General features: G+C 33.9%; 18 protein-coding genes and 2 long non-coding RNA genes across 47 annotated transcripts; 7 read left to right on the top strand and 13 right to left on the bottom strand.

Moving 5' to 3' along the window:
• The first annotated feature begins 2,279 nt into the window (after nt 1–2,279).
• Nucleotides 2,280–6,420, top strand: LOC7489364 (transcription factor PERIANTHIA). The gene is given in 8 exon segments (XM_052456078.1): nt 2,280–2,323; nt 2,501–2,604; nt 2,744–2,820; nt 2,940–3,137; nt 3,755–3,832; nt 3,926–3,985; nt 4,714–4,775; nt 5,567–6,420. Coding segments are annotated over 8 exon segments (627 nt in total). The 5' UTR covers nt 2,280–2,294; the 3' UTR covers nt 5,586–6,420.
• Nucleotides 4,934–6,147, bottom strand: LOC127905807 (uncharacterized). The gene is made up of 2 exons (XM_052456079.1): nt 5,769–6,147; nt 4,934–5,682 (listed from the first exon to the last, which is right to left on the bottom strand). The coding sequence occupies exons 1-2, from the start codon at nt 6,145–6,147 to the stop codon at nt 5,624–5,626; spliced, it is 438 nt and encodes a 145-aa protein (XP_052312039.1). The 3' UTR covers nt 4,934–5,623.
• Nucleotides 6,421–7,633: 1,213 nt separating the features above from the next.
• Nucleotides 7,634–10,156, bottom strand: LOC7489362 (protein PLANT CADMIUM RESISTANCE 9). Its single transcript, XM_002314843.4, has 4 exons — nt 9,987–10,156; nt 9,783–9,854; nt 8,822–9,031; nt 7,634–8,330 (listed from the first exon to the last, which is right to left on the bottom strand). Exons 1-4 carry the CDS (start codon nt 10,099–10,101, stop codon nt 8,254–8,256), a joined length of 474 nt encoding a protein of 157 aa, XP_002314879.2. The 5' UTR covers nt 10,102–10,156; the 3' UTR covers nt 7,634–8,253.
• A 3,149-nt stretch (nt 10,157–13,305) lies between these two features.
• LOC7466907 (protein PLANT CADMIUM RESISTANCE 11) lies at nt 13,306–15,087 on the top strand. Of its 2 annotated transcripts, XM_002315914.4 has the most exons (4): nt 13,306–13,551; nt 14,254–14,325; nt 14,426–14,638; nt 14,735–15,087. In XM_002315914.4, exons 1-4 carry the CDS (start codon nt 13,311–13,313, stop codon nt 14,809–14,811), a joined length of 603 nt encoding a protein of 200 aa, XP_002315950.2. In that variant the 5' UTR covers nt 13,306–13,310; the 3' UTR covers nt 14,812–15,087. The 2 variants fall into 2 exon arrangements, with proteins under 2 accessions (XP_002315950.2, XP_024465422.1); XM_024609654.2 differs by having other exon boundaries at nt 14,426–15,087.
• Nucleotides 15,088–18,676: 3,589 nt separating this feature from the next.
• On the top strand, nt 18,677–20,020 carry LOC7489361 (probable carboxylesterase 6). The gene has a single exon (XM_002315913.4). The coding sequence runs from the start codon at nt 18,772–18,774 to the stop codon at nt 19,825–19,827; it is 1,056 nt and encodes a 351-aa protein (XP_002315949.4). The 5' UTR covers nt 18,677–18,771; the 3' UTR covers nt 19,828–20,020.
• A 4,674-nt stretch (nt 20,021–24,694) lies between these two features.
• Nucleotides 24,695–31,235, bottom strand: LOC7489360 (serine/threonine-protein phosphatase 2A 65 kDa regulatory subunit A beta isoform). Of its 3 annotated transcripts, none has more exons than XM_002314841.4 (13): nt 31,071–31,235; nt 30,391–30,795; nt 29,568–29,814; nt 29,148–29,260; nt 28,156–28,235; nt 27,859–28,000; nt 27,659–27,739; nt 27,063–27,167; nt 26,473–26,655; nt 25,892–25,984; nt 25,429–25,568; nt 25,272–25,338; nt 24,695–25,127 (listed from the first exon to the last, which is right to left on the bottom strand). In XM_002314841.4, exons 2-13 carry the CDS (start codon nt 30,781–30,783, stop codon nt 25,008–25,010), a joined length of 1,764 nt encoding a protein of 587 aa, XP_002314877.2. In that variant the 5' UTR covers nt 30,784–30,795; nt 31,071–31,235; the 3' UTR covers nt 24,695–25,007. The 3 variants fall into 3 exon arrangements, with proteins under 3 accessions (XP_002314877.2, XP_006378496.2, XP_024466720.1); XM_006378434.3 differs by having other exon boundaries at nt 30,391–30,807; nt 31,071–31,234; XM_024610952.2 differs by having other exon boundaries at nt 30,391–30,820; nt 31,071–31,216.
• A 954-nt stretch (nt 31,236–32,189) lies between these two features.
• LOC7466906 (aluminum-activated malate transporter 9) lies at nt 32,190–36,200 on the bottom strand. 5 transcript variants are annotated; one of them, XM_024610211.2, is made up of 7 exons: nt 36,064–36,200; nt 34,912–35,297; nt 34,206–34,346; nt 33,818–34,087; nt 33,595–33,731; nt 33,366–33,512; nt 32,190–33,158 (listed from the first exon to the last, which is right to left on the bottom strand). In XM_024610211.2, the coding sequence occupies exons 2-7, from the start codon at nt 35,252–35,254 to the stop codon at nt 32,559–32,561; spliced, it is 1,638 nt and encodes a 545-aa protein (XP_024465979.2). In that variant the 5' UTR covers nt 35,255–35,297; nt 36,064–36,200; the 3' UTR covers nt 32,190–32,558. The 5 variants fall into 5 exon arrangements, with proteins under 5 accessions (XP_024465979.2, XP_024465978.2, XP_024465982.2 ...); XM_024610210.2 differs by lacking the exon at nt 36,064–36,200 and adding an exon at nt 35,897–36,039; XM_024610214.2 differs by lacking the exon at nt 36,064–36,200 and adding an exon at nt 35,780–36,004 and having other exon boundaries at nt 33,818–33,931.
• A 4,350-nt stretch (nt 36,201–40,550) lies between these two features.
• On the top strand, nt 40,551–41,600 carry LOC7489359 (30S ribosomal protein 3-1, chloroplastic). The gene is made up of 2 exons (XM_002315912.4): nt 40,551–40,973; nt 41,063–41,600. Exons 1-2 carry the CDS (start codon nt 40,692–40,694, stop codon nt 41,348–41,350), a joined length of 570 nt encoding a protein of 189 aa, XP_002315948.3. The 5' UTR covers nt 40,551–40,691; the 3' UTR covers nt 41,351–41,600.
• Nucleotides 41,601–42,924: 1,324 nt separating this feature from the next.
• LOC7466905 (uncharacterized) lies at nt 42,925–44,857 on the bottom strand. The gene is made up of 5 exons (XM_002314839.4): nt 44,418–44,857; nt 44,224–44,317; nt 44,085–44,122; nt 43,851–43,986; nt 42,925–43,522 (listed from the first exon to the last, which is right to left on the bottom strand). The coding sequence occupies exons 1-5, from the start codon at nt 44,772–44,774 to the stop codon at nt 43,113–43,115; spliced, it is 1,035 nt and encodes a 344-aa protein (XP_002314875.2). The 5' UTR covers nt 44,775–44,857; the 3' UTR covers nt 42,925–43,112.
• Nucleotides 44,858–46,900: 2,043 nt separating this feature from the next.
• On the top strand, nt 46,901–48,358 carry LOC7489358 (uncharacterized). The gene is made up of 2 exons (XR_008060378.1): nt 46,901–48,095; nt 48,184–48,358. It is a non-coding gene; the product is annotated as an uncharacterized LOC7489358 (long non-coding RNA).
• LOC7489357 (uncharacterized) lies at nt 48,257–51,176 on the bottom strand. Its single transcript, XM_002314838.4, has 5 exons — nt 50,753–51,176; nt 50,547–50,650; nt 50,290–50,461; nt 49,270–49,392; nt 48,257–49,190 (listed from the first exon to the last, which is right to left on the bottom strand). Exons 1-5 carry the CDS (start codon nt 50,936–50,938, stop codon nt 48,450–48,452), a joined length of 1,326 nt encoding a protein of 441 aa, XP_002314874.3. The 5' UTR covers nt 50,939–51,176; the 3' UTR covers nt 48,257–48,449.
• A 4,659-nt stretch (nt 51,177–55,835) lies between these two features.
• LOC7489356 (uncharacterized) lies at nt 55,836–65,284 on the bottom strand. 17 transcript variants are annotated; one of them, XR_002984001.2, is made up of 17 exons: nt 64,747–65,284; nt 63,008–64,170; nt 62,704–62,885; nt 61,960–62,162; nt 61,746–61,814; nt 61,536–61,608; nt 60,780–60,936; nt 60,385–60,676; nt 60,171–60,285; nt 59,839–60,002; nt 59,619–59,693; nt 59,339–59,519; nt 59,107–59,196; nt 58,622–58,682; nt 58,336–58,387; nt 58,187–58,220; nt 55,836–56,158 (listed from the first exon to the last, which is right to left on the bottom strand). XR_002984001.2 is itself a non-coding variant. In XM_024609660.2 (15 exons), exons 1-14 carry the CDS (start codon nt 65,071–65,073, stop codon nt 58,639–58,641), a joined length of 3,135 nt encoding a protein of 1,044 aa, XP_024465428.2. In that variant the 5' UTR covers nt 65,074–65,284; the 3' UTR covers nt 57,009–58,422; nt 58,622–58,638. The 17 variants fall into 17 exon arrangements, 5 of the variants coding, with proteins under 5 accessions (XP_024465428.2, XP_024465427.2, XP_024465426.2 ...); XR_008060264.1 differs by having other exon boundaries at nt 58,336–58,682; XR_002984005.2 differs by lacking the exon at nt 55,836–56,158 and having other exon boundaries at nt 57,009–58,220; nt 58,336–58,422; nt 58,622–58,687.
• Nucleotides 65,285–67,796: 2,512 nt separating this feature from the next.
• LOC127905865 (uncharacterized) lies at nt 67,797–68,445 on the bottom strand. The gene is given in 4 exon segments (XM_052456482.1): nt 67,797–68,055; nt 68,057–68,121; nt 68,199–68,280; nt 68,371–68,445. Coding segments are annotated over 4 exon segments (342 nt in total). The 3' UTR covers nt 67,797–67,935.
• Nucleotides 68,446–68,974: 529 nt separating this feature from the next.
• Nucleotides 68,975–72,663, bottom strand: LOC7489353 (uncharacterized). 2 transcript variants are annotated; one of them, XM_052456015.1, is made up of 3 exons: nt 72,285–72,663; nt 72,080–72,161; nt 68,975–69,262 (listed from the first exon to the last, which is right to left on the bottom strand). In XM_052456015.1, exons 1-3 carry the CDS (start codon nt 72,399–72,401, stop codon nt 69,108–69,110), a joined length of 354 nt encoding a protein of 117 aa, XP_052311975.1. In that variant the 5' UTR covers nt 72,402–72,663; the 3' UTR covers nt 68,975–69,107. The 2 variants fall into 2 exon arrangements, with proteins under 2 accessions (XP_052311975.1, XP_052311974.1); XM_052456014.1 differs by having other exon boundaries at nt 68,975–69,268; nt 72,285–72,650.
• A 1,375-nt stretch (nt 72,664–74,038) lies between these two features.
• On the bottom strand, nt 74,039–78,872 carry LOC7466904 (uncharacterized). Of its 4 annotated transcripts, none has more exons than XM_024610298.2 (7): nt 78,423–78,571; nt 77,142–77,243; nt 76,810–76,892; nt 76,591–76,713; nt 75,661–76,494; nt 75,286–75,502; nt 74,039–75,185 (listed from the first exon to the last, which is right to left on the bottom strand). In XM_024610298.2, exons 3-7 carry the CDS (start codon nt 76,822–76,824, stop codon nt 74,644–74,646), a joined length of 1,731 nt encoding a protein of 576 aa, XP_024466066.1. In that variant the 5' UTR covers nt 76,825–76,892; nt 77,142–77,243; nt 78,423–78,571; the 3' UTR covers nt 74,039–74,643. The 4 variants fall into 4 exon arrangements, with proteins under 4 accessions (XP_024466066.1, XP_024466065.1, XP_002314869.3 ...); XM_024610297.2 differs by having other exon boundaries at nt 77,181–77,243; XM_002314833.4 differs by lacking the exon at nt 77,142–77,243 and having other exon boundaries at nt 78,423–78,872.
• An 8,434-nt stretch (nt 78,873–87,306) lies between these two features.
• LOC7489351 (dihydrolipoyllysine-residue acetyltransferase component 4 of pyruvate dehydrogenase complex, chloroplastic) lies at nt 87,307–91,995 on the top strand. The gene is made up of 6 exons (XM_024611213.2): nt 87,307–88,526; nt 88,659–88,850; nt 88,969–89,056; nt 89,174–89,244; nt 89,324–89,407; nt 91,573–91,995. Exons 1-6 carry the CDS (start codon nt 87,639–87,641, stop codon nt 91,675–91,677), a joined length of 1,428 nt encoding a protein of 475 aa, XP_024466981.1. The 5' UTR covers nt 87,307–87,638; the 3' UTR covers nt 91,678–91,995.
• A 6,663-nt stretch (nt 91,996–98,658) lies between these two features.
• Nucleotides 98,659–101,778, bottom strand: LOC7466903 (protein NRT1/ PTR FAMILY 3.1). The gene is made up of 4 exons (XM_002314830.4): nt 101,611–101,778; nt 101,318–101,535; nt 100,378–100,940; nt 98,659–99,719 (listed from the first exon to the last, which is right to left on the bottom strand). The coding sequence occupies exons 1-4, from the start codon at nt 101,684–101,686 to the stop codon at nt 98,828–98,830; spliced, it is 1,749 nt and encodes a 582-aa protein (XP_002314866.2). The 5' UTR covers nt 101,687–101,778; the 3' UTR covers nt 98,659–98,827.
• LOC112328992 (uncharacterized) lies at nt 99,799–100,371 on the bottom strand. Its single transcript, XR_002984404.2, has 2 exons — nt 100,144–100,371; nt 99,799–100,043 (listed from the first exon to the last, which is right to left on the bottom strand). It is a non-coding gene; the product is annotated as an uncharacterized LOC112328992 (long non-coding RNA).
• Nucleotides 101,779–116,037: 14,259 nt separating the features above from the next.
• Nucleotides 116,038–120,205, top strand: LOC7489348 (ubiquitin receptor RAD23d). Its single transcript, XM_052456668.1, has 12 exons — nt 116,038–116,241; nt 116,656–116,817; nt 117,210–117,263; nt 117,497–117,558; nt 117,672–117,767; nt 117,934–118,111; nt 118,791–118,940; nt 119,026–119,094; nt 119,191–119,238; nt 119,313–119,422; nt 119,502–119,580; nt 119,793–120,205. Exons 1-12 carry the CDS (start codon nt 116,176–116,178, stop codon nt 119,907–119,909), a joined length of 1,191 nt encoding a protein of 396 aa, XP_052312628.1. The 5' UTR covers nt 116,038–116,175; the 3' UTR covers nt 119,910–120,205.
• Nucleotides 120,206–125,825: 5,620 nt separating this feature from the next.
• Nucleotides 125,826–126,870, bottom strand: LOC7466902 (uncharacterized). The gene has a single exon (XM_002314828.3). It carries the CDS (start codon nt 126,737–126,739, stop codon nt 126,170–126,172), a length of 570 nt encoding a protein of 189 aa, XP_002314864.1. The 5' UTR covers nt 126,740–126,870; the 3' UTR covers nt 125,826–126,169.
• Nucleotides 126,871–138,591: the final 11,721 nt, after the last annotated feature.

Raw genomic sequence — 138,591 nt, 5'->3', positions numbered from 1 at the left:
ACAGCTGAATGGCTGAAAAGCGGTTGAGTGGATTCCCCTTGTGGTCAGAATTAAATGATTCTTTAGGTTGAGGAGGAACCGGATTGGTTGTCTACTAAGAGCCGTATAATTCTAAACCCCATCTTCTAGTGATGTGGTTATATTTTGGAGTTAAAAACTTGGTGCATAGATTCCAACTGCAAGCTCTTCCATAGTCATTCGGTAGAGTAGATAGCCATTTTTTAGTAGCATTGCTTAAGGGATACAAAAAGTGAATGTCGTTTGCATAATCATTTTCTGGTCTCAGTTTGCTGGCAGATTGCTCAAAATCTCTATTTCCTCGCTGCTCTTGTACAGAATGAGATCTTAGAAATCCCATATTTAATGATGGATTTTTGCTTGTCTAAGAGGGATGTATCGTTTTACAAGACATGGTACGGATGTTCCTTCCAATCTTCATGGATTCATAAGTGGTATCATTAACGGAACCCTCTAGGTCTCAGCTCAGCCATTGTGCTTTACAGTTGTTTATTTTGTTTTCGGAACACATTTTCTTCTTTTGCATATTTAAATGTTTACCTTTATTTTCTTAAGAAAATAAAATAAAATCTGGGACCCCGAGCCTTCAATCTGGGATTCGTCCTTGCTCGTTGTGTTCGGTCCAATCTTGTCTACTCCTATTGTTTAGCGAAGGCACCACCATAATCTTAACACAGGCCCATGTAAGGCTAAGATAACATATTTAAGCCCAACGGGTGCAAATGGCAAATTGGCCCGGGAAATGGAGAAATGGGTCGTAGATGAGAGACATTCACCGGAGATTTAAGAGGCCACGCCCTCCCGGCTAGGAAGAAGTATCGGAGATTTAGGAGATATTGGTTCGCGTCGTGGAACTGTAATTCTTGTTTCGTGATCACTCTAAGCTGTGAAAATAACTTCAATTTTGATTCAAATAAATGTAATGCATCCTCTAAATCCTCGCTTGGAGATGAAGTGCTATTCTAGTTCATAATAAAATTAGAATTGAAAAAAGTAAAAGTAAAATCTTATTTTCAAATGTAATATTTTTATATTTAGAAAATTGAAAAAACAGTTTCCATGTTCTTCAGTGTTTATTTATAAGTTTTTTCACTGTTTTTAAGAAAAGACGTGATTATTATTATTATTATTATATATATATATATATATATATATATATATATATATATTTTATATACAAATATTTTTTTAACGATATAAGTTATTAAAAATGATTTTTATATATATTTATAGTTAGTTAATGTAATGAATTTGATTTTTGTTATAAATATAATATAAAAATCTTCTTTTAATTTTTAATTAATAGTATAGCTTTTTCATGATAATTTTTTATTTATATAAAATAAAAATAAAGTTAAATCATTATAAATTCTTTGAACGTGGATATATAAATAATTCATCTTTTTGGTTGAATGGATGTATTTTTAGCCTTAGTTCGTAAAAACTTAATCCAATGATATCTACAACCATAAAACCAAAAAAAAAAATGTTTTCCATGTAAAAAACCAATACAATTATTTGTTTATTTAATTAAAGAACAGCATCAGGGCACAAACATAGCCTATGGAAATTTAATGTGGTGCTGTGTGATTTAGTTATGTTTTGCTATAACTATAAATTTAAAAATTTAAAAATACTTGCTTAATTATCCAACGCTATAATTTTACATAGATTATACTAAAAACTATTTTATTGATTAATTAATATAAATTATAATTTTCCATAAATCACATTAAAAAATTTTTTCCTTATAAAAAACTCCCACTATGCTATACACACACTTACCTTGTTATTTTAGTTTTTTTACAATTTTAGGAGGAGTTTAAAAATATAGTAGGAGTTGTTTTTTAAATATATATTTTTAAAATATATTAATATCATATTTTTTATTTTAAAAAAATTATTTTTGATACAATACATTAAAATAATTAAAAAATATTAAAAAATTATTTTTTTTAGAAATATCGAATAGCCCCATAATATCCGTTTGAAATTGTATTTTTAACTATGTTTAGTGCATTTTAAAAATATATTTACTTTAAAAAAATATCAAATTAATATGTTTTAGTGCTTTTCAATAATTTTAATATATTAATAAAAAATAAAAAATATTTTAATATATTTTTATTAAAAAAAAAATACTAACTACAATACGCACCTTGCTGGCCACTCCTTTATAGATAGCGAGACGAACATCTCGTGGAGTCGTAGTAGTAAAAGCTAGCAAGTAGCAACACACATGCAAAGCTTTCAAAGCAGCAATTCCTCACCCTGAAATGTACTGCCACTCTTCCTTCCTTCTTCGGTACTTACTTTCTTCTTCTCTCCTTCATTTCAGTTCTTGGTTTCTGTTGCCTACTGGGTTTTTAAGGAATGATTTGTGCAGTAAAAGATGATCATACCTATGTTTATTTATTCGTTTGTTGTTTTGTTTCTCTTTCCGTTTGTTTTTATGTTGAGTGAAAAAAAAAAAAAAAAACAGATAAGATATTAGTAGCAGGAATCAGACGCGTCTCGCGGATCTTGGAAAACTTCATCAACCAGTTCCTGTTTCTCCTCACGACGATGCTGTTGATTTAAGCTCAAGTATCGATCACCTTTTCTTTCTTTCTCTTGAAGCCTTGCTGTATAATAAAAGAATATATGCTTTTTTGTCTATAGGGAACTCAGCTTCTCTAACCATTAGTGATTTTTTTTATTTGTTTTAAAAAATAAAACTTTGTAGGCTCCATGTTCTGTCTAAAATCAGGCAATGTCACCGTTGTGTCCCATAACTTACCTTATGCAACTGCCTTGAACACGGTACAGTACACTTCCATCATCCTCACCCACTTCTTTCTTTTGCTGAACACATGACTTGTTGGTATTTATTGATTAATGCTGCTAATGTATTTTGCTTTTGTTTCTATAATTTGTTAAAGAGCATTGGGTCAGCAGAGATAGCAACAACTGGAGCAGGGTGTCTGGACACAGGGCAATACGTGTACCAGAAAGGGACTGGGTTTGATTCCTCGTTGGGAAACGGGCAGAGTTTTGAGAATTGGGGAGACTCAGGGATGGCAGATAATAGCCTACAGACGGACACCTCAACAGATGTTAATACTGATGATAAAAACCAGGTGTTTTTGTCGCTTTCTCTGTTAATTTGCTATTTTGCTCTGTTTTCTTGTTGTTTTATTTATGCTGTGTACTTTATTTGGTTTCTTAAAATGGGAATCTTTTTGTGAGAGGTGGTCTGCTTGGCAATTGAGGAATCGACCACTGTGTACTTGCATTGTATTTTGTGTTAAGCTTTTGCTTGGTTTTGTAGAATAATTTGCTTGAGTTAGGTCTTGGTGACGGTGACTTTAATTTACAGTTAGATTTAATTTACACTCTGTTTAACTAACTCATGGTGCTTGAATTTTCTAATCCTATCGAATTTTTTTTCTCCCTTTTGACAAAGGTAGGAACCCGTCCCTACCTCAACCTCTCACTCTCCACACAAACAGGAAGCAGGCATTGGGGAGTGTTTAACCTGAGCTCTCCTGAATATGAGATCTCAAGTTTTAAAACTGTGCACCATTGATCCACCTGTTGTGGTTAATTCAGTTGAAATTTAAAATTGTTTACTTGTATGCTCAGTTAATAATTTGGACTTTTCTAGTCGCATTAGTTGGTAAAACTAGGAATTGCACCCTGCCTGACTTTTCGATATATATAAGCTTCTGATTGTGGTCTTGTTATGATTATGTAGCTTCGTGGAGTTCCGCATGGTGCAGTCATGGTTGTGAATTCTATGGATCAATCCAAGGGAAGAACTAGTGACCAAAAGGTTTATTGACATGATGTTGCTTTGGTGATTATGTTGCAGTATAGTTTAATTTTCGATGGTTAGGTTTCAAGTGTTTACTCCTTGCAGACGCAGACCCTTCGAAGGCTGGCTCAGAATCGTGAAGCTGCAAGGAGGGGTCGACTTAGGAAGAAAGTAATGTCTTTGCTAGTTATGTTATATTGTTTCCTCACGCTGATGATTGGGATTCTTAAAATCTTTTTTTTTTTTTTTTTTTGGAATCTTGTTTTTCCAAGTCTTACATTCTCTTTATCCTTCAGTTTTGCCCTTGAATTCCCCTACTGTAGGAAATAATGATTGAAACTCGTGAATCTACACCAGACGCCCAACAACACTTGTGTAGGAGAAATTCATTAGAAAGATTGTGCTGTTTCATCCATACCCTTCTAGCTTGAAGGGTACCATGTAAAACTCACAGAAAAATAATAGAAGCACACCAGTTCATATTCTGTACGAGGTGTCTCTTAATCTATATCTAGCTGTGAACGTGGTAAAAAAATTCTATGCTTCTTTTGCCAAGAACAACAGTTCACCCTGAGAATCAGAAACATCTAATTTTGGACCTGAATTAATTGGCATTGTCATCGAGCTGACTTGCTATAGCAATTTTGAAGTCTTAAGTTAATGGATAGAACATAATTGTATCATTTATAGGTTTAGGTTTTGGATAGGCATATGTCCAACAGCTTGAGAACAGTCGACTCAGGCTTACACAACTAGAGCAAGAGCTTCAACGAGCACGCCAGCAGGTGCAGGAAGTTTTTTCTTTATCCTCTAGTGCAATGTGCTTGGAAGTGTCTTGTTTCTATTTAAGTGCATAAGCTAAATTTCTTTCATTCCGTGTTTTGCAAATTTTACTGCAGGGATTTTTTTATTGCATCTGGATTTTGTGGGGATCATGGCCGCCATTCAATGGATGGAAATGGTAAGGGATTTTGGATATACCAAAATAGATTCAGGTCCTAATGTTGAGCACAGCTGATTGTCTCTTCCTCAAATGGTTTTAAATATATTGTGAAATGGTTTACAAATTAGTTAGTTATATGTATGTTAGATTTTGGTGAATGCACGAACCATCTGTACTGAGTTGTTTATTCTTGAATACTCTATTGATATTTGAAATAGCTGTATTTCATGCCGCTAGACATTGGTTACATGAATCTTGCAATTTGGAGGGAGTTTGTTTTTACCTTTTACTAATGAAGAAGTTACTTTATGGACTCAGTGACTTCATTGCTGCAGTAAATGCTTAGATGTGATGCTACCTTAAAAGATGACTTGAGTACCCCATGCATGTCATATTGTTTCTTGTTTGATCTCTTTGATTGTTGCTGGGTATTTCGGCCCCCTCCCCTGTGTCAAAGGTTCTGCATCATATAGAAGTGTATGGTATTGAGAAGAACATACAATACTATAGGTCGAGTGGTTGCTGAGTAGATTTATCTTACATGTGTAATTAGGCATGCTCTATAGCCGTGGATGGATGTAATCGTCACCTCACGTTGCGACAATAGTGTTATAAGATAGCTAGTAATCTAATGATGCTCTGCTGTATAATTGGCACCCAGAAATCCCATTTCTTGGTTATGATCCCAGAGCTGGGGTGATGTTTAGAATTCATGTGGCATCATTGTTAAAATATTTCTATCGATTTGCATACATGTTAAAGCACATCTCTTATTGTTGGTACTGTTACAGCTGTTGATTCTTTTGCAGGCGTTATATTGCAACCTAAAACCCCCTATCAATAACATGATCTGGGAAGAATCAAATTTAGCTATCTGCAATACTCCACTGGCTTGTGTATCGTCTCCTCACGTTATTCACTCCACCTGCAATCCAAATAAAATCATTTGTTGAGAAAATTAAATACTTTGAAACAGGTTCACCTGTTTAGAGAATCATGTGAAGCGCATACCACGCCTGTATCTTCTAGATTTCACAATTTGAGGGATGAATACCCCAGTTCCATTGCCATTAGATCTCCATAAGTTCTCAGGCCAAGTTGGTACCAAATCAGTTTTCTGCCTCTCCCACCAGTTGAAGTAGCTTCCTGGCTGTAATGTTGTAGGAAAACTGTTGGTTAAGCTGTTCGAGTCCTGTTTCCTTTGAATATCAACCAACCTGGAATGGTTTGTAACATCAACTTCTTCGTCGTCATCGGCGGTCAAAAGCAAAATCTGCTTCTTAAGCTCCGCATAGTAAACATCGCTGTACTCGACACCTTCGAATTCAAGATTAGGGTCTGTTCCCATTTGCCTTTCAGATCGAGTATGACTGCTACAATGAAACTCCATGGAAAGGTTTGAGTTGAAGATTAGGGATGGGATGTTGTGATGGAAAACCTGGGTGGGGTTTATATAAAGGAATCGGTAAGTAAGTTCTTAGATTGAGGTCAGGTCCACGTTTGAATGAAATGTTTCCAAATGGACTCAAATAGTCCAGGGACATGGAATATCTCCGTTTTCTGTACGTTAATGGATGTCTTGTTCTGTTGGTTCTTGATTACGGCTCCGTTAACATTTTTCTTTTCTTTCCTTTTTGATGAAGATTCTCCATTAAATAACTAATATATGCATTTGCAAACCCTTTAACCCGTGTGAATGATTATGACTTCAGGGTTACAATAGGGAATCCAATGAATGTGAATGCCGCTGGAACCTGGGATTGATCTTATATTGGATTCACACGGCCTTTTTTTTCTCCCGCTGTCAAAGGGATATGTGTGAACTCAATTGGAAGAATCAAAAGGCTTGTTGTTGACCATCGCAACTAGTAGTAATAATAATTTATTAGTCAAATGTCAGACAGTGATTCCTGGACGGGTGTTCTTTTTTTAATTTAAAAATCTAATTGTTTTTGTATTTTAAAAGTTTTTTCTTAAAAATAATTTTATTTTACATTTTTACTTTGAATTATTTTTATTATTTTTAAAATTAGTTTAATGTACTGATATAAAAATAAAATTTAAAAAATAAAAAATATTATTTAAATATATTTCTAAATAAAAAAATAAACAGTAACAAACGGCCTGTAAGATACAAGCCAGCAATTGACGGCAGCCTGTTGATTTTCAATTGTCCAACATGTATATTGTTTTCATTGTGTCAGAAAGTAATAATACCAGTCTCCCGCATGAAAAATGCTTGAAACAAATGGATTTTTTTATAGTAAAATTAGCTCATTAAATATAAAAATTTATAAAATAATTTTTTTAAAAAAATAGGTGGAATAGTGTAGTTTAATCATGTTACGATTCTGAAACGCGATATAGTTAAAATATGTTAGTTTTAGCTCAACTGGTCAACCAATTAGATCCAATTGCATTAACCGATTGATAATTTCACACAAAAACTATAATTTTATAAAGTTTTTTTTTAAATATATTTATAAGTTGAAATTATCTTGTAAATTGAAAATAAACTCCAATTAAAATTTTAAAAAATTATTATTTATATAATGTTCTAAAAGATTGTCTAATAAATATATTTATGGAATAATAAGATCTGCCGCAAACTGGAAAATTTGGAAGGTTGAATTTAAAAATTTTTTGAAAAAAATAAAAAAAATGACGTTAAATAACGATTCAGTACTGTTCATGTAAACAAATAGTTACCGCAATTCAATTTTTTTAGTTTGTATTAATTTTATATTCCCGAAGTGTTTTTAATTAAAACTCTTAATTTTCTGTTTAGATTTTAAATTCGAGGGTCACAGGCAAACACATTCCACAAAACAAAAGAAAAATTAGCGTGTAGAAAGAAATACCATCACGCATACAAATGGAATTGGAAAGTCTTGATGAAAATAGAAATAAAAATTGAAAAATCACAATCCACGCAGACGGCCTTCCTTTAGCCCAACATTAATTAGTATTACAATATTTATTTTTAATCAACAAATTACACTTGGAGTGTCTCAAGTGAAAGAAACTAGGAAAGAGGTAAACAAACGGTCCAAACACAAAGATACATTACAGATACGGGAGGCATCGCCACGGTGCGCCAAAAGGAATATAATTATAGTACAGACCCATAATTCTTCTTATTCCCATAAATCAGTAACTATTGTTGGGCTATTACTATCTTCTTTAACATGCAAATAAAGGCCCGGGGGGGTAACAATTTGGCTAATTGATAGAATAATCCCTCAAGTATTGGTCAATCTCAATTTAACCCTTACCTTTTGATTTTATAATTAGATCCTTCGAACTATCATGTCAAAACAATTCACCCCTTCTGTTTCGTCTGTTGCTTTGATCTGATGGTTCGAGAGATCAAAATTAAAAAAGCTAAGAGATTAGAGGCTAAGTTGAACTTGACCAATAATTTGAGGATTATTTTACCAATTAGCCTAATATATTTCCTCCGAATAAAATGTAGCATGGGTCGCAGCCTGCAATATTAGCGATCCATGCCTGGCGCAACAAAGGGGGGTTTAAGTCCCTCTCGGTTCCACTTCTCAACATTAGCCTGCCAACCTTCAAAGTTCAAGATAACCACCATCAGGAATTATTACAGATCATTTTAACGATAACAAAGAATCATGCAAAATAGCTCTATCCGTTGTTGCATTTTACACCGTCCCCATATTTTTAGTTTCTTAATTTTCAGGCAGTCACGCTAGACTCCTCCCGGCTTAAAATCTTAGATCACGATGCGCTCCATTTCTTTTGATATGCCCATGTTAATTTTTGAAGCACGTACCAGGAAAGTTTTAAGAAACAAGTTTGTAATTCTATGCATTTTAAATTCATTTGTATTAATTTGGATTATATGCCATCTATTTTTTGTTGTTGTTGTTGAAAATCAGGCTTAAAGCTCGGAGAAAAACTATATTAAACGAGGAAAAATAAATCCAATAAAATCATAATACAAATTTAACTGTGAAATGTGATTGATTGGTTTGACCATCTACAACATATAATTAATTATAGATAGGCCTTGTAGAAAGAGGAAAAGGGATAGTTACCTAGAGAGGGATCAGCTCCATGATTTTTGAGCTCTCTATACTCTTGACACAGAGAACATAAACAACAGCAACAATGGACCAACCAATCCGCGCACGGAGCTTCTGGTAATGAAAGGAAACCTCGCAGCTTAGATCGGTAAATACCACCATATAGCCACGCACAGCCAATATGGCTCATGGCACAGTAGATGAGGCCTTGAAGTCGACATGCTGCTCATTCAAACGGAAGGAATGTAAGAATAGCTGTTGTTTTCAACAAGATACATACGACCAGCTGGTACTGTGGAATTGTTAGATTTTGATGCTGGTGATGCTTTACTTTACTTTAAAAAACAACATCCCTTTTGTTTTTAGGAACATGCATGGATCGTCCCTGCATCAATTTTCATATACCACAACTTTTAAGTTCTGGCTAAAAATACGCAATTCGCGTTGTGATTAAGGGATTTATCAAAAATTATTTCTTACAGATTGACAGGGATTCAACCCTAATAAGCAAGGAGGGATGACATGGCGGCTTCACCCACCTATCGCCTACTATCACCTCTTCTTGAAAAATAAATCTTAAACTCAAAAAAGTCTTAACCACCCTACTCTAGTAGTTGTGGATGTAGATTGGATGAGCCATAAATAAGGTTATGATATACAGTACTGTCACAGGCCGATAATCCAAAAGTGTTTTTATTGAAAAGTATATTAAAATAATATATATTTTTTATTTTTTACAAATATTTTAATATTAATACATCTGATCTAAAATTACAAAAAAATTTAATTTAAAGCAAAAAAAATAAATTTTAAAAATATTTTTGAAACCTAAAAAAAAAAAACTTTTAATGTCAAAGCACTGACCCTTAAAGTACCCACAGTACAATAAATCTTCCAATGAAAAATAAAATAAAAAATACCAACAATTAATGCATATAGATTGAGAAAAATTGAATGAGATAGTAGAGCTCACATGTGTTTCCCCTGTCAAGGATCTCGGCTATCCGTCCAAATGTGATGCATGGACAGAAACAGGTGAGCAAACCTTCAGAAAGAAGGCAACAGACGTGTGATTAAAATCAGCAAGAGAAATAACAAGCAGACATTGTAAATGGAATGTATTAATTTCAAGCGACAAATTAAGTGTTTGTAATGTGGCAGCAGGATATATACTTACAGTTAGAAGGGTCATCAAAACAATTGCATATCCCAGTGGACCATTGCCCTTCAGGAAATTGTGAAGGTGGTGGAACAGCTTCAGGGCATTCAGTCCCTTCCCTCCTTGAAGCCATATTGCCCTTGCTTGGTAGAAATAATACTGCTGATGTAGGAGATTTGAAGATGGTGGAAGGGTATGGAGGTGTAGCTTCCCATTTATAGGCATGTAGCCTGGCTCTGATCAATCGCTGACATTTTTGGAAGTCGATTTTGCGTGGAAATTCCTGTGCATAATTAATTAACTTCAAATAGTGGACTAATTATTATTTTTTGTTTTATTCAATCTTTTTGATAAATGTGACCTCACAAATGGTTGAACTGGCCATTTCTTAACTTTGTCATTCTCAAATGTATGGTTTCCTGGTTATTTCTTTCCTGACCAAGGGCAACAGATCTGGGACTCGGCCTCCGAGTTTTTCAAAAGAAAAATTTATGTATTAATATAAAAAACATTCCTTTAATATATTTAAAAATTAAAAACATTTTAAAAAACAATAACTATCATAATACCAAATACAATCTAAATGCAGTGATTTATAATAGAGGAAAATTACCTGTAAGTATAACCTATTAAAAAAACAGTATACGAAACCTGCTAGGAAGATTCACAAATTCAAAATCCTGACATTATCTTAATCAAGGTTAGTAAGAGACGCAATTAGCCGAAAGAAGGACAATTAATGTTTTCATTATAAATTAAACTCATGAGATCAAGACATACGAGCACATACGTTTTCTACCTGACTTTCTTACGGTCAATGACAAAGATTGTGATTATTTAACCTTAAAATTTTCCCCTTCAATCTAAAAAAGAAAAGAAGTCCCCAACCTATACAGACAATCTTGAAAGGGTCCCCAGCATACCTTTTTTTCTCAAATCAGACCCTACGTATCAATAGATTCTCAATCATATTAATTTGATTGATTTCTATCTCTCTCATTTCACTAAAATCCATCCAATCACATGATATAAGAAAACACAAGGACTTTATATGCCTTTACATAGTCTTGCTTATCATGTAATTTAAAATCAAGACCTTACAATATTCAATAGTTTTGAATGAAGACGAGTAATTAACTATCTCTATTTCATACTACTATTTAATAGTTTTGCTGACTAGAATTTATGTAAGGATCTCATTGGAAATTCATTGATACATTGACAATCAAATTAAGATTCTGGACTTTTACGAGGTTTCGCAGGAAATATCTAATTATTATATTATTTTTTCTTTTCAATTTTTTTTATTAAAATAGGCTCATTGATGTATCTAAGGCCGTGTTTGATTGCAGGAAAGTGAATTCCTGGAATTCACTTTCCTGCTTTTCCCATGTTTGGCAGCAATATAAGAAAATGGTCAAAGGAAACTAAATTCCAGTCAGATTAAAAAAATTAACTTTACGAAAGGAAAGTGTTTTCCTTTTGTTAAAGAAAGGAAAACACTTTCCGTTCATTTTCTCATACACAGCTTTCAGCTCTCAACTGGAACTTTTTCTTCAAAATCACAGAGGAAACTGAGAGAGACAAAACCGGCGGGGGGGAGGGGGGAGGTAACTGTGACAGAGAGAGGCAAAACGGTGGGGGGAGGGTGGGAGAGATAACTGTGACAGAGAGAGGCAAAACGGTGGGGGGGGGGGGAGGGGGGGGCGATTTCTGTTAACATGGAAGAGAAGTGTAGTAGCCGGAGATGGGGCTGGAAATCAATACATCCGGGGGGAGGAAGAAGAAACAAAAATCAGGCCAGAGGGGGGAAAGGTTCCAGCGGCGGTTCTGGCTGGAGAAAAAGGAGCGGCCGAGAGGGAGAGAGGCAGAGGGGAAGTCCTTGTGGGGGGAGCTGTTTGGGTTCCTTCTGTGTTTTGGCCAAAGAGTAAGCATAGACCGTGGGGGGAGTGTTGGCTTTTTGAGTGAGGGAGAGGAAGACTTGCCCGGCTGAAGGGAGAAGAAACTGAAAATCAGGACCCCCTTCAGCCAGGGGTTTCTCTGGTTTTGGTCCCCAAGGCCAAAAGTGGGGGAAGGTGGTGGCTTGTCTTCCAGGGGAAGGAAGAGGGACAGGAGACCGTGGGTCTCTGCCCACTGCTGTGGGGAAGAAGAAAATGGTTGCCTTCCATTAGGAGGGGAATGGGAACAGTGAAATTGTTGGGAGATTTCTGTTAGTGAATCGGGAACAGTGAAATTGTTGAATGCTAATGGGGAGTTATACAAACCAGTTATAACGAAATTATAGGGAAAATGTGGAATGAATAACAGGGGGAATGGGAGGGGAATGCAACAGTGCAATTGGGGAATTATACAAACCGAACCGGTTATAACAGGGGAAATGAGGAATGAATATAACAGGAAAAATAGAGAATTATTGTCCGCTTCTTTCAGCATAATTTTTTGTAGAAAACTAATTTGGCTTTCTTCATATGAAAAAAAAAAACTTATTTTAAGCTTTTAAAATTGAAAAAAATATATTAATAGGCTTTTTATAGAAATATTTCATAAGCTTATGTATGAATATAGGATATAATAAAAAAAATCATCATTATACTTTTTAGATTTCATTTTTTTTTATTGTAAGTGATTAAATATTTTATATATATTAGATAAACTTGAAAAAAAAATTAATTCATTATTAAATTATTTTCCAGTTCATTTTCCATAACATAACCAAACACTGGAAAGTGTTTTCCAGTTTATTTTTCATAACACTACCAAACATTAGAAAATACTTTCCCGGAATTCACTTTCCCAAAGGAATTCATTTTCCTGCAAACAAACGGGGCCTAAAGTTAAACCCGCACTCCATATCATCAAATCTCTTGTTCAACCTAAATTTATCCAACATGTGGACCTCTCACGATCTTCAACGTGGATTTGGCCTCCTCATTTAAATATATTTTTCAGACATTCATAAAAATCACATACATGAACATGTATAAAAATTAAATCCCAATCCTAATATTATATTTCTATAAAAAATTCTCAATACTAGGACAAATTCTTGTGATGGTTTTAAAATTAAACTAACATTTTATATTAAGAAATTAAAAAGCTAATTTTTATCCACTAATTGAAGAACATTAAGAGAAAAATGGATGCACATGAATTCTTACAGGCTACTCAAAATAGTACACGTTAATTTGATAAGTTCACGTATCATCAAATCATTTTCTAAGGAAAAAAAAAAAAAAACGGTTGCTGACAGTTAATTTTTGAAGAGACACGTTCCTTTGCAATCTTCCTATTTAAAATCAACTGTGTGGCATACCCTTCCCCTTCCTCACCCTTTGCAACGAAATGTATCCTTCAATTTCCAGTGAGTTCCAAAAGGAGCCATCACATGCAACATCATCGGCACCACCGCAGCCACATTTTTTCAATTTTGAAGACGCCGTGGCTACTGGAATCCCAGTCCCTTTAGCGAATCAAAATAATCCTGATCCAAGTCCTCCTCTCCCGCTCAACAATGCCAGCCATTCTCTTTCTTCAGGGCCTTGGTCCACTAGTCTCTGTGGTTGTTTTAGCGATCTTAATAGCTGTGAGTACTTTTCATGTACACATACATATGCAGTCATTATGGATGGACCGTACGTGTTACAGTTTAATTTTAGATGTCACCAAAAGTTTATTTTCAAAGCACTTGTGTGGTGCCATTGCATGGTAATTAAGTTAATAACGTGTAAAAGTAATTAAGAGTGTTTTGTAGTTGATGGTGCTTGTAGAAACAATTAGATTCTACTAAACCATTGCAATTCTAAGATTTTAAGTTTGTTTTCAGTGGATTTTTCAAAATCGCATGAACGCTGGTGCCAAAAATCAGATTCTGAAGATTAAATGGCCATGTAAATCGAACCTGATGTTATATGTTTATACATAGGAATCCTCTTCATAATGACATAAATGGTGCTATATATCATGTGCTTTTTTTTTTCTCTTGCAGAAATTAAGTAGTGTCGAGAAATAAGTAAATTTTGAGTATTTAGCTCTTCAAATATAACGTGAACATGTATATATAAAACAGATGCGGTTAAATTAAGATTTCCAAAAATGCTAGTTGAACATGTATATCTTTTTTTTTTTTTTTGGTGATTGAGATCTTACTTCAATTTGCCAAATCTTTTTCTACTAGCATGTAGTGTGATTTCTTCTGCTTTCCTTTCTCTCATTATTGTAGCCATATAATATTCTGGATCTTGCAAGGAAAAAGTATGAGTATTAACAACGGACTATTGTCCTGCAGGTTGCTTAACATGCTGGTGTCCATGTGTTGCATTTGGACGAATTGCAGAAATTGTTGACAGAGGATCAACTTGTAAGTTCTGAAAATTTAAAAGATTTTAATTAATGTTGATAACATTGGTTTTTTTTGTAAGAATTGGCTGTTTCTTAACTAATTAAGGTGAAATATGCAGCATGTGGAATGAGTGGAACCCTTTATACATTAATACTATGTTTGACTGGGTGCTCTTGTTTGTACTCGTGCTTTTATCGATCTAAGTTGAGAGGGCAGTTTTTCTTGGAGGAAAGCCCATGCACAGATTGTTGTGTCCATTGTTTTTGCGAGGAATGTGCTTTGTGTCAAGAGTATAGAGAGCTCAAGAACCGCGGCTTCGACTTGTCTATTGGTGACCCCCTCCCTCCTCTTTTTTGGAGAAATAGTGTTGTTCTGTTTTTCTCTTGTATTTTTATCTGCCTAACTTCTTCTGTTTCTGATGGAAAAGGGTGGCATGGGAACATGGAAAGGCAGAAAAGATTAGCTGCCACTGCTCCTCCAACTGAAGAAAGGATGATGAGATAGATGACTTGAAGGAAGGGAAACCAATGCTCCAATTTTATTTATTTTTTGCTCCCTAAATGGACAAACTTTCTTACGATTTTATTCTGCACATTGAGCACTTGCCTTTGTTACGTGGAAGATCCGTAAATATGTATAAGAAAGTGCAGCACCACCCTGTTTAGTGTCCATAAAGAAAAAGGCTATGCGAAGAGGATTACGATATTTGGGCTGTGTTGCCAAACAAAAAAGGTTCATGTACTGCAGGCTCCCGCTTATAAAAATATTCCGATTGAGAAACGCATGCAGGTAACTTTATGTGTTGGCGTTTTGTCATCAGAGCAAATTGAACCAAGACATCAGCCAATCTTAATCATCCTCTGTTTCGTAAGGGGAGCAAGCTGCATATTGTTAATCCTTTTGGGCTACCATAACTGATTGCTCTATATATAAATATGTTGAGATGCTGTTAGGATCATACATACATCCTGATCGATGAAGAGAAAATCACAGCAAGATAAAGAAGAAGGTTTCAACTATGCTTACGTCCAGGATTTTATATATATATTGCACCAGAAGTAAAAGGTCACATATGCCTGAGTTAATAAAAGCCAATTCTCAACCAGGCAAACACCTCATCAAAACCCATTAATTGTTCTTTGACGCGAGCAAAGAAGCAAGATTTATAATGATGAAGGTTAATGTCATAGCGGTCATACACCCTCTCTGTTCTACTCTTTTTTTCTCTAGAAGAAGAAGACATCGATTTATCTCAGAAAGCCAAAAATGGCACCCAAAAACATAAAGAAGGTATGGATCGTCATGATCGCCAATATACTACCGAGTTAGGAAACGATTTAATCACGATCTCATCCGGATGTTTTATGATCTTGCTTCGTAAATAAAACTGTACTATTTGAATCACGCGTTTCTAATAACCTTGCTTATATTATAGGTGTGTCTATTTGGAAATATAACATCTCCGAACCACTAGACCCAGGAGGAGCCTTTACCGTGTCGATTTGATTTGATTTGATTTGATTAGAATTATTTCTCGAACAAGAAATAGTACAATTCGAATTTCCTCCAGGCACACCTAGTGAAAAAATTATTCCCATTCATATGCCATGTGCAATAGCATCTATCTGATCATGGCTTCATTTTTATCCTTCTCTCCAACCCGCTGCGGAATACCAAGGAGGTGGACTGCTCAGCAAGGCTCGGACACATGCCATGTGCAAAAGGATATATGGCTTCCAAATTGCAGGGCTCGCAAGATTTGCTTGCCTAGCAGTATCCATACACTTCTTATCTTTCCCTTTGCATTCTTTACATGACAACAGCTGGATATTCTTTCCCAAGAAAAGAGACTCAATTCAAGAACCCTTTCGCTTATACACGAATATTCACTTTATTACTCTCGTGAACTCTCTTGATGAGTTTAATTTGTTATGGTGCATCACATTATATATCATTTGCTTGCATGCACGCTGCTGTAAAATAGAATTTCAGTAACTATAAGTTAACTACATTATAGGTATTTTTATCAATTATCTTTAAAGATATATTTATATCAATTTTATTAACAATTAATAGACGTTTATCTAGAGATATTTGTTATAAAGGCCATTAAAATTTAATGACATTTAAAAATAAATGCTTTCATATCCAATATTGATAAAAATATACTACAATTAAAAAATACCGTTAAAAACATACAGTAATGACAGTTATAAAATTCCATTATTCTTCTACACACATATCACAACATTTATTTGAGTAATTTTTAAAAACAAATTAAATCCATCAAAAATTAATTTTGTTGTGATGACATAAGACATAAATAAAAGGGAGTGCCAATACTCTAGGAACAGGAACATTATATATTTTGATGCAAAAGCAAGCTTGTTAAATTAAATTTTGTGGAAATTAACCGCGATCGTAACTTTCCCTTTAGGCGTCTTGCACTATTAATTTCAAGTGTTTCGTAGAAATCTTATGGCAATTGATCTTGAAATATCTTTTCAGGAATAATTAAGATAGCAAAATGTTCTGATATTATTTAAGAAATTTTTGAACATGAAAACTAAAAAAAATTAAATGATAACCATACATTTAAACTTGAATCCAATAAATTATAACATTAAATTACATCTAATCAGTCCATTAAACTGGAATGTTAATGTAAACATCTTGTTTAAAATAAAATTTAATATAAGATATTTATATAAATACAATCTAATATTTTAAGGTAAGTAACTAAAAAAAATAGATTTTTTTTATATATAGATAAATATAAAAGAGAACTCTTAGAGGTATAGCTCAATTAGTAAAGTTTTAGACCTGTCACCCTAAAGGTCATCAATTCGAGTACCATAAATTTTAGGACCGTTTGAAACTTACATGATTGTTAATTTCAGGACATGAAGATTAGTCGGTGACCAAATATATATATATATATATATATATATATATAAGAGTTGTTGTGCACCAATTAAGTTGCGTGGAGCCATTGTCCAGTGACTAATGAGTGACGAGTAGTGCTTCTTTTTTTTATTATTATTTCTATAATGTCGGTATTATCCCTTAAATCTACGATACCTATGCGTGCTAAGTTATAGTCCAACAAGATGCCCGAACCCGAGCTGTGTGCATTGAATGTGAATGTTTAAAAAGACTTGACAAGCAAAGGCCTTTGACCAAACAACTATGGTTATGGGTCTTGAAAGAGATGTTATGAAGAATGAAGTGCATGTTCCATGGCAGTCGTCCTAAGAACAGGGAATTGAAGGGCTGCTGCTGCTAAAAAGTTACTTTTGTCGACATGCCCTATCGATCCAAGGCCACACATGACACGTACTCTTCCTTTCAGTGGGAGAAAAAATAAATCCAGAATGCTCCACTTTAACTTGTGTGAGAAATTTGTCCCAACAGTTGTTTCGAAAAGATGTTATTGGGAGGCAGCCAAAAGTTATGTTGATGGGTTTTATGACTCCACTACATCCAATATGCTTTTGTTTCTCTAAATGTCAACAATGTCATGCCACGCACTAGGGAATATTTCTTAGTGCTAAGTGCTCTCCTTCCTTGTGCAAATGTTTTGCATATACCGCGTGTGGCCTTCGATTTTTTAGTACATCCAGCACTCTAGCTGAATTTTTCTTCTTCTTTCAGGCCCACCAAAACCCCTGGTTTAAAATCACATTTTGTTTGATAAATGTATTCCCATGGCAAGGATGAAAAAAAATATCATTGCTGGCCACACTAAGTATATAGTTTAATTGGAACCCAATTACTCTTCCTCAAAATAAAATAAAAAACACTCCTGAATCTAAACCTTTTTGTATGAAAAAAAAAAAAGTTACATCAATGATGGCCTTGGCTAGCATAATTGACGCAAATATCGTTCAGCGAGAGTCAAATATTATCATGGCCTGCCACATGTAAAATATAGAACTACAAAAGAAAAATAAAAAGACATATTGTACAGGTATAATCATGATATTACAATTCTTAATTAAATTGCTGGTCAAATATTGTAACCCTATATAAAACGGCAGGTTTTTGATGCTTTCCTACACACCTAAATCCGAACGACTTGTTTAGAATTTCCCCCCCCCCCCCCCCCCCCCCCCCCCTTTTTGGTAGGCTGGAACAGCCCACTAACGTGCAAGGGCACGACAACAAAACATTATGATTAACGTAACCTTACTTTTTTTTAATTTAAACTTGAGACTTGAGAGTGAGGAGCTCTAGCCAGGAGCACAGCCCCCGACCCCAACCCATACTTGAATCTCGTGAAGACATGTGTCCATTTTTAATTGCCCACTTGCCTAGAAACAACAGGATAGGTCAGCCCTTATCTTTTTACCCTCCTATATATACACACAGCGCTAGGAAGTGTAAGGGACAGCGCAGTACTTGTGTGTGTGTGACCTAAAAACCCTCGAAGATTTTTGCTCTTCATTTTCACTCCTCCATCTCATGAGAACTAGAAGAATGGCTGCTGCTAAAGTTGGTTCAAGTTTAAGTCATAAGATTGGCAGAGACTGTCATCAGCATGGGGTTGTAGCCGAGGAAATTGATGGCCTAATCAAAGCGTACAAAGATGGGCGAGTGGAGAGACCGCAGATTGTTCCATGTGTCACAAGTACTTTAGCTCCCGGGCTCGGTGTGACTTCACGGGACACGGTCATTGACAACTTCACAAACATTTGGGCACGTTTTTATGTCCCAATTAAGTTCCAAGGTAAGCTGCCTTTACTTGTATATTTCCATGGAGGTGGGTTTTGTGTAGGCTCAGCTGCTTGGAGTTGCTACCATGACTTCCTAGCAAGGCTAGCTGCTAAGGCCAATTGCATAATCATGTCAGTTAATTACCGTTTAGCCCCTGAAAATCCTCTCCCAGCAGCCTATGATGATGGAATTAAGGCTCTAAAGTGGTTAAAACAACAAGCTCTTTCTGTTTGTACTGATAATTGGTGGACTAGTCAATGGAATTTCTCCGACGTCTTTCTAGCTGGAGATAGTGCTGGTGCCAACATAGCCTTCAACGTCATCACAAGACTCGATTCCTTTAATGCAGGACAAGCTGCTGCAGCCATAAAGCCACTAACTCTGAAAGGCATTATCTTGATTCAACCATTTTTCGGAGGAGAGGCACGTACTCATTCAGAAAAACACTCTGTACAATCACCTCGCTCGGCGCTTAACTTGGCAGCCTCTGATACATATTGGCGATTAGCTTTGCCTTGCGGCGCTAGCCGGGACCATCCATGGTGCAACCCTCTAGCAAAAGGGTCAGTGAAATTGGAGGATTTTGGGAGATTTCCAATTATGGTATGCATATCAGAGATGGATATTTTGAAAGACAGGAGCTTGGAGTTTGTTGCTTCTTTGGGTAGAGCAGGTAAGAGAGTGGAGCATGTGGTTCATAAAGGTGTAGGGCATGCATTCCAGATTCTAAGCAAGTCTCAGCTCTCACAAACTCGAACATTGGAAATTATGGCACGGATCAAGGGCTTCATTAGTGGAATATGATCCCCTCCCTCAGCCACAATACACAGAATTAATCTATTGAGGAAAAAAAGAGAGATTAATTCTGAATTGTAGTAATATTATATTAATTAATCTTCCCAGCGTTGACATTAGGGTCTACGTATATATAACTGTAGCCCATTATGCGTGTGTTGTAGTGCATGTCAATATAACGTATGATTGTTATACTTGTGCATATTGATTAATTTTACTATCACGATGCAAAGGTCAATGCTTTCAGTGCCACAAAAAGAATTAGGCTATAGCCACTGTCGTGCATGTCAGTCGGTCAAGAAAGAGGATCGAAAACGAAAGAAGAAATGTTAGATAGTCACATTGCATTTAGACAAAATTGAACAGATCATGAAATGAAAAGCAAAACCAATTTAATCTTTAGGACGAACCTTTTCAACATCACAAGTTTTTGTTTTTGGAGTCTAATAATGATGCTGAGAAAACCCGCTATTTCTTCTGTGAGAATTTGAGTCCTAAAGAACAGGTCGTGCTTTCATTATTAGCTTGTTTGGAATTAATTTAATTATTTTTTATTGTAATTGAATTCAACTACAATGTTTAAATTAAATTGAATTTATAAATAAATTGAATTCAAAAAAATATAATTTATTTTATTTTATTTTTATTGCCAAATATTTTGAAAAACTTATTTTTAAGATTAAATTTCTTCGAGGTTGAGTTAGGATTTATTTTTGTATAATTTCTAGAAATTTAGAATCCAATTCTCAATACTCAAAATGATTTTAAACTTGAAATTTCATTAAAAACTTTGAATTAACTTATTCCATACAAGTTATATAATATTGTGCTGAGAGATAACAGGCATTGCGGCTAAAATGGTTATTTTAATCTGGTTTATTGTGTGTGGAGAAGGTGGTATGGATGAAGGTTTTAAGAGGATTTATAGCCAATTAAAGGTTGGAGGGATCAAGCGTCTAGTCAAGGCTGTTGTGTGGGTAGTACTGTCTTGATGTAAAGTTTGGTTTTGCTGTAAGATCATGTAAAATATAAACCAGATGTTAATACCAAAATCTCCATGTTCTCTTCATTTTATAGTAGCTGTAAAAGGGTCTTTTCATGCACAGTGGTTCTTCAGGGTTGATCTTCAAACCTTCTTGCTCAATATATGCGACATATATATTTACATTTTTAGATGTATAATAATGTTACTACTTTCTAAACCTAAAATGGTTATTTTTATTGATCAACAGAAATGATGCCCTGCATTTGCCCACTTTCTTTGTGTTGTTTCTTGTTATTTTAATTCTGTAAACTTGAAAAGTCGTTTCTTACAGTTTATTGGGTTCTTCGGTACTTTTACCAGAATGCTAGGATAATTGGGCTCTTTGTAGATTTCTCGAGAACTTGAAGCTTTTGTTCGGTCTTGAAAATTGCGAAGAAGATTTACACGAAAGATTCTTTTCACTTGAGACTGCCATCTAGATATTAACAAATATTACTGTTTAAGTCTCGATCCGACTTCTGCCTGTCATTTTGCCACCACTTCTTTTCGCCATTAAATTCTGAGTTTTAATAAACAGAGCTCAAGTGGTGTTCAGGTTCCAAATATATTACTTTCTTTGCAATGCGTTCTGCAATAGCAGAGTGTGAACTGGCTGTAGAAGCACCAAGAAGAACCGTCTAAAGAGATGGGTCATCTCTGCAATCTGCTTTCTCTATCAAGTTTTCTGCTTCTTCTAGCAAACCAACATGGCCTAAAAGATACATCCTGCAATTGTGATGCTTCATTCCTGATTTAATGCCATGTGCCTCAGTCATTGCGGCTCAATCCCTTCTTCAATGGTCTCATCAAATAATTGAAAAGGGCTCCTCCTGCAGCAGCACTCGCAATGTTGAATCGATATTTTCTCTAATAAACCACTTCACCCTCACATTCAACAACAAAAAATTCAATGCCTAAATCAATTAACCTTGCAATAAAAAGGCTCCTCCCACAACAGCATTCGCGACGTTGAGCTCGTGGCCGTGGGTTTTGATGTTGAAGTCGAGAGGGAGGCGAAAACAATGGTTTTTAGATCTGGAGTGGTGAGGCTGGGAGAGGAAGCAACGATTTAGGAGAGAGGTTTCTAAATTTGTGAGAGAGAATAAAGCAGAAGAGGTTAAAGAGAATGGCTGCTTATAAGGGTTGATGACGGGGCAAATGTGATGACGTGGCATCTATTTTAATAGAGCCAAATTATAGCCTATAGGATGCGACCACCTTTGAGTGCTTTTAAATTTCCCGCGAGCCCATTGAACGCCTAGTTATTTTATGTGGGCTTGGCTTTTTGTGAAAAAAAGTTGGGTAATGGGTAGTCAATACGATACGGGCCTAACTCAATTATCTACTCGGCCGTTTAAATGCCATTTGGTTTGAATATTATGGGCCTTAATCGGGCTACCTCGACATGTAAGGCAGGTGAGAGAGTATCCTGATTAATGATGGATAAACACATTTACTGAAGAAAGTTTTTATTTTATTTTATTTTTCAAATTTTCAAAATCCGTCAATGGAATGTTCCATCTGTGGTTGTGTATATATTTCCTTATGGTTGGGGTTACTGGAAAAACAAAAACTCTGATATTTAAATCAATTTGATTATTTTGTTAAGTAGGTTAGAAAAATATTTACACATATATATCTTATGAATTCGAAAGAAATCTAACAATCTGAACCCTTTCTGTTAGAGTGGTCAGGTTTTAGCTATATATAATTCACCTATCTAGAGAAACTCGACATTTTATCTTCTAAGACAGTTTTATAACAAGTCAGGAATTATTATTTTTTTATTCTCAGATATTGGTAAAGGTTGTTCCAAAATACTAGTGCAGTATTTCTTGCGCATGCATGTTATATAACAGCCCTGCCAGTAGTCAAATAGAACATGTCCAAGTACTGATTCTAGTTCACGATCAAAGCTTTCACATATTTGGTGATTTAGTTTTAAGTGGTTTCTAATTAAAACAGCCTCGCAAACTGATCGGCCAAAAAAACCTGGACAACAACCTGTCCGTCTAGGCCTTGTCCCAGCAACAAACCGCAGACAGCTATGTTGTCTGTTGTTTGTTTCTGGTTGTCACATGGATCGGGCCTCAATCTTACCCCTAACTATCTTGATTGGGTCCAAATCCTATGTGAATTTCACGGGAGCTCAACACCAGCACGCACCCATTTACGCCTTGTTAGTATCAAGGCGCTACGATCTCTATGCTTACAAATGCACGAATTATCAGTGTGACGCGTAATTTTCTCACCAATAATTATCATAGATGTACCTCTCACCAATATTATAGTTTTGAGTTCAACTGGTTAGATTTTAAATTTGTTTCTCAAAATTTACTAGTTCGAGTCTCACAAACCTCAGAGCCACTAGAAACTTACATAGTTGTTAATTTCATGACACGAGAGATTAATTGAAGTATACGTAAACTGACCTGAACACCCACCTTAATCTAAAAAAAAAAAGGTTAAATCTATACTCAACAACTCATGTTACATGTCACCACTCATGTTAGAACCGTCATCTAAAAAAAAAAGGTTAAATCTATACTCAACAACTCATGTTACATGTCACCACTCATGTTAGAACCGTCCCGGTGAGATCTTTTTAGTGGTGAGGCGGTGTCCACATAGAAGCGATGATGAGTCTCTAACAAACTTTTATTTCTTCTCCTTCTGAGTGTAATATTGATAGCTTATTTTTTTAAAGTTAACTATTGCCAAAAAATATTTCATCTTATTTACTATCGATATCTTTTCAAATCATATTATTAAATTAATTAAGTTTATTAAACCTAGTTAGATCAATTATCCAGATCTTATATTTTTCTATTTTTAAAAAAAGATATTGGCATCACCTGAATATTTTTTTGTATTAATTTTTTTTTAACTTTATAGCACACCACAGACCACCTATCTAGTTTTCACTAAAACTGATTCAAGTTGATCTAGGACACTCTTCATTCAATCCTTGGAATCCAATGGGAGCATCTTCTAGTCATAATAAAAGTCAGAGGCTTCCAACTCTGAGGGGTAGCTCAACTGGTCAGGTCTCGGGTTTGTTTATCAATGGTCACGAGTTCGAGTCCTCTCAGAGCCACTAGAAGCTTACATGATCGTTAACTTCAGAACCCGTGAGATTAGTCGAGGTGCGCACAAGCTAGCCCGGACACCCACGTTAATAATAATAATAAAAAAAAAAGCCAGAGACTTCCACTCCAAAAATCAAATGTTCCCCTAAACCTTTGGTATTGTTTGAAATTATAGTAAATGTTGTTTTTTAAAATATTTTTTTTAGAAAATACATCAAAATAATATATTTTTTTAATTTTTAAAAATTTATTTTTGATATCAGCACATCAAAATGACAAAAAAAAAATTCAAGCAAAAAAATTTATTTATTTTTAAAACATAACTAAACCATAAAAACAAACACAGCCATAGATAATTTTTTTTATAATTCATTCATGTTGTTTTTTAAATATTGACTAGTGATATATAATTTTTTTATAATTCATTTATGTTGTTATTTAAATATTGACTGCAAAAAAAAAAAAAAGCTTAGGAGGGCATACCCCTTGGTTCTGTCCAAGTAATAACTACTATATTTGATATTATAACAAATATTTTTCACGTTAAAAAAGCAAGAGCAAACACCAACTAAATGGTTTAGAAAGTGATTGACATTAGATTTCAATTTTCTTTTAGTTAAAATTTAAATTTATTTTTACTTCAAATTAATATACTAATATAAAAAATTTAAACATTACCACATTCCTAAACACGTTACTTAAACCATGTCAGGCCATACGTTCAGTTCACTGTTTTGGGCTCCACTCCTTAAAACGGAAGTAGTTTCATGAAAAATATCTTTCTTAAGGAAAAAGGATACAAAGAAAGGGGGAAGGGGATACAAAGAAGGCAAAAACAATATTTCTCGGGGGGTTATTAGAGGGGAAAAAAATATTAGGGCGGTTCAGGAGCCAAAAGAAAAATAGCTTTTTACATGCCAGTCACAACTCACAAGAGATACAATTGCCTGCCACTCGAAACGTTAGCAAAGACGAAACCGATTCGATGAGCAGAAATTATGGCAACTCCAACAAGGGTCTTCACTTCAGTACAACATGGGGTTCACCACGAGATTCCAATCTTACAAAGAGTCTGACTAGCTAGACATCATGACACTATCAATGGTCTGAAGAGCTTGGTTTGCGAAAAAACGGACATCGACATCTGGGTCCTCACTGAGCTCAACCAAACAGGGACGGATTGTCTTCTCTGCAACCTGGGGGAACATAATTTACAGCCCAATGAGGTTTAAAAAGTGAAAGGACACCCATGGACAACATAACCAGTACTTGCATAAAACGATGAACAGATAAAAAAGGAAAAAAAGAAGTAAAATATTGGCTGAAAAGAAAAGACTTACAGACTGATCAACTATTGGAATGAGGGATTGCAGCACCTTCGCCACATTGAACTTCATGTTTGACACCCTGCATAGTGTAATCAAGTCCCGCATTCAGAAACTGCCACTTAAGACACAATTTTACAAACCACATTGACAAGTTCCACATATCCATTACCTGTCTTTCGATGCATTGACGACCACTGGCAGCAGTTTAGAACATGTAATTTCTGAACCCATGACAGGAGCAAGCAATGAGACAGCTCGTATAATTGTCATCCGGTACAAATAATGGGGATTGGTGCTCATCTCCAAAACCTGCACAAGCGAAATGAGACAAATGTCACCATCCAGTTCTGGATGATAAGAACATAAATTTTATGTGAAAGAATTTGAACACAAAAATCATGCCAGAAACTGCTAAAAAAAATGACTGCACAGTTAGCTTGTTAGATTGAAGCAGAAAGAAACCATCGAATAATCAGGAAAGATGCTAAACCATCACCACAGGATTTATATTGATCATAAAGTACGGTGTAACATTCAATAAGTCCAACCCCACCATAGGGGAATAAATAGCAATGAAATGTCAGAATCATAAGACAAAGTGGTGAAATTCAAACAAACACTGTAACACAGACCTGTGGAATTATGTGCTCCATTGCCCACTCAGGACCAAATTCCTCAGCAAGGCGCTTTAAATTGTTTGCAGCAGCATCGCGAATCGAATAAACCTGCAGAAATATCCAGACAAGATGGTTCCAAATAAACCATTTAACCTTCATGAGAATGTGATTGGCAGAAACGAGCTTAATTACAATAGTAAAGGATTATATAGAAATTCAAAGATTGTTTTTCCTTTTCTTTGAAAAAAAAAAAACCCTCCAGAAAGCAATACTAGAGGAAAATACAACAAAACCAAAAGTAAACAAAGGCTAACAAACTACTTGAACAAGATTCATGTAAAGACTTCAACACAAATTCCGAAGAGCTGAAATCCTCATAAAGACCTGAACATTCTAGTTCTATGATGCACAACTTTTATCCATCTCTTTGAAAACAAATCACTGAAAATCTTATTTACATGAGAAATTTTAATCATTGAACAGAGATGCATCAAACAAGCGTACAGAGAAAAACTGAGATTAAAAGTTGTCTAGTACAATACATAAGCAAAAGTGAGAACTTTAACTGTTGTCACACATGATGTGGAAATACAAACCTTATCCTGTAACCACTGCATGCAAAGAGCGCCAAGTTTATCATCAAAGAACCCAACACCCAATTGACTTGCCAATAAAGGAATGTACTCTATAATTGCAAGCCGAACCCTCCAATGCCTATCCTCTGCAAGCTCAACAATTGCTGGCAATAGTGATTGGGATAGTAGATCAATCCCAATAACCTGCAGTGAAGATTATTTCCACATTATCATAGGCAATGAGGAAAAAATTGCATTTTGGTTACATGTTTACTTTGAGCTAAAAGCATGCTGAGCAACATTTCTAAGAGCCCGCAGAACCAAAAGAAAGGTCAAAACTATATCATGTGTTCTGGCAGTGATTACAGCATTAGCCTACTTGTTTATATTGGTATATCCAAGTAATGGAAATCAGACAAAATCTAAGGAATAATTATTGCAAAACATGTTTCAAGGAATATTTGGATTTTTTTGACAACAGAGAGCTTCAGAGCACTCATTTAGGCAAAAAATGCAATCTATCAAGCAAAACCAGATGACAGAGATGATTGAGCTGGCCCATGTGACACAAAAGACTGAAACCCCTTGAGCTGTCTTAAGTTGTTGCAAACCTGATTGACTTGATCAAGCTTGCTGATGATGTTCAGTCGCACATCAGGAAATTCATCCTTCAAGAGGGATAGAAAAATTGGAAGAAGCTGTTCGATTGTGGCATCCTGCATTGACAAACAAAATAAAGTTTAGAAATCCATTCCCAGGAATTTAGACAATTTACATTCATGCACTAGGAATTGAAACAGGAAGAACAATGATATGGATAAAATAACCAAGGATATTTGACAATACCATGCAAACAATACCACTTCTTAAACAAAATGAAAACCAGACAGCTAATCAGCTATATAAATTTACAGAAATGAGAACTATGAAACGAGGACTGTTAAATGGCCATCTATATAGCATCTACAATACAGCATGAAAATATCCGAGTAAACCTAGCAAAATTGGCCCAAAAGATACATCTCTATCTATTTCAAAACTTTTCATATATCATCCAGAACTTGAAGAAAAATATGTGGTTGAAAAGCTTCATATGACTCAAAGTCAGATCAGGACAAGATCATTTAAATAAATAACACGTCTTACTGTACAAGAACCACGTGAACAATGACAAGGTCATGGACAGCCCACTACATTACATTCTCACCTTCCCCAAGACAGGAGCCATTCCCATTATAACTGAAGCCAAAGCAGAGCGGACATGCTGGGAAGAATCTGATGACAGTTCCTGAAAAATAAGTGAGAAAACTACAATTAAAAGAAATATCAGGCAAAAAATCAGTTCATGCTTTAACAAGAAACAACATACTCAGGTGCAGAATTCTAAAGTTTGAAATGGATATGCACCTTCACACAGGGGAGAATATGCTGAATAGCATGTTCTGGACTTAAAATGCGGCAGAATTTAGTTACTTTTCCAGCAGCTGCTATACGTACTTCAGCCTCGTTATCACGAAGTAACCGCACATATGCAGGGACCAAGTCCGTCCTTAGAAACAATTACCATAAACAATTTTTTTTTATTAAGATACCACAGAATCCATCACTAGATCACCATCAAACATGGAATTGGAACTTAACAAAAGAAAATGGGCACAAAAGTACATCTGCATTTAATCCAGCAATTTCAAGTTAGATAGACACCTGGTAGGCTCAGGCCCCACAGCTTCACAAAGTTCATACAGTTGATTTGCAACCATGTAGCGTACACGCCAAGACTTGTCCTACGCAAAGACAATAACAGTTGATCCCAATATGAAACAAATTGAAAGATAAAAGCTAGAAGCTCGCAGAATCAGCAAACAGATATCATATTACAAATGCCACAAGGCAACGTATAAACTTTTTCTTCCAATATGGTATCATATTGGTACAAAGTTTTATCCAATAAAACTTTAATAACATTGGATGTAATCCAGTATAAAATTCCATCCCTCATCCTAGCAAATTCATACATATCTTCCAAGTTGTCAATGACTGCCAGCTTTTGGGCCAAATGGTTTGAATCAGTGTTATCCAAAATGTGGTGCATTCTGAATTGTGGCACAACTTCTGGGACATGGTACACATTAATTTATGGCACAGAGGGAGGGAGGAGCTTTATTGGTGCATATTGGATGGTGGTACACTTTAAACCGCTTATATGGGTTTTTCCTAAGGGTTGAACCTGACACAAGGCAAGGTATCAGGTATACCCATATTTATATTTCTAGTATAATGCCTAAGGCAATAGAACAAGTGTGGTGGTAGTTTAAAAGGAGAGGAAAAAGAAATGGATAGGAAGCTTCCATTACTTAGGGAGGTCAAGTCATCAAATTGGGCTGGAAGAAAAATGTACCATGAATCGGGACATGTGATCCGGATAACGGTGCAGGGGGTAGCATTATCCTGGTAACTCTGGTTCAAATCACCTTATCCACAATTTAATAAAACCAAGAGAAGAAAATATCTATCTTTAACATTGATTACTGAAATGGATGTTCAGTAACTTGTTACTCTAGTTAGGAATTGAAAGGTCTAGACCTTACACACCAAACAACAATGAAAAACCAAAATAATTCCAGCAAACTAAACAGAACACAAGAAAGCATAAACTACATTGCCCCTTTTGTTGGATCTATAAACTTCATTAATACCTGAGAGAAATTAACAATAACAGGAAGAATGTGTGCAACACAATCCTGAGGCTCCAATAATTTCCCAAGAGCAGCACAACCCTCGACAGCCAATAAACGAACAGAATCTTGATCTGAAGGATAAAAATAATATAATTAGTACATATATGAAGAAATCCAAACACATCTTATTAAAAATGCAAATTGATGTCACTACAAACTATGGTATTGCATATATCAGAATATTATATTATAAACACAGAATTCGTGATACCAAGTTCATTTCTCATGCATTGTTGACTATTCCACCATTCCAAGTCAAAACTTTATACGAGTTCCATGTGCAGTCAACCACGTGATAGTAGTTATCTTAACCTTATTCCATGTTCAACATGCCCAGTTCAAAGCACACTTCATTCAACATATTGAAAGTTCAATTACCATCTTGGGTAAGATCCTCAAAAATTGACAGGATGTCAGCCTTCAAATGCACAGATTCAACAGTGGCAGCAAATTTCCCCAAATTAGAGGCCGCAGACCTCCTAACCATGGGCATGTCATCTTGACACAACTGACTGTATATTGACCGCAACTCTGTCTTCAACATCTCCGGGGCGCTAGGGTAGGCAATATGAAATAGCCCACATGCAGAAACTCGAGAGGTAAACCATTCCCCAGCTGCCAGTCTCTGGAGATAAAATTTAACAATAAGGTAATGAGGGTAGGCAAGAGCAGGAGAATAAAGTAAATCAGTAGTTAACACAAATAGGACACATCCAAAATCACAGTATATTACACTCCTCGGGGGTTCAAAACATGAGTGAAATCTCTCTTTCCCAAACATGCATACAAACACAAATACAAGTGCCATAGCAGGCCACAGAGTAAATGCACATTTAGGATATAAGTTGAATAAATTGGAACTATGGAAGAATCAAATGGTCGTTCCATACTGCAATTCATTCAAACTAATTAGTTTCCAATTTTGTCTCTTTTTTTCGTTTTTCTGTAATCTTCGTATCTTTGGAAGAGCAACAAAAAAAAAAAGCAAAAAAAAAGGTAACTCTCACTAAGATGAGAAATAGCAATATGTGATGAATAGGACAGGCATGAGTAACCGAAGTAAATATAACAATCTAGCAAAGACGAACAGGGTTTTTAAGAAAAAAAAATGAAAAATCATTATGCTGGGCAGGTAGATGCAATTAATTAAATCATATGGAATTAGCATTATTACAAACTCAGCAAAAGGAAGTTGTCTGACCTTGACAAGAGGAATGAACCAATCAACCAGGTCAGTCTCCCTCATCTGAGATCCAATCCTACACAGCGACTCCACAGCTTTATCTCTCACACAGGTTTCCTCAACAGTGCAGAGAGTCTCCAGAGGTGGGAGCAAAACATGAGCATACTCAACTCCCCCAACATAAGGAATAAACACCCCCAATTCCTCCGCCAATGCAAGGAGTACCTCATCATCATCATCATTATTTTCACTCAAAAATGGAATTAACTCCTTCCGGGTTCGTTCCTCCCCGAGAGCACGTGCAATAGTCGATAGTCTACGTATCGAGTTTAACCGTAGCTGAATGTCATCATTCTTTAACTCATCTATCAAAACGGCTATAGGATATAGTGGTTCTTCCATCGTTGACATTATATCCAAGATCTGTAACAAACCCTAGAATTCAAATCTATCGATTGATGAATATAATATATAATAATAAACAAATCAGATTGATAGATTTGCTAGGAAAAAGGAACAGGCTAATTTTTGCAGTTATAATAAGAAAATGAAACCGTCGAGAATCTTGAATTGAAAAAAAAAAATAAAGAATTTAATTTGATATGGTTTATGCGCAGTTTTTTTCTCTGACAACCAAACAGAGAAAGTAAAGGGTTCAAAAACAAATAAAAACCGAGGGAAGTTGGGAGTGTTCTTACCGATCTGAAATGCGTTCCCGCCGGTTGCCTCTGAATAGTTACAGAAGCTGAGAGAATTTATTAATCTCTTTTTTATGTGATGATTTTTGTACTATAGTTTCGAGTATTTATATGCCTTTCTTTTTTGGGATTATTGTTGTTGTTAATACCAAACTACCTTAAAGTGAAGCCCGGATTTTGTATGTAAATACTTGGATCCTTGTGAAACGGGCTTGGGCCAAGCAAATTGCCCGTGTTCTTCTCTTAAGCCCGAGGCTAACAAGCTACGCCACGAACACTATAATGCTTCATTACATTTCTCTGTGTTGATTGTGAGATTTTTAAAATTATCTTGTGATCAATGACTGCAATTGCAATGATTTATTACATTCATTGCAAGTATCGTATAAAAAAAATCATATAATGAGCCATTCCATGATCAAGAGTACTTGGTGTTCAAAAAAAAAAAAAGACCAGGATTACTGTAATTTTTATAAAGATTGGACCAAAAATACTTAAACAAGGACCAAATTGTAAATGGATAAAATACGAGGACTTTTCTTGTTGAAAGTTATAGAGACCACAGTGGTTTTTTGTTTTTTGTTTTTTTTACTCGAGATAGGTTCAAACTCGAGAAATTTTAAAGGAAAAAGGATACTAATATCAATTGAATTATAGTTCATTGACTATAATAAAAATAAAAATAAAAATAAAAATAAAAATAAAAATGAAAATCTGCTATTTCCTTGTTCCCTGCTGATTCATCACCAGAGTAATGGTTGGGCTAACGACTATTTACAAGCTCGACAAATTGTTTGGGCCTAAGGTTGGCAATGGCTCCCACCTGCCCCTTGGGCTCCCTCCACTGGTCATATGATTTAAAATTAAAAGCAATTTAATTATTTATTATTTTATTTTTCTTACCTGATCTATATTTTTTATTCAAAACCAATAGTGAAATTTAGAAAATGACCGATCATATTCTTTTCCTGGAAGGCGAGAATATCCAAATCTCTAATTCTATTGTTATACTGACCATAAAAAATCATTGGTTCCAAAAACGCATTACTTTTCCACATTTATTAATTTTATTTTCAGCTGAAAATAATTGAATCTCGTGATAATTTATACAACGATGTCTGAATAAGAACTAAAATTAGGATTAAGAATACAATTAAGAAAACAATAATTTATGTATTTCGCCGAACATATCTTGAGCTACACAATGAGATAGTGCCCTCTTGTAACCTTAACTAACCAAGCAAAACTAGTTAGTTTAAGGTTTCAACTCTGCTTCACTAAAAGGAGCGATGAGGTAGACGACTGCTATGCCAAGCGTGCGTGTGACGCGACAGAGAACGTGATTTTATTGGAATTACAATTAAAAATAATAATAATTCTCCTTATCTCTCCCAGGAGAAAACATATGCATTATTCTTTTCCTAGATACAGCTCCTAATCTTGTAACCCGCAGCACCTAGACAGGATGATCCAGAACCCAGCCTTCTTTTAAACAATCTCAGAGTTCATAATTGGCTCTACAAAGTTGGCTTTCTCACTTAGTTCTTCAAATGATTCAACTACATTTTGAAGCCTAGCAGAAAACTCAATCAGAAGTGAAGCAAACATTGCTAAAGATAAGGCACTTGCGCTTTCATATGTTCTGCGCTCACTTTCTTCAATGCCTGTATCAGCATTGAAAGAAAGACGGGAAGGCCAGGATGCTTGTTTTGCAAACAAATTATCCTGGGAGTCTTTCGGAGGTAGGGAAGGTGTAGAAAGAGTGAGTGACCTTAAGTCCAATACTGCTTCACTTGCGGATTTAAATCCCAATTTAATATTCCCGTTCTCTTTAAGACTTTCAAGTTCTTGAAATACCTGAGGATCTCTTGGAATTTCCCAGCTTTCAGAATTTACTAAAAGGTATGATCTTTGGTCTATCTTCTTTTGTAGTTGCTCTGCTGCTTCATGCACCTCTTTTAGTATGTCTCCCGGGCCTAGTTTTTCCATTTTGTCTACTTTGCTTCCAAGCTCACGCAAAACATTTGCACCTTCTGCTCCTACTCTCTGGAGCTCGCTACGAAAGACTTGCCGCCTTTCAGCAGGAGCCTACATGCACAAATTACTTTCTGGTAATTTAATTCTAGCCATGCATGCCACAAACTCGGTTTTTCTGCGCCAAATTGAATCAGTCTTAAAAGTGACTGCACCACAAGGATGCCGGATAAGAGGCCTCTTAGTTATTGACTAGTAACTTTAATACTTGTATATTTTGATTCTAGAATTAAGATTAAAAGGAATTCAATGAATAATCACCTGTATTTCTGACAGAATGCATCCATGTAGTGCCATGACCATAAATGCAGAATGCCTCAGTGCACCACTCAATTTGACATAGTTTTTCCAAGGATAATTGAACATTCTGAAACGACCGTGAGGTGGTTCCCAGATAGCGAAGCCAAACTGCAGAAATGACAATCAGAAGTTAGTACGTGTGTTGTCCAGTGAACTTGCTATTAGCATAGGTTCTCTGCTATCAGAATACCAGACTATCTTCTCTTCTTGTAGATTCCAGCACTGATCTGTAGCCATTGTAAAGTGGATCATCATAAGCCTGGAATGTAAGAATCTTTGAGGGAACCCTTTCGTATTCAACACATTTCAGGTACCCATTAACACAACCTAAAGAACAAAATTGATAATTATGCACTCATAAATGAACAATACGCCTCTTTACGCAATATAATAAACAGGAAGTTAAAGCCAACCTTCCAGGGAGATGGCCAGGTCCATGAAATTTTTTGCCACCAAACTGTGCAATGCATCACCGGCCCAAATGGGGTATATGAACAGATTTACAACAAAACAAACACCAGCACCAACTGCAATAAGTACTAATCTAGTTAAGACTGCCGTGGTATATTCCCGAGTCCGATTCCCAGCTACCATAAGAATACAGTATGTTAATATGAATACTCGAAAACCATATTCATATGGCGCCATTGTCGGGTACAACTTCAAATAGGATGAGAAGAATCCTAATTACCACAGGGAAAGGTTGGTAAATTTAGAACATATAGCACAAAATTCTCTGAAAAAAGAAAATAAATAAGTCGATCGATCAGACACTAGCAAATCAAAAGAACATATACAGACCTGCAATAAAAATACTAGCAACAATTAGGACCTCCTCTCCTTGATCACCAGCCAACATAGAGAGCTCAGCACAGAAGAAGGCAAGAATTCCAGCACATATTGTACCCAATACACGATTAAATCCTTTTATAAATGTTGCTCCTGTACATAATGGTGATATTGCAGAGCACTCTAATCAGTAATTATGACAAATGCATTGCTATTGAAACAAAAAGAAAAATTAACTTTCTAAATTTCAATAAGATATACTACTGTTCTTTTTTGTTTATGAAACTAGATTGATTATCTTTCAAAGTGGTTTTTCCCCACAAACAGATCAATTACACTGATTATTACTGTTAGAAAAAACTTAAGAGAGAAGGCCAACTCTTTTTGTATTATATTTCTCGCATAAGAGAGGAAGTCCCACGTACTTGGACTTAGATTGCAATACTGTCAACACTTATATTTATTCTAGTGTAGGGATAATTCAAGAGATCTAAAAGATAACTACATCATCAATACATTGTATATGTGCACCTAGAATAAATAAATGAATTATTTAGATGTAAACTTCAAAATTGATTCCAGCAATTACCTAAATTTTAACATTAGTTTAAATTTTCATAATGATACAGTTTTAAAGTCAGGATCAAAGGCTTTAGGAACGATATCCAAAAGGAGAAACAAAATCAGAACAAATTTCTTAGGATCTTGAAAGTCATACCTATGCTGTATTCAAACATCACAATGACAGTTAAGATTGCCCAGATTGAATACTGAGAAATGTCCTCGTTGGATCCTTTCCAGAATATGAGCAAGGATACAATTGACAATGCTAATCCCATCTTGATAGCAAATATGACTTTCTTCGGATCAGAGCGACCCATTTCCCAAGCTCTCACAGCAAATTCTTGGAAATCATTCAATGATTTGCTGATTTTTTCACTTAACAAATTCAAATACTTGCATTTTCCTGCTTGTTCAACATCTCCACTCAAGCTGCCCAAAAGAGGCTGCCATTCTTTACTACTTTCCACGTAGTTATGCCTATATGGCGCCATTTTCATCACCTTGTTGATTTTTCTCGATCTTCCTTCAACTGAAAATTCACTGTGCAGCAGTACCATCATTTAATTAAGAACAGAAAAAATAACAAAAAAAATATTAATAATTGATGAAAGAATAGTATAGACGTTGAGTAAACATAAATAGCTATACTAACGAAAACTGTAATCAACATGTCGAGTTACATAAGTGGGGATCCTGCATCGGTTAGAAAAAAAAATGAAGTAAATACAAAAAATGGCTTTATAACCCATGCAGTAGTTTAAAATTTTGGATCAAAGGTGGTGTAGATCAATGCATAGAAACCATCAAGTGCAGGCCGATGTATAAGCCTGGAGAACTGACTCACAAGAAGAAGAAGAAGAAGATGAAGAAGATTATGCTATAGCATAACACATCCTATTCTTTGACATGAAAAGAATAGCATGGCACACGCAGACTACTTCTTTGACATGAAAGAAGAAGAGGATTATAGTATAGTTCTTACTCAGAATATTGTCATTTAGCTTACTGATTAGAACACTTACCGAATGTGCGGGAAGTGGTGTTTCAAAAAGGATTTCAGTACTTAAGAACTAATTGAATTTGCAGTTTGTTCTTACAACATTAGCAGTCATGGAAGCATTTAGAAAAATCCCACTGACCTATTTTGATTCTTTTCTGAAACCAAATTAACAAAATCTTAGAAGTTTGTAGCCACAGGAACAAAGTGGGGCTCGTTTCATAGATCAGATTGGACAAATATATATGCATATCAATCCTGGTCAAATTAATGGAGAAAGACATGTTAACCTATCATATGATAACTCACCGCTTTCGAGAAAATATAAAACTTAATCTGCTCCACGTAATATTGTATTTTTCCAGTAAAATGTTTACTGTTATCTTCCAGGGTTCAACTACGTAGACGCTGAGTTCAAGTGCTTGAAAATTTAATAAAATATCAAATTTAATATTTTTGAGTTTGGAGATGTACCAAACCCGAGAATAAATAGATCTAGCAAATTGTCAGACTCATCACTCTTGGATTTAAAATCATTTCAGGTTCAAATACATATAAAGTTGATAGTCTTTTTAGATTTCTTTTTGGATCACAAGAATTTGTTTATTTATTCTTATATCTTTTAACATAAAAAGTTAAAAGTCAAGAATAATTTTCTACCTACATTCCTAGATACATAAAAGTCTCTTAATGGTCTACTATATTTCCATCAACATTAATATCTTATAAGGAAAATTTATCCCTAATTAATATTGTATAAAGGATATTTGTCCTTTATTAATGCTATAAGGAGAAGATGACATTTCAACCCCTTTATTTAAGCAATATGAAAACGTCCAGATGTTGTATGTAACCATCGAGATAAAATCTCATTTTTTTTTATTCTCTAAGTATTCATACGTTTATTTTCAGAGCATTTATCATACGTTCGAGCCTTGTGAATGAAGTGCACCATTACTAAAAAAGCTTTACCCCTTAGTGGGCCGATCCGGTTCAATCGGATTAGTTGAAGTCCAGTAAACTTCTAGATACCGGGGTTTAAAAGAAAAAAAAAAGCATTTATCATACACAACTAAAAACAAATACTTTTGTTTTCGTAATTTAAAACTCATTATCTCATTTATTGCAATCTCTTATTAAAAATTACTGACTTTATTATTAAAAAATCTCTAAATCCAATTAAAAGAGATTATTTTGTAAATATCAGATTTTAATTATATCACTAATCATTAATTTCATGAATTCTCAAAAAAAATATTAATATGAATATATAACCACCTTTTATCCAAACACTCAAAAAAAAAAAAATCCTCATTTCTTAACATATTAAATTTCATAACATCATCATTGTCCATGTTTTTATATGTTCTTGTATGCACGCTACTTTTGCTACTTAGTTTTGGATACAAACAGCAAGAAAAAAACAGAAAATTAATTGGTAGGGCAGGACCATGGGTACGAATCCATTAATGTTTGTTCTTCCTTTAATTGTGAAAGTTCTTTATTTGCAACAAGATATTATCATCGATAATGAAAAAAGAAAAAAAAAATTCTCCAGAAAACAACCTGCCCCGTAACTTCACTTCTTCTTTCTTTCTGTTTTTTAATTACGAAAAAGCAAGTACAATGCTTTTTTGACTTGAAGCGGGGAAGGAAACAACGAGGAACTACATTGCTGCAGTCTTTAAAGGGGCGTTCTTTCCTGCTAAGAACTTTATATCATTCATTCATAAATTCTAAAGGGTATATAAAACTATAAAATGGAGTAATTAAAAAACCATAATTCAGCACAGAGGCAAATTAAAGTCAACGCAATGAGAGTGGCCTGGAAATGAATTGCCTCCCTTGATTATTGTTTTGCTATATAGATAATAGTAAATTAAGTTGCAGCTTTGGAATATTGAAATATTAATACATTTTGGAGCATAAAAAAATAGTATAATTAAGTTGAAACTTTACAATATTGATTTGCAGCTTAACCGAGCTTTTTGAATTTTGCCGCCGATCGATTTTTAGCTTCGCCGCCCAATTAAGGACAAGGGACTGAACCTCTCTTATTCCAACATTATTCACGGGGCCACAGAGACTCAGAGAGGATAGGATGCATTAATTTCAATCTATGGTACTCCTGCTGAATTTCATAGAAAAATAAAGCTACATGCCACTTTTCCACGAAGCTTCCTGCTAGGTGAAGCCATCGAAGAGCTAGTCTAGCCACCCTACCATGTAGCTCACTCTAGTCTTGAGGAAATTTCTTGTGAGTTGGTTTCTTATGCCTTGTTTTTACTTGTTTTGTCCTGTTCCTAATGGGGTAAAAAGGATCCACTTAATTAACAATTTTCCAGATCTCTTTTTTAATGGGTAGACTGGATTAGTTTATAAATTTCTAGCTCTCTTGGAGCCTTGATGGTTCATATCTATGCAAATACACACAGACATATATACATGCATACATTCATGTGTATGTATACATGCATGTGTGTTTGTATAAATTTTAACGGATGAAGTCCTAAAAATTTAACTAGGTTGGGAATAGGACTCCCGGGTTAGATAATTAATTAATCAACATGTCTTAATAATCTTATTTGTTCTCTTTAACTAAAATGATTGATAGCTTAGTATTGGGTAAGTAAATATAGTTTGTGGCTAGTATCTATAAAACATATCTTTTTTAAAAAAGAAAATATAATAATATTTTAGAGAAAAATGCTTTGAATATATATATGCAGTAAAGAGTGAAAATTGTAAATGTTTTACCTAGATGGTTCAAAAATATTTATATCCCCTGAACCTTATTGTTTTTAGAGAAGGGAGGGACTGAAAAGTTCTATGCTCCCAGTGACATTAATTGGAAACAAATATCTCTTATATATCATTAATAAGATAATAAATATGATATGTCCTTTAAAAAACACTATATACACCAATAAGTATATAAATGGTGGTTTATTATGTCTTTAATATTTTTATTATTGAGATTTGCCCACGATCAAGCATATAACCTTAAAATTTGATAATATTCAAATTTTTTAAGTCTAGCATGTTCGTCAAACTTATGTTACTTTGGACTTAACTATATGTCAAGCCCAAGTTTTTTGGGTATGATATATTTGCCAAGCTCATACTACTTTCAACTTAGTTGAATATCATGTTTAAGTTTTTTAAATATGACATGTTTATCATATTTTTTAATTTAGTTGGTTATCAATTACAAATTCTTTAAATTTAACATTTTCGTCATATCCATTTTATTTTAAATAATTTTTACTTATAAAAATATTAATAAAAAAGTTAACTCATCACTAACCATGCAAAAACATCAAGTGCGAGTCTCATTCCTAAATATGACTTTTCGAGAAGCCGATCGGCAACTCATTTCTCATGAAAGAAAACTTTTAAATCGTTGAAAGAATTATTGAGAAACTTGAATCAGGTATTTATTTTACAATCAGCATCTCTAATCTTACAAAAAAAAAAAATCTCTACTCAAGCTATGTGACCCCATTTTCCAGTGTTGCTTATTTACATAATCACCCCCCTTTTCTTCCACTTGAGATTTAACTTAACAATGTATGAGAATTTCCTTGGGAAAAAGGAAAATAAATAAAGGGTTGAAATCATAATTAATAGCTGGAAACGAGCAGCAACTTAAAATTAATGAATCAAAAAAAGATTAATATAACGAATATAACGGGGACACAAAATGAAAGTGATTAAATTTTTAGGAGACTTTTTTTTTTCATTTTTTAGGACAAACTTCAAATTTATTATACAATTATTAGCGTTTTATACTCAAAACTGTATTTTTTTTTTATCAATTATATTATAAAAAAATATTTTTTTTTATTGAGCTATTTTATTAAATACAGATACTGATATTATTAAATATCGCGTGCTTATCACCTGATTTTCATTAAAGGTGTAAATTAAAGGGAAATTTATCTTTTATTCTTCAAGACAAATCACATGTTTACGTAACATTAAAATATAAAATCTCAATTTTTTCACACAATAACTCTAATAACGGTTCACTCATATATATATATTTTACACCAATGTAAAAGAGAGAACTTCCTTTATAGCCATGTAAGTTTGTAGCCCCGAAGAATGCTTGTATTTAAAGCAAAGTGCAAAGAAGCTTCCCGTCTGTATCCCGGATTAAATAAAAAATTCAAAATTAGTCCCCAATGTATCTAGCGACTGATAAATCAGTTCATAACTTTTAAATTTTTGCTAGTTTCTCCCTAACCAGTCCACCACTCTTCGATTTAAAACATTGAAGAGTCCCTCATGCAAGAGGGACGTGTTTTTTTAAGGCAAACTGCAAGCCAACGATTAAGCCCAACAACCAGACCCGGAAATGAAAGCTTACATTTCAAGCCCAAGCCCGGGATTATAGCCCATGAAAAATCCAATTTTTGTTTGAGATTTTTTCACAACTTTGTAGCTGCTTTAAAGTTTAAACAATTCAAAATAAAACAATACAGCTACCAACTACTCATGCTCTGTTCAGTAAAATATAAAAACCATGATGTTACTAAATTCATCCCTGTACGTTCATCATCTTCTTCAAATACTTAGATTTTTTAATATTTATGTGTGTGTGTGTGTGTGTATATACAAGTCTTCCTTTCATTCACCGACAAGCCTAAAGTTGGAATTCTGAAAAGAAGCCAGCCTGATCTCATATCTGGGCCTTGATGTGACATAGGTCAACTTATATAGAAACTGTGTTATTAATCGAAGCCAAGCCCATTCTTTTGCACACTAAAATTTATTCCATCACAGTATTATAAACTAAAACCCCAAACGCCTTATCCTAACCCAGGTGGTTCTCATCTCTGAAGAGAAAGACCACCATGGTTTTGGTCAGGACATAACCAAGCTTTGTCCTTCTCTCTATCTCCAGAAAGTCTCTCTCTCTAAAACTCAAGAAGATGTTATCCGTGGCATTTCAGTGTGGTTTCAGTAATGTGTTCACAAATTCTTCATTGCCTTGTCAGACCCCTAGTTGCAAAACATTCAAAGCCACATTTTCCACCAATCCCAAACCAAATCTGATACATTCTTCAACATTTCTTGACCGGAAAAGGAAACGCGTTTCAAGAAACCAAAGATACACAACTTTCGCCGCCCCAGAAGCTCTCACAGTTGAAACACCCATTGACACTCCACCTTCCACTGAAACAGAAGAATCCATCCCCGCCCAAGGAACCGAGGTCCAAATTCTTCTCTTTCTTTAACTATTAATGCGTGTCTATATGTTTTTTGTGCTGTTTTTTCAAAGGGGTTTTCTTGATTTTTGCAGAAAGCTGAGGTGTTAGTAAAACAAGTGGAGAAACCAAGGTTGGTGTTGAAGTTTATATGGATGGAGAAGAATATTGGACTGGCTCTTGATCAGGTGATACCTGGACATGGCACTGTCCCGTTGAGTCCTTATTTCTTCTGGCCAAGGAAGGATGCATGGGAAGAGCTTAAAGCCACTCTAGAGAGTAAGCCATGGATATCCCAGAAGAAGATGATCATACTTCTCAATCAGGCCACTGATATCATTAATTTGTGGCAGCAAAGTGGTGGCAATCTTACCACACAATGAAATTGATGGCTAGTTTTTTTGGGGCGTGGAATTGGGGTTTGTTTTGCAGTTTGTTACTGTGCTTAGGCTGTAGCTTGCTTGCATCCTTTTGTATCTTTCTGGTGTAATTGAAAGTAGAATTATGCCCATGGTCATGTAATCATATTGTTTTAACTTTGCGAAGGTTTAATGATACTTGAATTCTCAATCTGTAATCCCACATTTGAGAATTTTGGAACTTGGTTATGGTATTTTCCCAGTTCAAGTTGAAGTTGAGATAGTGTTGGATTGGAACTAAATGATCATGCAATGATGTTAGAAACAAATGGCCAATGTTAATAGGTGTACGTTTTCTGCCTCAGTTCACGTGGGCTGCAATACTAGAACTCAGAAGATTCAGTGATGCCCGCTGCTAGTTGTCTTGGAGAGATTTTCTGATAGTGTTACCAGGAAACTTTCTTCTCTGTGTACGCACAAAGTTTGCATCGGTGGAAGATTGTTGACTCTAATTCAGCTGGTGACTTGTACTTGCCACATGGCAAAACATAATTGTTTGCCATAATTGATGTTTCATCTTAAGAGATAAATGAATTTGCCGGCGATTTGTTTTGCTCTTGGTGAACGCTACATCAATGTCTTCTACTGTCAAAATGAATAACAGGAGAAATTATAAAATCTAGCCACCCCAAGCTAGGGAACTAAGGCTATGTTTGTTAGGAGATATGAACAGAGAGAATAATGGATTGGGCAAAGTGGGGGGGGGGGGGGGGTTAGATAAGGGATGGATGAGTAACCATCCTTCTTGTTGTTTAGTTAACAAGAAGGGAGAAAGATGTGAGTTGATCCGTCCAAATTAAGAAGTTTGAAAATTACAAAGGAGGGGAAAGATGGGAGACAATCAGCCCAACTCAGAAAGACTGAAAAGTACAAGTGAAGAAGGACAGGAAGGACCCTGTCAAACAAAGAGAACACCAAATCCTTCACTTCTCATATACTCTCCCTCATCCATCCTTCCCCGAATCCCTCATAAAAACACACGAAAGAATGGTACCTAATTTGAAGGGAAGTAATGCTTGAGGAGAGAGTCTGCTGAAAAATCGTATTCGAGAACTGCTCTGAATTTGCGACACTGAATTCCTGCCTCAGAATGAACAGTTACTTCAGTGCACGATTGTGTCAGCGGGCCTCGTTTTCATCTGCTCTGCAACATCTGGTATTTAGCAGAATAGTGCATGTCCACTCTAATTCCAAAGATATCTATTCTCAGCATCACTATTACCAAATTCCTTTGTGCAATGCAAAAACACTAAGGGAATCCATGACATGAAATAAAAAAACTGGGCTAATTTCTGTGAAATTGTGCTCTACACCAAAAATGTCATTTTCTGCAATAAAACATCCTAAAAGATGATAAGGAAAAAAGCCATTTCGCCAAAGTTCATGAGAAACTTGAAAGCATAATACTGATTATTGGGCAAAAAAGAAAGGAAAAGGAAAGGGGTGCTCGTACATAGCTTCTGCTCAAACAATATAACAAAGGATCTTTCAAATACCGTTTCTGGATTGATCATCTCAAAAATAGAAGCAGCAAGATATAAGCAACGCATCTCCAACTCATTATTGAGCTTAACTGTCATCAACCACAAGGATTCACTTGTACATTTTCTTTATAATACTACAAATACAGATACGAAGATTCCTTTCATGTACATATTTAAACTGGTTTGAAACCTCCAAAGTTGACCCCAACTCAAATCTAGTAGAAAACTACATGTAGCTATAGCTACTCGTCAAGATTTAAACAGAGAAGATAGGCCACCAAGCCAACCACCGGAACAAATCTAATATAATTGACCACGCCAACTTTGCTTTTCTGAACATTTTGCAAATTTTCACCGATCAGCCAGGGCTGGAAAATTATGTAGAGAAATATATCCCAAATGAAAGCATAAGCAAGCCTCTCTGATTCTAAATAACTAACCAAGAACTCACATCTGTCTGTTATGCTCCCAAAATTACCATCAATTCGGCCAAAAAGAGCCCATAATACTGATATCAGGCATGCAGCTCCACCAATCAGTCCGACTACTGGTGCGCCAGTTGTCATGATAGTGCCTAGTTGAGAGCGCTTGCTTGGTGTATAGTCGGAATCAGCCTCATTCAGCCGGATTGCCATGTAAGGTATCAAGAATGCTGATAATACACATGAACAAAATGATGCTTTAGTTAAAACAAAACGTAACTAGACTCTACCAATATTTCCTTGATACAGCAAAAACATGAGGAAAAGGAAAAGGTTATAAGCGATGGTAAGGGGGGCTTGTCCTCTGTGAATTTGAGGAAAATTGCCCATTTTATGACCAATGCAAACAAAAGAAAATCACCGGTAGCTATTAAAAGCCAGCTAGCCAGATCAAGTAATCATCCGAAAAGATCTTCCAATCTTGCACCACGGCTTTAAAGGGAATGGTCAAAGCTAATCTATCTACTCATCAATCACAAGAGTGTAAAGGAAGCATACTGTTGGTGAGGAACATCTGGAAGCCCCATAAAACATCCAGTGACCATCTGTATCTATCCCTCTTGCAATCAGTGAACAGCAAAGGAGCAAACATGAAAGTCCACCCAATAACAAAGTTGAATAATCCTTCAGACATCTGGTAAAGGAAATAAAAATCACCAGCACCAACGTTAGACTGTAAGAATGGTAAACCAAGTGCCGACCAAATCAACATCACCTTATGATCATTCTTACCGGGTGAAGAACTGGGGCATCAATAAGACGTATGCCGACTACTCTGCCAGAAAGTGCATTGCCATCAAGATTAAAATATACTCGACAATTAGTAACTCATTTTATCTAACAATCAGAAGCGAATTCCGAAAAGACAAACCAGAATTGATGAAAGGCAAGATGAAGAAGAAATTTAGAGAAAGTCCAATGAGAGAATTAACAGTCTCTGAACTGATAGCCCACACTGGATCTCCCTGTGTCGATCAAAAACATATATACAAATTCACAAATTGCATTTTATTTACGACACGATACACTATTTTAAACAGAGAATAAGAGGAGTAGTTTACTTACAGGGGCATAAGGGAGTAGAAAGAGCCACAAAATGTAAACTCCTTCAACAACCCACAGAATAATCTGAACCACTTTCCGTGCATTATCATCGCCCTCTTCGGCAGAGGAGATGGTTTTGGTGTTCGGCACGGTGGGTGGTTTGCGGCGGGTCGCGTGACATAGGAAATTGGAATTTTGGGACAGGAAAAGTGGTGTTGTTGGAGAGCATTGGGTTTTGGAATTAAAAGCTCTGATATGTTGCAATTTATGATGGGGAGAGATTGAAGGTGGTCCTTTTGAATTGAACTGTGTTTTGGTAGCTGCTGTGACCAAAGAGCAGTAGTAGTTGCTGCAGAGGAGAGCTTGAGTTGCTGCCATTGTTTGCGATAACTTTTAGCCAACTCCGAGTCAGCTACTGCTAACTGCTAGGCTAATGGGTAATGGGGCCACTGGCTGGCTCAGTTTTGAACACGAGGAAGAGGGTGAATTATTCTCTAGTCCCTGTGTTATGAGCGTTTTACAACTTAATCCTTCATAATTGAAAACCTATAACATGGTCATGCTAGTCGTTCTCTTAATGCAGCTTTTCGGTTTTTCTCTTCGCATCTAATATATGTTGGTTTTTCTCAAAAGATTTAAAATCGCTACAAGGTATAATTGAGACATATAAACACATAAATAGATGTTTAGAGAGGATTGTTATCTGCCTTCACCCGTGTAATTATTCAATTATCCTCGTCATATTACCTTGATATATGTTAAAATTTTAAAATTGATTATTATACAACCCTCACACTCGTTGAATTTTTTTAAAAAAAGAATATTAAAAAAAGGGTCGATTGAATTTTTTATATATATTATCAGGGATTTTTCACCACCACTCACACTCATTGAGGACAAAATTCAAGGTGGAAAATCATCATTTTTTCTCTTATTGAATATTTATTTTGGATTGAATGAGAAGTTTGAATTTATATTTTATTTAATAGTTACTTGAAAACTCCTTCTAAAAAACTAATTAACTGGATTTTTTATTTTTATTTTTCAAGAAGACATTTCTGGTACTTGGAATTTATTTTTAAAAAAGCACAGTCTTAATACAATTTTTTTTGTTATGATTTTAATATTACTTCTTGAATTTAGTTTTCATTGATATATTCTTGCTTCATGACTTGTTTTAAATGTTGCATTCTCAAATTATATTTTAAAGAGTTTGAAGTTAAAATAAAAATAAATCTCTCTGTCTTTAAAACAGGAATAAAATTCTATAAATTCAGCAGGGATGTTTAAAGAAACCCGAGTTGTCTATAATGTTAAAACCCAATTTAACCTATGAAATTAGTTAATATGGATATTATAAATAATAATTGGTTAAAAAACCAAATTAATGAATATATATATATATATATATATCATATTTTATCTTATGTTTCAATATCTTTTTTTTTTATGTATAAGGCTAACTATATGTTTGAAATACCGTAAAACACATTGAATTATCAATTGTGATTAAAGACAAACAATTATATGTTTTTAAAACAATATTTATTTTAAAATTATCGATGAATAAGAGAATTTATATTCTCAACTCGTGAATATTTATAATATCTATAAAAAAATTTAACTCAATTTAATATATCCAACCCGTTCAAGTCTATTTTTTTTTAATAAATTGGGTCTATAATTTGTAAAATGTTAAAAATTTAATTGGGTATAATTATAGGTATTAACCCGACCCCCACCCATGAGCACCGCTAGGGGAGTATATTGTTCTCAATAGCAACATAAGTAATGGAATGCATGAGGAAAGGTCAGATTTGTCTTTTTGTTACTAAAAATTAATATAAAAAAAACCGCTAATACAAATAATTAAAATACGTTATCTACAGTTTGAAAGATAAAAAATGACAAACCATGTTAGATAATGTATGGCAAAGACATTTGATTGACTATAGTTTCTGCCTTTAAAAATATTTTTTAAATTAATATTTTTAGTTATTTTTCAATAATTTTAATATATTAATATTAAAAATATAAAAATTATTTTAATATATTTTTAATTAAAAATAACTTTTAAAAACACTCCCCACAACATTACCCTACACACACTCAACCCAGCCAGGGACTAAGCAGTAATTTACCTCCAGCTCCAGGGAAACAATTAATATGACAGCGTATCGGTATAAAAACTTAAAAGAACAGATACGGCGCCGTACGAAACAACTCAGAATATATTTAGAAGGTTCGGTTGTTGTTGTTTTTTAAAGTAATTTTTATTTAAAAATATATTAAAATAATATTTTTATTTTATTTTTTAAAATTTATTTTTAATATTAGCCCATCAAAATAATTTAAAAATATTAAAAATATATTAATTTGAAGTAAAAACTATTAAAAAAAATTTAATTTTTTTTAAAAATACTCTTGAAATGTAAAATAAATAGACATAATAAGTCCAATTTTTCTTCGTATCGAGCAAGTTTCAATTTTTTTTCTCTTATTTTTTTTTCCCGGGTCGAAGATAGATGGCTCCCAAATCCGATATCACCGAAGGTAAATAACCTCCGAATCTCAAGAAAACACTCCAATAACTTTAAGCCTTCATGACGAATTAGAACTCAAATCGTGCTCGATCGCTTCTTAATAACGGTTTTAGGTTCTGTTTATTATTTAAAGCTTTAAAATATCATCTCTTTGTCTGCAGCTATCGTGCTCAACTTCGTGAATGAGGTACGTAACCCTTTCCCATTTTTACTACAGAAGAAATAAATTTCATCTATAAATTTGAATTTTCGGTAGGGTAGCAAAATAGGCCATTGAATTCTCAAAATGTGGCTGACTTGTTGCAAAAGTTCAACCTAAAAAAGGCAGCAATACAGAAAACACTGGGTAATCTTTCGGATAATGGGAAGATGTCGTTTAAGGAGTATGGTAAGCAGAAGATACATCTTGCTCGGAAAGATCATTTTAACATTCCCAACAGCCAAGAGCTTAATCAGATGAAGGAAGAAAATGCTAAACTGCAGCAACAGCTGGATGAGCAGAAGAGAGCTATTAGTGAGGTTGAGGGCGGTCTGTTCTATACGCGGCCGTTATGTGTTCCAAAGAAGTAGGCTCTTTTTTTTTCCTTTCATTAAATGAAATGAATATTGCCTGGTTGAATCTGATGAATTTCCGCGTTAGAACAACTACTTAAGATGTCTCAATTGTTTTAATATGGTATGAGAAATACTGATTGATGTACACAAAGCTTGACACGGATTTCAGCTTTGTGAATTTCAGGAGAAGTACTGCTAACAAAAATATGATGGGAGCTGGGTTGATGTACACTATTGCAGAAATTAGAACCTTGGAGTCGAATCTGACACTGCAACAGATACACGATAAAGAAGCCAAGCTGAGGAAGAGGGTAAATTACGCGTGGGCTTTTGAAGTGCTTCTTTAGTGGGAGTCTTTTGAAGTTGTTTCTGTGAAGAAGAATGGATAGAGCTCAGGACTTCTGATTTCCGTATCAGGTTAAGGAAATGGAAGACAAATTGGTAAAATTACGCGAAGGAGTTACCTTGGTCAGGCCAGAAGAGCGGCAGGCAATTGAGGAAATGTATTCAGAGAAATTAAGTCAGTGGAGAAAAAAGGATGTTCAAGGATGTGTGGGGTGTCATAACCGAGAACTCACCCCAGGATCTAAAAGAATTTAAGGTCATCCTTATATGTTTCCTGTTTTGCCAGCACCTGCAATCTGTCTTTGCAGGAGTTGGGTTTAATAAATATATTCACGTTTTTGCAGGAGGAACTTGGACTTGAATATGATGAAGAGATGTTAGTGTGAGCTTGCAGTCATTTAGTGACCTGCTGCAACGTTGCAAGAAGCGAGCCAGGGGCCAGTAACTTTATAGATTCCTCTGTTTTTTTACAAAATTCAGTAAAGATACAAGGCAATCACAACCAAAACAACAAAATAAGTTCACAAAATTTAGGAAAAAGAATAAACAGATATAACCTATAATTAGCAGAGCTCGCCAAAACATAACAGACTCAATATGCTCATGCTTCTCAGAATCCTCGCACTCGTCTGGTCCTGACAGAAATCGGTCCCTTCTCTATGTTTAGGCGCTGTGAACTTTGAATACCAGGTCCTTCTGTAGCACGTGCTGTGGAATATCCATGTCTTGAATCCACCTTCAGATCACCTTGAATGATTTTAGAAATTTTCTTATTAGAATCTTCTGTTGTAGGGATCTCTCCTTCAAGCTCGCTGTTGAAATGCAATTCGTGACTTTCATTGTCGCTCTCATCGAAAACTACATCCTTCTCTAACTGCTTGGTTGGGTCCTCTGCATCCAAGGACGCTGCAGTCACCTTCATAGTCTCTTCTGATTCCAGACTTGAAGTAGACACCAACCTCTTGAGTTCTGTTACACGAGCCTTCTCTTTCACAACATTTTTTTGGTGGATCTCCTGAGTTTTAAATCGAGATTCAATTTGTATGGGCTCGCCTTTCTGAGACCTGTTTCTTCCTCCATTGTGACTGTTCTGATTATCAGGTTCATGAGGACCAGATCGAGAGAGTTCCACAGCTGCTCTTGCAGCTTCGGCTGCATTGGCAGCTGACTCAAAAGCTGCCTGGGCTGCATCCGCTACATCCCTGTACTTTTTTCTTGCATGCACTGAATCAGATAGCCCATCTTTTTCTATCTCTTCAGGCGACATTTGCAAATCGTCAATCAGCTTAGTGCCACCAGAACTAGTTATCTCTGTTTGGGCTTGTTTTTGCTTGTTGACCTTCAAATTTCCCTGCATTGTTCATATGTTTAGTCTTGACTTTATACATAGCACTATAGTTGACTTCATGTTCTTATTGAAACCTGCATACCTCAGTGGTACTGGAAGAACTCTCCCCGAGTTGCAGAATTATGCTGTTTTCTGAAGCAATTTCCTCGAGCACCTTCATTCTTCCCTCCAAGTCTGGCTGCCGGGTTGACAGCTTTTGTATCATCTACAGAAACCAAGACGACACATTATAACTTGCATATATAGTAAAATATAGATAAATGAGAGCTTCCATCAAAATAATTCTGAATATTTCTCTCGATTTAGACAAAATATGCATGTTACTAGATTATTAGACATTTTATACTCCCAGGCAAACAAAATAATTGAAAGAGCAGTTTTAGAAGCTTATCTACACAGCATGAGAAAACAGCACCTCTTCTTGCTGCCTTTGCCCCTCACTACAATGTTCATCAAACCCAATAGCAGCAAGTTCTGCCAATAAATTAAATTTTCCATTCCTTTTTTTTTTTGGTTTTAAGAAATGGGTGTGCTAATAGACTAATCACACAACCTTTGAAGGGATCCCCGTTGTATCTATGTAGTGGTTGAAGCTTAGAGTATCTTTAAAGGGGCTAATCGGATGTAGAAATGTCACCTTTCTCAGAAGTCATGACGGGACTCTAATATGAGACTTACGTTGAATGAGTCTTCTCCTTCTCACTTGAACCGACCCCTTGGCAACACAGTCCATTCCTCGTAACCATCATTTATCAGACCTCAAAACAACTAAAAAAACTTAATTCTCCGAACTTATGCTTTACTCCATCATCAAGCACCACATCAAACAATTGTATCACCAAAATCTCACGAGAAACAATACCTTTGTTCTTCTTTACAGCACCATCATTGCATGACAATGATTGCCTAAAAGGGTGTCTTGACAGAAAGTATAGGTTTTTGGGGAAAAGATCGATTACAAAATTAATATGCTGTGCTGATTTTTATGGAAAAGATCGAGCAAATGCCTTGTTTTACAAAATTAATGCGTTGTGCTGAAATTAACCAAGTGGGTAAATTCTCTCCCTGCTTAGTTTGGCAAATTCTTCGAATCAAAGCATACCTTTGGGTTCACTCTACAATTGTTACGCAATTCAATAGCACTAGCAACAAATTCCTTGCCATAACGGGAGGTGAAAGCAGTACGAATTTCTTGAAGCTCGGGGAAATCCCCACACCTCGAAGAAGCATAAAGCAAGCTTGATATGGCCTCCTTCAATTCATCAGGACACACTCTGTAATAAAAAAATAATCCCATCAACAGAATGAAAAACTGAAAATTGCTGATGAAAGGATAGGGATGTGGAAACAGAAAGCAACCTTTCTTGTTCAATGAGCTGGAGTCTTTCTACCATTAAATTGCAGTATCCTTCCATCATCACATATACATCCAACATATTCTGATCCTTGATCAAATACTCAACCTGTTAAAAATAAAAATAAAAGAGACTAGTAAACAAAAGTTCATAAAGAAAATAAAGAAAGAGGTAAATGGAGGCATGGTGTACATTCGTCAGAAATCTTACTCGATGAAGAGCACGATCATGGTGTCCTTTTTCAAGAAGCTGAACCACATCAGAGCGGGCTTGGTTGCACCTGACCTGGCGTTGGCTCTTGAATATAGCAACGCGAGAGATGGCAAGACTGGCCACTGCTTTCAACTTATAGGCTTTAAAGGTCCTTCCCAGAATAGCATCAAGCTTTTTCCCCATGTATGCCCGCTCTTTACTGTTTGATTACTAAGCTTTTGAATGAGCTCTTAAGAGCCAAGAAACACACACTCTCAAAGGAGTTGATGATAGTACGTACTTCGCAGGGGCACGGGGACAGGCACAAGCGAACAAGCAAGCAGATGCTTGTTTGCTCCTTTATGTGATGACGAGAGAGAGAGAGAGAGAATTGCTTTTTGAAGACCTTGGAGTTAAAAATAAATACGCGTTTTTGAGTTTTCTTACAGACCAAGTTTAGAGATGGCAGAAGAAAATGGAAATTGAAGGTTTAGATTTACGCGGTTGGTTTGTCCATTTCGAGGAAATGAGAAAGGTTTTGGTTTCCTTGTGGAACATTGTTTTACGAGACAACTTCTTCGGTTGTGTTAACTGTACGTGTGGAATCATTTGTGGGGCCAGTTTGGCTACAGGTAAGGTGTAACAGTCTCACGTCTCACCATCGTTTTCACTAATTTTTATTTTTAAATATTATAAATTAATTTTTTTAATTTTTTTAGTGTATCAACTATCAATATTAAAAATGAATTTTAAACAATAAAAATATATTATTATAATATATTTTCAAATAAAAAATACTTTAAAAAAATCTTTATTACAGTTTCAAACATACTTTAAATAAAAATGATTATTATTTTTTTAGGTCCTACCTACTATGAAAAATTATTAATTAAATCATTTAATTTACATAATTCAAAATGAAAAGGTATCAATTAAATTATTTTATAAAAAATTTGGAGAGTAAAATGTCTTGATGCACTTCACACAATCACTTACTTGTAACACTCATAATTTTATAAACTAGATTAACAAAGTTACGCTTGAAAATAAGTTTGCAAGGAAAACTCAAGGTATCTCATATAATGTATGAAGTATTATTTTCCTGTTTTAATCATTTTTTAATTAATTTTATATTTAAATTATTTATTTTCTACTTAGCTTAAATTTTTTAATTTAATAAGTATTTTATTATTTAAAAAATCTGATACTATATATAAATTTAGGTAAATTTTAATTAGAAGTCATTTTTATAAAGGGTTTTAGAAATAATATAAATATAAATGTCTAATTTATTTTATGAAAATCAAAATTATTATTCAAATATACTATATAATTTTCTTTAGATTTCTTTATTTTTTAGCATAAATCACGCTACTGAAATGTATGTGGTGTGATCTTCAGTCGTGCTTATATTTGACGAGGAGAAACATAAAGCCACTGAAGTAGCAAGTTACACTAATCTCGTAATATAATTAAGTTTCTTAAACTCGAATACATGCTTGATCTAAATTACATTTTGATAGTCCAGATATTGCTAACAACTTCAAACGCACGGTTTTGTTTTAAAATAAATTAAGTTTGAAACTCACGGTATCGAATTTCAAGACATTTTCAAAAAAAAAAAAAAATCACGACGATATGAAGAACAAATTGAATCAGATACCATAAGATTTTCTTATCGAAGCATTCTTCTCATTCCAGACTATATGATGTGGATACATTTCTTTCTAGATAGTCACCTTAACCTCAATTTGTTAAATGAGAAACTAGTCGTGTTTTTGAGAGATAAAACTAGATTATTCACCTATATTATATATTATCATTATGTAGATTAAGTTAAATTTTTCTTGAACAAAAAAATAAAGATTTAAATGTTGCTAATAATTTTTTTCTAATGAAAAAAAAAAATTATGTGAGTTAACTCGATATGTTATAGTTGATTTACGGATCTAAAAGCAACCCGAATAACCAATATAAACAGAATCTGACTCAAAAAAATTTCAAGATAACCTGTTTTTAATATTAAGATAACAACACAATATATTGACTTGTATCAACCCGGATTAACATGTCAAGTCTGTGACTCAGGTTATAAAACTATATTAATCCTATAAAAAACAAATCAAAATAAATTATTAAACTTTATACTAAATCAATCTAATGTTAAAGGACGAAATTAAAAAAAAAAACTTAAAAAATATATAAATTAACTTGTCAAACTTGCCAACTAGGTCATAAAATCAGGATAACTCAATAAAAAATAAATCAAAACAAATTATAAAATCTAAAAACCCAAGATTTTCTTTTTAATGTTAATAAATTTTCTTAGATGCAATTCATTTTACCCACGGCCAACTTTATTTCATCCTCATTAAAGAAGATGAGGCTTCAAGAATCAAACTCCTTAACACTTCAACACAAGAACTTGTATATTATTTTATTAGTCTCTAGATTTATACTACGTTTCTCAACCGTCTAGTGCCAATTCCACTAAGATCAGGACGTTATTCAACCTGTTTGAGAGCCACAATTGATTGTTTATCTTGCTTTGTTTTTTATATACCCCTCTTTCTCACAAAGATGTTGAAGATTGATCTTCAATCGAGATAGAACCTGCTTTCTCGCTCCAAGTAAATGAGTGCTCGCCTTGTAATGGGCTATAGTACTCTCTTTTTTACCTGAGAAGTACGGGAATTTGTTTTAATCAAGTACACATTATGTGTAATACCACGTCAAGATTGTGTCCACGTTCCAGCCACGTGAATAAAAGTCATTGTTTTCCTCGACATGCATTTGAGGGAATGAATTCCCCCCTAAAAATATGTCAACACAGATCAAAAACCAAAATATTGACAAGCGAAAACCCGAGGGCATACTCCACGTGGCATAAATTGCAAATGCAAGGGCATATTCCACATGGCATAAATAGCAATTGCAAGGGCATGATCGAGGTCATGAATTAAGAAGACTTCGAGTGTGTTTGGTATTGTAGTAATTATTGTGGTTGTGGTTTGAAAAAAATTATTTTATAAAAAGTACTTTTAGTTAAGTTTAGTTTGAAAAAATAGGTGTTTGGTTAAAACTGTGGTTAAAATTAAGGTTGAAGAAAAAATAGTTTTAATGTGTTTGGTTAAAAAAATGCTTTTTAAATTGAGGTTATAAAATAATTTAATATATATATATATATATATATATATATATATATATATATATTAATGGTTTTTAATTTAAATATTGTAGATTTAACTATTGATATTACAACGTGAAATAAATTATACTTTATATAAAAAAAATTTATTGCTCCATTAAACTATCTACAATTTTATTACATACAAAATTCATCCAACAAGAACTACAGTTTCGATGATTTTTAGAGCGTGCAATAAAATTAGATAAAATATTATCATGAATAAAATTGAGATGACAGTACGAATAAATTTAATTCAACTTAAACTAATTTTTTTATTTAAAAATAAAAATTACTATCACATTCACGTGAGTAATGCGAGTGAAATCAATTAAATGCACTGGTTTTTCAAAAAAAAAAAACTGTTAACTGGTTTTTCAAAAAAAAAAAAAACTGTTTAAGTGAACAGTGCGAGTGAATTAAAATTCACTCGCACTGTTGGAGGGATGCTGCATGGTGCAGCCGTGAGAAGCAGGTTTTTCGATTTTCATGCGTTTCAAACGCATAACGTGGTGGGACCCATGAATAGAAATTTATGTTTTATTTTAATTAAATGTTGTTGCGTCTGCGTTTTAAACAAAACACAGACGCAACAACATAGACAAACACGCTCTTCAGCAGCAAACCACTGCTGCAAGAAACTATGGAAATAAGTTTCCTCCAACTACTGCAGACCTAATAGTTTGTGGAGTACTTTTCTTGCAGAGGTAAGAAAACTATCAAAATCAAACAATCTTTATCTAATGCACCCTTGCATTATTATCATCAGAAAAGCAATGAAGCACTTTTCTTGTACATTGTCTCTTGATTCTACTCATTCATACCACGGGATGGAATCGCATATAAATTTAACTTCGTAAAAGAGGAGGCGAGTGACATCAGAAAACATAATCAATGACCTAGGATCCATTTTGTATAGTTATGGCTGATATGATTTTTGAAAAATGTTTGATAATAGGTATTATGTAACCCGAAACATTAGCTAAACAAATTGAAAGAAATCATTTCATGTTATCATACTCAGGAACAAACAAGGAGCTAACAATATTCACTTTGCAGGAAACAAACGCCTAGATTTTTTTTTCTTCTGTGAACACAAGGAAAAACAAACCGTTCTAGAAATTGCATTCATTTCATAGCCTCTGTCATTTTGGCGATAGATGGCAAAGCTTAAAAGAAACCGTTTTAGGAATTTTGATGTGAAACATAAAACGATGCGCTTAATGTACTGAAAAACGTGATATACGTGATGTCAGTGTAATTATATGTTACAATTTGTTTTTAACAAAAGTAAGAAATTAAATTACATTAAAATAAAATAATGTCAGTGTAATTAATTCTTTTCTTATTAATCTATTTTCCTTAAAAAAGCTTTTTTTTTTAAATCAAAAAAATAAAAATAAAAATAAATGAAGAAGGATAAAAAAGATAATCTTTACAATCAAAACCATTGAGCATTATTTTGGAATTTATTTTGTACCAGAAAATTTATTTGAAAAAAAAACCTAAATAAAAAACCATATATAACCCCGAACTAACTTAAAAAATAAAAATCATCCCAAATAAAAAAAACAATCCCAAAATCTAATTTTTTTCAAAATACTTAAAACGGATAAAAAAAAGCCCCACACCGAAACTCGTCATCCAATCATACCAACTAACACCAGGATAAAAAAAATTTATTGACGAAACGTGGGCAATCAACAATTTCCTCTCCCCTGTTTGCCATCGAATATTGCTTTTATCTATCAAACTCAACAACTAAAACATTAACAAAATAAACTTCTGAATAAAAAACTAAAATGCTAAAACTAAAAGGGCCAAAACAGAAGTCAACATAGAATACATGGATAGCACTTTTTCAAGCAAGTTTTAGAAAAGACCTATTTTTGTTTTTGATTTTCAATTTGACCATTTTTCTTTTAATTATATATTTATGCCTCTATTCAAGCCCAGTAATCTAATCAAAATCTTTAATACTAAAAAATGTGCAAATAGATGACAGTCAACTCAAAAAACACCATAATAAGCACATGCAATGATACCTTAAAAAAAAAAGTCTGTTAAACGAAAAAAAAAACTATTGTAATCCCCAGTAAACACTAAAAGCGTGTATAGTGCAACGATATACAGAAAAACCATCAAGCCTTTCAGTTTATTTTGTAATTTGTAATGATAATTCACAGTGCCATACTCAAGAAGCTGGTTGCAAACGTCGTCAAAACATCATCTTTAAGCTATAAATGCGAGAACGAGCATCAGAATATCAGAAAGCTTGAAAAACATGCTGACAAATCTAAAAGAACGTAGAAGTTAACATTTTTTTATCACTAGTCTCATAAAATGACTTTTCAATTAGATTCTGATCTTGAGGTTGAGTTTGAATGTGGAATTATTCCTTGAATCACCCACTACAAGATGTTAAAAGTTCAAAACAGAACACAAATGTCAATTATAGGTAATGCTTACACGGGCTATTTAATCTTTTTTCAAATAATTGTTCCACGGGGGTCAGCATCAAAATGGACTTGAAGCACAATACACATCAGTCCAGCAATTCAGCACGTCATTATTGAAACCAATTTGAAGGCAGAATGAGGAGACCAAGTTTTCTTTAACATGTTTGCAGGGCAATCATACAGCACAAGCACGTGACTAGGCAATTCATAGAAACAAACGGAAATGGAAACCCAGTAATGCCTAAAGTTAACTGACATCAAATAAGAATCGCATGTCCTGCATTTTTTTCTATTGAAATAGTGACGCTAAATATGGAGAATATTTACTTTAATAAACTAGGTCTTCAGACATTGTCCCTCAACTTCGCCCTGAGCCCTGAATGGCAAACAATCCGTACACAAATTCAATACAATGAACTCCCTACTTCCATGTTGTGCAAATTTTAGCTCCCCAGCACGTTTACCATCAATATCAGATCCTGATGTTTAGTAGAAGACTCCAACCTGCCTTAAATTAAATTATATTTTGTGTATTGCCATTTCAATTGGCAGATCACCATGAGACAAGGCATCAAGTATCTGGGACTAATTTCAATTTTGCCAAAAAGAACATATCATCTCTATATAATTGAAAAAGAAAAGGAAAAGAACCCATCCGATTAAAACACATGAAAAAATAGCAACATCATCATTTATGTTGACATCAATATTCAAATCTACATTTTAATCTCACTATCATTACTTTCTCTTTCCCTCTCCATCCCCTGTTTATCTATTCTACACCCAAACCTAGACCTAGAACAATCCTTGTAGCCATACTCAATTGGGAAACTGAATACAGATCTCATGTTGTTAAGGTCATAGATCATGACGGTAGATGAAAGCCTTGGAACTTGACATTATCATTGGACCACATATTGCCAAGCCTCTCCCTTTGTGCACAAAATAAAAAATCAATAAACTTGAAGGCCTGTAGCTTGTACAATACTTCTCCAAACAACCTACTTTCCTGACAACGTGTCCAAACACAAAACGCTCTCTTGCTAAATGTAAATGTCGACACGTGATGTCAGAGTAGGCTATGAAAGACAAACAGCTCAACTTCTTCCAATCCATAGTTACCAGTCATGGTTGAGGCTCACAGAAAAATATTTGGGTCTAATGCCACATGAGCTTGACAGATGTCTAAAACATCATCTCAAATGACAATGATAGATGGGGACTAAAAAGGGCACAAAATGAAAGTTGATGACTGCATGTATCGGTTTTTTTTTTTGCAAGGATTATATTGCCATTTAGAGATAAAAAAACCAATTGGGTCAAACTTCACCTAATAGTGACTATGGGTTTCGGTGATCACATCCATCACAAGAGGGTTTCAATTTTCAAACAAATGAAATTAACACAGATAACTTGTTAAAACGTAGAGGAAAGTTATCCAGCTACTCAGAAACATGTTACTTGGTCTATATTAAACTATAATTTTATCATTGTTAGGTCAGACTTGTAAAAAAAGTGTCAACAAGTTCAACTAGATTTCCTATTTCAAGTGCAGTTTTGACTGAAGCTTATGCTTCACAATAGTATTTCGTCACATCCTATGTTCTATATTCAAGTAACTAATAAGACTTTGATAAGAGAAATACCGACTACCACATAAGAGGCAATGCATGAATCTTATGAAGCATCTGTGACAGACACTATACCAACATTAGAGATCAAAATTCAAGAAACCTAAATATCAAATATTTAGAATTTTTAAAAATGTACTAATCTTGGGTAACCAATTTGTTTTCAGATACTTACCAGAGCTGCAAATGGATGAGATAAGAGAAGAGCCCTAAAAAGCACAGGAAGCAATGTTGATACATTAGTATTTCAAATTGAATACAACATGTTCCCCCAATAGTCCATTTAAGGAGAAAAGTATCAAATCTAAAAAATGAATTACTTACTAAAAATTACTTTCACTTCAAGTTTGCAGCGGCACATCTCCAGAACAAGTGCCTCCAGAATGACAGGCCATGGATCAGATGCATTCACTAAGTTAGAACATATATTAATATTAACCACATAAAAAATATGAACAAGGACTCCCTATGAAGTCTAACATGTCTCAAACACAAATACATATTGTGAAACAAAAAAGGATGCCAGATGTAGCAGCACTGCCATCTAAAAAGCATATTTAGCACTTTCAAGGGGTTATCAAATAAGCTCCTAATAAACAAGCTAAGGTACCTTCTCCTGGGAGCCTTTTAAGCATTTAAGCACTGGAAGGATGCCTCAATGCAGGGGAAGACTATCCTGAATGAAAAATTCAATTAGACTCTCAAGGACCAGAAAAATCACATAAAATGGTAAGAGAACATATAGACTGCAAGTATAAAGAAAAAATAATTGAAGCAGTTAGAATGACAGATGTTTTGATATTCAGCACTAAATACAAACTACACAAGTAGAAACTAAAAGTTAGCACAACAGAAAACGAGATTCTTCCTGCCATCTTTAGCAAAGGGTCTCAGAACAAATACAATTACTAACTCGTGGGATAAAAAATATTTCTTCCCTTGTCATGTAACCCACAAATCCAATTGCAGTGACCATGTTCAGAGTAAAAAAAAAAAAAATCCTAGAGAAATAAGAGCAAATATGATAAATTTTCACAATGACCACGATTAAAAATGATTACAAGAGGAAAAAACGCCTTTGGCAAGGTGTCTTACAATAGAACCAGTACACCACTGAAATGAACCCGCCTGTAAAGAGTACTGCTGACCACATATCACCAGTTTTGACTTCAACCATGCCAAAAACTGCTCAAAGCTCAGAGGCCAGAACACATAAGATAAAGATAATGTGCAATGATTAGATATCTGAATGAGTTAGGTCATAATGTACAAAATCTAGCGCAACAGCATTTCTGGAGTCAGAAAATCAGCAACATGGTTCACTTGCCCGTGATGAATGGGTGAGCTAGTGCTTGATTAACTGTCATCCTCTTCTCAGGATCCAACACAAAAAGTTTTTCTAGAAGATCTTTAAAGTTTGCTAACATCTTTGGATCCTCACCAGGAGAACCCGAAATAATAGATCCAATATCTTTTGCCTTTATGTTCACAATAATCTTTTTCATAATCTGCAGAAGAAAAATATATATCAATCAATTTGAAATTGAACTACCATGAGGTAGAAAAGTTAAGAACAGGTCTGTAAATGGGACGTGCATACAACATACCTTTTTAGTGACAGGATCTTCCTCTGTAGCATGAAAATTCGAATCACGGTCAAAATGTTGGTCAACAAATGCACCCTGCACACATAAGTCAAATCAATATCAGATAAACAATGAACCCCAAATTCATTAACAGATATGCAGACCACCCTGGAGAACAGCTTACACCAAAAGGTTGCCTTTTTGTGAACCACCAACAATGATTATCAGGTGTGAATTTTACCTTCTTAAGCATCTTCTTTGGGAAAGGGCCCTTCAATTCCATGTGGAGTCGTAGCATGTCATTGTTTGTAGAACCAGGAAATAGAACTTTTCCAGTATAAAGCTCATACAAGCAGCAACCAACAGACCACACATCCATTGGATGATCATACGTCAAACCAAGAACTGCAAAGTAAGTCAAAATAAGCAAATACTTTTTCCTATATGGAAATGAAATTTTAGTGTAATAAATGTTAGGCCAATATCTACTTATTTTTTCTGGAGAACATGTCAATATCAATTTATCCAACAACAAGACAGTATCCAAAATAGTAGTTTAACAATGGAGCTTACTTATTTCAGGAGCACGATAAAACCGGCTTACAAGGTATGGTGTAATTTCATTTTTACCAGAAAACATCGCATTACCAAAATCACAAAGCTTCAGCACATTTTTTGCCTCATTTACCTGTGGGAAACGAGAGAAAAGAACAGGTCAGTTAAATAGCAGGTAATCAATGGATAATTAACTAAAGCAAAATAACACAATTGTGGCACTGAAACTTACCAGCATATTATCAGGCTTTATATCACTGTGAAGAACACCACAGTTTCTTAGATGCTTCAGAGCAATAAAAAGCTGCTTTGCATATGCTCTAACAGCAGTTAGTTTAAGGCCAATATCTCGACCAAACTTTTTTAAGACCTCACGCAGGTTCATGTGAAGAGATTCAAAAACTAAACAAAGATGATTTCTATACTTGAAACTTGAAAGAAAACGAACGCAATGACGCTTGTTCTCTGGATCTTGACCTGCTAATTTCTTCAATATTGAAACCTCTGTATCCCCAGCCTTGCGCCTAGAACATAGATGTAGAATCAGTGGCCAGTAAGATAGGTTGCCAAGACAAATATGGATAAGAAAAGGGAGAGCACAATGTTATTTAAAAAATAAATACTAACATTGTTTCATTGTTACGTATAATTTTTATAGCCACTTCTTCAGGTTCATCAATGCCAGCCTTCAGATCCTTCGCACGAACTACTGTAGAAAAGACACCTTTTCCATGAGCAGCAACAATTTCATATCGACCATCAAGTACTTCTCCAAATCGGTAGCCTACATACCAAAAATGATATTAGCATAAATAACTGAAATAACTATTTGAAGAACAATAGCAGCATATTGATCAACCAAATCCATAAATTTTCAAGAACTATAAATGTTTGAGACAAATTGAAGGCATGCCTTGTACTTTCTACTATTGCCTCTGAAATGATGTAAAGTGAAGTCACATCTTCCAGAACAGGAAAAACACAAGCTCTGGATATAAAGGAAAAGAAAATAGAAGAGGAACACTTGAAATATGATGTTAAAGAGACTTCTTTACTGTTCTTTTTTTAGCAACAATGAGAAGTAATAAGAACTGAACTCTTTCTTGTCTCTCACCAAGATAAAAACCAAATATTTTCGATCTCTTACTTTAGAAAAAAAAAAACCACATGATATTTGTAGCTTTATCGAAACCACTAAACAAATAGCTAACATTTTATTGGGATAGAAAAACAATCTGATAAAATAGATTTAAAAAAAGGCCTTTAGCATGAAAAGTCAAGTTCAAAAACATCCGTATCTTTTTAAAAAACAGATTTCTGTATTGGGTTCTCTATTTGAAAAAAGAAGAGATGATCACATATTAGAATACTTAGAATACTTACTATAATACCCTACAGGATCATCCCAATTGTCATGGAGACCACTCCTCACAATTGGCAAACCTTCTCCTTTACCCTGCAGCACATTCAAATCACAAATCCTTGGCATAATTGAGCATGACTATTTTAAGAAACTGCATTATACAACTAACAAAGCAAGTATAAACAGCACAAAAGACAGATAAACAAATTGCAGGAAACAGTGGATCTTACTGATTTACGAACTCCAACAGGCGTCTCTCCAAAAATATCATCACAATATTTTTCATCTGATCTCTCACTCTGTACAAAATAGTAACCAAAAAGAATTGATCAACTCCAATATGATTCAGTAGTAAACGTGCATACACTTCCCACCTATATGAATATTAAGCTTGATTCCCCAAGTAGCTTAAAAAACATGACATTAGAGAAAAAATGGACACACCTTCGGAGAACCTTCTCCAAGCCCTGCAGCACCTGAAGTCCTCTCAGAAGTAACTTGTATTCCATTTTGTGAAGGTGATTTCCCAACAGAAAATAATGTCTCAGCAACATAAACGTCAGCACCATCTGTCCTACCATCGAGAGTTTCTGGAGCAACATTGTCGGTTGCTGCTGAGTTACCAGGACCTTCTAAAGGCTCCTTATCTGGTCCACACAAACAATTTTATTGTTAGAGGAAATTGGCATGAGAAATAAATGATAAATCACAGAAAACAGATAGAAATCAGTTAGTTTAACTATCCATAGGTACTTAACCATGCTCAATATCAATTATGAATCAGCAGAATTTTCATTTAGGATTTTCAACTTAAACACACACATCATCCACCCACCATAGTTGCTTGTGAGATGGCACCAGAATTATTGCATGGATGTAACTCAAATTAACAAGTTAAGCATTTTCTAACAACAAAAACCAGAGTTTTCTAGCCCTAAGATGAGAAATAACACCACATGTAAAAACACATACTCATTGTTTAAGTTGCAAAAATTGCAGGCACTAGTGGAACTCTGAATCGTGTTTCTTGAACTTCAATAAGAAAATTACCAGATCTAAGTGAAACTCATCAAGCAAGCATGTACACCTTGAAAATCATGTTTATATATGATATAACAAACCAAACAGTTTAATGCTGATCTTGAGCTCAAGAGTAAATATAAAACATTACAAGGACAGGGAAAGTACCTTTGTCTGCATCTTCTGATCGAGACTCATTCTGCTGCTGTAAATGCTGATTTCTATATTTTTCAAGAATGGCTTCCCTTCGCTTTCTACTCTCCTCCTTTATTCTATTGAGATCTTCCTCTTCCTGTTCAGCTAATTTTAATGCCATCCTTTTTTCAAAATCATCCTGTTCATCTTCATCTCTGAAGCCAAATATAAAAAACATAATGTTAGGTCCAAAGGTGCCCTACAGATACATATTTTCTTAAGTAAAAAAAATGTTTTCAATTGAAGTAAGCATTTTTATTTTATGTATAAAGAATACCTCTTTAGATTGTCTCTTCCCTGTCCAAAAGAATTGCTGTTGATATTATAGAGTTTTTCTGAATCACTCTTATCCCTAGATTTCTCCCTATCCCTGTCATTTCGCCTCTCCCTTTCCTGTTCGTTCCCACGATCATGGTCCCTAACTCTATCCCTTTCCCTGTACCTATCCCTATCCTTCTCCCTTTCTCTCTCCCTGTCTCTATCTCTGTCACTAGCCCCATGCATATTTTTGTGTTTGCTCAAATCTGTTTCCTGCTGTCTTTTTCTATCTATCTCCTCCACCATGTCCCTACTCCTCCCCTGTTCTTTCTCCCTCCTCCTTTCCCAGTCTACCTCCCCATATTGATCCTTCTCCCTTCTATGGTCGCTTTTCCTACTCCTCTCATGTTCCATCTCCCTTCTTCTCTGGAAGCTTTCCCTGCTCCTCTCATGTTCCATCCCCCTTCTCCTAACCCGATCCACCTCCCTCTCCCTGCATCTCTCTTGTTCCTTCTCTCTTCGTTGTTCCCTCTCCTTGCTCCTCTCTCTATCCTGTGAATTCTTGTTGTGATACCGATCCTCTCCATCAAAAGACTTGTTGTAACTAACACTGCTTTCCCTATCCACATTTCTCACTGAATCTCTACTGCCATGTCGCAGAACCCTGCTGTTTCGAGACATTCTTTCACCATCAGAGTCATAATCAACCCTGTCATGGTGTCTTTTTCTTGTCAAAAGATCCTTGTATTCAATAAGGCTACGAGAACGCGATCTCTCCCTAACTAGATCTCGTGACATTGATCTACTCCTAGAATGAATCTCATAATGGTACCTTTCACGCGAAGGTGATTGTGCCCTCTTATGCCTATTCTCACTGCTTTCAGAAGATGATGACTTTCTCCAATCCCTTAATTTGCTATCATCACCCTCAGTTGTAATATCCAGGTTACTTTTTTGCTTGTTACTTCCCTTTGAAGGGGACCTAGATTCCACATGCCTCTTCTTATCATCTTTATGGTATTCACGACCTAAATTACCATTGGCAAGATCCTCTGAGTCAATTTTAGAAACTAGCTCATCTCGAAGCTCAGCCCTAGAATCTCTTCGAAGGCAGACCTCATTGTCAAACTGATCAACAACTGGATGATTATTCACAAAACCAATGTCACTCTTGTCAAATCCCTGCCATAAAATATATGAATAAAATTAAGTAACACAAACTTGCAACATGACAAGCAGTGTGAATAATTATTAAAGGAAGAAAACACATGTGGCGAGTATGCAGTAAAAAAACATAAATGATGAGAATAACAACTTCTTACGAATGAATATAAAGCCACCAGTTCTCCATTGAAACGCCTAGAGGAAACTTCTTTCTTTTTGCAATGCACACATGTTCGTGTTTGTAGTGCAAGCAGGTTCTTACATATGTGTATGGAACATTCTCTATAAAACTCTCACCAACCAAAAATTCATCACATATTCCAAAAATCAAAACAAGCATCCGTTTGGCCGCTGAGAAAAGCATAAAAAAAACATTTTCATTCAGAAACTCAAATTTTCAAAAACAGAGGAAAGTCCCAGAAGGCAAGCAATTATCAAATTTTTGTAGCTATAAAACGTAGTATAAAAAAAGAATTGAAATTTAAGATTCCACATTTTGTTATATTTCTCAGCGACCAAACAAGAAGCAAAACAAGGCAAAAGAGTAACAGTTTGCATAAAAAATAGAGATAAAAGAGGGCAAACAGAACACACCAGATTTTGAGAATCTGGTACTTCTTCATGCAATTCATTGGCCTCGACATCGACGCCACCAGAACCTTCCTCCTCAAGGATCTCCCCTTCCTCCACGTCATCATTATCAGCTCCATTACTATTCGCAACAGGAACCGGAGGAGGAAGAGTAGCAGGAACGATGTCTTCACCGCCTTGTTTTGTATCCTCTCCGTGCTTCTTGCTACGGCAGTGGCGATGTCGGTGGTGATGGTGACGATGTTTGTGGCGTTTCGAGGACTTCTCCGCCTCGTCATCGGAGGAAGATCGTCGGTGCTTGCGATGAGAGGCATCGGAATCGCTGGCCATTGTTTGGTGTTGGAAATGCTGCAGCGACCTAGGTTAGGGTTAGGGTTTTGTTGAATTAGGGATTAAATTATTTGTTCGGAGAGGGAGGTCGAGAGAATGAAAAGAGGGTGAATTTTGAAACACGGTAATTTGGTAGCGTAAGTTAATTGAAGAGGAGGGGAGGTGGTGGTGGTGTTGCGCTGGCGGGGTATCTATCCTTTCCAAATTTGGAGGGCGGGGCGAGTGCCTAATAGCGTGTGCGCGGTGGACATCGTCAGCAGATTAAGCCCATTAGCCCATTTATTATGCTGTTGTCTCGCTTTTTTCGTCCCTTTCGATCATGGGATATGCAAGAAGTTCATTGGAGATTCCACATAAAGCAGTTCTACCAGTTGTAATTATTTCATTCTGGCATTTTTTTTAATGGTTAAAAATCATTTTTATACTTGACCAACAAGTAAGTCCTTTTTTTCCGTAAAACAAAATTTATATTAATTAAATCATTTTTAAAGCGGAAATGTGATACAACAGAGGCAGTGTACAAATTTTCCTTCATTTTCTAGGGGCACGGACTAGATGCATCAAATGCCCAGGGGGTAAAAATTCATAGACCTATGGAATGCAAAGAAGTTTTCTCTGGGTCCGGAAAATGTAATCCCATGCTATTTGAATGGAAGCAGTTATATTTTGCGTTATAATATATTTTATAAAATGTTTTTAAAATTATTTTTTGTATGAAAAAAATTAAATTATTATTTTTTTAGTTATTTTTTCATGTTTTTAATGTATTAACATTAAAAATTAAAATAAATATATAAAATACACGCTAGCCCTATTGCTTCAAATAAAAAACAATTAGATCATCAATCAACATTACATCGTAGATTGGATTATCTTTTCTAGTCTTAAAAAAATTAAGACGTTAAAAGTAAAATACAATGCATGCCAGACAGAATATTTTTAAAATATTAAAATAGTAATATAATAAACAATATATTTTAAAAAAAATATCCAAACACGACACTTTAGATTAACCTAACTTTACCAAGGTTAACATATAAAACTTGCATTCCAGGATACGAGATCATAAGAGCCCCTTGAAACATAAATCAAAATAAATTAGAAAGCTATGTTCTAATCAACCAAATATTAGAGGCCGAAAATGAAAACAACATTTAAAAAAAAAGACCAAAAAAGAAGAGATATCTAGGCAATTAATCTAACTTAATTCTAAAACATTTTTTTAAAAAAAAAATTTAATAAAAACTGATAAATAAAAAAACTCGAGAAAACTAAGGTTATTTTCAAAATTAATGAAGCATCCTATAAAACAAATAAAAAATTTAGCAAAGCTCAATATCCAATTAAATTAAATGATAAATGATGAAACTGGAAAAAAAAAAAAGCTTAAAAAAGAAGAAGAAAAGCAATAAACATGAACGAATATCTTAAATCCAGGTTAATCTCTCAAAATTACAACTCGTGAATCTCAAACATGTACTCAATCAAGAAACTTAATTCTCAATCAATTTAATGTTGAATGATGGAATCGGAAAAAAAAAAACATCAAGTTAAAAAAAAATCAAAGTAAAAAAATAGTAGTCAAGAGAATGGGGATAAAATCCTATACAAAAAAAAAATAGAGGATGAAATCATAAAAAAAATTGTTTTTATAAAAACATTTCAAATAGAACAAATAACAATGAAAAGAATGAAAGTCAAACCTGTCATATAAAAAAATTAATAATGATGAAATTGAAAACATATTTCAATTTTATAAATTAATTTTAAAAAATACCAATTAAAAGTACAAAGATCAAATATAAAGGAAAACATAAATTAAATGGCTGTTATGAAAATTTGAAAGGTCACGCGCAAAAATTAAAAAGAAGAGAAAGAAAAACAAAAAAGTTAATTACCGCCAAACAAGAGAGAATTAACCCACATGGGTCCCCTAAGGATGGAGATGACATTGTGATGCTTTGAAAAAAATAAAGAAATTTAGTTTTTGGTCTCCGCACGCATTATCTAAATATAATGGGGTGGCTTACTCATTGTTGTTTGCAACGCATACACCAATCATTTTTTTTATTAAAATACTAAATTACACGCTTTCATTACATGAAAAAAAACTAGGATTAAATTAAAAAAAAATATTTGTTGTTTAAAGTCAATCAAGTCATTTTATTATACTTATAAAAAGTTTTTTTAAAAAAAACAGCTATTGATTGAGTTTCGCTTTGAAGTATAAGACCAAAACTAATAAGTTTTTATGAGAGGGGAAAAAATGTACCCACATCATTTCAATTCACAGCAATAGTGTTAAGCTAAAATACCTTTCCCACATCCTTTGCTTTTGTTAATTAAATTTCTATCATTTACATTAATTAAATTTCTATCCTTTACAAACTACAAATGAAGTGTTTTGCAGAACTCATATTTGTGGACTTTTTTTCCTACCACCTGTGTTGTTCCTTAGTACATAAATATTGAATTGCATTTGTACATCTCTACACCAATCATTCACATTTTGCTTCAATTTTCCACATGCCTGCTTGAATTTTTAGTTTCCTTTCTATTTCAGCAGCGTCTGCCAAATTTCATGAGGTATGGTCTGGTCACGCGTACTATAATGGCACGAGGAATTTTGTACAACAACATCATAAGAAACGGGAGTAAGAATAACTGGTGTAACTCAATTGATTAGCTTTAGGTTTGTTCTCTGGAGATAATTGATTCGAGTCTTATAAATTTTAAAACCACTAAAGATTTATATGATCGTTAATTTTAGGATCTGTGAAATTAGTCGAGAGAAATGCAAACTGGTCCGGATACTCATATTAATAAAAAAAAAAGAAGAAGAAGAAGAAGTGGGAGTGCATGTTAGCCCGCCACGACTGGCGTTGGGTCTTCCTGTTCTTTGCTGCTGCCGAAGTCCTGAGTGACCAGTATTTCAACTCTGCGGTTCATCTTTTTCCTTAGTTTTATCGCCACATCAGATCGATGGTCTAAATCTTCCACATACGCTTATCCTGCATTGCTGCTTCTCAATCATGTGTGTCTCTACCTCTTCAATATAAAGGGAAAGAAGAAAGGTTAATTTTCTATTAAATGAATGCTAATATCTTCATTCAAGACAGTTTCACCTTTCATGTTGAGAATGATTCTCCTAGCTTTTTTTCAACAAGCATTGCAATCAAGGTTAATTCTCAGCACCATGCAGCAAGTCTGCAGTCATGGATCAAAAGTAAGAGCCTACTTACTTTGCAATCTTATAGTTTTCTAGGAGAATGAGCTTGACGTGGGGGGAAAGGAAACGGAAACAAAAACAGAGCCCGCTTGAAGACAATGTTTGTAATTTGCCCTAGCAGGTACGAAGCTGAGAAAAGACATGGTACGAAATCAACGATGGGTTGATACGATGGCCAAGAACATCTGGAGAATTAACGATTTTGAGAATTTGAATAATCATAGACCAACTGTTTTTTCGGCTTTTGGGATGTCCGCTGGAAATCCTTTGCGTTCATTTTGGAAACTTCACTTTTGTGCTTTGTTTATTTTCCACACAGGTACAAGGGGAAGCATATCTTTCCCTCTTGTCCCATGCTTTGTTTTACTCCATGACCCATTATACGAAGCATCTCTTTCTTGTTTGCAAAGGTTTGTGTTACGCAAAATTGAAGCCACCTTACATGTTAGCCTGCCCTGAATTCAGTGCCCTGAAAATAGAAAAAGCTAATGATGGAAGATTTTACGTTCATGTAGTTGTTTAACTCCTTCCTAGAATAGTACTTTTTTTCCCTCCTTCAAATTGGAAATCAAGCTCTGCACAGGACTGCACTTATCAACAAAAACTCATAATTTCCATGTCTGTCCAAACATATCTGCCTTTTTTTATCTGTTTCCCTTACAAATTCAAGCATGCTCGATAAGAAGTATCTGAGATTCTATTTTACTTCATCAACGTAATATAACAATTATATACGTGGTTATTTCACGCAGCCACGATCTTTTGATAATAGAACTGTGTTCATTGTCGAAACATTTACATGTCATCAAGGGCAGTAAGAACGAAAAATTCGCTTGATCACTGCCATTTTGCCTAGAGGATTTCTGTATACAGCAGCAACTTGCCTTGTAGAAACTCTCACAACAGGATACCTACAAGTGAGAGTTACCTTCTTTTCCAATACATTGATCGATACAGATTCTGTCTCTGCCAAAAAAAAATTGTAAAAAAAGAGGGGCAACAGTTAAGATGCTTGCTGTGTTCATAGAGAAAAAGAAAATATTATCCAGTATCACACTATGGAACACGGAGTCCAACGGGAATGGCTTTCTTATAATATTTCTTTACGTGGATGATTTAATTTACTTGGGAAATGACCAGATGACAAAGGATTTCAAAAAGCAGATGACGAGTCGGTTTTAGATGACTGATCTTGGGCTTATGAGATATTTCCTAGGCATGCAGGTGAGGCAAGAACCTGGGAGAATATTTATTTCTCGGGAAAAATGTGCAGCTGATTTGTTAAAGAAATTTAACATGTCACAAAGCAAGCCTGTGAGTACTCCTTTTACAGTGAATGAGAAGCTCTCAAAGAATGGTGGTGAAAAGAAGATTGATGAAACTGTAAGCAGAAAGCTTTTTGGCTCACTCGTTTTCTTATACACACAAGACCTGATATTGATAATGTTGTTAGCATAGTGTCAAGGTTTATGAGTAAACCAGGCAAGGTATTTTGCAGCAGTCAAGAGAATCCTGAGATATGTGTAGGGAACAAGAAGCTATGGTGTCGTATATGAAGTAGAAAAGGTGTGCAGCCCGATTGGTTACACTAACAGTGACTGGGAAGGTTCTGTTGATGACAGAAAAGGTACAGCTGGGTATGTATTTTGTTTGGGATCAAAGGTTATCTCTTGGTCATCAAAGAAACAACAAGTTATGGGTTTATCATCAGCAGAGACATGACATATTTCATTAACAAGTGCGGCAGTTGAAGCATTTTGGCCTAGAAGAATTCTGGAGGATTTGCGTCAGAGGCAGTTTTTTTCAACAACCATGTTTTGTGAGAACATGTCAACCATTGCCTTGACTAAAAATCTAGTGTTCCATAATCGCACAGAGTACAATATTGAACTTCGTCATTGCTATATCAGAGAGCTTATGAGAAAAACAGCAATTGAACTTCATTTTTGTAGAAAGAACATCTGGCAGATGTCCTCCCCAAACCAGTTGCTACAGAGAAGTTCTTTTATTTCCGAGACAAACTGGGAGTTGTAGATTTTTTGAATAAAAGGGGAGTGTTAGAAATAATTAAGAAAAATCTAGATTCGTTATTCATTAGAATTTCATGAATGTATGTAGTTCATGTATTTAGTAAGGGTTCTTGTATATGTTACATGAATATATATTTAATGAGTCTCTAAAGAGTTACTTAGAACCTCTATGTAAGGGGTGTTTTATTCTCTTGTGATAAGAAACTTGTAGACACTTTCAGATTTATTAGAAAGACTTCTGGCCTTATGCTGCTGTTCATAAATTATCACTGGTACAGAGCTAGATCAGTCTAACAGGAAGGGATTAAAACATGTGTGTAGAAAGAAGAAATCCCAAAAGAAAATGGAAAGTAAACCCTAGAGTGAGAGGATGGAGGAGTGACATCAAAAAATTAGAGGTGCGAGATAATAGATTCCCAGACAAAAGAACTAGGACCTTGCATCAAGAGAAAGATAGAAAAAGTCCAAGAGGGGCTACCTGCAAGTTGACAAATTCTTGCACAAGAAATGATGTGGTACAAGAGAGACCACACATAAAGAGAGAAGAGAGCTCTTCCTAATGAAGGAGGTGGAAAATGGACAAGGAGTCATGATAAAAGGAAGGTAGCATCTTGATGAAGAGTAAGCACATAAGCCACTTGAAGAGCCAAATCTTGAAAGAAAGATGTTTGGCTAGAGAACTGTGGGGGCAGCCATAAGAGGAGAAAAATGACTAAGAATGGCCATGTTTAGACAAATACAGTTGCTGAAGAAGGAGATTGAAGAGATGGCAATGAGATGTCATTAGCTAGCCATAATGAAAAGAGATGGCTCAAGATGGCGTTGTAAGAAGAAGGAAATGGTGGCAGCAATGTAGTTGTCTAACAAGCTATAATGAGACAGTGGCTACAACAAAGCAATGAGTGCTTTCCAAGGAAAATGGTAAAGAGTAGGAAAGTTTGCAAGCATCTGCAATACATCTCTAAATTTCAAGAATTGTGAGATTTCCAAAAAATTAAGGGGAGTGTTGGAATTAATTTTAAAATCTACATCAAAAGCATCCTTAGTTATTCTAGGTGCATGTACACCTTGTATCATTGCAAAACGACATACAAGTATGCAGGCTAGATCCTTAGTTGAATAATATTCCACTAATCAGAGTCATCTAAAACATGGAATGTGGAAAGGAAATAATTGGAAGTGTGAATAATTTACAGACAGAGTCTGAAGGTCCAGCCCACAAAGTAACAACTGCTGGATTAGGTATTTTAGAAAGAAGGATGTGTATTTCTCAACAATGACAAGGAAGTGAACTTGTGTCATTTCAAAGGTTGATGTTTAAATAATGTTTTTTTTTTGTACCAGCTTTTCACATAACAGAACATACGATGAAACTCATGCATTGCCACAGCGAGAGGCCTAATTATTTGATACAAGGAAGCATTTACACGAAATTGCTAAAAGGAAGTCAGTAAGCCCCAAGAAAAGAAGGGAAGAAGAAGGATGAGGTTACTGTGGCAGCAAGCAACCAGGACCGCCTTTAAAGGAAATGAAAGGGCATTTTTGCGGTTCAAAGAGTATTATTAATTTTAGGACCACATCAGTGACCGAACGTTAGCTCAGTCATCGCTATAACTCCAAGAGAATTCCTTGGAGGTGCTTCCAAAGACATCCAAAATCATAATTAGCAGCCTGGAGGAATCCTAAGAACTTGTTACATTTCTTTGAAAGCTTAACACCTAAATGGCCAAGTTTCAAGAAATCTTACCATTCATTCTTGACATTATGTCAGCTACTCTCCTTTGACATTCTGCACATCGAATATCTGCTGAAAGAACAACTACCTGAACCTGCTTGCAATCAGCACCCACAATAAACCATGAGAACTTACATAATTCTTTGACTGTAGGTGAAAAAAATAAAACATGTAAGCTCAACGTAAGCAAATGGAGAGAGAGGGAGAGAGTGCTAACAAGAGGCACGGTTAAGGATTCAGCAGAGGCCAGGCTAGTTCCAGAATATAGCATGTTCTTTGACTTCTTGATTCCAATTCTTTGTATCTCCTTTTTAGGCCGTGAAGCAAGAGCCATATCTTTGTTCTGTGACTAAAATCAGCAAAGATACTCATATAGGAAAGTGAGGTAACAAGTTCAATCCCATCTTGAAATGGGCAAGGGAAAGAAAGATGGAGAACGAAAATGATCTGAAAAAGATCTAAGAACAGCTTCTGCTGTGCTGATAGAGCAAGCCCAACTTTTAAGATGCTTCAATTGTTGGAGAACAAAGAATCAAGATAGAACAGGTTACAGAGCCTAGTAAAAGTGAAAAGGGGTCTTTAGTGCTTGGTTGACAAAGATGTTTCATTCACTGAGGCAGGCCCACACAAAACACTGTTTTTGAATTTTTTCTCCTCTTGAATTATTCTTTGTAGCTTGCTTATGAGACCGAACACTTGCATTAGTACTCTAATCTTTTTTTAAGGTCAATTTAGATGTCGTGTCAATAAAGAGTTTGGCCAGGCTGCAGCGAGCCAATAGAGCTGAGTTTTTAGACAAAGAGCGACCTTGTAGAAGGTTTGATGGGTCTCATTCTCGGCTTTGTCACAGCTCCGCGCTAATCAAGCCACTAAAGCTTGTGTTCTTTACCATAACAATGTCAAACGTTAACAGCTAAACAAACGAAAAATTTCGCCTACTTGATTTGATTGTTCGGCAACTTTCATGCTGAACAACTGGATTAACCAAAAAAATCAAACAAGTGGCTAGTGGTTTTCTACAGACAAGCAAATTGCCTGAGGATAGGGTAGATTATTTTTATAGTATTTTTTATTTGAAAATATATTAAAATAATTTTTTTATTTTTTAAAATTTATTTTTAATACAATAACATCAAAATAATCTAAAAAAATAATTAATTTAAAACAAAAACAAATAAATTTTTTAAAAACTCTAGTTGAAAGGTACAAAATTAATTTGAATACGTATCTTTTTGCTAGAGTTTACTGGCACGGAGTGCTTAACCGCTAACCACTCTTTGATAGATGATGCGGTTTGTTCATCCAGAATATCGATAATGAAATTAATAAAGTTATTAAACCTAAAAAGGATAATAATTATTATTAAGCCAAAGATTAGTTTGCGGTCTACCGTCAAAATTTAATATTTATTTTTAAAAAAATTAAATTATTTTGATGTGTTGATATCAAAAATAATTTTTATAAAAATTTTTTTTAATATATTTCCAAACAAACAACATTTTAAAAAGTAATTTTTATTACACTCTTAAACACCCTTTAAAACAATATTTAATATTACAGTGCAAGATGTTTTTTTTCTTAAAAATAAATTAAAATAATTTTTTCAAAACACTTTTATATATATATATATATATCAACCAATCAAAATCATCTCTAAAATAAAAGGAATCTTAGAATTGAGCTGTTTATATCAACCAATGGACCACTTTTGGATGTTTTCTAGCACGGGAACCCACAGCCATAACAGAAATATAAATATATAGGTTCCACATGGTTATCAAAGAATCACAAAATGCATCATACTTGCCACAGAGGCATTTGTCAGTTACACTACAAAGCTGGTTTTCGCTGCTGAAGCGAAAAATACAGGAAAGCAGAACAAAAGGAAGTCCCAAAAGGCGGCACAGCTAATATCCGTTCAACTTAAACCACGCATAAAATGAAACTTGTCAATCTAAAACAGCTTGAGCATGGAGAAAAGTAAGAAGGTAAAATTTTATTGCCAGAGACGATATACAGATACAAATCACAAGCAGAAATCATGCTGCAATAGTCTTTCAAGGGTACAAGTATATGCAGGGGTTAGAACTCTATAAGGTCATTCAAAATTGCTGCCTGATGTTTGTGGACCCCAGCGGCTACTGTTAGATACAAATACATAGCTCCGGTGAAGGAGCTTGGGATTGGATGCCATCACTTCTCAGAAAATAGTTTTCAAAACCGATGGAAATGGCCTGTAATCTATTGTGTTGCATCGAGTACATGCACCATGAGAATATGTACCTCTGAAAAGAGGAAGAACAAAAACTACATCTACTTGAGAGATGGACGAATAACCCTTCCACGTCCCAACAAAAAGAAGCCTGTCCCAGGCAGATTTATAAGCAGGCTTGTTAGAGGCTGAACAACAGAAAAAGAAAGAACCCCCAATGTACAGCAGCTCTCTTCGTCCACTTTCGAGGTCGTCAACATCAAAAATCTATCATAGGCAAGGATTCTATCGGCTACACATGTATACCTCTGCAAAAGATCAAAAAGTAACATCTGCTTGAGATATCCTAATAACAAGGAACCAATCATCTAGACATAACCAAGCTTGATAGAGGCTGCACAACAGCAGAGGTAAAGAGAGAATCCCCCATGTACTTGCAGTTCTCATGATCAACTTTCAGGGCAGTTGGAATCAAATATCTTTCACCTGAATTGGATCCGATGACTTCTGATAACCTTCGACCCCCATTATTGTAGAGGTGCATCTTATGGCCAGAACTCCCACTACCACGTCTTCTCTTCTTGATTGACCTCCACCTCAACTGGGCTAGCAAATTATCCTTTGAAAGATCTGGAACTACCTTCAATTCTTTTCCCATATCACATCCAGAGTCTAAAGAATAATCAATACATCCAGGGTTCGCTTTTCCTGATTGCCTGGAATCAGGAATAGCAGCCTGGGCCAATTTACTCTCATCAGATCTGAACTTTAATTGCTTTCTTTCCAAGCAGGATGATAAATGGGACAGAATGTCTGGTCGTCCCTCGATATGTATCCACTCATTTCCCACCCACTCTTGGGAAAGTCTTAGGTCAGAGCAACAGAAAACTGATTCCTTCTTTTCTCCTAAAAAATGTTAGGTTACAAAATTGAAGTTAACAAAAAAAAATGACATGGGAATGAATAATGTTACAATTTAATTTCCAAGGAAAGAGAGTTTCCAAACCTGGGAAAAAGACATGGATTCTATCTTCAGATTCTTTTTGGACAACGACGCCTTCCCACCAAGCATCATTCCACCAAGCATCTACAGCAGTCCCCACATCAGCAACTGATGCAGCTCGCTCTTTATTGAACTGGGGGGTGGGGCGGACAACAGTCCTTCCACCAATCCGGATAGCTAATTGGTCAGGAGCAGCAACCCTAGAGGCCAAAACCCATTCCTACAACATAAAACAACACTGTATGTTGGAGTGAACTTGTAAAAATATGGACTTAAAGGGACATAACTACATGTGAATGACTTCTTTATATCCCCTCCTGTTTTCCACAATGAAAAGCAAAAAAGTTTGCAAACATAAGGAGGTTTAACAATACACACCTCTAGTTTATTGGCTTCGTCAGCTGCATCACTGATATCTTGATATCTCACCTTCACCTTATCTTTGTGCTTCTTAATTATCGAAGCTCGGAACCAACAACCTCTAATACCACTATCCTGAGAAAGCACTTCAACTTCAGAGTCAACATGCAGATTTTGAGGATTTTGCATAACCTCTGTTGTGGACAAAAAGGCAGTATGATCTTCTCCCCTTTGACTGCATATCTCATTTCCAGTTTTGCTGTCAATCCAACTGTTATGCAGGTTTTGCATGTTAAAACACCTAGCAGTAGTTGATTCTTTTCTGACAATGCAAAAATCGCCATTGTCTTTTAATCTGCGAAGCCTCTTCTTAGGTCTCATCCTACTAGCATTAGTGTCATGTCCTTCACCTCTCAAGCCATTGCCTGGATATTGGGAATTCGCCAGACAATTTGAAGGAAGGACACTCAAATACCCAAGAATTTCCTGTCTCCAGTAACCTTCAACTTGAGTAATGTCAAAGTGATTAACATCTTCATTGTCAAACAGCTTGTCACAAACAAAAGCATTGAACCTAGTACATACAGCCTCATTTAAGAATTTCTTGAAATGCTGAGGACTCAAAACAGTGGCCACTCCATCTATGCATTCGATATTGAGATCTTGAAGACACAGAGAAAAGAAAATCTCTCTGTCATTAAAATTGTGAGGCAAAACAATACCAACCTCATCAATTTTGTGAAACCATCGTACCATAACCATTTTGTTCCCTTTCAAGTCCTCGTAGAGGTCTTCCAAGTATGCAATGAGTCGTTTATCCTCCTCGGCTAAGACATAAACAAAGTCATGAATCTGAAATGTTTTCAAGTAAAGCACATAAAGAAGTCAGATACAATGGGGGGGTGGAACTATGGTCCACAAAGGAAAAAAAAACACAAACACACTCACAGAAATTTTGACACCATTCCGGTAAAAAGACTCGTAATGCTTTCTTTTCTTCCTGCAAACCCACGGAGAACCTAACCACAAAAATTCTGAAGAATAATGCCCCAGCTTTTGCGACTGAATATCCTAAAAAAATGAAAACAAGTAAGGATCAAAAAGGCAATTCCTGCATCCTAAATATCCCAATTTGAAACATCACTGAGTCAATAACACCACTCTTACCTTAAATATTTCCATATCGAACTGAGAAGCATCACTGTTATCCAAGGAGCCTGCTTGAAAGATTGGTGCTTGTAGAAGGGAACCTGAAATTCCATAGCAAACTCAAAATTCAATAGATGGCCATCACTGAGGAAAGAGACAAAGGAAAGACAGAATAAGGAGCTGATGCAAAGAGGATCGTACATAACCAAACGGGGATCATTTAATGGTTTATCATCAGATAAAACCCATGGTACAAATGCAATTACACAAACAAGAGGCCTTGGCATTTTTACAGGAGGGTATAATTTCAATATGACAGCACAAAAGGGTACCGTGATCAGGAAATTTACTTATAAAGTAGGATAAATCTGGCCATGAAAGATCATAACCTAGATAGTGAAGGCATAAGCATCCGATGCTCTAACCAGCTCTTTAAAATTGAATAAGTATTCCTGCATCCCAGATCATCATCAGTTCGTAGTAACATGGCACAGAAATAGGTGATTATGACAAGGGTAGAGTTAATAGTTAGGGCAGTAAGCACATAATAGGGAGAAGACATGAAAAAAGGTTAAGGAGAGCAGCCTGCTCTTAATAACGAGAGGGGTATAGAGCTAAAAGAAACTGATTATGAAACAATGGGCTGCTGGCCTGTAGAACGGATATTTAGAGCACCTATAGAAAAAATTGCTCTAATAAAGAGAGCAAGGATTTGAATATTTTATTTCCCTTCAGATCCAAAAATAAAGATAAATTATGAATTTGTTATTTGTTATTTGGACTTGGAAAGAAAAATTTACATTTCTAGATATGCTTGAACAAAAAGAAGTGTTTTCCATTATCACAAGAACACAATTCTTTCCTCCTTGAGAAATAAAATCCAGGAAAAAAGAAGAAATGTCAAGAGATGCCAAAAAGAATTCACCCATCCTCTAGATGGGCACAGCACGCGAGGAATCCAAGGAAAGAAAATGGATAAGCGCATCTTCGAGAAGAAAAAGCACATGGACATGACATCATTGACAACAGCCCTAATTAAGGCATCTACAGGCATGTACTCGCCACGACAGATTGGAAACAGATACTTAAAGATGCAAGCTTTTCAATTTGATATAATCGGTCATCTTTAGGCAAATTCTAAGAAAAAAGATTTTCCATATATTTCAATATAAATGATAAGTTAAAGAAAAACATCCAAGTATATTTCCTATTCAGATCAGGAGAGGTAACAGATAGAATTCTACCGCGAAATAAGAAATCGCAAAACTTGGCGAGGGTGGAGACATCTTCAAAAATAAAATTCAAAGGCCTGAAAAAGCCCGTGCAGCAAGGGAAGCAGCAATAAACTGAAAAAGCAGGCTAGTATTTTAACGAATTAAGAACAACACAACACAGCTCCGCGAAGATTTACATCCCCCGATGCAAATATCGGAAGAGTTTGAATTTTGGACTGAATTACAAAATCCACGATCGTATTTCCAACTATGCCAAGAAAAAAAAACTGGGATCCAACATAATACCGCAAAGAACACAAACCCTTGAAAAGAAATCCCAAAAGCTTCGAGATTTTCGGAATTTAGAGGGAAATTAATAATAATAGAAAAGTTTCAATTAGGTATTTGCTTATGTACCTGAAACAATTGAATCGAGCCAGTCAATAACCTCTCTTCTTGACTTCGGCTTCAGAGAGGGTGCCATAGGAAACAAATTCGACCGGTTCCTAATTTCAAAATAATAAGACATGTGCCGTGAGCTCTTCTCTTTCCCTGTAATTGCCAGGTCTTTTCCACCGTCGTTTCTCTTCAGATAATACTGCACCTCTCTCCTCCCTCTGTCGCTGGATACGTACACCTCCTCCCAGCTCACGTACCCCAGCGACGTAGCCTTCTCCGGCGGCGACCGAGTCCCCGACCTCTCCATCAATTGCTATTGAAAAATGAAAAATGAAAAACGAAAACGAAAACGATAAGTATAAATGAAGAGGAGGATTAGGGTTTCTCTCTCTAGCCTCTCTCTTTTATCATTTCATCTGTTTGTATCTTATCTCTGCCTGTTTATTTGAACGGGGATTTAAAAAAGGAGGGGTTGCTAGGGTTTCGTGATGTGGGGATTTTAAGGAGAGATGGGCGGTTACGATTGCGTCCACGAGGGTGCCACGAAGGAGAGGAGTTTGGAACTGCGTGGATTGCTATGGTGGGAAAACGATTTTCCGTAAATACCCTTATTAATGTTCGGGAATTACCTTTGTGTTTTGTATTTTTGGTTACACGACACGTATCCTGTACGGGATCCAGGCAACAGACAAGGAACAAGTTGAAAGAGAGCGAGATAAGGAAGTGGTGCCCGCAATTGCCGGGTTCTTAAATGGGAGACTCGCTCAGTCTATTTGCCAGTTGTCAGAAGAAATTAATTGTTTTGAAACTACTACCCCTACAAAAATAATTAAATTAATTACTAGATTCAAAAAAATTATGATAACAGCTTTATTTTTCAAAAAATGGTGTTATTTCGGATTTTGGTTTGGAAAAAATGTTAAAAACTTTAATTCCAACTGCTGCCTGTACATTTAGCCTGTTTAGAAGTGTAGTTATGGTTGTATTTTAAAGTATTTTTTATATTAAAATATATAAAAATGATATTTTTTTTTTATTTTTTAAAAATTATTTTTGAAATCAGCACATTAAAACGATCCAAAACATATAAAAATAATTAATTATTAAAAAAAAAATTTAATAACACGGGTTAATCCGCGTTTCGAAACAGAAAATAATAAATCCATGTTATTTTGAATAGTAAGTTTGTTTTTCCCTCCTATGATGGAAGAAGAGGGAGGGAGATTGCTACAAATACCATATTTGTCAAGATTTATAATTCAAATAATCAGACATTGCTTATATGTAAATAGCATTTAGATTTCCTAAACTTGATCCTGGATTGGATGCTGTTGATTGAGTTGAAGTGCGTATGTCATGTAAATAGATGTGTAGTCATGTATTTTTCGTGAATTGATTATGAGTTTTTAAAGGGGTGATTTTGATGATTAAAGTTTTGATTTCTCATTTTAAGATATATTATGTAAGTGTATGTTTCGAATCGATTTTTCAGTTATGTCTGTGTATGCTGAAAATATTTTACTTTTAAAAGAATATTAAATTTATATTTTTTAATTATTTTAACATGTTAATATTAAAAATAAAAATAAAAATATTTTAATATATTTTCAATTAAAAAATATATTTTTTAAATTCCATACCCCACGTTAACCAACATACATTGAAGCCATTCTAGAGAGGGGGTGGGAATTTATAAACAAGCAAAGCATATTTTATCGATTCGTTGTTAACTATAGCTTGATGAAAAGAAGACAAATCAATTAACTATAACCAGTATATAGTTGCATCACAAATACATGAACATGTGGTTAGAAGTCGCTTAGTTGTAATTAGTTTACTGGGTTGTGATATGCCCGGCTCGAATAAAAAAAACATGGACTTAAAAAAAAATTCATTGTAATGAATTACTTGATATTATGTACTATTAAATTTGGTTTAATATATTAATTTTAAAATTTTTTGACTCTGATTTATTTCCTAGTTCAAATATAAAATTAAATCATATAGGAGTAAAACCGACTTGATATGTCCAAAAACAACTGAACGATAAATAAAAAACAGGCTTAATTTAAAAAAAAAAAAATCAAAGTGACTTTTTTTTTAATATTAAAACGTCCACATGATTGATTTGGCTTTGCGACTTAACACGCTAAATTCACAACCAGAAAACTTCACTGGGTTTAAGATTTTTTTATTTTAAAAAAACTATGTTTTACTTAATTGCACAATAACATAAACAATTGTTTATAAAATCAAATATTGAGATATTTATTTGAAATTGTGATAATTTTATAAAAAATAAACTAAAATAATTTATGTTCAGTATCCAATAAATTTTAAATGATAAAAAAAAAGATAAAGAGAAGTGAAAAAAAAAAAAAAAAAGGGAATGCAAGAAAGAAAAAGAAAGTAACACGTGGAGATGAGTTGATAACCACTTTTTTTTAAAAAAAAATGTATCAGTCAATTTGCAAATCCAAAGTAGAAATGGTGTCCTTAAGTTTAGGAGGAAATGTTTAATCATAGTACAATAAATTTAAATATTATTTTGATAGTTTTTTTATATTGTAATAATTTATTTTTTTTACTTAAAAATATATTTATTTTTTATTTTTTAAATTTAGTTTTAACACTAGCATGTTAAAATAATTTAATAATATAAAAAATCAAATATTTTAAAATACATGACGTGCCGTGTAAACAAACATGGTCAAATCTTGGATACCTTCAAACGAGATTTCTGTGTAACCGACGGCGGGAACGTCAATTGAAAAAATAATCGCTGGAGTTTGTGAACCACTTTCTAGTTTCTACTTTGCTGTTGAAGAGGGTAACAGTAATTCCTTTTTTAACTTCCTTACACCGACAATTGATTCAAGTCCCCCATAAACATCACCCCTAGCAAATAAAAAAAATAGAGAAATCAAACCACGTACATTAACAAGTCAGGTCTAGGTGAGCTAGAAGAAACATAGGAATAACGATTGCAGAAAAATATTTTATTTAAAAGAACTGTAAAAATATTTTTATACACGCCTAACTTCAAAATAAAATCTGGGTTTTTTCGTATGAAGAAAATTATTCTAAAGCTTTACAGATAAAAAATATTTTTACATGATCACACATCAGATGCAATTTAGTAGATTGCTGTTGCGCATTTTAAAATTAATTTTTTAAAAAATAATAATTTTAAATGATCAATGCTATTTTATTCTCGATAATAATCTATTTAAATTTCCATAAGACATCTTAGAGTTAACTAATAATCCTATCAATCATCAATGAAAATTATTAGTTGTGATCAATTTAAAATTCAATTAGATTTTTTTTTTTTTGATTTACGTGGGGTGTCCGAGCCAGCTTACGCGCACCACGACTATTCCCCACGGTCCACTGGACATCCTGCAAGCCCAGGAGCAGGTAAGGCACCGCGGGGGTAACAGGCGTGCACATAGAGGGTCGAATCCGGGACGGGGACGGAACAAGTCACACGATTGACCACAGCAACTAGACCCTCAAGTGCTCAATTAGATTTTTTGATAGGTTAGTTACAGTCAATTTAAATTATTAATTAACTTAGAAGGTTAATGAATGACTATCAATAAAATTCAAATGTGTTGTTACTGATAGCTATTTCTCGACAACCTTTTTAAAGTGTGATAGTTTTTCGAAACCCTTTTTCAGATACCATTTGCGAGAAACACTCCTTTGCTGTAATAGAATTTCCCATTCCTGGTCGCCTCCAATCTCAGTCACTGTTTGTAGCCGTTGGTCGAGATAACGTTGTAGAAATTGCCGAATCAGTCTTGCCCTGGATGTTTCCTTACTTTCCTGTTCAAAATCAAGGGACCGCTACTGGCAATATATTCATAATGCTATGAATTTGAATTTAATGATTGCTTTTACTGTTTTATTCAATTCAATAATCCACTGGACTGATAATCCAATGTCCATCAATATCAAAGAAGTTCACACCCCTCCAGTTTTATAATCGGTACAAGATTTTCTATACTGAAACATCTCAAGGACCGTTTCGAGAGTGTGCGCGTATAACTATAAAAAAATATTATTTTAATATAACTATAAAAAAAAAACTTTGAAAACAATACTCACACCAATGCCATCCAAAGCTAAAACGACAAAATGGTTGCCACGAGCGAAGTGGCTGACATTACAGAATTAAGAGACCCCACATTCCTGCCTTGTAATCAGATCAACCGCCCGTCTTCCTCCGGCTGGTGTGTGTAATAGCAATTATTTTTTAATATTTTGCAGCACGCCAGTATCGCATGAATGCACCGTGACTACACGTTATGCTTTCCTTTTTAAAAAAAATCAATTAAAAAAATCAATAATTGTTTCGAAACAAATTTAATAAACAATTGTTCGATTATTCTGACAAAAAAAAAATGGTCAAAGGAAATAATAATTGCTCGATGCACAAATAGAACAGTGGTGAATAAAGGCAAAATAGGTGACGTAGTTCTGGGAAATGGCTCCAAGTGACAGCTAAGCCGGCCTCAGATTTAGCATTTTAACATTATCCACTGCATGTATGTGAGTGTCATACGTAATGTTTTTTAAAACAACTAAAATAATATTTCTTTTATTTTTTAAATTTTATTTCTGATAAGTTTAAAATTATAAAAAATTATTTTTTTTAAATTGTATCTTTATTTTACGACTCGCAAAGGATTGTTTATGATTTTATATACACATTTAAAATCTTTTATGATTTACGAATACCGATGCAATTTGCTCTTGAGCTTGAATATTATTTTTATAAATTTGATTTTTTAAAAAATAGATTAGGTCGAACACTTGGTGGGTAATTGTTTTATGGGAAAGTTTTTTTACTCATTTTTAGTTTAATTTTAACTAACCAATCTCCAATTGCCTGGTCTGTTCTTTTTTTCTTTTTGTGTGTGTTCTCATATTTTAATATTATAAAAGAAAAAAAATGAGAAACAAATACATATTTATGTACACCTAATCTCCTAATCTTGCATTTTTTATTTGTCATGGAGACCTATTTCCGAGAAGCCTCTAGTCTACCTTTTATTCCGGCTTGTTAGGCAGCGTGCGTGGAAAAGGCTGGCATCTTCAGTCCACGTTCTTCGTTTCTTGCTTTAATATCTTTGAATTTTCTTAACGAGGCCGATATATCTCTCTTTTCCAAAGCTAGAGTAATGTCGAATTATTTTATATTCTACAAAATATAGTACGTGTTTGTTAAAAAAATATTATTTGAAATTATTTTTTTTATTTTTTATTGTTTTCATGTAATGATACCATAAATAAAATATAAAAATATAAAAAATTTATTTTAATATATTTTTAAATAAAAAATTATTTGATGTTTATGTTTAGTATTGTCGTGAGGATTGATTTTTAAAATATTTTTTAATTTAAAATATATTAAAATGATATTTTTTTATTTTTAAAAAATTATTTTTAATCTCAACATATCAAAACAATAAAAAAAATTAAAATAAAATAATTTAAAAATTTAAAAACATATTTCCCACCCAAAAAATCTATAATAAACGCTTGACAATCTAGTACATCGAGCATTTTTCCGGAAAAAAATGGTTTATTCTCCGTATGCAAGAAACTTGTGTCCAGGTTCGTATCTTTCTTTTGGGTTTATTTTCAAAAGGCTAAATAGTAATGTGACCCTGAATTATTGATTGAATTCAACTTGATCGTTGATCTTTTAATTTTTTGAATATGATCCCTCGAACAGTCTCTGTCGGAGATTTAGGTGGGTGGGGGGACATTTTGATCGGAAAATAATATACATCCACGTGTCTCCGTTTATTCCTTTGACTGATTACCAGATATTATTTTTACCCCACATGCTACTTTGAAGTTTGACCAATTACCAAATACTGATTTTATCCCATGTCTCTTTTACGAGTTTGAAAAGACAAATTATATATATATATATATATATATGAACGAATGATAGAAACAAAATTATTTTTAGTAGTGATGTATAAAATAAAATTATTTTTTTATATTATTTTTGGTTAGTAATAGATAAGACAAAATAAAATATAAAAAAATATTATACTATTAATATATATATTATTGTTTAAGAGAACAATTAGATATTGTTTTTTTCTTAATTTATGTTGAGATTGATAATAGTATAATATTTTTGGTTACAAAACCTGAATCATCTCGAAAAGCTGCCTTAAGATTGGTATGGATTTTAAAATAAATTGAGGAATGATTGACTCAACCATCCTGGTAAAAAACCTGGATCGACCTGCGACTTTGTCAATTCAGGGTAAAACCGAAGTAAAATCTTGTTTGCTTTTTTTTAAAAAAAAATGATGATTAAAACAACATCATTTTATCCTTATTTTTTAAAAATGAGGTTGAACCTCACAATCCGTAACTCAATTCTTATTTTGGGTTGATTCTCGAGTCGAGTTTTAAAATTATGATAATGATCATTTTTATCCTTACATATTTTAATTGTACAAATTTAGAATTAAAAGTTTTTTTATAATAGTAAAAAATAAAAAATATTATATTTGAAAACATGTCTCCACTGTATTATATTTTACTGTTTTAAAAGTATAAAAATTTACTAAAAAAATATTATATGAATATATTTATTTGTATATGTCAATAATTATTTTTTTAATCAAATATATTAAAATTATTGTTGTTTTTGTCTCTTTTGTCGCGTGATTACAACATAACATGGCATATATCACTGGTTGTGGGTCGTAATTTTTTTCAAGGTAAGAAAATAATTAAGCATAGATAACGTGTCTTCCAGTAAAAAACAATTATAAATTCAAAATATTATATATGTGATATGGTATTTTTAAAAAATATCAAAATGGAAATATATTCGATATTAACTGACAAGTCCTGTATCAAGGCATAATAGATATCCACGTAATTATCAAAGCATTCTATATCACATCGAATATAACAAATTCAAGAATATATGAGTATTTGAAAAATCATACAACATATATAAATATTTAAAAAATTAATTAGTTGTACTTATCATATAATAAACATACATATTAAAAATTATCTCACTCGCCCAAAAAAAATATAAAAGTAAAATGGATATCGGATGAAAGACTCGAAAATCTTATCGATGATCGTTAGAAGTGCCTATAATGAATATACAAATATATATTAAAAAAACAACTTAAAACAACACAAATAAAATACTCTAATATATAAAAGAAAACCAAGTTTAGTCTCATGAGTTTATGGACTAAAATAATTTTTTTTAGAAATTACAGGCAAATTCATAATTTTACAAGAGTTGGATGATCAAATTGTAAATGTTAGAAATACATAACAACACTAATATGTCACCCATAATCCATCCTCAATCATGTTCACAATCTAAATTTACATTATAGGGACCAAATTGTAATTTTCTAAACTTTAAGGACTAAACTGTAAATCTCTAAAGTTGAGAGACTAAGCTGAAAATTACACAAATAAAATTTCAAACTGAGATTCATCATTCTTAAACTTATAAGAATAATGCCCATGATTCCAAAATACATTTTAGGGGTCAAATTATAATTTTATAGAGTTTAATGACTAAACTGAAATTTTCATATATCAATGATCAAAACAAAATTTCATCATCTCCAACCTCAAGACCATTCTGTCCAGATTTTCCAGCAAAGTTTAAACAAATTTCTTAACTCGTAACAAATCAATTAACAAATTATTTTATAACAACACACCCAAAATCAATTACTTACCTTAAATCCATAATAATCATGAATCAATCTTAACAACATAAACTTTAAATCTTTATAAACCTTAATCTTCTTTTTAATTCTTCCATAAACAAACTATAATCGAAAGTAACACGAGAGGAAATTACTTGCTTGCTACTTTCACATTTCTTGAACCTAAAATCTCAAGATCAAAAATTAAAATATTTGGTTTTATGAGGGGAGGGTCACGACAACTACATGAATTAGAAGAGAGAAAATAATTCTCTTGCAACTTTTCCTTATATACCTAGGTTAACTTAGGTTTAGCTTGGGCTAACTTGAGCTTGAGTTTGGGCTAAAAGTTAGGGTTTTACAAATTCAATATTGAAAAAAAAAAGTTGTTGAATAGTAAAATTAAAAATAAAATATTCAATTAAAAAAGGATAAAAAAATAAACTGAATCGTCTTGTGTTAACCTATTAACCCCCAACTTGGATCATGAGTTCCAGATAACCCCTTACAAAGCAAAAAAAATTAAAAATACAAAGCCCAATTAAAAAAAAAACTAAACAGAGTAAACTTGGTTCCACATGTCAAACATGTGACAAAGTTTATGAGATTGAGATAACTCCACATAAAACAAATAAAAAATCATGAAATTTAATTCACAATTAATCCAATATTGAATGGTGAAGTTGAAAAAAATAATAATTAGAAAAAGCAGCAAAAAATGACCCGAGTTAACATAAGTTTAACCTGTTAAACCCGCGATTTTAACTATAAAATCGAGATAAATTCATAGAAAAAAAATAAAAATGATAAATCTCTTGTTCCTAAGGGATCTAATTTTTAAGGCTGAGATTAATAAAAAAAATCACAAATCATAATTACTAAAATAACACAATAGAAGAATAAAACTGAAAAAAATAAAAAATAAAAGGTGAAATTAAAAGAAAAATAAAAAAACACCATTCTATTTTAAAGAAGGGATTTAATCATACTTTTTAGTATTTTATTAATTAATAATTTTAATGCAAGCATTATACATCGAGACCTTGTCCGATGAATTTTTCACTTTACCGCACGAACCAACACATCCACAGCCTAGCGGTGCCCCAAAAAAATATATCTCAATTGACAACAACACAACACAACAACACCAGGGAAGAAAATAACACTCGGGGGAGTTGGAACTTCCAATGAATTGACAGTAGGAAGCTTAGAAAGCTGAGCTCAAAAGGAGCGAGAGAAAAAAGAAGTGCACGAAAGATGAAAAAACACTGTGTGCTAACAAACTTGACGACTAATAAAATTAAAGGGAAAAGCCACGGTAGCGGGCGATGTAAACACAGCGGGGTTAGCTCTTTCTCCCAACCAACTTCATCACCTCGTCATCTCCGCCCCCTCCCCTTGTCTTCCACTTTTTAGCTCTTCCAGTCGCTATTTCCCCTCATTTCATTCCCCCTCTCTTTCGCACTAGCACATTCTCCGTTCCAATCTCTAATCTCTCTTCAACCAAATGGCTTCATCTCCCTTCCTCTCCAGAATCCCCATCAACAACAAAACCATTTCCTTCTCCTCCTCCCTCTCCCCTTCCTTCCCTTTCTCTCCCTCCACACTCTCCCACCGCAAAAGAAATCCAAATGCCTTGAGAGTCCAAGCCAAGATCCGCGAGATCTTCATGCCTGCTCTCAGCTCTACCATGACCGAGGGCAAGATCGTGTCCTGGATTAAATCCGAAGGAGATGTTCTCTCTAAAGGCGAAAGCGTCGTCGTGGTTGAATCCGATAAAGCTGACATGGATGTCGAGACCTTCTACGACGGCATTCTCGCCGCAATTGTAGTTCCCGAGGGTGAAACCGCTCCAGTTGGCGCTCCAATTGGACTTTTAGCTGAAACTGAAGAGGAAATTGCGGAAGCCAAGGCGAAAGCTGCCTCCAAAGCTGGTGGTTCGAGTTCACCTGCTACTCCCATTTCTCCTCCTGATTCTTCCACTCCCGCTCCTGCAATTCCGCAACCACCTCCTGCTCCGGCTGCACCTGAGGGACCGAGGAAGACGGTTGCCACGCCGTTTGCGAAGAAATTGGCTAGGCAGCATAAGGTGGATATTAATAAAGTGGTTGGAACGGGGCCGTATGGACGGATAACTCCTGCTGACGTGGAGGCAGCTGCGGGAATTGCTGTATCAAAGCCGAGTGTGAGTTCAGCTTCCCCTGCTGCCGCTGCTGCGCCAGTTATGGCTGCAGCTAGTTCCTCGGCTCCTCCTCCGCTACCGGGGTCTAATGTTGTGCCATTTACTTCAATGCAAGGGGCTGTTTCAAAGAATATGGTGGAGAGCCTTTCCGTTCCAACTTTTAGGGTTGGGTATCCAATCACAACTGATGCTCTTGATGCATTATACGAGAAGGTACATTGTGTTAACTATTAGAATGCATCCGTTCATTTTGTTCGTAATGGTAATTTTATTGACTTGATTATTGAGGGTACGAGATGTATATGAGTTCAACTTGTTTGATGATATCATTATGGTTATTTTCAGGTTAAACCGAAGGGTGTGACAATGACTGCATTGTTGGCAAAAGCTGCGGCGATGGCACTTGTTCAGCACCCAGTTGTGAATGCAAGCTGTAAAGATGGGAAAAGCTTTACTTATAACAGTAACATTAACATTGCAGTAGCTGTGGCAATCAATGGTGGGTTGATAACCCCTGTTCTGCAGGATGCAGATAAGGTAATCTTGTTATTTAATCTATATGATTCTCGTTTTATTGATGGATGATCGATTTTTTATTGGTGTCAGGATCTTGACCATGTTGAATTTAAATTAGTAAATTGCTTTGTTGGTGTAGTTGGATCTATACTTATTATCAAAAAAATGGAAAGAGTTGGTGGAGAAGGCCCGAGCAAAGCAGCTTCAGCCCCAGGAGTATAATTCAGGTTTTTACTAATTGAGTTTTTTATTTTATTTTCTCTCTCTCTCTGTATCCGCTGAGGGGCTTGGATTCGTGTTAAAAATCTTTTTGGAGTGATAATTCTTACTCTATTTGTACGCAGGGACTTTCACTCTATCCAATTTAGGAATGTTTGGAGTGGACAGATTTGATGCCATTCTTCCTCCAGGCCAGGTGAGTAGTGATAGACAGGTCCTTTTTTTTTTGTCATGACTTTTTAGAAATTCACTAAAAAGTTGGAAACAATGTTCAGGGGGCTATCATGGCTGTTGGAGCATCAAAACCAACCGTGGTGGCTGATAAAGATGGATTCTTCAGTGTGAAAAGTAAAATGCTGGTGAGTGAGATTTCTATTCTTTTATCATTTTCTGTCTGAAAACAAACAAAGGTTTGAAAACATTATAGACCATGATAGAACATTTTTCTTTTAAATCAACTTTGATGTCAGTTTTCATGTTTTGAAATTATCAGTTACTGTCCTCCTGTAATTCATACTTATGGCATCCTTTTACCAATTGATTAAATTTTGGGAAACTTGAAGCCTTCTGTGGTGGAATATATAACATAATTACTCAGAACTATCACTGCAATTTTCCTTCATCAGCACATGAGCTGAGCCAATGTCAGGCATTGCGTAAGACTAATTAGGAAATTCTTGAAAGATCAAGTGAAATTCTCTTCAAATCTTCATTTGACACTGACTTGTGCTTAATTTATTTAAGCTAAAGCTTCTCCCAAGTTCACTTATTATTAGTAAAATAACAATAGATCAACATCCCTGGCCTAAATAAATCTTTCAGCTCATTGCCTTGAATTATGAACTACACGCTATTATAATTCTCTCTCTCTCTCAGTTTCGTGATCAGTAGCCTTCAAATTAGGAATTCCTTGTACATATCCATGAGGCTTATAGATGGCTCTGGATGTTGGTTTCTACACTGCATAGCTTTCCAGTGGTTAAGCTGTCTAGCTTAGTGACTCTAATATACTGTCATTAGTGGTTATGCTCGACAAATCTGCTGGTTTCATGGGTTAGAAGTGATGTGGTTCATACTAGTTTCTGAAACATGGAAGACTGGAATGGATAGGGACGATGGGAAGTGTAAATTTCATGAGATTATTGTGGCATAATGTGATTTTAATTTGACCTCAGACTGTTAGAAGTGAGTTCTCTTTGGTTCAATTCAACTTAAAGATACTGTTATAGTAGTCAAAGAGGTAAAATATTTTGTTTGATCCATAATCTAGTTTGTTTTATGTGGATCAGAGGTCCTTGGGTGGAGTGGGGCTGTAAGAACAAAAGATTTACTAGTGCATAGCCATTGACCTTAGCATATGGTTTGTTGTTCATCTGAGAAAGTGATTTACATTTCACAGTAAGCATCAATTATTCCTGGTGCTAAAAGCTAACATTGATAAGCTTTAATGTACTGATGATTAGTCTGAAATGCAATTCACTTTCCTGGATGAAGCATAGTTCAAGAAGTACAATTGTATCAGATAACTTGTACATATTAGACACAAATTCCTTTTCATCAGCAGTTTGATCATGAACCTCCTTGTCACCATTTTGAAAAACAATATCATTGTTTTGGTTTATGAACTTCAACTCGAGGTGCCAAAAAATGCTGCCATTTCTTCTTACCTCTTTGGATTATTTTACCAGAAGAAAACCCACTATTTCAACTTAAAAGTGCCTTGGCAAGCTTCTCAATCTTCTTTTTTGTAGTCAATTTATCTATTTTCCTTTTGGGGTCTGTCTGTGTTTGGTCTCAGAGGAGCAGGGGCACTGGGTTAGTTAAATACACAGGATCACTAAGTGATGTTAAGTGACCTTTGTCTCACAATTATTTGGTTTCATACTTCAGGAGGGATTATGCAAAACCTCTATGGTTGTCTCATGCTCAAGTGATTGGCCTTTTTCTCCTTGAAATATTTTGTGACTAAATCATCAGAGTATGCAAACTAGAATTAATTTTGAAACTATAGGTATAGGAACTCATTTTGTGTCTTTTTCTTGGAATTTTGTCCTTGAAAAAATTCACTGGTTGCTAGTTGAAATACTGTTGCTGGAAAACGATATTTCAACTAGATGTTAACTTGAAAGGCAACCAAAGTTTTAGCTCTAAGGAGGAAACATCAATGGAAAAGTCATACGAGCGAACCTCAAGTGCTGTATGCTCTCTGGAGGGGAACAAAAGCCCTGCTTTGGTGCTGTTCTGATTATTTATGGTCCCTGGCACCTATCCTCTGAGATAGATTAATCTCTTATTGCTAATGGGATTGTCATGCATTAGGTCCCTTTGCTTGCCCTTTGTAGGTTATTATATGTTATCTGATATTCTTGAAAATCAAAGTATGTTGCTATTTGGTCATTTGATGTTGTCAAACATCAAACACAAAAGAGCTCCATAGCTTGCAGGGGATGTACCTTTCAGCTTTCCTTCCAAGCAAATGGTTCTATAGGATACTCTAATTAAATTGGTGTTTGATTCCTTTCAGGTGAATGTGACAGCTGATCACCGAATCGTCTATGGTGCTGACTTGGCTGCCTTCCTCCAGACCTTTGCTAAGATTGTTGAGAACCCAGAAAGCCTGACATTATAAATGTTCCAGATTTTTATTGAAAGAATGCAGTTGACTCTGGCCCATATTCTTTGGTCTTTGGCGAGATGATGGCATGTCTAGTGAGAAGAGCACTGGGCACATGGAGCTGGTTTTGCACTGCCTAAGTTATACCGTGCTTGTTGTATTTCCTCCTATCTTGATTTTGTAAGAGTTTCAGTACCAGGACAGATACTGTTGATTATAATTTTAAAGATGTGAATAACGAGCTAGTTCTTGAATGTTTTTGACAGAAGCCAGTGTAATGTTTTGCCACAAACATAGCATTTGGATAAATCTTTTGATGATAAATTTGGATAACGGTGGGTATCAGGATTTAGACTGTACTGTTAGATTGGTTTTGAAGCGTAAAACAAGAATTCCCCCCACAACTGCGAACTGATAAAGGTGGTAAAACTGGAATGTGATTCAGTGGTTGGTACCAGAAGGAGATCATGTCATGCTTCCAATTTGGATCATAAATTTCATGAGATACCACTTTCAAAACCACCAGATTTCTTCCCTTCAAAAAAGAGATTCAGTACCAGGCATCAAAACAACATCTCGTGGACAGAAACTCAAGAGGTCATTCACTAATAGCAGGCATTAAAGTCTAGAAAGGAAGGGCATATGCTCAAGTGAAACAACGTGAAGATAAAGCCTTCCCCAGGACCAAGTCCTTAACACTGAAACGTGGGATAAATAACCAAAATACAATCTAACATATTGCTGAAGGATTCAGGTAGGTGTTTGGACTCTGGCTAATTATGGTATTACATGATTTGTTTGGTGCTGATCAATAACCAAAACAATCCTGTCAACTATATGAATACGTTGCCCTAGCCATGGCCATGAAATCTGAATTAGAGGTCCAAGCTGATATTCCTGGAAATTTAAAGCCTATCAATATACTCGATGACTGGAAGCGAGTCATTGATATACCTTCTCATGTTCTTCTCCGCTGACTGATCTGCAACTACAACTACAACATAAATCAGAGGTCCTCAGGACGAGGAGACTAAATTTGAATTTCAACCGATCTCAATGGTGACATGTGTTCAGTCGAAGCTATAATGATAAAGCATCACTGAAGAAAATGGAACAGCATCATTTAGCATGAAAGGACACTGCGTATGCATCAAACTGTTTATACATGCAAGACATGTTATAACAATGGACACAAGCTCGCCAGTTTCATTGGGATTCAGTAGAAGTTGGTCCCTTGTTGGAAGAGTATGCATCCCAGCATAAACTGTTGTCTTAACAGCCCACGTAAGGCATGGTGCACAAACTTGCGAATAAGCTGTTGTAGCGGCTTCGAGTAATCACAATAGAAGTAACAACCTAAATGTCAGATTGCACAAGAACATAACCTTAGGAAACATTAACTAATACTCTAAAAGGGGGGGATATCTACTGTAGCTTTCCCACACCTTTCCCTTTCCCATCTTTAATATATTATATTATATTATAATATATACTAAAAATTAAATGAAATGCTAAATTGTTTTTTTTTAATTTTTTTTTTGTTTTTTTATGAAATTTTTTGTTTGATCCCGGGTTTAATGGGTTAGTCTGGTTTGACGAGTTAACCCGGATTTTTTTTCTTTTTAATTAATTTTTTTCATTTAGTTTAGTTTGTTAATGTTAAATTTTTTTATATTTAATTATCAGACTTCCATGACACGTATCTCAGACTTGACGAGTTAACTTGGTTTGATGGGTTAACCCAGTTAATTTTGGATAAACCCGTCAATTGTTTTTTTCTATTTAGTTATCAAACTTTCATGACGCGAATCCCAGGTTTGACAGGTTAATCTGGTTTGAAGGGTTAACCCAGTTAATTCAGATTTTTTTCTTTTTCTTTATTAGTTTTTTTCTTCCTATTGATTTTTTCTTTTTAATTAATCTATTTAATTATTATATTTTTATGACACGACTTTATAGCCAGACCCACATTCAATGCTCTAGGGTCCAGTGTTGCAGCCAGACTCACTTAAACTTAAGTCATGTAAGTTTAATGTTATTATTAATATTATAAATAGTATTCTTGGGTCAAGCGTTGCAGCTAGACCCAAGGCCTTTGACTATATCTTTGCAGAAAGACCTAACACTCTTAGATCTTAGCATTTTTTGATATTTTTTATGCAAGAAAAAAAAATTAACCCGTGGCGTATGCCTTTAATTTTTTTTTTCCTTTTTAAGCCTTTTACTTTGAATAACACGGTGCAATCCACAGTGAAAAAATTTATGCCTTTAGTTTATTTTTTTTGTCTATAGTTTCTTAATATTAAATTTTTTTTGTTTAATTATCAAGTTTTCATGACACGGATCCCGGGTTTAATGATTTAACCCAGTTGATTCAGATTTTTTTTCTTTTTCTTCATTAGTTTTTTCCTTCCTGTAGGTATTTTTCTCTTTGCTTTTTCCTTTCTAATTAATCTTTTTTTTTAAAAAATTAGTTCATTAATATTAAATCTTTTTTCTATTTAGTTATCACACTTTCATGACACGAATCTCAGGTTTGACGGGTTAACCTGATTTGACGAGTTAACCCAATTGATTCAGATTTTTTTTTCTTTTTTCCCATTAGTTTTTTTTCTTTCTGTTGGTTTTTTTTCTTTGTTTTTTTTTAATTAATCTATTTAATTATCACACTTTTATGACACGACCTTGCAGCTAGACCTACATCTAATGCTATTGGGTCTGGTATTGCAGCCAAACCCACTTAAACTTGGGTCATGCAAGTTTAATGTTATTATTAATATTATAAATATTACTCTTAGTTCAGACGTTGCAGTCAAACCCAAGACTCTTGGGTATAATTTTGCAGAAAGACCTAATACTTTTAAATCTTAATTTTTTTTTATATTTTTTATGCAAAACAAATTGACCCGCAGCATCGCGCGGGTCAGGTAACTAGTTAAACTACTATGATTCAATCCATTGCATAAACGCAAATTAACTAATCAATTCGACTAACAAAAATATGCCCATGGATATGGAAGAAAAAAGAGAGAGAGGAAAAGAACAAGATTTGAAAGGGCAGGAACACTCAATAGACAGAAACTGCTCAATCAAAGCCCTGATGCGATCAAGACCCTGCCTGGCTCGATGAATGCCTGGTGTTCTTATTGTGCTTGAATTTATGCGATCAAGACCATTTTTTTTCTAAAATTTTTTCTAATTGATTTTTTTTTCAAACTTTCAATTATTTGCATGCCACACTTGTCTTCGTCTTGTTGGTCAATAATAAGTTAACCAATAGAATGCATCAAACCAATGGAGTTTCTCAGAAGGGTAAGTGCATTAAAGTTGAAGTAAAAGGGTAGATATGAGCCAAAACTGAGTAAATGTGTTGATAGAACTGAAATTCAATAATACAGGAGCTCATAATGACATTTTTTTGCCTCAGGATATGTTTTTTCTGGCTATATCCATTCAAAAATCGCTATGTCATATCAAGTTTGTATTCATCCCTCTCTTGACACGCTTGCTTGAGTTAAATGGAGAAGTTTTTTTTTACGAAAATGGTGAGGATTCGATATAGAAGATTCTAGAAGAGCTGAACGCTCGGACTCCGAGTTGTGCTTATTTTGACAGTAGTCCAAGTCCGGTTTCGGGATATTTTGTTCTAATTTTGGAATTTCGGCCTGAACTTTTGGCTATTGGTATCGGAACGATGCAAATTATCCCGATTCATGAAACTCGTTTCAGGGTGCACATGGTGAACTACTAGCTATGCTTGTTGGGGTTGTTTTGAGCCTAAAATTCCATCGTTTAGGTCTCCGTTTCTCTATGTTCGTGTTTTTTTTTTCGCCATTTCGGTAATTTTTGGAGGCTTAATTTTGTGATGATTTTTATTTTTGCTTTATTTTCCTGACTGACTTATTTTAGATTGTATTTTAATTTTATTGAATAATAAAAATTTATTACTTTTGATAATCTTACGGACCCTAGCTATTTGGGCCCGAGTTATGGACTAATTCAGCAATTGAGTAATGACTCAAAAACTCTCTTTCCCTTTGCGTGAGACTATCTACGAACGTCTAGGATTTTATTCAAGTTCTTTTCGTTTTCAATTTCCTTCGTTAATTCCTTTTCAATTTCAATGTTTTTCTTTATCATTTTGTGTTTTGGTTTCGAATTTGATTCTTTAAGAAATGGCATGTATTTCATTCAAAGAATGAATCCCTACTGCTACTTCCTAAAATCTCAGATAGCTTGCTATCGTTAGTAAAAAGGTGTCAATTGAGCAGCAAATAACGTAAGAGTACATCATGTAGACAACCTATTTGTCAAATCATACACAGGTATCCTATTCTACAAGTTCCCCAGGGTCATTGATTTCTTCCCTGGGGGCTTGAATTTGCTTCTAATTATGCATCTGTGTACTGAAAAAAGTAGTGAAATAGATTTACAATCTGCAGAGATGTGATCAACCATTAAAAAAACCCCAGCTCCACTGTGTTCAGATGATCATCGGGAAGCCAATTTGATCCCTACGGTGACCAAAATGTAGCTCAAATAGCTCCCAACCGAAATTAAAGAATAATATCACGCCATTGAAATGCTTCTTATGCTTTCTGGTGCTTGATCATAGAAAAACTCCAACTGGCCAATGGACATAAAGGCATCAGCAATTCCCATCAGACAGAAAAGTGGTGAAAGCTGTAAAAAAAAACCAATTCAACCCAAAATTTTAAGCGATAGGTGAGATTCAAGATATAATTTATATTATTCTCTAACATATTCTATTAATAAAAAAAATTTAGGTTTGAAACTTGCACAAGCCCATATTACTTTGTATTTTATTTTTTATCAAATAAATAAGAATTATGAGATTCAAACTTGTAATCGGTTGGTTATCAAAACTTTAATATCATATTAAAAAACTAATTTAATTCAAAAATTTAAATTGTTTGGTAAAATTCAAATTATAATATATATTTTTCTCTAACAAAAACTAAAATAAATAATACTGACATCACAAAACCGATTCCCGTCTTCTTTAGGAAATTGATGCCATGTTGGAGCCATGAGAATTTACGGGCAACAAGAACTAAAATTCGATAGTATAATGCGTTCGTGGTGAACCTGGACGTGGTGGCGAAGACTCGCATCGGACTTGAAGGAATCTGAAAAGACTTTGTGAGATGCTTGTCCATGAACTGGGCTTGTTGGAAGGAAAATGAGCTTTGCAAGTTCTGTGCTGTGGCAGGAAAATTCCTGCTGTCCATAACGGTCGCACTCCGAAGACAGATTTAAGGTCTTTGACTGTGTGCACTGTATTTAGTTTCCATAGTTTAGATGCTTGGCGTGGTTGGAGGTTGTCATCTTCAGTCACGATTGCAGCCTTATCAAGAAATCTGGGAATTGGTACATATTATCAGCAAGTACGAACTTGTTAAGAGGATAAAAAAATTTATCTGCACAGTATTAAAGCTGTTAGTTGTTGATTGCAACTTGATACTTTCATGTCATAATCAACGCTTCTTCCTTGTTTTGTCTTCTATTTTCCAGACAGAAGAAGCAGGATGAAGTTGGAACCACGCGTGTAAATCTTATATTGAGCCATACGCATATTGTGATACAAAAACATGATGTCACTAACTTGATGGTTTATTTTTTTTATTTATATAAGGTGTTTGGGTCAGTTTGCGTATATCTTAACTAATTCTTATAAATTTTAAAGTTAATGATCAAATAAATCTTTAATAATCATTAATATTAGTAATCACATCTGATATTACAGGGAAAATAAACTTTTGATTCTAAACTCATATCACTGTAATAGTTTCTTTCTTCATGGTTTGGATGGTTCAATTGAGGTGATGCTGTGATGATACTCATCTGTATACGTTTTGAAGTCATTCACCACTATAATTTAAAAGAGATGATGGGACTGTGGTGTGCCCAACAAGGTGATCTAAATCTATCGATTTTCACTGTAAGGAAAAGGGATCGAAAAGGTTAGGTAAGTGTATATATGCCATGACTCAATCCATTCTAATTTGGTTCGATCATGAGTTGTAGTTTGTGATATCTTATCGCAACTAAAACAAATATCACTGGACTATAAGCAAGAAAAGGACAAATAATACAAAACCATAGCTTCCTCTTCCTAAATGCAGCCAGCCACACATACTTGTAACCATCTAGTAAATGGACTCCCAGCTGGACCCAGGTTCCGGTAAAGTGGGTATCCACCAACAAACGCATTGACTGAGAGAGAGAAACATTGCTATGGTTGGAATTCCAAGCCCCCAAGCCCATCCAATGTCGTCCTGAATATAGAAATCAGCGTCACAGCCATTGGCGTAGATGTTCCCACGGAGAAATAGTACCCGTGGAAGTATTTCTATTTCTTTGCCGATTGCTTAAGATCTGATTCCTCGGATTGGTCTGCCCCAAATGTGACGAAACAAGGTCGGATCCGTCCTGCTACTATTAGGAGCAAAATTGTCATAACTGGAACGGACCTTAACCCAGCAGAGGTGACAGGTCGCCGGTTCTCCGATCAAACCATCAGATCAGGGTTTAACCGACGATTCCTTTATACGACATAAAGTATTAGCATTACATATATAAAATGGATAGGCAGATGACGATGATTTTTTGAGGTGGGAATTGCTTTGATTTTTGAGTTCGGGTGTTGAATATGAGTTTTACGGTACTGTTGGGTATAAGTAGAATTGTAGAAAGGTGGGGTTTGTGCATCCATGACCTTGCTCGATGGTGAAATGGTGTTGGAGGAAGAGCGCATACGATGTATCATTCTTGTTTTGCTAGATCTACATTCAAGTGGAGTTACTGGACGAGGTTGGCTATAAAGAATAATGAAGGGTGGTGTATGATTGTGTGGAGACACAATAAATTTCATTGAAGGATGACTTTAAGATTTGAACTTAAAAAAATTAAGATTAGGAGAAGAAACATGCCCCCCACTTGAGATACTAATATATGGAATTCAAGGATACTAAATTAATGTAAAAGCCAACGGGAATCCCTTTTCCTTTCTCTAAAAAGATCATACAAAAAGGGCCTTGGTAATTCTTCTATACTATATGACATGCTTCTTATTCTAAGGAACACCGATTCTTTACCAGCTAAATTGTGTAACCTAATTATTACAAATATCGAGGAAATGCAACTAAACCTTGTTTGCGAGCTCTACTCCACTTTCTTTAGAGTCACTGATTTCTTTGTTGTGGACTTGAATTGGCTTAAAAGTATACATCTTTGCACAAAATAGGTAGTAAATAAGATTAGCAACCTGCAATAACGTGATCAACCAGTAAAAGTACTCCAATTTTCCTTTGTTCAGATTATCATCTGGAAGCCAATTTGATCCATCAGAACCAGCACTAAACTTATGCACTAAGGTGACCAAAAGTGTGCTTGCATAATTCCCAACTGAAATCGCAGTCCAAAATAGTGCCATAGCACTGCTTCTCATACTTTCTGGTGCTTGATCATAGAAGAACTCTAAATGCCCAATTGACATAAAAGCTTCAGCTATTCCGTGAAGACAATATTGTGGCACAAGCCAAAAGACCGGGATAGGAATAGGCTGTTGAGAATTGATAAGACCATGAGCTGAAGCAACATGTTTTCGCTTGATTTCAACGAAGCCAGCAACTAGAGTGGCAAATATTGATATGACAAAACCAATTCCCATCCGATGCAGAAAGCTTATACCACGTTCAAGCCCTGTGAATTTACTTGCAACAGGAACCAAAATGCGATCATAAAAGGCTATTGTGGTGAGCATGGAGGTCATGGTGAAGACAGACATTGAACCTGCTGGAATTTGAAAGGATTTTGTGAGATGCCTGTCCATGGACTTGGCTTGTTGTAGGGAAAATGTGTTTTGCTGGGCATAGGCTGTGATCAGGAGAATTCCTGCTGCCCATATTGGTCCCATTCTGATGATAGATTTGAGTTCTTCAACTCTGTGAACTGTATTTAGTCTCCAAAGGTTGGGTGCTTGGCCTTGTTTGAAATTATCTTCTTCAACCACAATTGCAGCCTTATCAAGAAATCTGCGATTTGGTACATATTATTAGCAAGTCTGAACTTGGGAGGAGAAAAAATAAATTCTCCCTGCTTTTCAATAAAAAATAACATTAACTTAGATTGTTAATTATTTATAGCAAATGTACAATATTGAGGAAAATCTTTGCGGTTGAATACTAGAGCATTTACTATAGCATCATGTTACTGTAAAATCAAAGGAGAGTCGTCACTTGGAAGCAAGTTAAATGTGAAAATTCATATGCTCTTTCATTTTAGAAACAAAGCAGCTTCTTCGTTTTTTTTTTTTACTTTTATTTCCGAACAGAAGAAGCTGGAACCGCAGATAAAGCCTGCATTGAGCAAAACGCAGATTTGTTCAAAAACTTCTCATGAACTTGTTGGGCCATAGGTGAGGCTGTGATGACACTGATAAGACACTGGAGAACGTACCAGCATTTGTTGTTTAGCTGGAGTTGAAAGTGATTACTGTAGAGTCCGTGTGGTCAAGATTTAAAGTTGTGGTCCTACCATATTATTGCACACAAAGACATGACCAAGTCATCTGTATGCTTTTCGCAGTCAATCACCACCATAATCTCAAAGAGGTGACGGTGTTTGTGGTGTGCTCAAATTTTGTTCTTTCCCCTCACATTGTAAATGAAAAGTAAAAGTTAAGACACTTACTTCATATGTATAGTGTGTAGAAGCTTTCCACCAATAGAAATGGGTGCATCAAGCTCATCGTTCTGGTATAATAACTCAGGATCCGAAACCATGGCCAGCTTCCTCTTCCTAAATGCAGCCACAGACACTTGTAACAATCTGGTAAATGGACTTCCGGCTGGATCCAGGTTCCGGTAAAGTGGGTATCCACCAATAAAAGCAATAATTGAGAAAAACATTGCTATGGTTGGAATTCCAAGACCCCAACCCCAACCAATGTTGTCCTGAATGTAGACAAGCACTGTCACAGCCACAAGGATAGATACTCCCATGACAAAATAGTACCAATTGAAGTATCTCCATGTCTTTGTTGTCTGCTTAGGGTCCGACTCATCGAATTGGTCTGCTCCGAATGCGACGACACACGGTCGGATCCCGCCTGATCCTAAGGCTCCTAGCAGGAGAGATGCATATAGGATTGCTAGTTGCCCTGTATCAGCTTCTTGGCACACTTGCTCTCCTAATTTACATGGCGGTGGCCTTAGATGTGGAAGAATTGCTGATAATGTTAAGCTTATCATGCCCTGAGGAGGAAGAAGAAAAAAAAGGAGGAGGAGAAGAATATGCTAGTCAATTTTTAGTAAGATATGAATTTCAAAAGGTCTACACCTTTTGAGCTTTATTTGACATAAACCTGGACCGGAATCTCGAATTCAACAGATACAACAAACTTTTGAAGTGTGAATTAATGCTGCAGCCAGCATATTTTGCATCTAAATTAATTGCTAGAGGATAGGGTGCTCATCCATAATTAGCATTTTTTAGAGGATCAATAAAGGGGATTCGTGTAGTTTAGGTACTGTTCAAATTTATTAGGTTCTCATGACTTTCTTTCACATGATAACCAAAACATAAGCAATTCATGATATATACGCATGAAATTAAGAGGGGTGGCGTTTACTATTTGGTATATTATGGAAGCAACTGTTATAGTCCAGAACCGGCCAGCATACGCGTCGGCCATGAAGGCACCGAGCAACGGTGTTAAGCTTGAAGTTCCTCCGAAGTTGGTGAGGGTGTTGGCTGCTTTGGTCAATGGCATATGGAGCTGTGTTGTCAGGTAGCTGATCATATTGGTACTGAACCCCACCACCGCCAACTTCTCACAAGCCTCATTTGCTGAACCAGAACAAATTAAAACCAAACTATAATCTTGCTATCATGTACACAAAGGAGAATAGAAATCAGCCTTACCAAATATAAAGGGCATTGTAACCAATCCACCATTCTGCCTTTTCCTGCGGCAACCTTTGCTCTCCATCCTTTCCATCTTTCTCAGTGTGTTTGATGCTTTAAGTGGCACCCCGGAGCCCTATTTATAGGCTATCACAAGTCACAAGTTTTTTCACTGTAACCAATCCCTGCCATTTTACTTCTCTGCGATCGATCCACTCCTAAACCTGTGATAGGCATCAAATGATGACATCACTGACTTTGATAGAATTAGTTAATTTAATTAACGTGGAAGGCTTCTTAGCAGTGAAAAATAAAAATAAAAAAATCAATAAAGTGATATGTGACAGGTATGACAATGAAATCTGGTAATATATATCATTAGTTTTTCATGGTTTGTCGCGTTATTGATTCAGTGCCAAAAATAAATAAATATCGCAGTGCTCATTCATATGGGATCCCGCTGGATGAGATAATAACAGGAGTACCGGACCTCTCTTCATTACTGTGTAAGGAGTAATGTAATATAATTACAACATAAATGCGTCATGAACTGGTAGGGTTGTAAGGTGTCTAGCACCACCGCTGCACCAGAAAGGGTGCTGTTCTAAAAGTAGTATTCTATTCAAGGGCTTAAGGTAACAAAATACATAAATAAATAAAGAATTGAGAGCGGATTTTTGTAAATTCTCCTCATGGATGCAGTGTAAATTCTGTGCATGATATTATGAAAATAAGATTTAGCTCTTCTTAGTGAGTTCTGCACTAAAATCAGGTTAAAAATGAAGAAGCATGCGAGTCATGTGAAATTTAATAGTAGATCCATCAAGTGTAGATAACAGTTGAGGTTGATTGCGTTAAATCTCAATAGGTGGAGGATCACGACTAGCATGATAGTTTCGCCCTAATTTGTCCCGACTCCTTTCTCTTATTTTGTTTAATGAATTTAGGATTATACATAATAATAATTATTTTTCATAGTTTGGATATTAATTTAAAATGGGGGACCAAAAAAGTTGCGTTCAGGCCTGTATTACTGTTCTCCAAAATAGTGAGTGATAACCAATTATGTTTTTTTAAATTTTAAATTTTTTTATTAAAAATTATTTTTTATTTTTAGATTATTTTAATGTGTTGATTTCAATAATAATTTTAAAAAAATTAAAAAAATATTATATTATTTTATTTTTAAATAAAAAATATTTTAAATCACAGCTATTATTACATATATAATAAATACAAATTAGGCTCAGGATTAAAGGTAAAAATTAGGCCAAGTGAAAAGGTATTCACCATTCCTATCCAAAATCACGCGTCAGAATTTTGAAAAACTGCTACGCTGACCATATCTGATATAAATCAATGATTGATGAAAATAAGAGAATATATTCTTGTCCTTTTAGCGAAGCGGTTCTAAAATGCTCAAAAATCCAAAACAGTCCCTTTTTAATTAGCTTAATCAAAACTCATCCTTTTGCTTCTATTTCTCTACAGATTAAGCCAGACTAGAGGGATTTCCCCCCGGCGCGTGCAACTAGCTAGCTACTTACATTATATGAAATCATCTAGATTATTTTTTCAGAAAAAAAAAAATAAAGCAAACAGCTGACATGCTAATTAAATTTGTTTGAAATCTTGAATGATCATTTATTTATGTATCGTTTTGATCAATGAGCGCGTTAAGGTTTTTTCTTCTCGAATAATTTATCAAATCCATGCAATCAGGATATCACTCCGCCTATATTTACCTGATATTTTTTAATCAAAATCCATGGATTTATTGCAATTATGAAATCATCTGAAATTTGTAGTAATTAAATCACCACACGTCCATTGATCTAATCCATGCATGAGTACTTTCGTGTTTTTGTTTTTAACTCCCCCCGGCCCAAAGTCTTCATAACCGGCCTGGATATTTTTAAGGTATGCAAAATGCAGGCAGAACTTAATTTCTTAATTACACCATGGATAATTGGCTGATGCCACGTATAGGCACTGCTATATTAAGAGCTTTGTTGCTTGTATAGGTTAATTTACTAGTATCCCCGAGTGAACAGCTTTGCTAGCTGGCCTTGGTTATTTCTTGCTATCAAGAATTTGAAAAAAAAACAAAAAAGAAACAAGATTCCACACGGCAGCTTATCAATTTCCCTTCCATTTGAACCTCTGAGAACGTTACTGTATCTCAATTACCTTCTTCTTCTTTTCCTGTGGGAAAAGGGATAGAGCCCAGCAAAAGAGAACAAGACAATACACATGCGTGGTTAGCAGCTACCATCCCAACCACATGATATCTCCATTAAAACAAATTGTGCATGACAAGACAGGAGGTATATAAACATATCATTATCCAAAATCATACGAATGCTGCACAGACCAATACACTAATCTTTCTTCCATATTTTATGAACAGGAAAAAAAAAAACTTTGAACCCAAAAATTGGATTAATACTTGATACATAGATATATAAACAATTTTAAGTTATGTTTGTGTTACTAATAGAATTTCTTACTTTTTTTATGCCTGACTTAAAAAATTTAGTCAATCAAAAATATTCTACAGTTAACGAAAAATAATATTAAAATAACATAAAACGACTTGAATTTCCAAGTGATGAAAACTATGAGATTATCCACGTCGAAAATCATGGATCCCACCATTAAACAATTCTTCTATTTTAAGCACTTATTTTTCGTATACATCAATTAATAAATAGTTAATTTTAAATAGTTTAATTGGTGACTAAGCCGGGAAAAAAAAAACCCAGCCATTTTGGGCATGGCTGTGTATGGGTTAGGCCCAAATATACAACTGATTTCCGGTCGACCTTTACCAACCAATCGCTATCCAACTTTGACACACAGAACAATATATTGATACCATCTCCAAGAAATTAGAGTGACGTTATCTAATTGTCCATTTTAGAAGTTATCAGAGCTTTTGAGAAGTTATCTCATTATTGGGTTACATAATAATTAGAGAAATATTCTTTCCAGCACCAGTCATGCCTGTGCAAGCAAATCTTATTTTTTTTTGTTAATCTACACGACTTATCATTATTTTCATTGGCTGGAAAACGTTTCTAACAGTCAACCCAGCTTTTCATCATAGTTTTTATGAAAGATCGCAGGTCTACTACTCTATTTCTTTGTCAAGTGAGCTTCCCTACTCTCTTGTAATGGAAGTTACGTAGCCTTGGTAATCAGGGTATTTACGGATACACATCATTGATTAAAAAAATACACAGAAACAATTCTCTAGCTACCATTTTACTAATCTAGTTATCAGAAGGTCTTCTAATTGCATATGAAATTAACTGAAGTCCAGGTGTAGCCATAGAAAGCCTGGGATTTGTTTGGAATTTCAACAAACTTCATCAACTAGCGTAGCTTGATAATAAGAAATACTTGTATTTTGGATAATATCTTTCAAAATAAGTTCTTTTACATGAAGTATATATAGAGCTTAAATTATCTTAATTTTAAAATAAACTCCCTTTCAAACAGTTTGATTCCATGCTATCCTTTCACCTTTTAATTATCTACTAATTAATTAGGCCAACGTAGAGTCTTCCTTCTTTAATAGTTGAACATGTACGTACGCAACTAACCACTAGGCTTTTTTTTATTTTTTTATTTTAATTAATATGCATGTTCAAATTAATTTTTATGTATCTCAATTAATTTCATATATACTAAAATTAATTAATAACAGAATTATTTAGTCATATAAGTTGGGTTGGGTTGATATCTCAAAACTAAAAAGGCACGCGGGTTGCATACTAATCGAACTGGTTTGAAATTTTTAATAATTGTAAGGTACTTACTCACATGATTGCGTGGATAATTAATATCTTTTATTTGATGTATTGAAGCTACTCGGTCCTTTTCGCTCAGCCGGTTTGGAGCGAACATGAAATCATCCCACGTATACGTACCACGCGAAGTTTAAATCAAAATCTATAACTATTTTGAATTATTTGCAAGTTGTCGTGTTCAAACCTAGCTAGTGGCAATTCCACGATATAAAATCGGTAGGGTTTTTTTTTTCTTCTGAATTGACCCCATTAGTAATTACGTGGATGATTCTTCGAACACGTTTTTGGGAACTATTTTTAATAGACACAGGTTCTGGCATCCTTTTCAATCTGCTAACAAGATTTGATACTTGATTTCGACTTCTTAAGCCAAGTATCAAGTGAATATACTAAATATCATCCCAAAGATGACTGGTAAGATCAGAGAGACTTTGGTAGGTACACGAAACCAGGGTGGTCATAAATCAAAACAACATGGTGTGCCAGAAACCAAAAATGATGGAAGTTAATACAATTCGATGGCAGGATGATACCGCGGAGGTGAGTGCTTGCAGTTATATTATTCCTTCTCCTCTCTTCCATCTTTATTGACCTGACGCGAGAGATGATGCTAGCAAGCAATGTTTGAATGGCAACGCCGAGATTTCCTTTCGCATTTAAAGATATATAGTAGGCTTAATTACCAATCACCTTCTATAAAACGGTGAGCTACCTTCAAATTGAAGGTTGATCTTATACCAACCACGTGTCCCCAAGCTTTCTCAAACTCTTCTTCCATTATTGAATCAGGTCTATATATCCGGTTGTTTCTTAATTAATTTGGTCACCGAAGAAAAGTGGTACCAGTACGAGCAGAGCAAGTGGGGTGGGCTAGGTGGGGCAAATGAAGGGCACGGGTGGAGTTAGTGATCCTTGCAGTTTTAAACACTCATCAAGACCAACAATGACTTATTTGCATTAATCATCTTTTCGACTTCTCTTTATTGTTTTTAGCTCCTTCTTCTAGGTTCATGTGGCTGTGTAGGATGTTTTTCATTGCCTGGGAACTGAGAAAGAGAGAGGATCGGAAGTCGCGGGGACGTAAATCAGTGCATGTTTTTGTAAGAACATGGGCGGTGACTGGTGAGGGTATTAGGTGTCTTCTAGAAGGGCACGTGGCATTTCCAGTCTCTCCATCCCCACCATTTGTTAATTTATAAGAATCCCATTTCAATTGTGATTAAAAAAAGTTACAAAATAAATAAGATATATTAATTAATTATACTTTATAAAATAAAATTATTTTTATTTAATAAAAATATCTCAAAATAAATAAGATATTTTTAAAAAAGTTTCATTTATAATTTCATAAATAAGATATTTATAATTTTATATAAAAATATCTCAAAATTAAAGTGATTTATTATGACCCATCCCAACAAAAAATAATAAAGAATGTGATATTTAAATATAAGATTTTGATGGATGCATGTAGTTTTAAGGAATCTCAGTATTCGATTTCAACAATAAAAAAAGGAGTGCTTGTCAATTATTATACTCTATCATATCCTCAAAAAGTAAAAGTGAAAAACGAATGGGGTCAGGGGGTCATGTTTGCACTCAGGGACTGGAGAGAGGTGGGATTAATAAATCTAAGGGTAAAATCATCAGAACCTCCTCGAGGTTTGACCTAATTAACACTTTCATCCCTCTTGTTTCTTAATCAAAACACTGTTCTCCTTGACCTTTACAATCAGTTAGTCAGTCATCATTTAAGGATTGATGTGCTAGATTTTACGTCAAAACAATATGATATTGTACTTCTTGAAAAAACCCTAGGCTTTCACTCAATATATAATCCACATTGAGTATACATTTTAGGATATTTTGCCATGCGGCCCATGCCATTTACATATCGATATGTTAACTGATTAATTTGCCGTCTAGGGAGCTAAGCGTTTGTTTAGAAAAGCAGGTATGTAACTATTGATTGCACCAAACTTTAAAGAGGATTCGATAATTAATTTACCCTAAATATATCTTACTGTTCTTGTAACTGTTCTAATTTTCAATTGAAATATTCATTTTTATTTCTACTTAGAAGCATAGATATTAAACCCGTGATCCAGGCGAGACCCGATGTTTTTTTTTTTAATGTGAAATTTGAAACTCATTAGTATATATACTCTATATTTTCAAGAAAAAAGTTATGTTTTTTCAATGTGGGATAAAAAACCTTTTAGTTTAAATACTTCAATTTAAAAGGATAGCATATTATTTTTTTAATGTGGGATTTGAAACTCATTAGTATATATACTCTATATTTCTAAGAAAAAAACTATCTTTTTTCAATGTGGGATTTGAAACCCATTATTAGTATATATACTTTATGTTTCTAAGAAAAAAACTATATTTTTTCAATGTGGAATTTGAAACTCATTAGTATATATACTCTATGTTTACAAGAAAAAAAACTATATTTTTTCAATGTGGGATAAAAACTTTTTTGGTTTAAATACAACTTAAAAGCTTAACATAATATCTTGTTTAATGTGAGATAAAAAAAATTTTAAAATATTCTTTTAAACTTCATTATTTACAATATGTATAGCCTATATTCACATAATTTTTTTTAATAAAATATTAAAATTTCAATTTTTTTTAATTTTTCTGGGGTGACCCATAAAACTCGGGACCCGGCCCCTTAACAGGGTCAACCCCTAGACCGAGTTTAATAACTATGCTCAGAAGTAGCTGTTAAATATTCTCGAGATAGATTTTGTATACAAAAATGAGGTTTTTTTCTGTTTAGATTTTGAAGCTAATTATTTCTCATACCTTTCAATTAAATTAAGTTGGCATTATAGAATGAGCACGTGAGAGTCAAAGGAAAAATAGGTATTTCGTTTAGAAGGGAAAGACGTTTGTATCCATATGCACATAGTTGAAAAAAGAAAGGCAACTTAAAAGACATTTGCTGCACCACTATTTGCACCTATTATTGGACTTGAGATAAATCGAAATTAATTACTGTTAGAGTCTTCATTCAAGAAATGCTAGGTTGGTCACGTGATATGATTCTAGAAAATAAAAGGAATACTTCTCTGTGCATTCCAAGTTATATATCTCGTGTGCGACAGTCTATAGAACTCATCCAATCTTGAAAAAGTTACGGTACATTGTCCACCCACTGAAAACAATATGGATTAAAACGCGTTTATAAGCGTGTAAGCTGTGAGTTGGTTTCAGACAAAATATTCGCAGCTGTCCGGATTTGTAAGTATTAGGCAAGGTTTGATAATGCTTGTTTCCTTTTGACGAAGACTACATTAACCTTGATCCCTTACATAACTGGAAAGGGAGCTTAATCACACAATAGGTTTTTGCAATGATTGTTTTATTTAATAGTGCGTGTGTGCGTGTGCGTGTGCGTGTGCGTGTGTGTTATAAAAGGATATGTATTTTCAAAATATGATCAATTGAATACCTATATTAGATTTCATATATATAAAATTAAAAACATATTAAACGGAAAATGGTCTCGTAGTTTTAGGTATCTCATGGGTTAATTCTCAAATTCATGTACGTAATGGCTGGTTTTTTCTATTTGAATGTCTAAATATTTTTAAAAAAATTATTTGAAGGTTTTGTGCGGTTAAATACGTTACATAATTTCTACTCTAAAATAATTACAAGTGCAGAATCTATACTAATAATAAAACATTTCAACTTAAAAATATAAATTGAGTTTTGTAATTTTCTTTGGTAACTTTGCTGCTACATAATTTGCGTTTTTTATAGCTGTTATAATTCTAAAAGCTCAATAATAATTTTTTTCTAGCACAACATGATAACGTATTTCCAATTAATTAACCATTTTTTTTGCTGCATAACAAACAATAATATTCCAAGTACAGTGCAGCACGACAGCACTACTCAACCGGGACGAAACAATCTCTCTAATTAAGGTTAACCGTAGAAATTAGAGTACTTAGAAAATAACGTAAATGCTAAAAATAAAAATGTTTTAATTCATGGCTCCTGCATCTGCATGCCAGAAATGTGAAACCAATGACAAATACAATTTCTAGAAAATCCCAGCTATGGCCGAGAGCTTATCTTTTATGGCAAGCCAAACAGCAATAAAGAAACAGTTTGTTGCCGGCCACTATAATGCCACGCAGGTCAGTTTGGATAGAAAGATCGGTACTGATCGAGCAACTTGCATTATTACTCTGCGCGTGCTTTCCACTATCGATCCATCTTAATTTGGAAGAGCCATAAAAAAAAAGTGACTTTGGAATGAAAGGAACAGATATATCAAAATGGTGTGCTGGTCACAGTATACCCACTCCGTTCTTGGCTTCATATTTGATTTTTGACTCGTATTATACTAATTTATTGCAGACAGATAGTTCATGCAAACTGTGACCTTCTTCTTCTTCTTTTAAGGTAATAGAATGCATGAAAACACCTAATACATATATACAAGAGAACTAGAATGATAAATGTGACCTAAATGACGATAAATAGATTAATTTCCACGCACAATTTACGCTGGTTAGTGTGCCTCAATACGGTGCATACACGCGTTGCCGCATACAGCACGTAGTAATCAGTCTATAACCACGCCGTACCCATGCAGAACCCACAGATTGTTCAACTTTTTTAATTACGAACAGTGGTCTCTATTTCTTTGATCGCTCACTCACCACGGCGCTGGCGCTCCCACAAAATGCTCTCGATACACATTGTTTTCTTTTGCTTTTTGACACGCAAATTAAAGACTTAACCGATCGACCCTAAAGTCCTAGACCAATTTGGACAGAAATCCTATTCAGACAGACTGCATTATATCCTTCATTTACAAGCACTACTGATCATATGTCGACTTCAATTCCTTGTATCGATCTATCATAGCTTCATTTAATTTCTAGCACAACTTGAATGGATTTCTGGATTCTGCATGATGTTAACATTGGTTTTTTTTGTTATTATTAGAAGTCTGAGTTATTAGAGATGAACTACATCTGCTTTAGCTGCAAGAGCACTCAAGCCTAAATGATATAACATTATGTATGAGGTGTTTGGTTTCTAAGAAATGTGAGAATAATATTTCCGAGGAGTAAGTGAAGTATGGGCCATGTCAAGCTTTTCAATAGCACAGTAATGGAAGGAATTGATCGTAACTTTTTATAATAAAGATATAGTAGTGGTCCTCTCATTGGGACGGATTCTCTCTAGTCCATTTCACCTAGGCTCTTTTTGTTGCCTAATATTCCTGTTCTGAGGTGTGTGTGTATATAGGACAAGAAAACCAGACAATAGTTCTAGAGCGTTTTTATGATCAGAGGCGGAACAGATAAAGCAGCTGAACACAATGCACATGCACTTTGTAAAGGGTTTAAAATGGCCAGTGTTTGAGGCTGAAACGGAAGCACTTACTGATTCGATTCGATATTTTCACGCACATGCCTTTAAAAAGAAGAGACAGGCCAGTTTTTTAGCAAAAGCACATCCAATAGAAAAGGAAAATTGGTCTTAGAAAATTAGAGCATAAAAGTTGTTCAAGAAAACACTATTAAAGAAACTTGAGAGTTGAGATCATCAGTGGACTGTCTTGAGATTTGATTGATTTTGGCTTAGTGTTCTATATATGCTTGTCTACATGTTGGAGTTTTTTTTCAATGTAGCAAGGTAGAAGAAAAAAAGAGAAGAATAATAACATATTTCAAAACTTATTTAGAAAAATTAGATAGTTTAGCAAACCACAAATTTTATATTTGATTCTATTAAAAAGATAGCAGAGGCAAATTTTGTCTTGAGATTTGATTGATTTTGACTTGGTGTTCTATATATGTCTATTTATATGTTAAAGGTTTTTTTCCAAAGTAGCACGGTAAAAAAAAAAAAAACATGGTTCAAAACTCATTTAAAAAAATAATGTAATTTAGTGAATCACTATATAGTTTCTTAAAATGAACTCGTGAAAGCTATTTTAAAATTTAAGTATTTGAATTTAAAAAATAAATCAACTTTTTTTATAAAAGAACAAGTGTTTATACAAGAATAAGTGATACAAACTCTGTTTTTATACAAGAGTTATGTTTTTTTATGTAAGATTAAATTAAAGGAGTTTGATATAAGATATGATTAAAAATGTTTCAGAAGAAGAAAATATTATATATTCTTGAAATTAGTACAGAGTTTAATTTATTTTATAAACTCAAATCTTTAAAATTTAAAATTGTCCCTGCCAGTTTTTCTTATATTTATGATTTACTAAACTATATTATTTTTCTAAATAAAATTTTAACTGTTTTTTTCTCAATTGATTATACTATGAAATTGAAAGAAAAAAACCCTCAATGTTTGTGGCATCAATTCTTCGGTTGAGTACGCTCCATCTCTGACAGCAAAAGTAGAAAGTGAGAACAAGAATATAACGAATTGCCATCTGGGCTGGACCTGTTAATGTTGATTTTAACCACTCAAGGATATTTGTGGCCATGAGTCTCCATCTCTGCAAATATATATGCATGCTCTTTGGACCACGATATATCTTTCTGGGTTTTTTTGGACTCGACCGAGAGCATGCATGAATCGAATTGTACGTCAATGGGGCAAGATTTAGGGTGGATAACTAAAAGGATTAGAAAAATAAATGCAACTAAATTTTTTTATTTCTTTTTTCAATATTAAATATTAAATCAATAACTAAAAACAATAATAGAAATAATTAGAAATAAAAGTAAATATGTAAAAGAGCAAGGATTTACAAAACATCTAGGGTAAAGAAAAAACACTTTATTTGTACAAGGATAATTTTATATGTAATAATGTTTCTCTACAAGATACAATAATTCGTTATAATTTTTGGATATTGTAAAAAAATTCCAAAATTTTTAAACATTAATTTTGTTCACTTAGGTCAATAAAGTATAAGAAATGAAGTGTAATAAAACTTAAAAGGAATACATAAAAAAAAAAGGTTTTAAATTATGTGTAGAGATATGTGAGAAATTAAGTAAAATGAGAGTATTTTCAAGAATTTCTGATAGCGCGAAAATATCCTAGACATGTGTGTGTGAATGAAGATATAGTTACTAAATATATTTAAAATAATTAAATATAATAAATTATTTTAATCTAATGACTAAGTCAGTAAATTTTATTAATTACTAAAAAAAATATTATTAATTATAATTTTCAATCTTGATCCTTATGTAATTGTACAGGGTAATTAGTTATTACATAATCACCACAATGCATTCCAATGCATTTGCATTGCCTTCTGAAACAGTATCTCGCATTCTCATCTCTTTTTACTGTATAAATTCCCAGATCTGGGTTAATTTTTCTCTATTCGAGCATCATTTTATTACATAATCTTAAATAGAAAAGGGAAAAAAAAATGCATGTTTTTTTTTTGTTCAAGTTGTCATCGGAATGCCAATTTATTTCCCTGGGCATAACTATTATCCAGCTTATGCATTAGAGAGAAACCAAAAGACTGGACTTCATGCTTCCAGCCCAACTCTGCGTCCATAACAGTCCCGTGACGATGATCCTCGCTAAATATACAAACCGATTAATGTTGAGCCCTCGTGTACTATTTTGACGATTACAAACCTTGTGTTTTGCTCTTTCAATTTGTTTGAGTGTGCCTAGGTTTTTTAAAGCAAGCTGCCTGGGACTGCAGCTTAAACAAAGCCATGGATTAGCTTGCTATGGCCCAGTGGATTAGCTTGCTATGGCCCAATCTCAAGATAAAATCAAGAAGTCTAGAACTCAAGCCCAACATCAAATGAATTAATCAAAAACAAATTACAGACAAAACAAAGGAAGCAAAACACTAGGGGAACACCATTGTGGTGTTTTGTTTATGAAGGTACAATGATTTAGCCATCATATTTTTTTTTAATTGTAATATTAACTCCAATCAATTATAACTAAAACATAATCATCCTAAAAATACACAAATGTTATTGGAAGCAAAATAAAATTATAAAACTGTTTGACCAAACAATTTTAGAGGAGTTTGTAATATAATTACATTGCAGTTACAATTATAACTATAATGAAAGCTAATTCTTTTATTAAAGACATCGTATATCCTTTCATGAAAAACACCGTGAATTTGAACATTGCTTCGTGGGATGGTATACAACATTGTTAGTTGGAAGTGCAATCTGTTTTTATTTTATTTTACTGTCCTTTAAAAAAATTTATATTAATCATCAACTTTTTTTTTTATCTTTCATATTGTGTTATTGTGTTGATTGAGATTTTAAAGTAATAATTTATTTCAATTACTTTGTTACGAGGTTCTCCGTAATGTCTCAAAAATATTTTCTATTAAATTAATATTCGATTTGACAAGATAAAAAAAATAAATTGAAACTTCATGCATTAAATCTGGCTCCAAAACAAAAACATGAACTTTTTTTTATTGTTTATGGGGCATCTTTTTAAAAAACTTAATCCCCGTAGATTTTTCATTTTTTATTTGTTCTCAAGCCTGGGATGTGAGAAAGAAAAGTTGCCATAAAGGGGGGGAGAAAGAGTGGGTTGACCACATTGCAAAGTTAAAAAAATATTTTGATGCGAATGACTTATATTTAACTAGAGAATTTTTATTTATGTGCTTATATTGTCAAAAAAAAAATATTGGAGCTTGAGATTCTTTTTTTAAATGGAGACAAGTTTCTAGTTTTTTTTTATTATTATTAAAGGTTGTTATGAGGTTAAATATAGATTTGTTGAGTTTTTTGTTGTGTTTTTAAGATATTTTAATGTGGAAAAAAAAAACTGAAAATAGTTTGTTCATATCCTTAGAGTTATTTAATTTTCAAGTGAATTTTACACCACCTGAAGTGGCCATAATATAACCAATGGATGACACGTTATTTACTGACAGTATTGTGGTCATGGAGGATATATTCTCGCCACGATAGATGATTCATCATTTATTCTTATTTTTCTTTAAATAATAAGTGGATACATCATTCACCCATTCAAATAAAAAAATAAAGGTACTCGAGCATGCATGCTTAGCTTTCTTTTCATGATATGGGCTCGCTAGCCCACCTAGGCCCAGACACATGGCCTTTTATCGGTCTTTATTTTTTCCCCATTAATTTTAATAAATATAGTTAAAGTAAATTAGTTAAATATATATCTAGGATATTATTTTATTTAATTTCATTCAAGTTTTACTCTTTTTTAATAAAATTATAGCATTTTTTATAACACTAGTAAACATTCTTTTTTGTAGAGCTCTTCATGATTTTTTTCCCTAAATTAATTAGGTGACTTTCATGCGCTTGTTTTTTTATTATCATATAAACAAACATTAATTGTTTTAAAAAATAAAGTTGTTAAATATAATCGAGCTAGTGATCTGGTTCATGAATTTTATGAATTAACTTGGATCAATTTAAAAAGTCATCATCTTAATATTTTTAAAAATTAAAATGATGGCATCTCGTAGACTCATGTTTGATTTAAAAAGTCATGGCCTCAATATTTAGATAAAAAAATCACACAGAGTCTTGAGTTTTTTCAAGTCAAGCCAAGTATTGATTGGGTTTATCATATAATGTCAAGATCTCACCAAATCAACCTAATCATACGTGTAAAATTTCACACGATTTAATTTTAAAACCTGAGCAAGGAATCTCTTGGTTAACCTGTCGAGCTGGGTTTCACATGATAACAAACGAATAATAAATTATCCTTGTGTTTTTTTAATACATTCACATTAAAATTATCATAATATTATTATTTTTATTTTAAACTTTATTCTTATAATCATGAAAAGATATTTTCTTGAAAAACAAATGGTTAGGTAAAAAAATATCAAAAAAATTGACCCCGTTAATGAACAAAGGAGTTCTAATTAAAAAGACATCTTTTTATCTTTATTTTAAATTGTTCAGTTTTTTTATGTCTCTTCTAATTGCTTTTATTTTTTGTTAAATAAATAAAATATATATATATATATAAAAAACAATGGAGGTAAGAAATATTAATAAGAAAAGGAGGAATTACACTATTAAATTATTTTGTTTTAGTGAAATTTAATTATTAATATTTTTATATAAAATAATTTATAGCCATATAAAAAATAAAAAAAATATTGGAGGGCTCTTGTGATATAAAATTAGAGATTTTAATACGTGTCTATCACTTACTTTGTCAATTTAGTTCTTAGTTAGAGTTATCATTAGCTCATGTATTGTTTGGTTATGCTTTAAAAAAAATAATTGAAAATAATATTTTTTTTAAAATTTCATATTAATATATTAAAACTATATAAAAAATTAAAAAACATAAATTTAATAATTTTTAAATAATTTAAAAAAACAAGTTAGAATCACAAAATCAAACATTCGATTAACAGTTACTATCCCTGCACACAAACCGCTCCCTTCCTTGGCTTACTCTACAGTACAACACACAGCACACACGTCACGCCATGTGGGACGACCTGGGTCACCCTCGCCATATGGCAATACCTCACCCGTCCGACCCAACTCATACCCCGCGTGTCTGCCCCAGATCTTTCCTAAACCTCACCGAATTGTTTTTTTTTTTAAAACCTGCTTGACATTAATTGACAGAAATACCCTCGGATATTCCTTGCTTGTCTGGTTCGTGCCTGCATACCTTTAAACATCGCACTTTTGGGTACAGTAGCAGTGTATATACAACAAGAGCCCTTGCGGATCGGGGGAGTGAATTACAATCCGGTCGAGAGTGGAGATCGTGAAGAAGAAGAAGAAGGATGAAGATTTTTGTTAAGACTTTGAAAGGCAGCACTTTTGACATCGAAGTTAAACCTGGAGACACGGTTCGCATCTGTTCTTTAATTTTTCTGTTTACGTCTGCAATTCTAATTCAATTATCTAGGGTTTTTCTTAACCATTAATTTTTAATTACGATTTGTTCTTCTTCTTGTGTCTTGTAATTGAATTGCCTAATTGTGGAATTGAATTAAGATTCAAAATTGTTGCGATTTTTTTTATCTGTATCAGTTGTTAGTTTTAATTTAAGCTGCTGCGTGTTTTCGGTTGTGATTTTGGGAATTGAGTGGACTGATGCTCCTATTGTGTGAATTGAGGTTTTCTTTCCGTTGTTTTTGTCGGAAATATACCTCCCGGTTTGTGTTAGTTGCTTGGCACTATAATTTGATTTTTTTATTTTTTTTTGTCTTGTTTGTTCGGTTTTTTTATTGCAATTCGGTTTTATTTTATGCTGTGTACAGGTTGCTGATGTCAAAAAGAACATAGAAACAGCTCAAGGGGCATCTGTTTATCCTGCTGAACAGCAAATGCTTATCTATCAGGGGAAAGTTCTTAAAGATGACACCACGTTAGGTGAAAATAAAGTTGCTGAAAATAGTTTTGTTGTTATCATGTTATCGAAGGTGAGATTTGTTTCTCTTGTGTGCTCCTTTTGAAATCTGTTTCCTCTACATTTAATTTGAACTTGCAAGAGATGCACTCACGACACCAGCAAAATACTTGTTGTGTTTCTACTTATTGTTTGGTTTTTTAGACTGGAGAATAGCAATGCATCTTGTCACGTTGTACCCATCCTGTGTTAAACTATTAATTTCATACATGCATGCATACATTGTATTTTAGCAAGTGGTTTAGAGTTATGTTTATGCTTTGTATGCGTGAAACTATTTATCTCAACACTTTCCTTTTGCTACTTTCTCCAAATATCATTGATCAATGTTGTGTTGTGACATTATATTTTTCAGGTTTTCTACTTGGTTTTTTTTTTCTAATTGTTTGCTTTAACAATTGTTAGGCTAAGAGCTCATCTGGTGAGGGCTCAACTACATCAGCTGCTCCTACCCCTAAGGTAATAACACTGTAGTTGTCGTTTCTGATGCCTTTGCAACTTGCACTAAACAGCTCGAAGTACAAGGGCTTCAATTGCACTATTGCTTCTATGGGAAGCCCCTGGCAATTCATTTGTAAAGTTTTTGTTACCTGCACACTGGCCATAATGTTTTATCGGTCTCAATTAGAAATATTTGTTTCCCCCCTCTCCCTCTCTATTCACTGTCTTGAATTAAACTGGCGCTTGTGCAGGCACCCACAACAAGTGCCCCAATGTCAACAGCACCTCCAGCTTCCACAGTGACTTCTGCACTGTGAGTCTAAAGGGTTCCATGCCAATTCTGTCTGCAAAGTTGTTGACTTCTCTAAGATTCTAACATCTTGCATTCTGTTATCTGCTCATTTTGTATATGTTTTTACTTAACAGGCCAACATCTGTTCCTTCCCCTGCTCCAGCTCCAGCTCCAGCTCCTGCTCCGGTTTCTGCTCCAGCTCCAGCTCCGGTTTCTTCAGTTATTGCTGAGTGTGTATTTTATTCCTTCTTTAGATCTTTGTTTAGTGGTCTGGCATGTTTGAACCGTGGAATGTGCCTTTAATCTTTTGTTTTCCTTTGATACCTCCCTCTCCCATTTTATTTGTGCAACATAGTTTCTTTTTTTTTTTAATTTTGGTATTATTTGTTGAATCAGATCAGAGTCTGGTGTATATGGCCAAGCAGCATCTAATCTTGTTGCGGGAAATAACTTGGAGGGAGCAGTCCAGCAAATTCTTGATATGGGTGGAGGTTCTTGGGATAGAGATACTGTTGTTCGTGCTCTTCGTGCTGCTTACAATAATCCAGAGAGAGCCGTTGAATATTTATATACTGTAAGTTTTGTCTGTCTATGAGATTCTTTTAATTCCTTTTCTTTCTGGGGAAAGACAGTGGATTTATTTGTTTGTTATCTCATTTATGAAAAAAGACATTCATCAAAATGCTGGGTGGGTTTTGCTTGTGTTGCAATAAGGTTCAGGGGAGGACCTATATTGCCCTGAAGTTTTGTTTGGTGCATGTTTATGTGATATTTATTTTACCAAAGAATATGATTGAAGAACTTTATATGTAGTTACGTAAGTACTTGCATGCATTCTAATTAATGAAGAAGTTAATGTGCTACATAATTGATGCTGTACTTTATATCTAGTTAACATGGAATGTGAATGCGTTCCATTGCACAATATCTTATTAGAAGTAAGGAGCTGCTTGGAGTTGCATGAATCAAAGTGTTCTTTTGAATGATTTTGAATTTTGAAGAATTGACTGGGAAGCAGTTGTTAATAAGAACAATTTTTTTCTGTTAATTTCTTTATGAAGTTGCTGTTGATTTTAGTTTTTCATGTCCTCTGTTCATTACTTTTGCTCAAACATCCAAGTCCCAGGAGGGTCTCTTAAGTAGAAGTTTCATTTCCAAGTTACTTTTTAAATGTTCTGCATGTTTAGAGCACTCCCTTATATTTGTGTTATTTTCAATCTTGTTGTTTCAACTTTGGTAATTGCAAATATCAGGGCATCCCAGAACAAGCAGAAGCCCCACCTGTGGCTCAAGTCCCTGTAAGCGAGCAAGCTCCTGCAGCCCAGCCTCGGCAGCAGCCAGCACAACCAACTACAGTTCCTGCTGGTGGACCAAATGCAAATCCTTTAGACCTCTTCCCCCAGGTAGTTGTCATGTATATAACTATTGATCAATTATGTAAGATTTTCTGGGTGGTTGACTCTAAAAGTTATGTTTTTTCCCACAAAGGGCCTTCCCAACATTGGTTCAGGGGCTGCTGAAGCAGGAACTCTTGATTTTTTGAGGAACAGTCAACAGGTTTCTCTCTCTTTCTCTCTGCCTGTTTGTTAACTGATACCTTTTGACTGATGCATAGCCAATGGCACTGAATCTTTGTTCTGTGATTATTGCCAGTTCCAAGCCTTGCGAGCTATGGTGCAGGCTAACCCACAGATACTGCAGGTTCTTTTTTTTACGTCTTGTTATTTAATGTTCCCTCCTCTAAAGAGGTTGTGTTAATTCCTTTTGTTTGACAGCCTATGCTCCAAGAACTGGGAAAACAAAATCCTCACTTAATGAGGCTCATTCAAGAGCACCAGGATGACTTTCTCCGCCTGATCAATGAACCTGTTGAAGGTGGAGAGGGGTAAGATCAATTGCTTTTTTGTTTTTTTCCTATTAATTATGCTACATTGCTGTGCTCATTTGTTTTCATGTGCCTATAGGAATGTATCGGGGCCGCTTGCTGCAGCAATGCCGCAATCAGTAACAGTCACACCTGAGGAGCGCGAAGCAATAGAACGTGTAAGTTCTGCCTCATTTTTACAATAACTGGAGTCTTGTAAACTGTTATTTGAAAGATTTTGATAACAGTACCTTTTAACTGTAGTTAGATTTCATTAATTATGTCTTGTTTTTTAAGTTGTGTGGATGGTTTGGAGGGCGCTTTTATCTACCAGGATGATTATCATTTAACCTTTTTTTTTTTGTTGTTGTCATCTTTGCACCCATTTCAGCTTGGAGCTATGGGTTTTGATCCTGCACTTGTTTTGGAGGTGTATTTTGCCTGCAACAAGAACGAGGAGCTGGCAGCCAACTACCTCTTAGATCACATACATGAGTTTGAGGATTGAATTTGGTGGAAATGTAGCCAATCCTTCCGTCCCCTTGATAAATTTACTTACTCTTTTTTCCCGTTTTCTACATTCCCCCAACTGCATTGCAGTATCAAGTTTGGGGTTTGGAGTAATATGATGTGAAGTTTCTGGAAAGGGGAGACGTGTCAACTCCCTATCCCGCTCTCTCCTTGGTTAGGTCTCTTATATTTTTATATAAATGGTCATCTTGTTAAATTTGACTTTTCTATGTAAATTTTATGATCTTTGTCTGGACTCTGGCGCCATCTATCAAATTCACTGAGAATTTACCAGGCTATGGTCCTAACCAGTAGTCTCTGCCTGACACCTATTCTGCTCCGCATGCTCAAATAGTTTGATGTGCTTAAACAGTGATGGTCTTTTTCTTTTTTTTTTATCCTGATGAGCACACCTACCTGGGAAACTCGTCCTTTTATCCTGCTCCAAAGGATGAAAAGGCGTTGTTCACGCTTCACAACTTCGGCTGTTGAGAGGTCTATGCAAAGGGGGCGAGGGCTCTGAGAAACTCCATAGCACCTTTACAACTTGTGTATATATCGATCTTCAATTGAGTTTCAGGAACAGGTTTCTTCCAAGGTGCCTGCTACTGTTGTATAGACGGAAAATTAGTCGTATACCAGGTTTAGTCGCGTGCACTATTGCATCGTGCAACCTTTCAAACTGGAATTGTTTAAATGATATTTTTAATATCGCAACGGGCAATTGTTGTCAACCCAAGAGGTGGGATGTTCTTAATATTTTCAAACTGGAATCGTGTCTTTTTTAAAAAAATTGTTTGTTTTTCCAGCACAAACAAATGAAATAGAAGTGGTTCGGATGTAAGAACAAGCACTTGATAAAAAAAAAATGATTTGATCAAACTTCAAAAATTGAACTGGAAACACTTTTATCTCTTGCTTCGAATAACTTGATTAAAGATGTTGATACTGGATTCACTGAAACTGGCTTGACTTCAGTGGATAAATTGGAATTAACTCAGAATTATATCTGAGTGTTATTTAAGCTTCCAATTAACCAACAAATTGAAATGAGATTTGTTAGCTAGTTTGAACTGAAACTTTTTCGACATGATATCATATGGATCATAACAAATTATGCTTGCCCTAAAGTGAGAGATGTACGAGGAGAGGATTATGATCTCATATAAAACTTAAATCCCAGTATTTTTAAACTTCAATAAATAAACACAAGTGGCTGAATTCACGTTATTTATGGCCCTCAAGAACGTATCTTTATACTTACTTAGAGGGAGGGGGGTAGAAAGAAAACAATTAAGTATCTTAACTATTCATACTGACCCTGTATTATGATATATTGTTTCGGGATAAAAAAGATGATGACATCTAGGACATAAACTTGTTTAACTGTGGAGAGAGAGAGGGAAAAAAGGGTTTTTATCTCTATTCCAAGAACAATTTTTAGCTAATTTCTCGTTCTTCTAAAAAAAGAGACAAAAGATAGAGACAGAACTAGGTTCATTTTTTTTTCACACGTGTTCCTTTAACCATATAATAATTTTAGTTTTTTTTTTTACTAATTTTTAAATATATTTTACCACGCACACATCAATTTTTAATTTATAAAAATATTTTTTAATAATGTAATTGTATTAAAGGTTTGGTTTTTTTCATTTCCTCAGAACAATATGGAAAAATCAATTGCTCAAAATAAACAATAAATTATTTCATCCAATCTTAATTATTTATAACAATTAAGAAATAAATGAATTAGAGTAAATTAATCATTTTACGACATGAATAAAATTAATTAATCAAAGAGTGGTTTTTTATTGAAAAGCACATGAAGGAATTTTTTTTCTGAATGAGCGAGTATTTAAATATTATGAAAGAAAGTGAAAATTATTATTGAAAAATTAAAATAATAATGAAAACATGTATCATATAGAGAAATGAAAATTTATCATATTCTCAAAGGAATTGGTTTTAGTAATGAAGATGTCTGAATGATAATGAAAAAAAATGTATTTGTGATGAAATTATTATTTTGCATTTTCGACTATATTATATTTTAATTGTGCTGATGTTATGTGATATTGATTGATTTAGATATTTATTTTAATATTAATATATCTAAAAAATAATTTGATGACAGGATAAATCGTAATTTATTTATATTATCTTCTTGATACTTTATTTATTGTGATTACAAATTCTTTTTTAACATGATTTTGATTTTTGATGAATGAAGAAATTACTATTTCATGTTAGTTAAAAAATAAGAATCGATGCTCGATGTATATTTTTTTTCAAACATTACAAGTTTAAAGTTTGATAATAATACATATCAAAGATAAAATATATTTTTTTATAATTTATTTTATCTTGTTATTATTAATAAAAACAAATACAAATATATTTACTTTGTATATCATTATCAAATATAATATAATTATTTTTTCTATTTCATCTCATTCTCTTTATCCCAACTCTCATCGTTTTTATTATTGTTATTGTGATACAAACAATATCTAAAAAAAAAAGATGAAAAGTTAATCCAGCAAACGTTTTTTTGACATAGGTGTGCATCGTATTCAAAGCCATAAAATTTAAAACTTGTCTTCTTAATATTAAGTAAAGAAAAAAGGGATTAATAATAATATTTTAAACGATAACTTTCATTTTTGCAGCGTTTGTTATTATTTTAAAATAAAAAAAACAGTGAGAATAGAACAGCATGTCTTTTTTAGAATAGTTTGTTTTTGCGTTTAAAATTATATTTGATAACTAGCTTGAAAAAATATTAAAATATTTTTTATATTTTTCAATAATTTTAATATATTAATATAAAAAATATAAAAAATATTTTTAAAGCAACTGCAATCATAACATTTATCACACACTAAAAATATACCAACAAATCATCGAAACGTGCATTGAGAAGTCTTGAAAGTTTTTGGGATTTGAATTCAAGGATAAAATCGATGTGGGTTGTTGATTTTGAAGAAGTGAGACAAGATGGTGTAATTTTTTTTTTTTATGGTGTAAATTGATTGTGGATGTTGATGGTGGCTGGATTGGATTGAAGATGGACATTGATGGGTGTTAATTTTGGGTAATGACTGGCGCTGGCTAGTTCTTTCTTCTTGTATTTTTTTGTTCACTTTAATCAGTTTGTTTTTTTGGTAAGAAGATGGAGAATTTTACTGGTAGTGGTGAATATATTTTATTTTCTTGCTTTCAAAATCTAAATATGGGTCGATGTAGTAAAAAATCACGTGTCTCGATCAACATTTAAATTGAAACAAATGTTTGATTATCTAGTTACTTATATTATAAGGGAAGTACGATTATTGGAGAATTGATGAAAAACGTGTCTCAATCAACATTTAAATTGATACAAATGTTTGATTATCTAATTACTTATAAGGATAGTACGAATCCTTAAGGTATTGGAGAATTAACGAAATAGGCATTAGGATTTTCCTCACGCGATATACTTCATCGGTAGGGATAAGAGTACAATCCAGGAAAAGAGCTTGACGAGTTCGTGAAAATTCAATACTAGATCTATAGCTTTCCACGTTTTAGGTTGTAATGTGATGGGTTGAATGTAAGTTTTTATCTTTATCCCAATTATTTCTAAAAAAACAAGTACGTTATTGAAACAAAAAGGATCTTTGGATGTTTAAATTGATAAATATAATAGGAGAAAATAATACAAAGAAAGTAAAATAATGCGAGGAGCAGTAGAAACATACGTAGAAAGAGTAGCATGGGCAATATATCTCGTCGAGCATGAAAAGTAGTATTATAAATACCTTATAGTATAAGAAAGTTGTAGATATCCAATGGTGTGAAGAGTTGAGCTGCAAAATTGGTTGAGAAGTTGGTGCAGTCATTGATTAGTGCAAAGGTTGGTGGTTGGCATAGAGAATGCGGAGAACACCGTCGGGTAGTTCGAACTTTGAAGGTGTGTAAGTGTGCGAAGTGGGTGGTGCTTTCGAAGGCACAGTAGATACCGTGTCCGTGTGGCACCCACTTTGACTTCTAGAAACTTGGAAATACAATGACTTTTGGATAGTGGCGAGGGTGAGGCCATACAGCCAGGCGTTAGGCTGGAGATTCAGGCCATGACTTCTGAGGAATTTCCACCTCGCAAGCAAGCTATCCTGAGCTGCCGCTGGGGGCATGGCCCAAACTGCAAGCAAAGAAAGAATTGCTTGACTTTTGGGCCATGGCCCAAACGGCAAGCCAAGTATATAAAAAAACAAAAAGATTAGAGCTTGGATGTTAGAGGTAAGAGTTAAGAACGTTGCAGCCACGTCTTCAGCTTTCGAATATGATGGGAAGCCAGAATAATCGGCAAAAGGAATCCCAATAGTGCCGTTTAGCTTTAGGACCATTGTTAATTAGAATGGTATTTCTTTCGTGCTCGTGCAATGCTGTCCGAATTATTACCTAGCTAGCTTGAAGAAAACCCTAAATTAACCTCTGGGAACGGAGAATGAGAGGGGGGGTAACATCAGCTTCAAAGCTTGACCATTAGTGGAGGCTTACAAGAACATATCATTAATTGGATGGCTTTTGAATCTTCGTGTCTTTTGTCTTGGTCAATTGTTGAAGCATCCACAAGTCTCTAGTGCCAATCCTTTTATACATTGTATGCGTGTCTTTTTCTGAAGTCATCGCGGCCCATTCTCATGCTTTTATTTTAACCCTAGAAAGTTCTTTGATTATACACCAATCCACCCCTTTGCCACTAATTAATGTGTAGCGTACGCTGATTCACACATGTTCTGCCATTAATTTTATACGTCATTGGCGATGTTATATTATAGCTTTGAACGGATCTTATACCTAATTAAATTGATTAAATAAACCGGACAACACGAAACTTGACAGACGACCCCCATCAATTGCTCTCTCGTCAATTTACCTTCGGATCCCTCTCTTTCCCTCTCTCGTTCATACTGGTCTTTGCTTTCAAGTAATATAGACTGAAGATGGCCATGTCCTGTACAATAGTGTTGTCGCGTCGATTGATTTGGGATGTTATTCACCTCGAATCTGATCCAAATTGGGTCTCTTAAGAGACGGTGAAAATTCATCGGTTCAAACTTGATTGATTCATCAAAATTTGATTTGATTTGAATTAAAAAGTAAAATAATATTGTTTTAATTAAAAAATAAATAAAACTTCTTTTTATTGTTTTAATTTAAAATAAATAGAATATCTTTTTAATTGGCTTAGGTTGACCGCTCAATTGCTGAAAAATTCAAAAACAATCTAGTTATTACTTTTTCAATCTAAGATCTACGCATCCAGCAAGGTTTTAATAACAATGCTATACAAAGGCACTTTTTTTTATCATGTCTAATACCATGCCTCTAGGGTTCTAAATTTTTAATATATATTAATTACGGAGTATTTTCAATTAAATCTCTTGAAAGTTGATTTTTTAGCTACCATTTAAAACTCAAAAGGCAAGAAGAATGATCTTATATTGGCTTAATCCATCTACAGGTTCATTAAGCTGGTTAAAAATTTGTTGTGGTTATTTATACGAGTTGTATTCTATTTTACTTTCAATTATCTCATTTGTATTTGAAATTAAATTTAGATTATTATTTTTTAATTCCGAACGTTAAGAATAATTATGGTTTAGGATGTGTCACGGCTACCAATTAACCACTGGAGCTACCTTACCAAACCCTGTATATTCTTATTTTTTAAAATATTTTTCGTGCTAAAATATATTAAGATAATATTTTTTCATTGAAATTGACAAATTTTCCAGTCTCGTTTTGCCATACGAAGAACTTTAAATAATTTGCCAGGCCACGCAAAACGAAGCAGGATGTTATCTTCTTGGTAAAGAACTTGTATTGTTTTCTCAAGAAAAAATTGAAAATCAACTAATTAATCAACTCCTTTATAGCAAGGGAATTAACTTGATTAAAGTTTATTCTGAAACAAGGAACAGATTTTGCCAGAGAGATTCAAATTCCCTGTCTTTGCCAAGGAATAGGGACAAGATTCTTCAGTATAGCATCCAAGAGACTGCCAAAAAATTCATCGTCCCCTTACAAAAAAAAAAAATTCCTCACTTGTAGCCACGGCATCTCTCATTTTCAGATTCTACGCCTACATATATATCCTTTTAAATTAATTCCTTTTTTTCTAAAAATTAATAAAGTAAAATAATTTACAAAAATAATAGGGTAATGGAATCGTTTCATATTAACGACAACCGACACCCTCCATTCCTTCTTTAATTACTCGGCCGGCATGCCGCCGAACCGCCACGACAAATCCACAAACTCGGTCGAGTCGAAGCAAGCATTAGAGTACTCGAACAACCCATCATCGAACGCCACATACCTGCTATTATAATCAACGTCCCCTGCTCCCAGCCCGAACGAGTCATAAGTCGGAATCTGGTCCTCAAACCCCCATATCTCTCCACCGATTCCGGATGACTCCGCCGAGTCAACTCGGACCAACTCGGTCTCTTCTTCACCCTTGACCTCCCCCCTCGAGGAATTCATGGACGGGGGCAAGCCGAGCTCATCATCAGAAGCTTCTAGAAGGTACCCTAGATCCGGCCGGGACTCGCCGGATTCGGACGTCAGGTCGACGACGGGCACCGGAGATGATGAATACGCGGATATCTCTTGCTCAAAACTCTTCATGACGGAGTCAAGATCCTGACCCAGCGAGTCAGGGTCGGAATCATCGATGATGCCCAATAAATCCTCTCTGATTTTCTTCACCTCCGGCAAATCCAACTCCAGCTCGAACGAGTCATCCCTGACTCGTTTTTTATTGTTTTGCAGCTCTTCCATAGGGAGATATTTGGAACCAAACAAAGTTTAATTAAAAAAAACAGGAGAAGGAACCCCCTAGGATTAGGGTTTGCTCTTTTCTTCAGGTAAAATAATGCTTGTAGTGGTTGTGGCGAGAAGCGGCAAACAAATGAGAAGTTTATATAAGGAGACAACTTGGAGAGAGAAAGTGGGGCAAGAGAGAGAGAGAGATGATGTGAAAGGCAGGCGCGTGGTGGGTGCAAAAACAGAGGCCATCACGGACGTCTTACTTCTTTTCTTTTTTTGGTTTCTTTTTTTATTCGGTCCAGGCCCTCCAGGGGTTTCCATTTTCTAACCACTATACTTTTTTTATTTTATTAACCGGTTTGAAATCTGTTCTGAAGTCCGGTCTTAGTGGGACCCACATGCCTAGTCAATCACGGCCTGTGTGTGGCTTTTCTCTCTCTTAGAAGTGTTTTTTTTTTTGGCTCGGCTCGGCTTTGAAAGGGAGGTGGTGGGTGCTTGGTTTGTGATTGGGTGTTGTTTGCTTGTTTGATAGGGGAATTAAATTTCAGGGTTAAGTTTTGAGGAGGGTTGTTTTGGTCAAGTACAAATTTGGATTTATAGTTGGGAATTAAATAAGATTTAGTGAAGCTGCTGGGTCTAGGTGGTGACATGGACTTTCTATGTAAACTTTATGGAGGATAAGATAGTAATGAGAGCGCATTTGTTTGGATATTTTATATATATAGATATATATGTGGAATAAGAATTGTGATGGTGATGGGCAGCATGACACCTAAGAAAAACACCTGTCATGTAAAAACGAGGGGAGAATCGTAAGAAGAGTATCGACTATCGAATACACATTTAAAAACTTTTGTAAAAGTCTAGTAATCTTGAAAGATTTGAAAGCACATTTTTGTTGCCCGTTACTTTGTTTTTTCATATTTTGGTGCGCACATATTCTTGATGACGTTATATTTTCCTTTTGGATATAACACTCCTCGTAACTCTAGTCTCGTTTGGGATTGTGATGAAATAAAGATCAGTTAATTTTTATTTTTTTATTTAAAATTAATTATTTTTTATTTTTTTATATTGTTTTGATGTACTTATATAAATTAAAAATATTTATAAATAAAAACACTTTAAAAAAATGAATGCCACATTCTCCACCATCCCTTTAACATCTTTGCCTCCTATGCTCGAATTTTAATTTCTTTGCTGTAAACAATAACAAAGATCATCTAAATAAGTAACTTTCTTAGCAAAAATATGATTGTGCCGATGACTGATAACCATTTTTTCCATATAAAGAGGACAATAACAAAAATACGATCAAATATGAATTTCTTGGGGGCAAAAAATTAGAAGGATGAACTTACTGGTCTGGTAAAAAAACGACGAATTATTTTAACCCTTCAAGCTATAGAAACGAGTTCGTTTCTCTTTTTTTTTTGTGTTTTTGGAACTCTGGCTGGAGCAATAGCTTCACCCGACATCTGGTTTGTCACTTAACTGCATTTTTTTTTTTTTAGTTTTTTAGTTTAACGTGGTTGTTCGGGTCAGCTTGCGCGCATCTAGACTAATTTCACGGGCCCTGAAGTTAATAACTATATAAGCAACTACAGAGTTCGAATCTGAGACCATAAAAGGAACAAATTTTTTAATTTCAAGCTCTTATCAGTAGATCACCACCTAAATAATTACTTAACTGCATTTTGATGCCGCTAGATAGGCAGCAATATAGCCAATGGATATGGCACCTAGTTTTTGGTAGTAGATTTGCGTCGAGTCTCCTTTCCACTGTGAAGTTGCAAGATTCGACTAAATTACAAATTAGTTACTGTATATAATATGATTTTATAACCAGTCTTGGCTTTTAAGATATACATCAGTCCCATGATTATAGTTGACGGTTTGTGCTTTTCTAAAAACATGTGATACTGTGATTAAAAACAAAGGATGTTTTTGGAAAGGAATATTGTTGAATTGACAAAACAAAGAAGCTTAAAAAATATAAGATTTAAATAAAAAATTAATTTAACTAGATTAGTTGAGGTGTGCCAAACTGATCCGAACACCCATATTAATAATAATAAAGAAAACTCTCTTTCATGTTGACAAGCTTATTCTAAATATTCACTTCACAGCGACACAGATTTCATGTTATGCACGTGAAATTGGATGTGTTGGCTCATATAGTAAATGAAGTTGCTAGTATTTTTGTTTTAGATGTGAATTTAAGCAAGGAATTGGTTTTTTATTTATGAATAGACAATTTGTCTCTAACTTTTCTACAAAAGATTTTATCTTAACGTAAAAGGATGATAAAAGAATATCTTGACCACTCAAAAAGAAAAGATACAAATGAACACAGCAACAAAAAATGTATTATTGGTTTCTTTCAAATCATTCGAGAAACGTTTTTATTCACACCAAATTTTCTTTCTTGCCACCGAACGGAGTAAAGTGATGGCCGATGGGGACATCATGTGGAGAAAAACAGGAAGAGGTGGAAAATATCTACGGTGACCCGTCAACTCATTAATTCGAGCGCAGAAGGGCGTCGAAGGTGAAAAGGATTTCGAAGATTCGGCCATGTTTATTTTTTATTTTAAAAGTATTTAAAAAAAATTAATTTTTTTTATTTTTTTTCTAATTTAAATTAATATATTTTAAATCATTTTCGAACACTCTATATAGATAAAAAATATTTTAAAAATATATTCCCGAAGAAGCATCCCACGGTGGCATTCATGTATATCACGTGATTACAAAGTGATCATCGAGTACGGAGGAGCCATAGAAACTACAAAACACACGAGCCCACTTGTCCTTCTTAAACACCTATAGGTTTTCATAATTTCTCTCAATAAAAAAATATCTGCCCCAAGCCCCAAGTGGTAGACAACCAGATCCAATCTTCTCATTGCCCGTCCATCGTAGATTTCCAATTTGTCGGAAACCGAGAGAAAACTTTATTTTCTATCAAGATGGTACTCTGGGCCCACCATGTTACCGGTCCATGTTCTGCATAAAGTGTTTGTTTTTTTGAATTAAATATTTTTTAAAGTTATTTTAATATATAAATACCAAAAAAAAATTAAACAAAATTAAAAAAACACTTTTCTATCAAATTTTACTTTGGGGCCCACCAAGTTACTGGTCCATGTTATGCTCGATGGGTGTTTTCAAAAAAAAAAATTAAATTTTTTTGTTTTAAATTTTTTTATGATTTCAAAAAATTTTAATGTGCTAAAGTTGGAAAATATATTTTAAAAATTATATGAAAAATATATCTTGATGTATTTACAAGAAAAAAAATTTTAAAAAACAATTATTATTATGATTTCAAATACTAAAATTAATTTTTTTTTTAGTGTCTTGGTACTATGACGCATTATATTTTTTAAGTATTTTTTACTTTAAAATATATTATTTTTTTTATATTTTTAATATTAATACATTAAAATAATTAAAAAACTTTAAAAAAACATAAATTTAATATTTTTTCAAGATAAACATTATTTTAAAATACATCTAAATATAGTTAAAAACACAATATTAAACCGACACTTAATAACCATGTCCTTTACACATCTTATGCAATGTTTGGTTACAATATCAAGACAGAAGAGACAAAAACAATAGCAACAATGATGTGTGCTGTTTAAAAGACAAGGAAGTATAAAAATAAATTTGTTATAAATACAATTTTAAAGTGAGTTTTTGTACTTCTAAATCAAGAAATACATAAAAAAAAAATTTAAGATAATATTTTTTAAAAAAAAAATTCTTTTATATTATGTTTTTTTTATTTGATATTATTTTTTAAAAAAATAAAAAAAATATTATTTTAATATATTTCAAAACAAGAATTATTTGAAATATATTATGAACTTGCAAAGTTCAGGAAGTAAAATGTATTTTTTAAATAATAAAGTTAGAATGTCTAATAAACTAAAATAATAATAAAAATTTAAATATATAAATTTGACAGCATTACATGCTATGCTAAAAGTAAGGGTAAGATAATTTTTTTATATTTTATTTTATATTATTTACTATAACAAAACAGGATACAAAAATAATTATTTTATTTTTTATATCACCACTAAACATAATTTTATATTTATTTTCTTTTTTGTTTTTTTATTTATCTTTATTGTTTCTATTTCTTCAACTTCAAAACAATAATCAAACGTTAAGTAACATGGTATTGAGTATTTTTTAATTAAAAATATATTAAAATTATTTTTTAAAAGTTTTTTTATTTTGAATATTAATATATTAAAATTAAAAAAATGATTTAATATATTTTAAAATAAAAAATAATTTGAAAAGTATAAGCTCACTAGTGCCACACATGCACTAATTTTAATAAAATAAAAACAATCTAAAAAGCCAAGTCTAGCCCCATCCATACGCAGATATCCGAATTTAAAAAATTGCTCGGCAATGCGGTTCATCGTGTATTTGTAAAAAAAATATTTTGATATATTTTTAAGTAAAATATATTTTGAAACGAAACTATTACCACAATCCCAAACGGGCATGCTTAAGAGTGTGGTTGCGGTTCCTTTTCAAAGTGTTTTTTATTTTGAAATATATCAAATGATGTTTTTTTATTTTTAAAAATTATTTTTTAAATCAGCGCATTAAAATGATCCAAAACATTAAAAAAATATTTTTTTAATAAAAAAAATATTTTTTTTTTAAACATGGGTTCACCTGCGTTTCGTTTCAAAACACTTTCACGAGCGTGTTTCAGTGTTGCTAAATTGAAGGGCTACAAGTGACTCGGACCGAATTTTGATATGCCGGCCAGGTTTGTACAATTTTAACAAAGTTTAAACACGAATTTCCCCTCCCTATGAGTCTAGTTATGAAATTCAAGTTTGACTCATTTTGCTTGCTCAGACTTGTTTCGATCCAGCCTTTTTAAAATGAGTTTATCTTATATTTTACTCCTTTCTTTTAATCACACAAATCAGCAAAGAATGTAGAAAATTTTAAAAGGTACTCTTAAATATACAACAAAATGGTATAAATTTTTTTAAAAAAAATATTAATTTAAAATAAAAAATCAATTTTTTTCAAAATATTTTTAAAAAACAAAAATATAGAGTGGTTTTCTAATTATCATCACCCTCTCGTAAACCAATCTTTTAGATTTCTTCGTATTTAAATGCAAAATTCTGCGATCTTTTCTTCACTTGATCTTCACTGGTTACGACAAAGTCTCGACGTTCTAAGCATGATTCTCACTGTTATCCCATTTTCTATCATGGCATTCATCTTTGTGGTGGCCAGGTTGTTTACAATTATGCTACTAGATATGCGACTCACACAAATCAATAATATCCATATCTGTCACACTTGCAACTTGTTTACAGCCTCTTCAGCTGATTTTGCTGTTATTTTTAGATTTTCTCAGCAACAACTTAATAATTTTAAGTTTTTAAATATTATTTTAAAAAATTACTCACGTGTGTGTTTCACGTCTCAAGGCATCATGGCCTCCGTGCTCTTCAAGTGGGGGGTGAAGGACCGTGCGATGACCACATTCCTATTTCTGTTGCCGCGTTGGTGGCGGTACGTCATCCTCTTTCTAGTTATGTAGCACGCGCTCATAAAGAAAATTGGGTTGGGTTGCGGTGAAAAAATTTTTTATTTTTTTTATTTTTCCTTTTATTTCTTAGAAAAACATGCCGAACTTTTAAAAAAATAATTGTGTATTCCAGTTTGTAATCTTATTGATATTGGTCTCCGTGCTTTTATTTACTGTTTATTTAGTTTTTGATTCTTTTTAAAATTTGAATATTTTTCAGTTACATCCTTAGATATTTTATTTAATTTGGCCCCTTTACTTTTAATTACTCTATTTTTTATGCTTTATACTTTTCTTGATTATTTTTTTCTTACAACTTCATCCCCTTTGATTTTATTGCATTTATTTTTTTAATTCATTTTTTATCCTTGTTTTTTATATTGCTATATTATTGATGATTTTTTCAATGTTCTCCCTCAACATTTAATTTAATTTAATTTTTTATCCAGTTCCAGTCCTTCTTATTTCAATAACTTTGTTTTTTTCATTTTCCTGGGTATTTTTTTCCAATTTATCTATAATTATTAAAGAACTCTAAAACGCGTGGGTTTTTCATTGTAGCAGTAGTTTTTTTTTTTCTATTTTGTGCATATAATGTATCACTGTGCACACAGTGCACAGTGAAACACTTGACTTTTTCTTTTTCTTTTTTTGGCCTATGGGTTTTTGTTTTTTTTTTGCTTTTTTTTGTGTTTTTTTAATGAATTTTTTTTGTTTAATTTAGTTTGTTAATGTGAAATTTTTTTTTATTTAGTTATCATATTTTTATTACATGGATCTCGGGTTTGACGAGTTAACCTGAATTTTTTTTCTATTTAGTAATCAAACTTTCATGACGCGAATCCCAGGTTTGACGGATTAACCTGATTTGACGGGTTAACTCAGTTGATTCAGATTTTTTTTCTTTTTCCTCATTGGTAATATGCTTATGTCTTTTGTTTGTTTTTGTTTTTTTAATTAATTTTTTTCGTTTAGTTTAGGTTGTTAATGTTCACTTTTTTTTATATTTCTTTTAATGAATTTTTTTTGTTTAATTTAGTTTGTTAATGTGAAAAAAAAAATTATTTAGTTATTATACTTTCATGACACGGATCTCGGGTTTGACAGGTTAACCTGGTTTAACGAATTAACCTAATTTTTTTCTTTTTAATCAATTTTTTCGTTTGGTTTAGTTTGTTAATTTTTTTCGTTTGACCCATCGATTTTTTTTTCTATTTAGTTATCAAACTTTCATGACGCGAATCCCTGATTTGACGGGTTAACTCATTTGATTCAGATTTTTTTTCTTTTTCCTCATTAGTAGCAGGCTTATGTCTTTTGTTTGTTTTTGTTTTTTATTATTTTTAGTTAATTTTTTTGTTTAGTTTAGGTTGTTAATGTTCAATTTTTTTATATTTAATTATCAGACTTTCATGACACGGATCCCAGGTTTGACAGGTAACCTGGTTTGACAGGTTAGCCCGGTTGATTCCGGGTTAACCTGTCAATTTTTTTTCTTCTATTTAGTTATCAAACTTTCACGAAACGAATTCAAGGTTTGACAGGTTAACCCAGTTAATTCATATATTTTTTTCTTTTCTTCACTAGTTTTTTTCTTTCTATTGGTTTTTTCCTTTTTAATTAATTTATTTAATTATCATACTTTTATGACATGACCTTGCAACCAGATCCACATCCAAGACTATTGGGTTTAGTATTAGAGCGAGACCTACTGGGTCATGTAAGTTTAATATTATTATTATTATAAATATTATTTTTGAGTCAGGCGTTATAGCCAAACCCAAGATTCTTGGATATAGCTTTGCAGAAAAACTTAACACTTTTAGATCTTAATTTTTTTTTATATATTTTTTATACAAAAAAAATTAACCCGCAGCATCGCGCGGGTTATATGACAAGTTATTTTTCTATACGATGTTATGGTCTGCATTGTTGATATAAACCAATATTTATAATTTTTTATTTTATTTACACCCTTGACTTGTTAACAAAAGAGTTTGCATCAGAGCTGATGCACCTTGCCAGCTGGATATTTTACCAGCGTTAAACATCGATAGGAAAAAACTCTAGAAGAATTTGTGAGCCGTTGATCCTAATTTTAATAAACGATCAAGGGTCTTATTGACTCAACAGCTTAATTATATTTCAGAAGCTTTTTTTCTATTATTGTTTTTCTTACCGTTTAGCATTGTTCTTTATATTTTAAACATGATTAGTATATTCTCAATCGATCCAACGCCCATTGCTAATTAACAAAAAACTAATAGGCGTGAAGTAAGGTTTTTATTGTGTAAAATACACTGTAGCCTCTCTCATACTTCACTGGATTCGCATGGAAAATATATTTTTTAATTTTAATTATTAAACTTTTTTAAAATGATTTAATTAATTTATGGTCAAGTTAAAAACTTAAAAGTCAATTGCTTCTAATTTATCTAGGAAGGCCATGGTTGAGTTAGGGGACCAAAATAAAAATACAAAAAACTAGATGGTATTTTTAAATCAGCACAAAAGATTAATTTTGATCCTTATATTTTTCTATTAATAATTGTTTTGATTCCTATAGTTCCTCAAAACCCGGCTACGGTTTAAAAAATTATTTTATTTATTTTTTAGTTTTTAATTTGAAAAGAATGAGAGAATTACTGGATTTTAGAGGTGGATAAAAAAAATATCTTTTGATACATTTTAAAATCAATAAATTTTATCAAATAAGAAAAGTTTTATTAGAGAACAGAAAAAAAAAGTAAATCTGATATTGACATGTTGTTGGGTTTCAGTTTTTTTTTAATTTATTTTTGAGCTATTTAAAGATATAAACAGGTTCTCTCAGGTCTTGTATTTTTTTTAATGAAAAAATAATTGAAAACAATTTTTTTAGTGTAAAACAGCCTTAGCCTAGATTTCTAGCGATTACGTGGTCACCAAAATTTGGGTTGTAGAAAGCGCACTGTCTATTGTTGACGACGCGTCGTCTACAATTTACCGAGAGAAAAATTAAGCTTTGACGAGCCAAGCATTCTTCACTGGTGTCTATTTTTTTAATGCATTTTTTCCTTAACTTATAAAAGAAAAAAATTTCATTCTTTTTAAAAAACGTGTCTTTTACTCAACTTAAAAAAAATCAAAGCATACTGTTGTTATTCCTGTACCATGCCCCTAACCTATTTGTTTTTTAACTTTTTTTAAAAAAAATACTTTGCTATTTAACTTACAAAAAACAAGCCCTTTTCTTTCATTTCTCTTTCAAGTGTCTATCTATTTTTCTTTTCTTTTCTTTTTTAATAAAAATTTGTTATTTGATACAAAAAGTCTCATGTGCATAATTGTTGTATAATTAAATAAAAAGTAATTTTATTGATATAAATTTATTAAATCATGTGTTGTGCATAATCCATATAACATATTTAACAAGTTAATATAAGTTTGCTCGAGTTTTTTTATTATATTTTTAATTATATATTTTTATAAAGTCACGAGTTTGAATGATTAATTTGGGTTTTAATTCAATTCACTTGTTGTTTTTTGTTTTTTAAATCATTCATTACATCATTATTTTAATATTTTAAAAACATCCAACATGCATTTGATTTTAAATTCATGATTATTTTTTTAAAATATATTAATAATGCTTAGCTATTTTTTGTATTTAAAAAAATAATATAATCAGTGGGGTAGAGTGCAGGTCAATGGTCTATTATGATACCAATTCTCGGTCAGTGGTCTATTATGATACTAATTCTCGGGGGATTAAATCTCATAAGTTTAGATGGTTAGACTTAAGATTAATGAAGTGTTTTGTATTGGTAGTGTAATTGTTTTTAAAAATATTTTTTATTTTAAAATATATTAAAATAATATTTTTAATATTACCAAATTTAAAAATTTAAATTTTAACAAAAATATGATACAGCCACGTAGGCAAGCGGGATCGACATGTATAAAATTATGCCATCACACTCCGTATAATATTTTACATGTTCTCCCTCAAGATTCATGATGGCTTCACTATTACTAACATTATAATAGATGGATAGATCTTGGAAGAAATATAATCTATTCAATTGTGTATAAAATTTTAGAATAATAGGATGAGACAAGTAGGTGTTTTCAATTCAAATGACATGTCCAAGTCTAACGCTGCCGTGTCGCTTGCTTCACGGTGTAGTCTGGCAGCTGCCGTGTCAGCTCACATCCCCTCCTCGAAAATCAACTTTGTCAACTTACCCCTTCAAAGATCAAGTGGCACTTTCCTTTTCTTTATTTAATAATAAAAAAAAAAACTCTCTCCTTTTCAATTTTCTATTCCAATCTTAATTATTTATAATATTAAAAATATAAATGATGGGTATCTAGAAAGATTGATAAGTGGTCCCACATGCATAGTCATGGATGTGGATGGATGGACGGGTAATTTTAAAAGTAATCACATGACATGATACAAGGGAAGCTGTCATTCGTTGTCGTGGGCGTTCCTTTCCACGAGGATTTTGTTGATGCGGGTAGATCTTAGATCGCACGGCAGAGAAATGATCACAAGTGAGAGTCCCCACTCTGATTAACTTGTCCTTGTGGTGGGGCAGCGTGGGGTTTGCAAAAGGCCAGATTTATAAAGATCAGGCGGATGAGAAGTAAAGAGGGCACTGATTTTAAGTGCCGTCATAGTACAGTTGCGTGCCCAATAGCCTTACATTGATAAGAGATCCAATTGCCGGAGTTCCCGAGGAGAGGAGAGGCATTATCTTTTGGCGGGAAAAGGTATACGTGTACATTGATCCGTGGGCCTTTTCTTTTTGGATTGGTCAAGGGAGGCACTGTGCACGCTATTTACAGATTGTCAGTGTTTTAGGTGTTGCTGTTTGTTGCTTATTTATTGTCTTCTGTTTCGTGTCAGCCATTGATTTTTATATTTCCATCTACTATTGCTTTTTCTTGGGAAACTAGCTTGTTTGGAGTGGCGGCATAACCCAAATTTTAAAATATTTTTTTTATTAAAAAATATTTTTTTATATAATTTTAATGATTCATGATATTAAAAATAATTTTTTAAAAAATAAAATATTATTTTTAAATATATTTTAATATAAAATATATTTTAAAAAACAACCTCAGGTTCGGTCGGTGTCGGCCTTTTTCACACGATATGTTGCCACGAGCACTAGTGCTTTGAGATTTGAATAGATTCTACTGTTTTCCAATGAAGGCTTTGCGTATCTTTTTTCTTTAAAAATAATTCACAAATATATGCCAACTCACTAAAAAGGTTTCTTTTTTAAAAATTAATACTGATATAAAATGACAGATAACATAGTTTGAAAAAGTTTTATCAAAAATATCATAGTTTAGTACGAGTTATAATTTGAGAAACGCGATATTTGTTGTTGCCGTGAAATAAAATATTAAAAAAAAAAATTGTTTCTGGTTGGTTTTTTTTTACAATATTTTTAAAATACAAACCACGTCTTATAAAAATAAAAATATATATTTTATTTTTAATTTTAAAAAAATAGCTTAACTGGTCAAATTTTAGGTTTACTTTCTAGAAGTCACCAGTTTAAATATCACAAACCTCATGACCACTAGAAACTTATATAATCGTTAACTTCAAGGTCTGTGAAATTAATTGAGGTGCGTACAAGCTCGTCCAGACATCCATATTAAAAAAAAAAATGCTTACTTTTATGTGAATCCCATTAAAAAAACCAATCACACTTCTATTCAAAACACCATCTAAATACAACTGAACATGTTAAAATAAAGAGAGGAGAGGGAGAAAATATATAAAAATAATCGCCAAGCACACCAAAACTACGTTATTGACACCAACGCTAATATTGAAATTATAAAGTATATTAAAAGACATCAGTTTTTGGTGTTAGTATTCACCTCCTCACGTAACTTTGTAGATTAGAGCAAATATTCTTTTATTAATTTGTTATTTTTATTTTGCATAATTTACTTTTTTAGCCTTATTTAATATTTAATTACATGTTTTTGTAGAAGTGAAAGTTAAATTGAAAGACAATAGATTAAAATGAAAAGGGGCGAGTAGGATAGGTGGTGGGGGTAAAATTTGTAATAAAAGCTCATTTTAGTTCCTTGTGACCGCAAACTATTAGCTAATCGGTTCCTTTAATTATTTTTTAAAAATAAATTTGATATCAAATATTATTTTACTCATTTCCAGTCTTTTTTTGGTGGAAAAAAGAGAGGGAGGATCGCTGAATTTCTACGTAGAGAGAGAAAGTGGTTGCTAGTGATAATTATGGCAACC

The sequence above is a fragment of the Populus trichocarpa genome, chromosome 10 (assembly GCF_000002775.5).
Source record: "Populus trichocarpa isolate Nisqually-1 chromosome 10, P.trichocarpa_v4.1, whole genome shotgun sequence".
NCBI classification, from domain to species: Eukaryota; Viridiplantae; Streptophyta; class Magnoliopsida; order Malpighiales; family Salicaceae; genus Populus; species Populus trichocarpa.
The sequence above is the reverse complement of the archived record's forward strand: the minus strand, read 5'-3'. Positions and strand labels throughout refer to the sequence as shown.

What these genes read in the sequence shown, in the direction of transcription:
- LOC7466905 (XM_002314839.4), bottom strand. Translation starts at nt 44,774, where the DNA reads ATGGCAGCAACTCAAGCTCTCCTCTGCAGCAACTACTACTGCTCTTTG. An exon ending in TTCTACTCCCTTATGCCCCT is followed by an intron (nt 44,318 to 44,417) that starts GTAAGTAAACTA and finishes TGATCGACACAG; the next exon opens with GGAGATCCAGTGTGGGCTAT. An exon ending in ATGCCCCAGTTCTTCACCCG is followed by an intron (nt 43,987 to 44,084) that starts GTAAGAATGATC and finishes TTCCTTTACCAG; the next exon opens with ATGTCTGAAGGATTATTCAA.
- LOC7466904 (XM_002314833.4), bottom strand. Translation starts at nt 78,711, where the DNA reads ATGGAGAGGTCGGGGACTCGGTCGCCGCCGGAGAAGGCTACGTCGCTG. An exon ending in TCGATATGGAAATATTTAAG is followed by an intron (nt 76,714 to 76,809) that starts GTAAGAGTGGTG and finishes TCATTTTTTTAG; the next exon opens with GATATTCAGTCGCAAAAGCT. An exon ending in AATCCATGTCTTTTTCCCAG is followed by an intron (nt 75,186 to 75,285) that starts GTTTGGAAACTC and finishes AACATTTTTTAG; the next exon opens with GAGAAAAGAAGGAATCAGTT.
- LOC7489361 (XM_002315913.4), top strand. Translation starts at nt 18,772, where the DNA reads ATGAGAACTAGAAGAATGGCTGCTGCTAAAGTTGGTTCAAGTTTAAGT.
- LOC7489359 (XM_002315912.4), top strand. Translation starts at nt 40,692, where the DNA reads ATGTTATCCGTGGCATTTCAGTGTGGTTTCAGTAATGTGTTCACAAAT. An exon ending in TCCCCGCCCAAGGAACCGAG is followed by an intron (nt 40,974 to 41,062) that starts GTCCAAATTCTT and finishes TGATTTTTGCAG; the next exon opens with AAAGCTGAGGTGTTAGTAAA.
- LOC7489348 (XM_052456668.1), top strand. Translation starts at nt 116,176, where the DNA reads ATGAAGATTTTTGTTAAGACTTTGAAAGGCAGCACTTTTGACATCGAA. An exon ending in CAGCTGCTCCTACCCCTAAG is followed by an intron (nt 117,264 to 117,496) that starts GTAATAACACTG and finishes GCGCTTGTGCAG; the next exon opens with GCACCCACAACAAGTGCCCC. An exon ending in TCCACAGTGACTTCTGCACT is followed by an intron (nt 117,559 to 117,671) that starts GTGAGTCTAAAG and finishes TTTACTTAACAG; the next exon opens with GCCAACATCTGTTCCTTCCC.
- LOC7466903 (XM_002314830.4), bottom strand. Translation starts at nt 101,686, where the DNA reads ATGGAAAGGATGGAGAGCAAAGGTTGCCGCAGGAAAAGGCAGAATGGT. An exon ending in CTTCCATAATATACCAAATA is followed by an intron (nt 100,941 to 101,317) that starts GTAAACGCCACC and finishes CTTCCTCCTCAG; the next exon opens with GGCATGATAAGCTTAACATT. An exon ending in CTACACACTATACATATGAA is followed by an intron (nt 99,720 to 100,377) that starts GTAAGTGTCTTA and finishes ACCAAATCGCAG; the next exon opens with ATTTCTTGATAAGGCTGCAA.
- LOC127905807 (XM_052456079.1), bottom strand. Translation starts at nt 6,147, where the DNA reads ATGGAGTTTCATTGTAGCAGTCATACTCGATCTGAAAGGCAAATGGGA. An exon ending in ATCTAGAAGATACAGGCGTG is followed by an intron (nt 5,683 to 5,768) that starts GTATGCGCTTCA and finishes TTTGGATTGCAG; the next exon opens with GTGGAGTGAATAACGTGAGG.
- LOC7466907 (XM_024609654.2), top strand. Translation starts at nt 13,311, where the DNA reads ATGTATCCTTCAATTTCCAGTGAGTTCCAAAAGGAGCCATCACATGCA. An exon ending in TTTTAGCGATCTTAATAGCT is followed by an intron (nt 13,552 to 14,253) that starts GTGAGTACTTTT and finishes ATTGTCCTGCAG; the next exon opens with GTTGCTTAACATGCTGGTGT. An exon ending in TGTTGACAGAGGATCAACTT is followed by an intron (nt 14,326 to 14,425) that starts GTAAGTTCTGAA and finishes TGAAATATGCAG; the next exon opens with CATGTGGAATGAGTGGAACC.
- LOC7489357 (XM_002314838.4), bottom strand. Translation starts at nt 50,938, where the DNA reads ATGGGGAAAAAGCTTGATGCTATTCTGGGAAGGACCTTTAAAGCCTAT. An exon ending in CAGCTCATTGAACAAGAAAG is followed by an intron (nt 50,462 to 50,546) that starts GTTGCTTTCTGT and finishes TTTTTATTACAG; the next exon opens with AGTGTGTCCTGATGAATTGA. An exon ending in ATTGTAGAGTGAACCCAAAG is followed by an intron (nt 49,393 to 50,289) that starts GTATGCTTTGAT and finishes TGGTTTCTGTAG; the next exon opens with ATGATACAAAAGCTGTCAAC.
- LOC7466902 (XM_002314828.3), bottom strand. Translation starts at nt 126,739, where the DNA reads ATGGAAGAGCTGCAAAACAATAAAAAACGAGTCAGGGATGACTCGTTC.
- LOC7489356 (XM_024609658.2), bottom strand. Translation starts at nt 65,073, where the DNA reads ATGGCCAGCGATTCCGATGCCTCTCATCGCAAGCACCGACGATCTTCC. An exon ending in ATACGTAACAATGAAACAAT is followed by an intron (nt 60,677 to 60,779) that starts GTTAGTATTTAT and finishes TCTATGTTCTAG; the next exon opens with GCGCAAGGCTGGGGATACAG. An exon ending in TTATCGTGCTCCTGAAATAA is followed by an intron (nt 60,003 to 60,170) that starts GTAAGCTCCATT and finishes CTTACTTTGCAG; the next exon opens with TTCTTGGTTTGACGTATGAT.
- LOC7489362 (XM_002314843.4), bottom strand. Translation starts at nt 10,101, where the DNA reads ATGGCTTCAAGGAGGGAAGGGACTGAATGCCCTGAAGCTGTTCCACCA. An exon ending in CCTTGACAGGGGAAACACAT is followed by an intron (nt 9,032 to 9,782) that starts GTGAGCTCTACT and finishes TTGAATGAGCAG; the next exon opens with CATGTCGACTTCAAGGCCTC. An exon ending in TGGAGCTGATCCCTCTCTAG is followed by an intron (nt 8,331 to 8,821) that starts GTAACTATCCCT and finishes TGAACTTTGAAG; the next exon opens with GTTGGCAGGCTAATGTTGAG.
- LOC7489353 (XM_052456014.1), bottom strand. Translation starts at nt 72,401, where the DNA reads ATGGCTCTTGCTTCACGGCCTAAAAAGGAGATACAAAGAATTGGAATC. An exon ending in AATCCTTAACCGTGCCTCTT is followed by an intron (nt 72,162 to 72,284) that starts GTTAGCACTCTC and finishes GATTGCAAGCAG; the next exon opens with GTTCAGGTAGTTGTTCTTTC. An exon ending in CATAATGTCAAGAATGAATG is followed by an intron (nt 69,269 to 72,079) that starts GTAAGATTTCTT and finishes TTTTTTTGGCAG; the next exon opens with AGACAGAATCTGTATCGATC.
- LOC7489360 (XM_002314841.4), bottom strand. Translation starts at nt 30,783, where the DNA reads ATGTCAACGATGGAAGAACCACTATATCCTATAGCCGTTTTGATAGAT. An exon ending in TGAGGATCTTACCCAAGATG is followed by an intron (nt 29,261 to 29,567) that starts GTAATTGAACTT and finishes TTTATCCTTCAG; the next exon opens with ATCAAGATTCTGTTCGTTTA. An exon ending in TGCAGTGGTTACAGGATAAG is followed by an intron (nt 25,985 to 26,472) that starts GTTTGTATTTCC and finishes ATATTTCTGCAG; the next exon opens with GTTTATTCGATTCGCGATGC.
- LOC7489351 (XM_024611213.2), top strand. Translation starts at nt 87,639, where the DNA reads ATGGCTTCATCTCCCTTCCTCTCCAGAATCCCCATCAACAACAAAACC. An exon ending in TTGATGCATTATACGAGAAG is followed by an intron (nt 88,527 to 88,658) that starts GTACATTGTGTT and finishes GGTTATTTTCAG; the next exon opens with GTTAAACCGAAGGGTGTGAC. An exon ending in GTGTGAAAAGTAAAATGCTG is followed by an intron (nt 89,408 to 91,572) that starts GTGAGTGAGATT and finishes GATTCCTTTCAG; the next exon opens with GTGAATGTGACAGCTGATCA.
- LOC7466906 (XM_024610211.2), bottom strand. Translation starts at nt 35,254, where the DNA reads ATGAAAATGGCGCCATATAGGCATAACTACGTGGAAAGTAGTAAAGAA. An exon ending in TGCTAGTATTTTTATTGCAG is followed by an intron (nt 34,088 to 34,205) that starts GTCTGTATATGT and finishes TGTGGTAATTAG; the next exon opens with GATTCTTCTCATCCTATTTG. An exon ending in CCTGGCCATCTCCCTGGAAG is followed by an intron (nt 33,732 to 33,817) that starts GTTGGCTTTAAC and finishes TTTGTTCTTTAG; the next exon opens with GTTGTGTTAATGGGTACCTG.